The sequence below is a fragment of the Scardinius erythrophthalmus genome, assembly GCF_964197995.2.
Source record: "Scardinius erythrophthalmus genome assembly, chromosome: 16".
Lineage (NCBI taxonomy): Eukaryota > Metazoa > Chordata > Actinopteri > Cypriniformes > Leuciscidae > Scardinius > Scardinius erythrophthalmus.
The window spans coordinates 15170410-15313337 of NC_138236.1; the positions used below are offsets into that span (position 1 = coordinate 15170410).

General features: G+C 38.3%; 12 protein-coding genes across 18 annotated transcripts in view; 7 read left to right on the forward strand and 5 right to left on the reverse strand.

Annotated features, from left to right (window-relative positions):
- Positions 1–16581: 16581 nt before the first annotated feature.
- mcl1b (MCL1 apoptosis regulator, BCL2 family member b) lies at positions 16582–18991 on the reverse strand. The gene is made up of 3 exons (XM_081387839.1): positions 18324–18991; positions 17846–18096; positions 16582–17740 (listed from the first exon to the last, which is right to left on the reverse strand). The coding sequence occupies exons 1-3, from the start codon at positions 18658–18660 to the stop codon at positions 17624–17626; spliced, it is 705 nt and encodes a 234-aa protein (XP_081243965.1). The 5' UTR covers positions 18661–18991; the 3' UTR covers positions 16582–17623.
- Positions 18992–19977: 986 nt separating this feature from the next.
- On the reverse strand, positions 19978–26774 carry ensab (endosulfine alpha b). Its single transcript, XM_081388992.1, has 3 exons — positions 26586–26774; positions 22660–22782; positions 19978–22506 (listed from the first exon to the last, which is right to left on the reverse strand). Exons 1-3 carry the CDS (start codon positions 26640–26642, stop codon positions 22333–22335), a joined length of 354 nt encoding a protein of 117 aa, XP_081245118.1. The 5' UTR covers positions 26643–26774; the 3' UTR covers positions 19978–22332.
- Positions 26335–32183, forward strand: hormad1 (HORMA domain containing 1). Of its 3 annotated transcripts, none has more exons than XM_081388989.1 (15): positions 26335–26394; positions 27887–27968; positions 28116–28260; positions 28346–28406; positions 28562–28598; positions 28719–28739; positions 28876–28902; positions 29038–29105; positions 29287–29438; positions 30599–30756; positions 30863–30955; positions 31061–31112; positions 31224–31288; positions 31379–31459; positions 31746–32178. In XM_081388989.1, the coding sequence occupies exons 2-15, from the start codon at positions 27936–27938 to the stop codon at positions 31824–31826; spliced, it is 1074 nt and encodes a 357-aa protein (XP_081245115.1). In that variant the 5' UTR covers positions 26335–26394; positions 27887–27935; the 3' UTR covers positions 31827–32178. The 3 variants fall into 3 exon arrangements, with proteins under 3 accessions (XP_081245115.1, XP_081245116.1, XP_081245117.1); XM_081388990.1 differs by having other exon boundaries at positions 26368–27768; positions 31746–32183; XM_081388991.1 differs by lacking the exon at positions 26335–26394 and adding an exon at positions 27599–27677 and having other exon boundaries at positions 31746–32183.
- Positions 32184–48487: 16304 nt separating this feature from the next.
- On the forward strand, positions 48488–52962 carry onecutl (one cut domain, family member, like; the record flags this gene model as incomplete). The annotated part of the gene is made up of 2 exons (XM_081388436.1): positions 48488–49535; positions 52652–52962. 2 exons carry the CDS (start codon positions 48488–48490, stop codon positions 52960–52962), a joined length of 1359 nt encoding a protein of 452 aa, XP_081244562.1.
- Positions 52963–55996: 3034 nt separating this feature from the next.
- ctss2.1 (cathepsin S, ortholog2, tandem duplicate 1) lies at positions 55997–68148 on the reverse strand. The gene is made up of 16 exons (XM_081388058.1): positions 68058–68148; positions 67213–67338; positions 66839–66961; positions 66370–66522; positions 62076–62300; positions 61617–61782; positions 61431–61533; positions 61182–61272; positions 59667–59744; positions 58672–58797; positions 57879–58001; positions 57424–57576; positions 56930–57154; positions 56558–56723; positions 56330–56432; positions 55997–56250 (listed from the first exon to the last, which is right to left on the reverse strand). Exons 2-16 carry the CDS (start codon positions 67333–67335, stop codon positions 56151–56153), a joined length of 2058 nt encoding a protein of 685 aa, XP_081244184.1. The 5' UTR covers positions 67336–67338; positions 68058–68148; the 3' UTR covers positions 55997–56150.
- A 3040-nt stretch (positions 68149–71188) lies between these two features.
- On the reverse strand, positions 71189–75581 carry LOC308704270 (cathepsin K-like). Its single transcript, XM_081388437.1, has 8 exons — positions 75269–75581; positions 74744–74881; positions 74056–74178; positions 73392–73544; positions 72901–73119; positions 71979–72144; positions 71783–71891; positions 71189–71680 (listed from the first exon to the last, which is right to left on the reverse strand). The coding sequence occupies exons 2-8, from the start codon at positions 74873–74875 to the stop codon at positions 71581–71583; spliced, it is 1002 nt and encodes a 333-aa protein (XP_081244563.1). The 5' UTR covers positions 74876–74881; positions 75269–75581; the 3' UTR covers positions 71189–71580.
- Positions 75582–80988: 5407 nt separating this feature from the next.
- On the forward strand, positions 80989–93234 carry lingo4b (leucine rich repeat and Ig domain containing 4b). Its single transcript, XM_081387909.1, has 3 exons — positions 80989–81285; positions 90177–90300; positions 91066–93234. The coding sequence occupies exon 3, from the start codon at positions 91078–91080 to the stop codon at positions 92890–92892; it is 1815 nt and encodes a 604-aa protein (XP_081244035.1). The 5' UTR covers positions 80989–81285; positions 90177–90300; positions 91066–91077; the 3' UTR covers positions 92893–93234.
- A 3543-nt stretch (positions 93235–96777) lies between these two features.
- LOC308704233 (semaphorin-7A) lies at positions 96778–112571 on the forward strand. Its single transcript, XM_081388385.1, has 14 exons — positions 96778–96967; positions 99029–99168; positions 99517–99573; positions 100205–100300; positions 102208–102304; positions 102844–102951; positions 103618–103757; positions 103836–104011; positions 104371–104479; positions 104651–104852; positions 107815–107930; positions 108139–108311; positions 108415–108470; positions 109604–112571. The coding sequence occupies exons 1-14, from the start codon at positions 96889–96891 to the stop codon at positions 109948–109950; spliced, it is 1896 nt and encodes a 631-aa protein (XP_081244511.1). The 5' UTR covers positions 96778–96888; the 3' UTR covers positions 109951–112571.
- Positions 112572–124388: 11817 nt separating this feature from the next.
- tlr18 (toll-like receptor 18) lies at positions 124389–132946 on the forward strand. The gene is made up of 4 exons (XM_081388402.1): positions 124389–124580; positions 128175–129158; positions 129748–130924; positions 131695–132946. Exons 2-4 carry the CDS (start codon positions 128203–128205, stop codon positions 132121–132123), a joined length of 2562 nt encoding a protein of 853 aa, XP_081244528.1. The 5' UTR covers positions 124389–124580; positions 128175–128202; the 3' UTR covers positions 132124–132946.
- Positions 132947–134373: 1427 nt separating this feature from the next.
- s100a1 (S100 calcium binding protein A1) lies at positions 134374–136929 on the forward strand. Of its 2 annotated transcripts, none has more exons than XM_081389313.1 (4): positions 134374–134427; positions 135323–135483; positions 135571–135753; positions 136488–136929. In XM_081389313.1, the coding sequence occupies exons 2-3, from the start codon at positions 135343–135345 to the stop codon at positions 135718–135720; spliced, it is 291 nt and encodes a 96-aa protein (XP_081245439.1). In that variant the 5' UTR covers positions 134374–134427; positions 135323–135342; the 3' UTR covers positions 135721–135753; positions 136488–136929. The 2 variants fall into 2 exon arrangements, with proteins under 2 accessions (XP_081245439.1, XP_081245440.1); XM_081389314.1 differs by having other exon boundaries at positions 134422–134551; positions 136488–136664.
- On the reverse strand, positions 136603–140641 carry mettl25b (methyltransferase like 25B). The gene is made up of 8 exons (XM_081389312.1): positions 140381–140641; positions 140054–140172; positions 139107–139323; positions 138907–138969; positions 138674–138808; positions 137611–138431; positions 137216–137400; positions 136603–137031 (listed from the first exon to the last, which is right to left on the reverse strand). The coding sequence occupies exons 1-8, from the start codon at positions 140504–140506 to the stop codon at positions 136943–136945; spliced, it is 1755 nt and encodes a 584-aa protein (XP_081245438.1). The 5' UTR covers positions 140507–140641; the 3' UTR covers positions 136603–136942.
- A 581-nt stretch (positions 140642–141222) lies between these two features.
- The window catches only part of isg20l2 (interferon stimulated exonuclease gene 20-like 2), a 4727-nt gene continuing 3021 nt past the window's right edge, over positions 141223–142928 (forward strand). For 2 of the 4 annotated variants that reach the window (XM_081389402.1, XM_081389399.1), the window contains exons 1-2: positions 141223–141316; positions 141920–142579. In XM_081389402.1, coding sequence (XP_081245528.1) covers positions 141974–142579 — 606 coding nt within the window. In that variant the 5' untranslated portion in view covers positions 141223–141316; positions 141920–141973. Of the gene's footprint in view, positions 141317–141841; positions 142580–142928 lie in introns of those variants that run through there. The other 2 variants (XM_081389401.1, XM_081389400.1) reach the window with 2 other exon arrangements.

Genomic DNA, 142928 nt, shown 5'->3' on the forward strand with positions numbered 1-142928 from the left:
AATTGAAGATGAAAATCCTCAATACAATGTCTGGGGACTTTACCTTTGAGGAGTTGAGGGGAAAATACCAAGGCCGAACCAATTTAATGATTTAAATTTTTTGTAAAAGTCCATGGGGAAAAACAGAGAAAGGAAACCATTTTCCATGCTGGGAAACTCAGTTCAATACAAAACAACAACACTTTGTCAAACTGCCTTCCTTTAAATGAGATAAGAGGTACTCATTACAGGGCTTGAAAGTTAAAATACCTTAATTAATGGTATTTTGGAAATGATTAAAATAAACTTGCAGATTACAGGAAGAATTCCCTAAGAGGTCAAGATCATGTGAATGCCATGGCTCCGTACTTGTTTTCCCTTTCCTGGTGTGGGAAAGGTTAAAGTACACGTCTATGAAAGGCCACCCACGCAGATCTCTCTCTCTTTCATCCACACACACACACACACGAGAATTCCTATGTCCAAATTTCCTTTGATGGCCAACATGCAGGGACTTTAACAGAATAGGCTTATTTAAAGTATGTAATCTACCAAAATGGTACTTGTGGTATTTTTTAATCTCTGAATTTAACATAGACAATACACTTTTGCTAGTCGTGGTACATAATGAATGCAGCACTGACAGAACACAATTGTCCTTGGAACAAAGCTGCAGTGTGTGTTCTGAGCAAACATTCAATGTCATTCCTTCTCAACCCATTTACATTCATTTGAAAACCAAAGGTAAAACACATGCACACCCACAAACCCCATCCTAACAACAAAGTTTACATTCTTTAAACGCTTTAATTTAAACACTTGGTGTGTTAAACCATAAAGCAAGTAGGTTTGTTTTGACGGTGGCATGCATTCAATTCCTCCCACACTGATTATTACAGGTTATTTACATAGAGGTGTGCTAGCATTGTTTCAGCCATAAGGAATAAGGAAGATGATAATTCCGGGACATTCCTCCGAGATATGGAAATGGAATGCAGATGTAAAGCTTCTCTCTGCCAGATTACAACGATTTTTTGACTCAGAACATCAAGTTGTATAAAAAGTCCTAGAATCATAAAACAGCTGATTCTAGAATTTCTGTGTTGAGAAAGAGCAGGTTTCGGTTTTTAAGAAAGAATGCCGATGCCGTCAATGAGAGCTTTGTGCTCAGAATGGTGTTTGGTTTCTTTTTTTCTTTGATGTCTGGCTTTAGTGTTCCCTGTTTCTTTCTCCCTCTCTCCCTCCTGCAGTCTCTGTAGAATACAAAAAACATTTGTGAAACTGAGAAGGGACACGCTCATTCACAGAAGAAATCAAAGCGCCCCCAGACAATATTGCATTGACGTTAGTATAGCGTTTACAGACTGGAGTCTGTTGTTGTTGTTGTTGTTGTTGTTGTTGTTGTTGTGCGGTATAGAGCTCAAAGGCTCTATCGGATTGGTACCATATGAAGGGCGTTGTTGTTAGGGCCACTGAATACAGACATTATACTGAGGGCTTCAGTGGAAAATGATCTCACAGTATCGGAATGTGAAAACACGCCGCTGCTGGGAAGTGAGGTTTGTGGGGGTGTTACATATCCCATACCCCCCCTCCCCCCTCTACAGGCATCTGGAATGTAGACCACACGCCACTAAAATAAGAGACAAGACTTGGTCAGAGGAAATGATGAATCAAATTAACATCAGATAGAAAGATTGGGTAAAAAACTCTTTCCTTGTGTCCAGCGTTAATCAGTGGGTGTAGAGAACATTATGCAATGAGTACAAAAAATAGTCCAGTTAGACTTGTTTGAACCAATTATTATAGGAACAGTACATGTCAATGGGACACGTACATGTATGTTTTGAGGTATTTGGGTTGAGTCTATAAATTAGGTGTAGTCTGCTTTTGTTTGACCTGTCATTCCCTTCTGCATCAGTGTCCATGTCAAAAGCATTACATCGTGACATTACGTAAGGCCAGGGTTCTGTTTGGGCATGTTTTAGAACTGGTGTTTTGACCTCAGAACAGAATGTTCTTGTCTGAATCCATGGTGACGCAACGTCTCAGACGTCCAGCCCACTGCTCACATCATGACCTCTTTTTGCTAGAAACAGAGAGAAGAGTAGGCCTGTTGATAAAGGGGATCAAGAAAAAACAACTGTTTGAATATGTTATATAAGTCCCTGTGGAATGTACTGTTTCTATAGAATATTTAGTGTCTGACAGCAGTCCTCTGGAACATTGTTCACTACTATTCTCATCCAAACGACATAAGCATCATTGTCTTGAAATGACAGAAGTGAATCATTAGCACATGAATGAAATACGTGGAATTTTTCAAATTTCAAAGAGTTTTTCAAAGATAGATTTTCAACAAATGTTGAAAGGAAGTGCATTAAACCTTCAGGAAATGTTGATTGTCAACCTCAGGTGCTTAAACTTACTAAAATATTATGTGAGGTTTGCCATTTTTACCAATTTTGGACATAAATACAGTTTAAAAACCAGTATGTACGTTGTTTTTAAAAGATATTTTCCAGCAATAAAAACACCAAACTAAAATAGACAACAAAAAAACAGGGTGGCAAATTTAGACACTCAGTAAACACACTCTAGCATTCAGGTTTGGGGTCAGTATTTCAAATGTTTTTTGAAAGAACTCTCTTATGCTCACCAAGGTGGCATTTACTTCCTCAAAAATACAGTAAGAACAGTAATAGGTTATTGTGAAATATTATTACACTTTAAAATAACATTTTTTTTTTATTTAAATATTTTAAAATGTATAATGTAATGACTCCAGTCTTCAGTGTCACATAATCTTTCAGAAATCTTTCTAATATGCTGATTTGGTGCTCAAGAAACATTTCTAATTTCTGTCAATGTTGAAAATGTTGTGATGCATTGGGCCCTATATTGCACCCAGCGCAATTGACTTTGTACACCGTCACCGACGCATGTATCATTCCTATTTTGCACCCGACGCACAGCAGACTTTTCCCTCCACAACGCACATACACTCTGCTTCTCTCATCTACACAGATAATTTGGGTGGGTTTATCCCATCCCCATACAGTGTCACTTCTCTGTCTTCTACGGCCCTGACGAGAACGTCGGTCTCCTCGGCTGTGAACCGCTCATGGCGTGCGCCTGGTAAATCCGCCATTATAATAGCAATCCGCCATGGAACAAGCACGTCTGCTTTTAAAGGGAATGTGAGATGACACACTGATTGGTTTAGGCTACTTCACGTTACACCCAAACCACACCTATGACTATGAGTAATGTAGATAATGTCGAGCCATTTTAGATTTCGCCCAGAAACTTACTTGCGTTTTGCATTTGATACGCTTGCGTTTCAGATTGTTAAAATAGGGCCCTTAATATTTTTGTGGAAACTGTAATACATTTTTTCAGGATTATTTGATGAATAGAAAGTTTAAAAGAACATACATTATCTGAAATAAGTCTTTACTCTCACTTTTGATCAATTTAATACATCCAGTGGGACACAGTTAATAAATGGCAGTGACATGCTTACTAATCATTAAAATGGTTATGTGACCAGCTGGAGACTATAGGACAAAAATATTTGCACACTTAATAACATCTCTGTGAAAAAAACACATCACTGCAAACATTCGAACCTGCCAAGCAAACTCATTTACCAACATAGCATCACTTTGCTCTCATAAATCTTGGTTAAATTAAGAGTGAAGCTATGCCATAAATCAGTTTAAAAGTGTCCAGCATAAATAAACACCACCACATGTGACTAAAAGATGAGCAGTTAAAATGACAAGACATACCTCAAACAAACATGCATTGATACACACACACCCCGTACTGAGAATGTACTAAAACACTTTATGTTCTTAAATACACAACCTGCCATATGTTTTGCAGTTGATTGTGTGAACATAAGTTGAACCAACAGTGCAACATTTTAAATGTCTTCACAATGCACCATAGGGATAATCTGACTCGTTTGTATTAAGATATGATTTTAATGTTTACTTCGGTTTAATTAATATGCGCTTGGTCCGTCAAATTTTCCTTCAGGCATGTAACAAATCCACTTTATCGTTAAAAGGGTGCACCGCATGTCAATCATACTAATCATGACTTATGAGAATAATGTTTAGAGGCAGGTACCATAACAAAACTCAACTCCCACGAATCCTTCATCACCTACAGAACGAAACTATGAAAGGCAGTAACAAGATCATCTTTATGCATGTCTCTGCATGCACTTATCAATCAGTATGTGATGTTTATCACATTTTGATATAAACAAATTCTGACAATACTTTTAAACTTTGTGATTGCCATTTCTTCTTTCGACATGAATAGTGTCTAAATGAGTCATTAACTGAATATAATAAATTTGCATTCTATAAAAAGCTTTACACCGAAGAATCTGACCAGCTATTTAGCAAGAATATGCGAGTAATGACAATGATGATGACGAACAACGCAACAAGACAAAAGACCGAATGGTGGAGTCAAACAGGAAGTACATCCTATTTCTTTTGATTAAAAAAATCGATACTATAGCAGACTTAAGCAATGAAACGAAAACAAAAACCAATACCTTAATTAATGGTATTTTTTGTAGTTTTAGCATGTCAGTGCCAAGTTATTGTTTGCCAAAACCCCCAGTTGAAGCAGCTAGCTTTTATTTCCCAGAAAGGTGTGGGAACAAGAGCAATGAATGCCGGAACATGATGACATCAAAACATCAGGCATTGCTGCCAACGGATCGGACCAGGGCCGGCCCGAGGCATAAGCGAACTAAGCGGCTGCTTGGGGCCCCCTCGCCACCAGGGGGCCCCCAAGCGAGTTTTTTTTTTTTTTTTTTTTTTTTTTTTTTTTACATATTAATTAAATTAAACAAGTGACATAAATTAATGAATGGATTAATAATTCAAGACAAGAATATTCTGATTTCATGATCAATATACCTGCCTACAACTGCTGCTGTGTCTGCCAGTGTTTGAGTCATATGCGCATAACCTCGCGTGCATAGAAAATTCGTGCGCAAAGTCACGGTAATGTTAAGCCATTTCACACAAATTTGATTTGATCAATGATTTATCCTTTAAATTTAATGATATTCAGAACAGAACAAGAATAAAAAAATAACTATAAACAAGCCAAAACGAAATAATTTAAAGCGAAAGTGAAAGCGGATCTCTCTCATTAGAATCAAAATGTTTCAACATTCGCGATGGATTTGGATGGTAAACTATGCTCTATTATAGGCTTCTTTGTACTTCACCCACGTTCCAATATCGAGGGAAAAAAATCATCCTAGTCTTCACAAGCGCAAAAATGTGCTTGAAATCCAATATCGAGGGAAAAAATCATTCTCTTCACATGCGCAAAAATGTGCTTGGAAACATCACAGTGGAGCGGTGCTTAGGCTACGCAGCGCTGAATGGTACGAATTGTAGGCTACTACTGACTATTTAAAAAGAGCAGTGTAATTTTTATATGTTAGGTTGACTATTTTATTATTATATTTTATTACGGCTATAACGAACAGGCTGCGATGTCAAGATTGCAGTGCTGGAATATGTTGTGTGTGTGTGTGTGTGTGTGAGTGTGTGTGTGTGTGTGTGTGTGTGTGTGTGAGGCGCAGGCGCGATCGAACAGTGGAAACATAAACACATACTCCGTCATGTTCATATAAGACATCATTCAAACTGCAAAGGGTTGCAAAACGTTGGAGGATATTTTGCAAATAAATTTTTTTTAATATGTTTTTTGACAGTTTGTTTTCAGAAGTTTGAAAGAGTTAGTAAAAGAGTAAAGAAAAAGTTAAAACATTTTTATTTAAGTATCTATTTTTTATTAAGTAGGCTATTTATTTTGTATTAATACATAACCTCATTGTATTAATTTATAATGTAACATTATAGAGTGACATTGTGTCAATAATCATCAAGCACAGGTGACTCCGCGTGGTGGGAGGGGGCCCCCAAATCAAATTCTGCTTAGGGCCCCCAAAAGGCTCGGGCCGGCACTGGATCGGACTATGCCATATGGTATGTTCAAAAACAAACACGACAAGCTGTGTCATGCTGTAGGTCACATAACAACCACTGTATAACTAGCAGTGTGACTGCACTGTGTACATTGCACATTTCTGTGGGGTTAAGAGAGAGGAGCATTTGAAACTTTGAAAGATATTGAGATGTTTAAGGTGAAAATGACAACAAAGCCCTGCCTGCTGGAAATGTGTTTCTAAGTAACTGAGCCCTGCATGGGAAAAAGAGTTCAGAGAGATCAACTGAAATAAGAGTCGGTCGTGGGAACAGAACAGTGACAAGTTCTCACGTGTTTATAGTTACTGTCAAGTTCGCTGTCAAGGTCAAAGTCAATGTCCTATCAGAGTATAAATAACTTGTACTCAATGTTATTTGGCCATTCTTACAAGAAGTATTTAAACCATGACCATTTGAGAATCCATCTTTTTTTTTCTATGCATTTGAGGGCTAGAACGTAAACACATAAATTGTTGTCATTTGGATATACTTTGATACAAATTAATAAATACTAGACATTTACTTAGTGAGCGCACATTACTAGTCTGTGTTCATCCAGAAAAAAAAAATATATTTTTAGTCAAAATCTGAAAATTTGCTCTCTTTCTGAAATGGCATTCCTTGTCTGATGATGTCATTTTGATGGACTGGGTAACATCATATAACCACTCTCCTGGTTGACCCTCAGTGAGCTAGAGATGGAAAGGAGGTGTGCTAAAATCAAGCCCCGCCCTTTATTCAATATTTTGGTTCACTTTGAAATATGTCAGAATTCTGAAGTTGGTTGCAATGTCCAGTTCATGCTAACTAGTTTCTGCTAAGAAAAAAGTCCAGTACGATGCACAAAATATTCAGTTGTGCAAGATATACACTGCAACAATATCACATAATCCCTCTGAGGTATTTTCATTATAGTGTAAAACATTTGTATAGTTATATTTTCCTTTTATATTACTATGTTTGAGCCCTTAAGCCTAAACATATAACCATTCCTCAATTATATAAAACAATGCAAAAGGCAGATAAATGTACAGCAAATGTATATCATTTTAGTTATACTATAGATTTTTTTTTTACCACACCTACATAAAGCATAATGAGATCATATTCCAGCATGAACATTTAACCTCTTTAATCTGATTTGCCAACAGTGCATCTTTAATGTTATCTGACATTCCTCCATTCACGTTGATAAGGGGATCAAGAAAAAACAACTGTTTGAATATGTTATAATGTACTGTTTCTACATGCAGAATATGTAGTGTCTGACAACAGTCCTCCTGAACATTGTTGGAATTTGCGTAGGTATATCCAAACCTGCAATAGCAAGTTTTTGGAATGTACAAAACCCCTATTTGATGGCAGTGTTTTTGCAACAGAAATGTTCAATACAATGTTGTATATTGATATATGGATGAGTAAAAAAATAAAACTAAGACACCTGCAAGTTGCACAGAACCTTTGGCCTATTTGCAACTGCATGCAGCATGCAAAGCAGCTGACAGGTGAAAAATTATCCCTTTATACTGTGTTGTGCATGTGTTTACATTTTATTATCTGCAACATAAAACCTCCATCTTCTGAGGAGTTAGTCAAAGTGAAAAGTTTATTTACATAACTTGATTCATTTACATTTCTTCTCAGGCAAAGTTTTCCACACCCTGGAACAAACATGCTGCAGCAAGACACTTTTCATGACACTTTGCATTTTGGCTGCATTTACAGACATATTTTGACATTCACGATGCAAGAATTTTAGATGTATAGACACACACACACACACACACACACACACACACACACACACACACACACAAATACTAATTATCTCGCCCACCAGAGATGCATCATAATTATAATTGCAAATTATTTTCTAATAACTTCCTGGATGTAAATGGGTGAGGTTTTGGCTGTTTCCTCATTCCTAAAAGCTATATTATGTAATAAGCTGCAAAGAGAATCAACAATCTTTCTATTCTGCATACATTAGACATGATTAATTAATTAATAAAGAAACTTGATTTTCCACTAAAAATGACAACATCCTAATAAAATATGTTCTAAGAACTCTTTGCTAATGTTCCCATTAAGTTATAAAAAATATTATTTCTGAATGTTCCATCTTCCAGGTTTTTATTTTTATTTATTTTTTATGTTTTTCTTGGTTATGCAAATGATAAGGGAACATTCCAAGCTATAATTTGCAAATATTATTGGAATGCTACTTTTTAAGCACATTTAGGCTAAAAAGAAAAACATTAAACGGGCATTCAACTGCAATGTTTCAGAAAAAAAAAAAAAAAAACGCTCCATGAACGATGTTGTCACGCTTTTGATCAGTTAGTTTCAGTTTTCATGGACTTTTAGTTTGTTTTCATTCCTTCCTGTGTTCCTTTGTCTAATTTCCCCGCTTCTCCTTTGTTTATATGGTTACAGATTATTAGTTCGTTGAGTTCAGCTGTGTTTGATCAATTATCTTGTTTGAATCTGCACTTAAAGTCCGCGTGAACCGGAAGTTGCAAACGACTTTTCTCCAGTGTTGTGACGTATTTCCCAGTGAAAAGGAATATTGAACAGAGGGCAGGGTTTTACTCTAGCGCTCCTCCTCTCCATCTCTGCTCATAGCAGACTAACGGTTTGAGGGGAGTGGTTAAGCGTTTCCCAAAACAAGCCGTCAAACCTACGTCATCAGGGAAGGTCCTCCAATGCAGAGGGGAGGGGCATTTTCAGATTTTGATTAAAGATTACGAAGCCAAAAAAAAATTTTGTGTGGATTGACTTGCATGGATGAATTGTTCACCGCAAAACGATCAATTTAGTCAAACAAAGTAAATATGGTCAATTTTGATTTCATGTGGACTTTAAATTTCGTTCTCTCCTCAGTTGGATATTGTTTGTGTGTCTGTGCCTGGATTAAAACTCGATTATATTTTGAATCTGCCTTCGTCTGTCTTCATCTTGTAACAGATGTATTTCTGTGCTAATATTCTGCAAACATTATTAAAGAACATATAACTTTGAATGAACGTTCTTTAAATGTTTCATAACTTTGAGAAAACTTTGAGAACGTTAGCTAAAGTTCTGAGAATGTTACTGTTGGGATCTGTTTTTCTATTTTTATATGAAAGCATGACAAAAACTCCAGAAATGTTCAACTTTTAAAACAGTAGAAAGGAGAACTCCACTGATAGAGAAATTCCAAAGGACTGACTCCATTTCCTCTTAAAACAAACAAAAAAATTCCAGTACTTCATGATTACCAACTGTTTTGATTTGATGACTTGTAATAATTAATTAACCTTTATATAACCAGACAAGTCACTTAAGAACAAGTTCTTATTAACTTGTAAATAAATCATTACACAGTTTGATTCTGATTGGACAGTTTGGGTTGTAAGATTAAAAAGATCAACCTTTCTAGACAGACCAAAGTACAAGACACATTCAGAGTGTCTATGGACTTAAACATCTCTATGATGCCTATTACTGTTTTAGGGCATTCAATCATCTTTTTATCGTTTGGTCGATCGTATAGGAGCAATGTGCTCTAGGCCCATATTAATCTGCAAAAATTATACTCTCACGAACAGAAACCTGTTTTAACAACTTACTATGATATATAATACACTCATGTAACATTTATAGACTGCAAGACTATGTGCTTTCTTTTGCATTTGCAGGTCTGATCAAAGAGTAATGCAGTTTTGTACAGTGGTAAAAGTACCAAGAGGTTAATTATCCCTTATCGGAATCTTATATAGCCTAAAGAAAAGTGAAAGTAACTTGGGTACATTTCTACTTGGGTGAAGGAATTTACCTACTATCATTGGTGTAGGAACTGAAATGTAACGTGAAAGCAACTCAAAAAAGAAAAGAGGACTGGACACTATGCTATTGTTTTAAGAAAAAATCCTGAGATAACAGGAGCTTATAGAATATAAAATATGGATAAAAGCAGACTCATACGAAATATATGGAATAATGAAGTGCCATATTATAAGGACATTGTGGCATCACACAATATGTTATGTTGAATTATTATAGAAAAACTGTTAATTAATACAGACTTCAACAGAAATTACACTTATGGTATAACAACAAAAGTATTTTAACTCCTTTTTTCATAATTGCTATGCTAATATGCTCTATGTATAGAGTGACTTTTTCTCAAACCTGATGGTATAAGAAAAGTCATACAGCTGGAGTTGTTCTAAAAACATATCATACCGATTGCACAACATTTTTGACCGCAACCTTTACACAGCACCAGTCAGTCTCATATGTTAGTTGGAGCCATTAAGTTATTTGACAGTGAATGTGTGGCATATGTCAATAACACTCTGGCCTTGTTCAACTTACATTTTGCAGTCTAAACATAAAAACAGACCACATTGCCACTTAAAACTAGTCAGGACCTGCTGCCTGTTGACCACACGTCATTGAATAAATCCTCATGACTGTAAACATGGTGACTTTAGAGTAAAATCTCTACACAAACATACTGGTGTCTTAATACAAGAAGTGGCTTTCCATGATGGCAATACCTGACACTTACTCAGTATTTCTCAATACTCTTCTATGTAAATAGTTGTTTTAACCACTAGCACTGGAGTTTACAATACTAACACATGACGACAACAGATAGCTTATTTAAAAGTTGCATCTGATATATATTTCAACAGCTATATTGGCATTACCACAAAGTACAAAATGCAACAGTTCCAAATGTTCAAAATCAGTTTCTTCTCAAATATAATCACAATATTGCACCATCGTTGGTGTAGATATAAGCTCTCCCAAACAGAGTAACATCTTTTGGATTATGGATTTACATGTGCTTGGAATTAATGATCCAGGACGGAAGCCTCCATAAGAGGAAAAAACGTGAGAGGGCCGGAAATAAGGGAAATCAGATCAGATAAGGAGATTTTATTTACATAATGAATGCTAGTCGGCAGCCTTCTACATGTGACTTGTGAATGTTTGCTCATTTGTTTGTGTATAAAGCAAGGAACACTAATTGCAAGACGCAATTCAGGCGACTCAAGGCAACAGTGAGTCAGGACAATCTTTTTTCCAGTTATACACTGACTAATATAGACTACACTGGGAATTGTTTAACCATTTAACCAGAAGATTAATTATTTGAAATATTTATTAAATACATAAATTACACATTAAAAATAGTCACCTGAGGGGTCAGAGGTTAGCACACACTTTTTGATTTTAGAGCAGTTATCTTTATGACGGAATGTGGAAGTGACGTGTTTTCCCTCATGGAATCATGCTGTAGGGGAAAGGTCATAGACCTGATGATTCAACAACGACCTGCCATGACTAGTAGAATTTTTCTTTCACCAAGATTACCATACCATGAAAGCTACACTGGGAGATTGATACAAAAAATAAGGAAAACCTTGATAAAGGTAAACAGCAGGGTAAATGATCAAGTAGGGTCACTAGTTCCCGGCAGAACATGTGATGGGATCATTTGGACAACACTTTATGGCCAAAGTTTTGAAGATGCATGATATTTAATGACTGAAATAACTGTTCTTGAGGAAACGCTTCACACAATAAACACAGAAAAAAAATCATATACAGTAATAGATCTCAAACTAGAATACGAATCAAAGATGACAATAAAGATTGCTTAAGATAAAACAGCTTTTATTTATACATCAAATGTTTTCTATTAAGTGCTAGGTATTTCTGCATGCTTAATTTAGACCAGGGTTTTTTGAGTTTTTCAATGCCACGAACCATCAAATATGATCATTCTCATGCGAGGGATCCCATCTTGAAACTTAAAAGGCAATTATATGCCTAGTTAGTTAACTCTAGATGGTGCAAGGTTGATGGGTCCTTAAAGGAGTAGTTTACTTTAAAATGAAAATTTCCCCATGATTTGCTTACCCTCAAACCATAGGTGTATATGACTTTCTTTTTTCAGACGAATACAATCGGAGTTATATTAATAAACACCCTGACGCTTCCGAGCTTATAATGGCAGTAGATTGTAAGCAACCATTGCAACCATCAGATTGAAGCTCAAAAAAGTGCATCCATCCATTATAAAGGAACTCCACCTGGCTCCGGGGGGTTCATAAAGGCCTTCAGGCCTTCTGAAGCAAAGCGTTTAAAAAGTTTGTATAAGAAAAATATTCATATTTAAAACGCAAAGTAAAATTCTAGCTTCCAGCCAAACGCAGTTGCGTATAAAGCATAACTTACGCAACTTATGACATTGGAAGTTGCATAGTGCGTCATGGCGTATAGCGGAAAAATCAGCAGTACTCCACATTTACTTGCATAAGTTGCGCTTTACACTTAAAGGAGAACTCCGGTCAATTTTAACATTGAGCTCATTTTTTTGTAAATTTGGAGTGCTGTCAATACAGAGAACAACGACAAAAATCGGTGTTGCCTACACTGTGTTATCCTCTTTTTAAAATTTGCACCCTGTTGACTTCTGGGGCAAGTTTTAAACCTGCTTTTAGCCTCTTAACATCCTTGATGTGTCATTACAAGTGCACAGGTCATGTGAGTGATTCCTTTAGAGTGATCACGGGTGAATCTGACTGCAGTAGATGTGAAAGATATGAATAAAAATGATGTTATTTCAGCCAGCGCACATGTATTTACATCCTGTTTTCGGTCGAAGTCCACAGTAATCGATTGTCGAGTTCACACGCATAGGTTTAGTTACCTATGATCATGCGCGTGAACTCGACAATCGATTACTATGGACTTCGACCGAAAACAGGAAGAAAATACAGGTATGTGCGCTGGCTGAAATAACATCATTTTTATTCATATCTTCATATCCCCCCCCCCCCCCCCCCCCCCCCCCAGAGCCGTGTGAAGTTTGTTTATTATGGATGGATTAACTTTTTTGAGCTTCATAATACTGATGGTTGCAATTCAATGCCATCATCAAGCTCGGAAGCGTCAAGGTGTTTATTAATATAACTCTGATTGTATTCGTCTGAAATAATAAAGTCATTTACAACTATAGATGGCTTGAGAGTGAGTTAATCATGGGGTGATTTTCATTTTAAAGTGAACTACTCCTTTAACGCAGCTGATGATATTTACCGCATTAACTACTTGGCACAAACTGATTGGTTCATGTCGCATCTGCAAGCCAATGAGCTTGCAGCTCACAACATTAAAATGGCTGGCTGGCATTTCAGAGTTCCTCCAAAACCATCCCCAGCTCCACCTGAATAGATCTGCAATGGGTAATTTATGCTGTGTGTGTGTGTGTATATGTATATATATATATATATATATATATATATATATATATATATATATATATATATATATGCTATTTGTGCAGCAGCAGTATGTCTAACATAATCACACAGCAGCGTATCAGCGTATGTGTTGGCAGTAGCAAGTTCCTGTACTTGCTCTGCAGCAGCAGCAATAATCGACCACCAGGACCAAATACATTAACATTATCATAACCATTACCATGCTAAAATCTTCAGAGAGTTGTCACGAGAGAAATAAGTATAAAGACCCAATTTATACTGTCGAAAAATGTATATTATAAATGTAAATTGTGTTACATTGCGTTTTTCTATTGTAGTGTTATTTGTATTATTCAAATCAATTTTATTGTATATATTTTACAAATGTTATTTAATTTAATCAAATGTTTTTATTTATTCATGTATATATCAATATTAATTTTTTTAATATTTCAATATTTTTCAATATTCTTCAATTTTAATCAATTTATTTGTTTATCTAGTTAAATAGTTTAATATTTTTTAATTATTTATTTAAATATTCTTTTCTCTAAACTTTTCCATGGACCTCCTAGCATTCTCTGGATCCCTGCTTGAAACCCATGCTTTAGACAATAATGCATGCTCCTCCTCCTATTGTTCCACATTCACAGACGTCAATAGACAATAGGCCTACATCAAACAAAGGAGTTTCTAATAATAAATGCAGTCAGGATATCCACATTGTTTGGACACTCAATATTTATTTGTACATTTTTTATTTACATTATTATGCTCCACTGGATTTTTATCCACACCAAGAAGTCTATTATCTAACGCAGCAGTCTAGAATGTTTGATTCTGATTGGCTGATGGGCGTTCTAATGTTTTTCAAATAACATCAAGGCTAGTAGTTTCACTCTTGACCACATTACAGTTCCATATCACGTTGTCAATGTATTTCAGTTATTTTAAAGAACCAACACTGGCCAAGCAAAAATACATCTATCACAAATGAGTGGCTTTTAAGATGTCTGTTTTGTAATACTAAAAAAAAATACAATTCCATGACTACCATAGCACAAGACTGTACAGATTAGTACATGTGTTATCGCATGGCTTTACCTGTATTCCACAGAGTTTAACAGTCATGAGCCTCCTGGCTCAGGTAACCACAGCAGGTGAACTGGAGGATCAGGTGAGGCCCTGTGTGTGTCATTACCATAGTCCTCATTAGACCCCACGGGTGGCCTGTAACCAGACACGAAGCCAATCTGAGCAAATAAGCATACTCACACAAATATTGTTTAGCTTAGCCAGAAAAACCAACTACAGACTTCCTAATGAAGGACTAAAACATTTTAGGACAGGTGTTTTTGTCAGCGGATTCTTTTTTTTACATTAGTTAAAAAAGTTTTAAGTAGACTAAATTGTTTTACATCCTGCAAGCGGATATCATAGATCTTGAAAAAAAGATGTTATATGTTATGTTGATAAGGAAATATATGGTTAAAGGGATAGTCCTAATTATGTTATGTCACACTAAACCGGTTTGACTTTAATTCTTCTATGGAAAAATGTATACGAGTTGTTGTTGTTTTTTCAAAAAAAACAACTCGGGGGGTTCATGAAACTCAATAGGGTCCAAGTTGATTTGGTCCCCATTGACTTTCATATAGACAAAAATTTAAACCGTCTTCATATAATCCTCTTTTGTGTTCCACATTGGAAAGAAAGTCAAACCTGTTTGGAGCAACATGACAGTTAGTAAATTATAGAATTTTCATTTTTGGTTGAATTACCCCTTTAAGGCATTCGTTTATTTCTTCTCTTGCATAAGTTGTCAAATGTGGGAATGCTAATGAAAAAAACTGTTTCCACAGAAAATTATTTCTACCCTTCAACACAGGACTGTCACATAACTGTCTCAAATACATCTCTCCCAGAGCAGGATATATCAGACTTTTTCTGTATCCCTAATTAACCACACCTGAACCAGCTAGGTTTTCAGGATCAATAAAAACTTCCAGGCAGGTGTGTTACAGCTGAACTCTGCAGAACGGTGGCCCTCCAGAAGCAGGATTGGATACCCCTGCTGTAGAAATACAAACCAAGCATGTTCTCTGGCATAGACGTTCATAGACGTCAAAACATCTTCCCTCTCATTGGACCCTCACTGGAGATCCATTGCCTTGCTCGTGTTTCATGACTTTTCCAACTGGCCTTTCCTTATCACGAATTTATGACACACACATGCAAAAATATTAAGATTTCCATTTCGCTATGGAAACATTTCCTGTGCCCTTTTTATAGGCAGTGGAAGTCATTCATTAAGGAAGTGGATATTCCCAAACAAGGCACTAACATCTGATTTCATTTACAGGGATTTGATCCAGAAATATTTTTGAACGATATAAACTGCTGACGTTTTTTGGAACCCCATGTGATTTTAAAACCATGGTCATTCATCATTAAAACATGACTCATGGATACAGAAGTGTAAAGTCAGCAAAGTAAATCACACGGTTCTACTGTGTGTCATATCGTTAACTAAGATTACTTCCACATTAAAAAAGCAAGCCAAACTGGCTACATCCACCGCCTTCAGGCAAAAAGTACAGCAAACGAGATTAAGAAATCAATTGAGAAACTTCTCTGTCTAAGGAAGGATCAGAACATGATGACGAATAAGAGGATCACATGATTTTAACACCTTCTACAGTTAAAAAGCAAACGGAATTTGTGCTAATGTATGTTTCGAAGAATAATCCCAGCCAGACTATAGTATTCTACTTGAGCCAAAACCAGATTAGAGTTAGCCGACGGTCATTCACATTGGCTGAGAGGTTTGGTTACAGTAGTGACTCGTGATGACAGCCAGAAGGATGGCAAGGGGTTTGTATATTTATAATGAAGGATTAATATGCTTGGGTCCACTGAATAGAAAGCGATTCAACAAGGTGACTAAGCAACACAATGAACTCTTTGAAATGAGATACATGTATGGTATTCATCAATGAGTTTCATTGTGCCAATGAGTTTCACTCTGACAAACCTCTAAAATATTTCCGCAGCACAGTGCAACTTCATACCAAAGGCTGAAACGAGAGACTACACAGGAAATTTAAAGTCTTTGGCAATTTACACAACTCTGCTGCAATAAAATGTACAGATGAAAAGATAAAAAACCTTTGAAGTTAATAATAATGGGTCTGATAAAGCACATATACTTCAGACTTAAGTTGTGACCTTGCCATAAGGGTTTAATAGATTCTTTGTGGTTAAGGTTTCAATTCAATCACCTAAGAAGAAAAAAAATCCAGGTATCATCTTTTTGGTTTTAATTTGCAGTTTAGAGAACAGTATATTCACAGAAAAGGTCAATGACCATAACATGTTCTCAAAACATTTCAGTGTAGGTTAACCAGCAGGTGAAGAAAACAATTAGCAGCGTTGTGGGTAAACGGTTAGTTCACCCAAAAAGGAAAACACTGACAGCATTTACACCCCTTCAAATTGTTCCAAACCTATATGAATTTCCACTGCTGAACACACAAAAAAGATATTATGAAGGATGTAGGTAACCATACAGTTGGGCCCCATTGACCTCCACTGTTATTGTTTTCCATACTATGGAAATTAATGGGGCCTATCAACTATTATATTGGTTGCTCGTATTCTTCAAAATATCTTCTTTTGCTTTCAGCAAAAGAAAAAAAAATTCATCCAGGTTTGGAACAACTTGACGGTGAGTAAATGACAGTATTAAACTTTTTGGGTGAACTATCCCTTTAACTGCTGTCATTGCCCTAAATTAGGACTCAAAACAGAACCACGATGAGCTTTTAGATAAAAGCTTTAAAGCTTTAGCTAGCACCTGACGTCATACGTGCGTATTGTATTGCAAAAGAATATTTTTGAAACAGGAAGTGACACCATGAAAATGTGAAGGTGTTGTACTAGAATGGCTTATTACACACAACTATATAGCAATTTCAACAAAAGCTTGTGAGCTTTAATATATGCCAACTTCACAATTCAGCCAAGTTTATAAACATCATGTCTGTACAGAGAACACTGGTTGGAAGTGATCATTTCACAGGTGATATTCACACAGAATATCATCTGTCATTGAAAGTGTTTCCTGCAATTCAGATCTGACAGCAGAAAATTTTAAATTTTTACTTTTAATAAAAAAATAGTTTTGGATTTTTTCAAGAGATTAGTCGGAGCAACTTTTATAAACAGGAAGAGTGAAAACGTGAAAAGAAAAAACATCAATTCAATCTGCTTTCGCTTTCTTTCTCTCTCAAAAAATTGTTTTTAGAGTTCTTGTTTCTCAACATCTGTCATAAAGTCCATGTGGATTCACCGTATAAAATAAGCAAGTGCAGCTCCAAATGTAGCCACACTACCAATGGCCACCAGTGTGTTTCTCATAGCTGCCTCTGTATCCGGGACATGAAAAAAATCCACAAAGCCATCCTAAGGAGAAAAAATAATTCATAAACAAGGTGATTACAGGTTACAAACAAAGAAAAACAAGCACATATGCAGTCCTGTGAAGGGTGGTGGGAAATTAAAACTCACCCATGCTTTGTTTTTGAGCAGCCAGTCCCGCTGTGCAGTGAGAAGATAGGAAGCAATGTCTTCCGCCACCCGACTCACACACTTGCCATGTCCTCTGTCATTCTGATGCTTGCACACAATTGCCCCAAAAGTCAGCAAGCTTGCAATACGGCCCCAGTTTGTGATGCCATCGCTGAAGATTTCCGTTGCCACAGTCGTGATGAAACTCATGTCTTCTCCATTCTGCTCCAGATTCAGACGTGCAATCATACCTGAGAGAGTCAAATGTTAGAGGCCACTGCGGAATCATAAATGTGAAAATACGTGGCATAAAGTGGAGCAACCTGCCAGGCCAGGTGCGTGTGTAGAGGGTGAGGCTCTTTAACAATATTTAACCTGTTCTTATCAACAACTAGACATTTTGAACGAAGCGAAAGGGGAACAGTGGAGCGCTAACGTAGCCTACATGTTCAAATAAAGTGAGAACTTGTTAAATTACCTTTGTAAGCGATTTCGTGCTTTACCACGAGACTTTCCACAACCCGCTTCATCGTTGACAGAACTTGTTTTTTTCCAATTTTAGAATGAGGGAGTCCCGTAAAGTTTTTTAAGAAAATGTCAATAGTTTCTCTTGTTTCCATTTCAAAGGACGTGTAATCTTCCTCGCAATCCGACCCAGGCGAGGATGGCACCGAGCCTTGTAGACAGTTCTCTGTAAACTGGTTCTGAGCTTTCAGCTCTGGCATTACCAGTTGTTTGCTAACCCTACCAGAGCTGTTGACGTTAAGAGCTGTTATTCCAATGCATGGCCAAGAAACTTTACTCCCAGGCAACATGTTTGCAACTTCACATCAATGCCTTTAATCCAGTAAATCGGTGATGCATTTAAGAGGAAACGTCGTCTTTCTAAATTTCTATTTAAACCTAAAGGAAAGCTAACCTACATTGTACTTGTGCAAGGCGGAAGCGTAGAACTAGAAATTTCTGCTTCGTTCTTTATAGGCTTTTAGCTGTAGGGGCGGAGCTTTTGGTTTAGTCTCTCTTGCATCTGGGTCTTGGCCAATCACTGACGACACACGTTTTGAACGCAAACTGCGCTTTCGAAACGTCGAGGACAGCGGGTTCTGCACGTAAAATGCGTCCCACGTTAACCCCCCCCCCCCCCCCAATCTGTGACATTGATAATATTTACATTCTCAGGAACGATATTGAAAATAATTTCATGTCATGTCAAAATTTTTCACCGGTAGGACTGTGGTAGGGTTATTAACGACCATTCTGTTAATAAACGACCAGAGATGTTTATGAAAACAAGATGTGTATGTGTGGGTTTTTTTTTTATGTGTGGGTTTTAAAAATGTCAGCCTGTTGTTCTTTCTTAGATCCGCCCATTTACGCTTTTCAAAGAGCGGCGCTCCCCCTAGTGAAATAGTTGTAGAACAGAATTTGTAGAATTTGCTGGAATTTATAATATGCAGCACACCCAAATAAGTAGCTAAAAAGTTCAGATTTCTCACGGTTCAGGTTGCATTTTTCAAAGAACTCAATTCTGAATTTTAGAAACAAGATTAAAATCGGTACACTGGAAACTAGTAAACACTGAGAATGTTCAGCTCTATACTAAATATTTTTACCAAAAACCGTTTGAATGTATGATTTTATTTTTAGTCCTTGATTAGCCTACATCAGTTTTGCAGTGTCCTTTCTTCACACAGCAAAACAAGAATTGCTGTAAATACTGTAAAAATAGACAATTTGTTCATACCTTCACACGACCTCAGTATGTGATCATTCATTCGATTTTACTTGCACGTAGGCTACTATAATACATTTTTTGTATAGGTCAGATAAAAACAAAGTAAACACGTGGAAGTTTTAAACTTTTCGTTAGGAAAAAAAGTACCAATCATTGTTTTTGCTATTAATGTAAAACTTTATTTTAAGTTCAGACAGCTCCAATATTGATTTTAAACATTTATCTTTGCTTCATTATTAGCCATCATTCCGTGTAAATATAATTATAAGGAACCTGATGACTCTGGATACCTCGGGAAATCCATTATCAAACACAAATTAATTCAAGCAAAACATCTGAAATAATAATAATACATACGGGGATGAAAAATAGAAATAATTAAACACCAAATGCTTCATAGTATGCAAATCATGAATATATTTTGTGTGTATCTATATAGCAAGAGAGCCTTAAATTGTAGGTTTACAATTAATGTTACATGAATGTCACATTGCAGCATAGTGTAAGGTTTTCAGTTCAGACCTGTCTGAATTTAATCCATTCAATTACGAGGATTTCTGTAATTACAATGCAAGAATCCTTAACCCCCATATTTACATTTCTCACACCAGTTTGATGATATTCTTGTCATGTTGCATTAAAAAGCAGAGATTCAGACACATGATATTAACAAATAAAAAGATAAAACAAGCTTTGTGAATATTGGAAAGAACATTTAAAAAAAAATGTAAAGACAACCAAAACAGAATGCAAGACAAATTGCACAAATATGACACCAGATGCACAGTTTGACTATTTACAATTTGGCTGCAGCACAAAATAAGATTATCTCCTAGCATTGTGCAATAATGCATTCCTCAAAGGACACATTGTACATCCACACATACAACTGAGTGACAAATACTAAGTGCAAGACCATCATATTTCCCTGATGTATTGCCAACTGCCACCAGCACCTCAACCATATATGGAAAAAAACACATTCAATCCCTTAAATGTAATTCACCATTTAGTGAAATTTACATAGTGATGGTACAGTATTTATATATTTTTCTAATTACCAAGAATAACATGCATTAATATACATGTTTATTGTTAGCTTCACGTGGCTAAACACATTTTCTTTTAAATCTTCAGGCCACGTGTAGGCAGGTGTGGTTTTAGAAGGGGCAACTTGATTATGCAAATCCTGACTTAAGACACCTGGACTGTAAAACTGTCTAGATTTCCCTGTAAGGGTATCTATAATCATACTAGGAGTCTGTAAAGAGTGCACAAAATCTTATAACCTGGAATAAATGAGCTGTTAAGATCTACTACAAAGTTTCCAATGATTTACAAACTTTGAAGAAACTACAGAGGTTTATCGATTCATGTCCAATGGAGAAGAACACTTCGCTAAATGATGAGAAACGGTATCTCTTTAAAGACCACAGATAATACAAAAAAATGAGTCATAGGATATAATATTTAGTCATTTGTATGTTTGATGTTGGTTTGAAACCCAATAATAAGCTGCATGTCAAAGCAATCTATGGGTAGGCCTAATATTTTCCAATTCTTTTATGCGTTTAAACATGTAACTGTGTCCGAGTTTAAGTAGAGCATTTTACTATTTAAAATTTTTACAAATATTGAACCAAAGGTGCTGCTTCATTCTGCCAATTTCCTTCTACACCTCATTCCGTAAAATATACATAGATATTTAGGACCAAATAGACTCACATTGTTAAGACGGACAAGATGATTGCATCTCAGATGATCAAAAGGGTCATGTGCATCATACTACATACGTGTTGGATATAACAAAATAATCCCATTAATAAACACACTGCTGATAGTGTACATGAAAGCAGAATGACTCCCGATGCCAGTGAGATTATAGCCACTACTTATTATAAACATACCAAAACGTTTGACGCGTAAGGTATGCTATGATAAGATAATTTTCTTAAGCCCCTTTGCTTATCATGCCACATACAAAGACCGTTTCTGCTCTTGGCTATTATCAGTGAATTACAACATTCTCTGTTTACACCAAAAAGCTACGATTACAATAATCTAATCAGCCTGATTGGAACCCGCTTGCTCAGATCCTACCACAGAAGGTGAAGGCTGAGAATAGTAAAACAATCCAGTCGTAAGCAGCTGTTATTTGGTTAAACTGAGCCATACTTAGAGAGCGAGAGGTAGAAGAGGTGATGAAGGCTACACACCCTACCAGCCACTCTTAAACACTATTGCTCTAACCACTTGTTCACTGACTTTTCCAAAGAAATTCTCATAAAACATTCATTCTTTTGTCATTGCGAATGATTAGAGGGCTGCCAATGTACATCTGGGGCCAATGGCTGTCAAGTATTATCTATGTAAAACAATGCCTTTTAAAACAATCTTAAATCATTTTCAAATTATTTGACACTTTTAAAAGCATCAAACAGCATTTTATAAAGTCTTCAGGGTTTTGTTCGTAATATGACTGATGTACAGGGTACACAGGTTAAAGTGCATCATGCTCCACTGGGGTCTGGAATACCGAGGGTTTAGTTTTTCCCTACCATATGTGGGACACTGAAGAGGGTAACAGAGCTGGGTTGGTTAGACCTACTGAAGTTAAATAAAAATGACAGCAAAAGTCAACACCCAAATTAAACAAAATAAACTGATAACCAGTCCTGACGAAGCTGGTCTGGTGGGGCTGGGGAGGTTTTGGAAGTTTGCTTAGAGGGTTTATCAAAACCTCCGGGTGATGTTAGCCAGCCAGTTTACTTGTAACCAATGAGGACTTTCTCTGCGGAAGGTCTTGTGGGGTTGGAATGTGATCCCCGGTAACGATGTTCTTGTCTGGACCGGCTGCAGCAGGCAACTGTTTGTTCTTCATCTTTGCCTTTGCCATGTTGTAATCTCCTGAGTCAAAATACTTTTGCTGGAGACAAAAAATGCACAATTTGGATGACATTTTAGAAGTACATAAAGGTACCAAGGTGTTGCAAGCACCTGGAACTGTATGAATATGCCTTTTAAAATGTGTTTTTATTCAGTTGAAGTAAAAAAAGAATGTTAAAATCTTTAAACATACTCCTTTCTGCAGTCTCTTCATCAGAAAGTCAGATCCACCTGGCTTTTGACCCAAACTGGGATACTTCGCTTTCAATTTGGCCTCCTCTGTCCGCACTGGGTTTGAGTTTGTGTCCTGAGATTCCTGAAAAACATTTATTGCCATCTGTAGTTATTAGACATCAGTTTAGTTTTCATAGTAAAAATTATTATATGTACAGTACACCACCATTCAAAGAGGTCAGTAAGATTTTTGTCATTTTTTTTTAAATAAGTATCTTATGCTCAACGGGGCTGCATTTATTTAATCAAAAATACAGTAGACAGTATTATAGTGAAATATAATTGCAATTTAAAATAAATGTTTTCTATTTTAATACATTTTAAAATGTAGTATATTCCTGTGATGGATGGCAAAGCTGAATTTTCAGCATCATTACTCCAGTCTTCAGTGTCACATGAAATTATTCTAATATGCTGATTTGGTGCTCAATAAACTATTGGTGCTATTTTAAACCTTGAAAACAGTTGTGCTGCTTATTTTTGTGGAAACCGTGATACATTCGTTTTAGGATTCTTTCAAAAAGAAATGCAAAAACAACATTTTTTGTAATAATGTAAAAAGTGTTTACTGTCACTTTTGATCAACTTGATCACATGCATCCTTGTTGAAATGTATTAATTTATGTTTTGAATGAGTTTATGTAAACAATCTTTATTGAAGAGTTAGTTCACCCAAAAATGATGTCAGTAGTTACTCACCCTCATGTTGTTCCAACCCCGTAAGACTTTGGTTCATCTTCGGAACACAAATTAAGATATTTTTTATGAAATCTGAGAGCTGGCTCACTCCTTCATAGGCTTCTATGTAATCGATATCTGCCATCCCAGAAAAGTTAGTAAAGACATTGTTAAATTAGTCCAAGTGACTACAGTGGCTCAAACTTAAGTTTATCAAGCGACGAGAATACTTTTTGTGTGCACAAAAACAACAAAAATAACAACTTTATTCAACTATTCATTTTCTTCTGTGTGGGCCTCTGAGTGAGTTCACGTAGTGTAACAGCGCAGCGCTTCTGGGTTGTACGTCAGAACGTAGGCTTACCATTGGCCAGCATCACACGCATCACACACATGACCAGCGTTAGCCAATGGTGAGCCTACATTCTGATGTACAACCCAGAAGCGCTGCGCTGTTACACTACCTGAACTTACATAGAAGCCTATGAAGGAGTGAGCCAGCTCTCAGATTTCATAAAAAATATCTTAATTTGTGTTCCGAAGATGAACTTAAGGCCCCGTCCACACTACTGCGTTTTCGTTTAAAACGGAGACCTTTTGCTACGTTTGCACTTCCCGTCCACACTAAAACGGCAAAAACGGAGAAGTTTAGAAACGCTGCCGACCCGTTTTTCGTTTTGAATCTCCGGAGGGCGTTTTAGTGTGGACGGGTCAAAACGGAGGACTTTAGAAACGATGACGTAGTAGAGGCTCACGCTCGGCTCTATGATTGGGTGTCATCAGTCATGGCGTATATCTTTTCTAGCAGCTGTTGTCCAAGTAAATTCTGCATTTTACAATGCTATAACTGCCTACATGCGCCGGAGGCAAGCTATTATTTGCGCGATCTGTGACAATTCCCGTGTGCAGCGGCGGTATCGACCGTACATGGAGCGTCGGTTTTGGGTTAACCCGGGAAGAACCAGCGCATGGTGGAATAATTTTATCAATGAAGTTGTGTTTACACCGGCACGCGCATGCCCAGTGTTGGTGAATGGTCACGTGATCCGCGTTTTCAGTCGTTTTAATGTGGACGGAGATCGTATTCGTTTTAATTCTCCGTTTCTAAACGAAAACGCAGTAGTGTGGACGGGGCCTAAGTCTTACGAGGTTGGAACAACATGAAGGTGAGTAGCCTAATTACTGACAGAATTTTCATTTTTGGGTGAACTATCCCTTTAAACACTTGAGGTGGAAGACGGAACAAACTAATAATCAACAGTCAAAACTCAAAGTAATAAATTTAATTCTCAAAATATAATAACAAAACAATAAAAACAAAACCCCTTTCATCATATCATTCTTCCTGTAATTCCCAAAAGGTGTGGTCCTTTTAAACACATTTCAGGGCAAGGTACAACAAGATTTAATGTTTAGTTTGGCATTAAATTATCAGGTGTGTTTATAACAACTCTCTAACTTCACTATTAGATAGGGAAATTACATTTTGGTTTCAATTTGAATGCAAGCTAAAATAAACAAACACTTGGAAATTCTGTCATAACTGAAACTATACAACATCCGAGTCAAGGCGAATTGTAAACATCTTCACGTTTCTGTTTTGTTTTGGTTTAAAAGGGGTTTGTTTTGAACAGTAAAACAGCTAAATCTGTCTTCAGGTCTTGCAATTGTATAGTACAGCAAAACGTACTAAGATATTGTAGGTTACAGAAAGATAAATATTTAAGAAACAACATATTTTTCCCTCTTATTTGTGTGCTTGCATTTTGAATCATCCTCTGCTTCACCCTAAGCTGAGGAATCATGTGGTGGTGTGTTTAGACTGAGGCTTGGATAATTGTAAAGAACAAAACACACAATGATATAAACTGCATGCACATTTTAGTATGCTTCCATTATGAATGCATGACTTGAGATTAAGACAATTTTGCAAATAACTAGACAGTGAGTCAATAGGGGCAATTCTTGCATATAATGCTGGCTAAAAGACACATTTGCATTCAACTGTAGCAAAAGGCAGATTGTAGAAAAACAGGTTTGTAAATCCTCAGGACTAGGCTAATTTTATGTTCTACATGCTACACCCTTTGAGTCTCTGTGAGTCACAAATAATTCATAAAACAGCATTTTAAAACACAAAGGCAGAATCCTGTATATGTTTATTCCACTATACAAGTAATATAAAATAAAACGTTTTTCATCAAAGGGGTTTAAAATTTAGTTTACTATGATATTCTTTTTACCTCCACTGAAAGCGACAAGTCTTACAAGCTACACTTTTTTTCTTTAAGACGGTTCATAACTTTGAGTCAGTTACTTAAAAATATAGATTGGTCTAATCTGATACAGAAAAGTAAGCCCGGTTGCCCCTTGGCTAACTGCTAGTTGGTCATTCTAGGTCTTGAGACATAGCCTTAACATAACTGCTGTTTATGCAACAGGCCCCTGGAGAAGAAACAGACTCTTCTGATTAGGTCCAGTATATGCTGATTCACTAGGATCTATAACAAGTAATTTATGAGCTGCTATATTCAGCACCACCTGGGAAAAGTGCAAACAAGGCTGTTAAGTTCCCACAGTAAAAACTACTCTTAAAATCTGCATGCACTTGGGACTCTTGATCATATCCTGAATCTAATTTTCTTATGGATACATACAGTACATGCCATTTTAGCACAACAACACCATCAATAAACAGCAGCAACATTTTTTTTTTTTTTTTGTAAATTGAACATCAACAAATAAATTAAAATATCAGAATCTGTTTTTTCTACAACTGCTTTCATAGTATGGCTTGACAACTTTGCGGGAAACATATGAAAATGGGCGCCCTAGTTATTTTTGTTCATACAACCCAACTGACACCATCAGGTTAGAGTAGGTGTAACAAAACTGAAAAGCGACAGAATGTACCAATCAAACGCTGTTATTTTCGTGACGTCTGCGCTCACTAACCAATCAAAAGGAGGCTCATGCTTGCGAAATGTTCGACTATCACCTTTTTCAACTCATGCAGGTGACAGCTAAGCAATCAAATAGCAAAGAATCAGAGAAATGTCTGTTGAAGGCGTCGGTGAGCAATAAGCAGTCATTTATATAATACGGAATTAAGGCATAATGACATTAAAGTAGATGAAATTGACAGACACCGTAAGAGACTGCAACGAATGCCTCGTCTAATCTCGTCTGCCCCAATCTAATCCCCACCTGATTCTCGTCCATCTGCTCCGATTGCGTCTCCGTGTCCTGGTTATCTGATGACATGTCTGTTCGGCGTTTGCTGCTTAATCAACGTGTTGAAATGTAAATTTTGCTGTCTATTCGTGCCCGATCCGATCCACCCACGGTGTTCTGTATCAAAATGGCGTTCGCTGCAGCGACGTCACTTTGGGGGACGGTCACGCAGCGATGAAAGCCAATAGGAATCCGGTTTGATGTTTGAGAGACCGGAGAACCAGCCAATAGATTTCCAATAGTCATATCAAAATAAATAAGTGACCAATGGTAAGCTACAATGCCTATGCGAGCTCACGCAATAATAAAGATTATAGTGCTATTGAAACTGGTAATTTATATTAAAATCTACAGGGATTTTAATACAAATTCTCAATAGGTTTTCAATGTGTAAAATGCCTGCGACTATTATCTAGGAGAGACCTTATAATTAACATTCTTGAAATAGTCATTATAAGGCCTATAGGCTTAAGTAGACTTCATACAATTCTTCAAAAATGCATTTTATTAGATTTCCAATGACCAATCAAGCTACAGTGCCTTTGAATCTGCTATCCCTTACACTAAATATATTATAGTCTTTCCCCTGCACAACTGCACTAGGTGAATAACATTTAATACTTTAAAAAATGTACTGATTATCAATATACTCTATTTTTGTTAATGTTTTGTCACCAGTTCAAAATTAGAAAATCAAAAACTTTACACTTTAAATAAAATAAAACTTAAAAAAGGAACGATTTTTTTAAAAAAAAGTTACATAAAGCCATAGTACGCGTTGTTGTTTTTCAAATGAAGAAATAATGCTTTATTGCTATAATTATTTGCGTAATTTAATATTTCTGTATGAATAACTTGGCATTTGATTACTTGTTTATAAGGTACTTAGACATAATTAGACAGGAATTAATAAGAGAGTTCACATTTTGGTGTTATCCTCGATTCCTAGTACTACTAGGTTTCGACAGATTTCTTCTTTTATTTTCATGACATTGGAGTTTATGGCGGGAGATGGCGCGCGTTCGCGCGAGAGTGATCGGCACCGCAGTTAGAACGTCGGTTGAGGTAAAACAGGCCTATTCCGTTTTTAGGATATTTCCTCTTTTTAAAAAAATTAACTGTCCGACAAAGCCATCTTTATTACCAACTTTATTTGGTAAGATAATTATATTCTTTTCACGGTTATGTGTTTTTGAGTAACGTAACAGAAAATTTGCTGCAATGTTCCAAAGTCATCAAGCCAGTAACTGAAGCAATTGCACCTATATTTGCAGATGCTTATTTTTGGCTTTTGACTGGTGATCTGTTACAACCATCACCATCATGGCATGTGAACAGAAACTGCGACCTGTTCAGGTAACGTTAATGTACATATTTGTTTTCTCTAAACCAGCACATACCACCAACTTTTTAAAACGAATTTAACATTAGCTTGTCTAGGCTTTTGCTAGCATGTCCATAAGTTGTAAATATAACAGTATCTTGCTTGCTGAATGTTTCCAGAACGGTCAGATGCTGCCAGATGTGGTTTCCACCGAACAGCAGTCGCTGGTGCTTGTGAAAAAACTTCTAGCCATTGCTGTCTCAAGCATCACTTACCTCAGGGGTCTTTTCCCAGAAAAGGCATATGGACCCAAATATGTTGGAGGTAAAAGTGGAGCAGGTAACAAATCCTTCATGATTTCATTACTATAACATACATTTTGTGTTTTTTTCTCCTTTCTTTTTCACAGAGCTGAAAGTCCTGATACTGCGAGAGCATAGCTGCCCTGGTGCTCAGCAGATTGTTCAGTGGTAAGTGGACAGTTGACACACTCATGTTTTCACATTCCCTTCATGAAAGAAATGTATTAAAACATTAAAAATGAAACTACATATACATATATTTGTAATTGTAAGAGAACATCTGGTCAAAACTACATGACTGCATCTCACCTCCAACTATTCAGGTTGCAGGGGTGCTTTGATGCACTTCAAAGAAGATACGTAAGTCTGTGCTTTTATACACTTCTGCAGTTTTCTTTTACATTTCTAAACCAGTTATATGACTGATCGTCAACACTGTTAGTAACCTTTGACCTTTTTGCATCTGGGTTGCTTTATCAGCTGCGCATGGTTCTTCTATCAGTGAGTATTAACTAATTGATTTGAAAACTAACAGTAATCAATTTAAGACTGTGGCATGCAGAAGTATAATAGTTTATATGATATAGCTTATAATAATATATAATAAAATAAAAATGTGACTATTTTTTACTTGTAGATTTACTGTGATCCAGACAATCCACAGGTGATCAGACGTTCTCTCTTTTTTTAAATGAATGCCATACAATGTTACTTAATTTCTTTTTTAATATAATGCTTATTAAATAATTTCATATTTCAGACTTTGAATGTGCATTTTTACGTCTTGCTTTTTTTGCAGAAAGTGACTGAGTGTTACCAGTTTAAAGTCAAATACACAGAGAAAGGACCTCAGATGGACTTTGAGAGGTGGCATATCTTTTTAAACAGTTAACAAAACTAGATGATGGATTACAACCCCAAAATACTAAATATTACAGCCCAAAATGCATTACTTGCATAGCCTGTCCTAACATAATTTTTCAAGCAGTATTATTTACTAACACATGTTAATGTTTCCTCTTGTGAAAATAAATATCTGTGTTTTCAGCAAAAGCGGGCAGAGCCTGACTAAAATGGCCTGTGACAACACCCAGAAATCCAGTATGCTGCTGGTGCGTAAACTTTACATGCTGATGCAAAATCTCGGCCCACTGCCTGATGACGTCTGCCTCAACATGAAACTCTTCTACTATGATGAGGGTAAGTCTACGCTTGCTATCTGCTTGACTGTACCATGATCATGCATTGTTTGTCTTGTATTTCCCGCCGGCCAATGTTGGCCAGTGATGACCTTCGATTTGGCCATATCATATCCTTGAAGCATTTCTTAATTTCTAATTTATCTTTTTGTTTCATTATTTAACATTTTTGTAGTGATGTAGATGTAGACATAGATCATGATTTTTCATGGCTGATTCCAATTTCTAATTTATTTTTTTTACAAGCAAATTGCCCAATGCCCAAAATATCGCCTTTTTTTCTTTGTTTAAGCAAATTTTTTTGTTGTTTATTTGCTCTATAACAGACACACTGGCCTTAAACAAAAAATATCTGTAGCCATTTGAAATTAAAGTCAACTACTGCATTTTAATCACAATCCAAACAAAGATGCTACACACATGTAGCATGAGTAATAGTTTTTTATTTGAATTAGATTTTTAGATAATTAGATGCTTGAAGTAGATCATTTCAAGATTCAAAGCAAAAATAGAATGGTCTGACTTCAGATTTGTGATATTATGCTACATAAGACACACTTGCACAAAACAAAAACAGCAGGCTGACTGAACGAAAATGCTAATTGTCTCTCTGACAGTTGGAGGCGCTTACAGAACAGCAGCAGTTTCTTTAGGTACCGCTAAACACAAAGCAGCGCTATGCTTATGGACACTTTTTTTTATACGCAGGTAATAGGGAAATAAAATGCCATCCAAACTTTTCTGAAGACAGAGATACATTCATATAATCCCCCACCCCACCCCAATTTAATATTTCTATATATAATTTCTATATTTCGAGCATCACGAACATTTAGCTTGCTGTGTGCGTCTGTGTGCTCTTCTTTGCGTCCGTCCTTGGTGTGTTCCATCTCTGGCCTGTTTACAGACTTATAATATTTCCACACAAATTACATTTTAGGAAATTATTGCAATGCAGTTTTTTGTGTGCAAGTCCAGAATAGAGATCGGCCAATGTAGAGAAAATAAGTTCATTTGTTTGTTTTTTTAAATTTACATTTTAATATAATGCAAAATTTACTTTTAACCCACAGTCGAGTTTGATTTTTGACTTTTCTTAGTAAATGGTTTGGGCACTTCTAGTATTGGTGTTTTATTATTCAACGTGTATTTGGGTTTCAGTGACTCCCCAGGAGTATCAGCCACCTGGCTTTAAGGAGGATGACAACGGGACACTGATATTTGAGAGGGAACCAGTAAATCTGACCATGGGAGAGGTGGTCACACCTTTTCATAGCCTCAGAATGAACGTCACCACTGAGCGGAAGAGACTTGATCCGGTGAGATAAAGAAGCTTGGCGCCTACTGATATGCCTGGCAGAAAATATAATATCAGTCCTGTAAAGATGTGATCAATACTATACATGTATTTATGTGCGTGAACAGCCTGATGAAGATGATATGGAAGTATGCGTGAGTACGAAATGGTCTTTGAAAATGTTTGAGGATGGGACGATGTCTGAAACTTCAGTTCAGCAGGTGAGGTCCTTTCAATAATTATCAGATATTTCCTCAGTTGCTTTTCTGCCTTAACATTACAAAATGTGAGTATTCGTCTCAAATGATGGACTTATTTGCTCACAGGAGTTTATGACAAAGGAGAATGTCATCACTGATGCTGGCATTGAAATCTCAGGTGAATGTTACACTCTGTGTTTGCCAGTTTAAAGACATTGTTATGAACCTAATCAAGGTAATCACCACTAACTCCCAGCAACCATTACTCATGGTCTGTCACCATTTACAGAAACTCAGGAGAACTCACAACAGCCTCACAGAAACAGCAAGGAGGATCTTACAACAAATGCAAAGGTAGCGCTACGCAATTCCCCATCACAGTCTGCTCTAGTGGCTTGTGTGTATGAGAGGAAGTTGTGTTTAATTATGCGATGTTTATTTTAGATGGACAATCTGGCAAAGAAAACTGCTGATCTTAAGGTGGACGGCAGGAAGACCAGAAGTGGACGCATCTTTGAGCCTCAGGTGGGAAATACAATGTCCATGGCCCGTGTTGTCATGTTTGTTGGACTTTTATCACATTTACCAGTAATCACTGGAACTTTGTGTGTATTTTTTATTAGTCGTTGAATTTAAATGCAAAGTTTAGCTTCATGCAACATTTCTCATTCTGACGGCTCTATCATGCAGAGTTAGGAAAAATTGTTAAGTAAACAGATGAGTTTATCACTTTAAAACAGGTTATTCAAGTGTTCATGCTCTGATGAACTGTAGTGTGCCACAGCTAAATGCACTTCCTGTATCTCTGCAGATCTCTCAGTTACAGTTCCCGCTAAGCCAAGATCCCCAGCCATGTGCCCCGAAGAGGCGCAAAGTCAGTGTACCCAAGTAACACTTTCACTAGGACACACAATATTTCCAGTACAATCACACAGCAACAAACTGACCCATGATGTATGCTGTTTAATGTATTTTGGTTTGATTAATTCAGTAGCAAAAATGCTTTGTAAAACAAGTTTTATGGTTCAATTGCATACGATAACATGATGAGTTCTAAATTGTGTATTTTGTTATATATGTTAATATTATTTGAGATACATTTAAGTAGTCATAATTTGCTTTCAAATTTTAGTAGCATTGTTTTATTTTAGTTACTAGATAGCATAGTTAGTCCACTAGATGGCAGCATGCACATTGTATCAAAACAATGACTCCAATAAAAACATATGCCGTTTTTTGTTGTGAAGCCGACAGTTTTACGGATGTTCGAGTGATATAATTTGATAAATAATGCACTTTAGGATATATGTCTAGAGGGGTTCAGACATGTGAGCTAGATTTGGCTTTGTTTCCTGATGCTGATCTGTACAGGCAAGCAACACATTTTCATTTTCAGTCTGTGATATTCACTACAAGGTTATTTTGACTTGAACCAAAGTGACATACTAAAATAATCTATACATGCAGACAATGAAAATTCTTTTTGCGCTGTTGTGACAATTTGCAAATTACATACAAAAAGTATGAACTCAGAAAATTATTAGCAGCATACGTAGGACACTGCTAACAAAAATATGTTTTAAGAATGTTTTGCTAACGTTCACATTAAGTTAGCGTCCAAATGTTCTCTGAACGTTCATAACGTCCAGTTTTTTTAATGTCTTTTCAAAATGTTTTTTCTTGGTTGTGCGAACATTAAGGAAACATTCTAGTTTACAAACGTTGTAGTTATAAGGAATATTACTTTTTAATGTTTTAAGACATTAAAAAACAAACCAAAAAAATTCCATAATTGATAATGGTTTTGTGCTAATGTTTTGAAAACATTATTAAAGGCCAGATCACTTTGAATGAACATTCTGTTAACCTTACTGGAAGAACGTTTATTCATAACTTTGAGAGAACCTTGCCAGAATGTTAGCCAAAGTTCTAAGACTGTTCCCTGTTAAATGAAGATACAAAGTGCAGAATAGTGACTGCTGTATTTTTGTACATGCTAAATTAATCTAAATCAACTATAACATAATAACATATTTTTTATCTTGTATCACACCTACTTAAAAAAACACACGACTGCATCCCAGTTCAGAGGCTGCAACCTCTCAATTTGGACGCAGCTCATATAGCAAAGTTTTTATTTGCAAACATATTCTGGATATCTCCGTGGTAACAATAATGTATAAGCAGTAGTCCCTGTTTACAACAGTGTTCGCTTTATCTAGTTCCAGAATATTTGTTGGCTCATTGCCTGAGTGGACTATGAATTTGGCTAGAGACAAAAGTGTCTCGAACACCAATTCCAGATCCGCAGTTTCAGGCTTGGCTGTGAAACACAGTGTTAGGGACTTGATTTATCACTGAACAGAGACAGCAGAAGCCCCTTCGCCCTTTTGCTTTCACACTAGAGCTTTCGGTTTTTGACATCAGAGTTTGGTCTGTTTAGCATCTCCTCTTCCTGTTTGCTCTAACATTTGTGATGCGAACATAACGCAGTTTGGACCTAAAATGCACAATGTGAAAAGAGACCTGTGGGGGAAGGGGGAGGGTAGGGGAAGTCATTCTGGAGTTTGGACCAAGCAATCGAACCAAGTTAGCTGCTGTCAGGCTGTGTATCTATGTGTGGGGGGTGATATCTCCCCTCAGGGCTTCTGGTAGGGGGGGTCTTTGGACATTTAGCAGGGGACTGTGATCCCCTGACCTTGCCAGAAGGGTAGAATTTTTTTTGCTGCTGATTAGCAATTCTTCAGCTTAGCAGCTTGGCTAAACTTTTAGTGCAATTTCATTTTTTTAAAGGATGCCAACAAAACCGTTTAAACAAGCTCACATTTTAATACAAATACAGAAGATAGTTCAGTATGATTTAAATGAATATATACAGCAAGTAGTCGGACATCTTAATAGTCATAGTTGTGTGTTTGTTTTTGCTTTTCCATTGCTCGTATTTGAAAGAGTATAATTCAAATATCAAGGCAATTTTTGCAGTGCAGTCATGCATATGTATATGATCAGACAGTCTGATATGTTGAGAGAAATCACATATGGATGCAAATTGCAACTTTATCGCTGACCAAACATAGCAATAGTTGAATCTTTCAGAGTGGCTTCCACTTTTACCATATTGATTAGTATCCAAAACATGTGATAAAATGCATCTAGACCAAGCTGAATTCATGCTTGGCATCTCTCAACATGACAGAGTGTTTTACACGCGTGTCCCTTCTGAAATAGCAGTGCCGTACACTTGACCTTGGGCTGGATGTATGTGCCTGTGAGCTGTGGACCATCACTCCTGTCAGTGGAGTGCGTGTCTGACCTTGGGCTGTAGTTACAGACTTGGCACTGACTAATTTCAGCGCTGGACTTCATATCGACACTGCAATCGCTAATATGTTGGATGATAAATAACTATTGACTGAAGTGAATGGAGCTCCTGGACAGGACGGAGTGGCTCGCTAACGTGGATTTCGAATTGAATACAGGAGCTGCCCACCCATAGATCCAGGACCAGTGCTATCTGTCTTACATTAGACTAGAAGCAGTATTTGAAAATACAAAACTGATTTTGGGTCAGTAATAATTCACTTTTCTTTTTGGCAGGTGAAATGTTAAATATCAGAGATTTCATCTAGTGTAGCTGTTCAGGTAATCAGTCAATGATATAGATAATATAATAATAATGATTTGATAATTTATTAAAACTAATAATAATAAATTGTTACAAAGATTAAAATTCTCATGTTGTTCCAAACCTGTATGACTTTTTTTTTTTTAAACACCATTGGACCCCATTGACATTTATTATTCCACAGAAGAAAGAAAGTCATACCGATTTGGAACGACATGAAGGGGAGTAAAAGATAGTTTATTATAGTTTCAATTTTTAAATTGAAAATTCTATTTCTTTCAATTTTAAACATGACTCACTAAGTGTTTATGTAATTTGGCCTGAGGTAAAACTTTGGAACCTAAATTTACATGATAAACATTTTTATGTGATAAACATCAACTATGATTAATTCAGCAATGCATCTTGCGTGCTTTGAGAAAAAAAGCAAACCCAATGAGAAGCCACTCTTTAAACAAAATGTAGGCGAGCAAAATCTCATATCGTGGAGCCAAGAATTCAAGAAAAAAAAAAAAAATTCACGGCACCGCGTCTGACAAATCTCAAGAATCCCGAATCACGCATCAAGACACAGCTCGTATTAGGATGCAGTGTGCACGTCTGCTCCATAAAGTTTTGAAGTCTGCTGCCAAGTTCACTGCAGGCTCTTACTCTCACAACATATGCAGAGCGCCTGGAGGCAGAGAAAACTTTCCCTCCATCACTCCTCTCTCCCACATGCCCGGCCCCACCGCGCCTGACTTCTGCCCCGGTAGCCGCTGTGCCTCTCCGAGTGGATGGGTTTTCATCTCGCAGGGATGCGAGGGCAGCCACTCCGCTCCCCCTCACACTCCTTCCCCGCGGAACACAGATTTACATTTGTACTGCTGCACAGTTCTCAGTACTGCAGGCGAACAGCCAAATCCATGCAGCACTGATAGAAACACAGAAACAGCTCGAGCGACTTCAGTCAGGTCTCTAGAGATCGAGGACTCCTCGGCCTGGGATGACGGAAGTGTATATGTAAAAAAAAAATAAAAAAATCTTTTTGCATTATCAGTAAACAATGTTCTTAGGAAACAATCCACTAAAATGTTTGCTTTAACACACATAGACCTGTACTGATGGTTTGAATGTAGGCTGTATACAAAATTAATAGACGTTTAAATGTTCAGGAATTAGCATTTGCACACTAGTACTATAAAACGAATATATTTTGACTCAAAATGTCATACCGCTAATAATTCTTCTTAAACTCACACTAGGGTGTTACTGGGGAGGACAGATGGAAAAAGAAAGATGTAACCGACATCTCAATCATTTGAGTAATTTTTCTGAGCAGTGGCCATAAGCAAGGAAAGGGCCTTTGTCCTAGACCGCCTTTTATTTCCAGCACTGCAGGAATTGTGATGGCCGTGCCTCGGGGCAACAGAGGCACCTTAAGGAGCCCCACCTTTAAATCCAGTGCCGGTGGCTCCAACCGTGACCTCTAGCTGCAGGGATCCCTCAGGCCAGATTTAAACGAGCTCCCGCAGGTCCTCCTCCGTGCCTCGCTCTCCTTCACAAGCTCTTACTGAACCGGAGCAGTATGGACTTCCAGGCCAGTCTGATTTGTATAACAGTCAAAGCAATGGCTGGACTAAACGGCCTTACATTAGGTAATGACTGTTCGCATATGCAGAGAGAGGGAGATGTGCGGAAAAATCAGATGTGACATTTTCCGTGCTGGGGAAAGCGAATTCTGTGTGGGCCGCGCGCAGCGCAGCTTATGGCAATTCTGGAGTGCCGTGCAATGATTGTGAATAACACAGGCAAAGTGTCATGGTGGCTCTCTGTTGTTTTTTAAAAGCGTGCCTTTCAAACCTTTTTCTTTGCACTTGCTGTCAGCTGTCTTTTTACCATTGTATCTTGCTTCTTCCTTTAATTTTCCTTCCCTCTCACTATCATTACCATTATGGAGGCCATGAGAGACGCAAGGCAAAAGAGGCATACAATATCAGGTATTGATCCACACCCATCACCACACAGAGGGAAAAAACGTGGGTTCAGGGGCTGCACAATTCAGACTGGACAGTGCGATCGATAGGATGCTCTATCAGCCATTGCCATGGCAACTAACCAGAGCAAGGACAGAGCCCCAGCGTTTATTTACACCTGTCTCCTACTCCCTGCCACCTCGTAGTGCCATCTAAAAAGGGTTAACATTTGATGTATTTTACATGTGTTTTTGTCAGTGCAATTTGCATATGCTTCCCCTAAAAAACATATAGGATTTTGAAGTTGTGCTCATTATCTTTGTCTCATTGGCCACTATTTCTCCTTGTTCTTTGCACGGGACTTTACTTTGCGTTGACCCCAATTTGTAGGTCAAGTAAACACGTTCAATGCTGCAGTCGTTGACTTGATGAGGTCATAAAAGAGAGCCAAAGAAGAACAGGCTAAGGCTTTTTTTTTTCAATGGGCGCATGAGTGAGCAAAACGCTGCAACAAAGAGCAGATCAGCAGACAACTTAACACTAGAAGCCTGCCAACTTAACACAAGAATCCTCTTAGACGCAATCTATGTGAATATGGGTCACGTTCAAGGAGTCAAATAGCTTAGCTAGTCATAACATAGAACATCTAGTTTTTATGATGACTTGAAATAACACGCACGGGAAGATAGTATAATCTGCCTGCACTTTTATTCAAAATAAAGATTCCAAAAGGGGGGTTTTCACAGCAAAACCTTAGAAGAACAAACTTGAGTCAACCCATTTTTTCTTAATTTTAATTTTAATAATCCACAGGACCATTTTCCTCTAGAAAGATCTTTTTGTGCATTTGAAAGGTTCCAAGGATATTCAAAGTTCTTCATAGAACCATCAATTCCAATAAAGAAACTTTCTTTTTAAAAGGCATTGGAAGAAATCTACATCTTTAAAAGTAGTTAAAATAGTTATAAATAAGGATGCATCTGTGTTTTTTACCAATTCCAATAAGCTAATAAACATTTTAAACTGATAAAGGGCAGTGTTAAAAATAAACTCTCACAGACTAAAATCGTTTTAAATGCTACAAGTGAATTTAGGCATCTAAACATTATAATGTATATTAAAAAGAAAGAATACATTTTTAAAGACTAACTTTAAGGGAGGGCGCAATTACATATCTAATATCAATGACATAGATAAATAAATGCTAATATTAACCAATAACTGATATATTTTATCCCTAGATAAATATAGTCTGAGATACAGTAGACTCAAAGGGTTCCATTTGCTTGGATTGTGTGATTGAAGGGAACCGGGCCGGCACACCAAGATCTTTCGCCTCTGCTGTGTGTGTATTTAAGTGTGTAAGCATTACTGAGGCCATTTTGAACTCCCTATTGCAGTGCTAGGAATTGAGGTGAGTCCCATAACCTCACACACATGCACAGTTCCGACCGTCAACGCTCTCCCTACCCCCTTCAATCAATGGTAGTTTCATGTGGCCTCTCAGCCCTGCAGTGACGTGTGTGTGTGTGTGTGTGTGTGTGTGCGTGAGTGACCTATTGATTTATTGACTGTCTGGCTCAGCCCGGCCCATGGTACTGGACAGCCTGAAGCTGTGGATCATTGGACCTGAGGTTGCTAGGGTACTTTAGCCAAAGTAGCCGCAATACTAAGTTTGCCGTCAGGTGATAGATCTAGTCACAGCGCTTACAAGAAAATGAAATCTAAGAAGGAAATCTGCTAGCCAACCAAAGTCAGTCATTGCTAACTTGCTAATTGCCTCTCTGTGGGGTCTGTGTGTGTCAGACCCGCTTCTTTTTCTTGTTTCCAATTGCTCTCATCCACACCAGGCTATTAAGCTTTTCTCTCGCTCACATGTACCCACACACACTAGGACACCCCCTGAGGAGGCAAAAGAGTGGCGAGTGTCCAGCTGTCCTCCACCCCACCCCGTTCCCTGCCTTTTCACTGGTCAGTGTAGGCAGATTGAGGGGGCCTAAGGGTGTGTGTGTGTGTGTGTGTGTGTGTGTGTGTGTGTGTGTGTGTGTGTGTGTGTGTGTGTGTGTGTGTGTGTGTGTGTGTGTGTGTGTGTGTGTGTGTTTGGGGAGGTGCCATTAGCACAGAACTAGTAGCAGCTGGCCTGAAAGAAGGGATTGAGTGTCACTGACCTGGCCATAGTGTCCAGCTGAGGGTCACTGCTCTGCCCTCCTTCGGGCACGTGCTGACCAACCATCTGTGTGCGTGTGTGTGTACAGAACGGCCTTTTCTTTTTGAATGGAGTGGCAGTTGCCTAATCTCAGAGCATTTTTGTGAGCAGCTGGCCTGTTTGGTCTTCATAAAATGTCTATAAAGCATTGCTAGTGTCATCATTCAGAGGGTAACATTAAGCTCCGTTTACAGCAAAAACTATATTAGCGTCCACCCCAACAGACCATAATGTTGTGTTTATTATATGCGCACGCTGCTTTGAATGCTCGAGCTCTCAAAGGTTCTGATCGGCTGTCAATATTTTTGCTGTTCAGCTGGAAAAAGTAATTCCGAAAGTGATTCCAACAATATCTTTTTAATTTTCAGTAACATAGGCTCTTTATGGTTATAGTTGGTGTGAATGGGCCTTCTAAGGTGACAGTATTCCTCTTTTTATGCCTGAAGTTACGCATCACCATTTCCATGTCCAAAAGCAAAACAACAATCGGTTTTAATATGCACTTGCTGTAATACTACCGAAACTAACCTGCATCTCCATACCAAATTCAGTGGTTCATCTTTTATGACTCATTAAAACATTGGTGTCTGTGATGCCATGATATGAATATATAGTGCTCATAACCTGCTGTTGAGATAGTGTTCTCAATTTAAATGAGCAGAGGCTTGGACTCAGAAACAGTATTCCTTACGTCACTACTTAACAAGCGGATTAGGTCATCAGGGTCATAAATTCTCATATTGTGATGCCTTCTGTGTAATCGAAAATGATGATTAAACTCCTCTCGAATGATGTCAGGGTGAAAGTGGGGTAAGTGAATTTCGTCACATCACCACCGGATTAAAATACAGCACAGATGTATTCTAGTTGGATCTTTTTTTCATCCTTCTTCATCCCTCCATTCAAGGTGCTGCAGGCCCCGATCAAAGCACAGATTAATGCTGCATCTGCACCCGTCCATTCTTTGGTCGCTTTCTCCACCCCCCTCTTTTCATTACCTCCTTCCACACTGGACGTGCTGCCTCGGACTGTTTAAGGTGATTGGATCGTGCCCATCCTCCCCTCGTGGTCAGCTGGGGTCAGAGGTCAGTGACCTTTTCTTGATTGGATGAAATGGAATGGTCATCGTTGCCCTTTGCTGTCATTCAGTGAAAAACAAAGATTTTGGTGTCAAAAGTGTGCCCCGCACACTAGTTACCCCTAACATTTTTTTTTTTTCATGCTGAGAGGCTCATTATATTTCCTGTGCATGTGCAAGCATGGCAGTCAATTTACAATGCTTAAATGGAGGCTTAATGTATACAGTATAAAATGATGGCATGACATAATTCTTAAAATGGATGACTGTAATTCTGGGGATCTATATTAACGTTTCTTGGAGTGTGTGTAATATCTGCGATAGCCCCTGGTCTTTGACCTCTGACTACTAGGCTTCTGTTGCTAGGTGACTAGAGCATTTCTGATGGAGGTTTGGGTTGTGGGGTGACAGTGTAAAGGGGGGGTCAGGGGGCAGTGGTCACTCTAAACCTCTCTAGGGACGCTCACACACACGCACACACACACACACGCCAAACTAGGAGAGAGCTTTGAGCTGTAACACAAGCTTGCATCAGTGCCAGAAATATGATAGGGCTTCTGTTATATCAGAGATTTCTGGAACATGGCACTTAGGCTTTTTCAATTAGTCATTAATAATTCCAAGCATGTAAAGAAGCCTCATTTGATGGGTAAAGCTTAATGATACTGTATATGTAGAAATAAGAAAACTTGTCTTGTGCCTTTTACTTAAAGGGATAGTTCACCCAAAATTCTGTCATCATTTACATAGCTTTGAAATATATTTTCTCACCTTCATATCTAAATTTGTGTTCCACTGAAGAAAGTCATACAGCGACATGAGGGTGAGTAAATGAAGACAGAATTTTTCAGATATCACATGAAAGGAATATTCTGGGTTCCAGAAAATATATATTTTGACTTGTCCCTCCCTTTCTTTAAAAAAAGAAAGAAGAAAAACACTTGCAATGGAAGTAAATGGGACCAATCTATTAACATTAAAAACAGCTCACTGTATCAAACGTTTAGCCACAATATGTAAATTATATGCGTTACTAAACTTGAGTTTAAAGTTATATTCAATTTTACAACTTTTTTGCCATGACAGAATGCCTAATACCCTAAAATGGCTGTAAAAATAACAAGAACAACTTTACAGCTCAAATAATGCATACATTTTAGCAGAATAATTCATTTAAGTGCTTTTATAAGATTATAAGCTTTACCTTTCTGCTTTTAAATCCTCCAAATTTGCCCTATCCAGTTATATTGTAAGTGTTTGACCATAACCTTGAGTTTAGCTTCTTTTAAATAAATTAATTAATAAAACAAGAGACGAGTTAAATTGTGTGTGTGTGTGTGTGTGTGTGTGTGTGTGTGTGTGTGTGTGTGTGTGTGTGTGTGTGTGTGTGTGTGTGTGTGTGTGTGTGTGAGTGTGAGTGTGAGTGTGTGTGTGTGTGTGTGTGTGTGTGTGTGTGTGTGTGTGTGTGTGTGTGTGTGTGTGTCAAAGTCAACCAAATGCAAACATAAGAGAACTTTGAAGTACTCTGCTGTTGTTATTTTGTGCTTCATTTGGAATGATTGTGCAATGTCAAAGTAGGCAGAATCATGCTAAAGTGAAAGTTCAGTGTTGTGAGGTAGAAGTTTTTAGCATTGCTTTAGATTGTGTGTGCTAAACTTGCATTGAACAGAATATTCATTTTTAAAAAGCGTTGCCTTTTATCCCTTGTTCTAAAAAAAAAATGCATGCTACATATTAGAATGCAAGAAAAACACTTTATCTTTAGAGGAATGCACTATCTAGGTTCTCTGATCTGGCAGCACAACATGCAAACAGTCAAAGTCAACCAAATGCAAACATAAAAGAGAACTTTGCTGTGTACACACTGCAAAGAAACTACCATGAAGGAAAAGCAAGACCGCAGGTCTGCAGAATGTCAGCTTTAAAGGCCATTCAGTGTTTGCATGTGTGTTTAATGTTTTCCCCCCCAAACACGTTCTTCTGTGAGGGAATTCTCTTTATCCTCTGCCATTTTTCTCTTTCCGCCCTGCTGGATTTGGCCATTTGTAGTAGAAGACCTTACCCTGGGGTGAGGAACACACATACTCACTAAGAGATATTTTTACTCTTGGTGTTGATGTTAGGATTCAAGTGTATCACTTTGTGCTTTGATATAAGGGAAAAAAATCATTCCTTTGTGTTTGCGGATCCCTCACATTTAATAAAGCAAATTCTTGAATTCCCCCATTTCAGTTCCCTTTGCTCTTCAGATTCCTTAAAGATACCGAATCACTGGAAGATGACTGAACTAAAACTAAAGAACGTGTTCTCTCATTGTAATTATATTCATTTCTGTTTATTGTAGCCTCTTGTGTAGTGTGTGTATGTGTGTGTGTGTACGTCAAAGAGAGAGGGGAGGGAGGCTGAGATGGTATCAATCGCCAGGCCATTGAACGTATTGATTAGTTACCTTTCTTATTAACATGCTGATTAAAAAGAGCAGGAACAGAAACCGCATCTAGCCACACGCACACCGAGACAGAGAAGACACCACATCGCTGGGCAGGAAAGCAAAATGGATACAGGACAAATTGTGTGGAAATAGATGGACATTGAGTGGGACTTGCAAAATGGGGGATTTCTGGGGTCTGGAGAATGTTGTCTTATGATAAAATTGGAGATGTGATGGAGAAGATGGATGCTAGCATCTGCAGAGAGGAACGGAGAAACAGAAAGAGGGGAAGAGGGAAAAAAATGGAAGACAGAGGGGCAGGGAAAAGGATGCTAACCGATTGCAAGGCAATTTCAGACCCTCCACCCACCCACCGAGCATCTATTATAGACTGGATATACCCTTGTGCAGAGCACATCTTATAAACACACAAACAATGCTGTGACTCACAATCTGAGAATATGTGGCTGTTCTGCATGGACAAAAAGCAGATCATTGTGTTTGCATAGATGTGTATTTATATTGTGCAATGCATGTGGGTGTTTGTTTGAAGGACTCTGCTGTTGCTGTTGTTATTTTGTGCTTCAATTGGAATGAAAGTGCAACGGAAATGTAGCAGAATCATGTTAAAGTGTTTGTATGTTCAGTGTTGTGAGGCAGAGGCAGGGATTTTTTAGGCATTGCTTTAGATTGGAAATGGCTGCTCCTTTAGCCTATTTAATGCTGCTACCTTTGATTTGGAGAAGGCCTTGCATCTTAAATTATTTTTATAACTAAAATGTAACGCTATTTTTATTATTATAATGATATAAAATAAAGCTCAATTTAAATGTTGTTAAATTATTTAAAAATGATTCAAATGTTTTTTATTCCACTCTGATTAATCTGGATTGCATCATCGTGTTGCGTCAAAATCTAAACTAAGGGCTAAAATGCTATGCTACTTTGTTTAACGCGTATAATTTTAATAGGTTCACTTGAATTTAAGCGCTTTGCAGTATGTAAAAAAATATATATTTTAACAATTTATATTAAACGTGCTGTATTATATGCAATGCCAGTTGTTATACTCCGATTGCTAATAATTCACAATGGTAATAATAAATTGCCATCTTGCATGTTGGCAGCACGCCCACGTTTACCAATCGATAAACAGAACCAAATACACGGGCGCGCGCCCATTTGAATGCGGCTGAACACTTGCTCTGGCTCAGAGGTTAAATCGTAAAATCATAGAAAAGATTATCCTTTAACACTGTGGCTGAGTTTGTGAATGTGACTAGTGAAACGTTACTGAAAGCTGAATATGAGCATGACCTTAATAATAATTCAGCAGACTCCCCTAATACAGTCTTGTCATTTGTGAGAATTATAAATCTCTCAGGGTTTGTCTGAAAACGGTTCTCTTTATATTGAACCTTTATAATAAATACTTTTACATGAATAAAATAGACTAACTACATGTATAGGCCTAGGTTGGCCTATAATAGGCTATATTGTATTCTTTATATAGCCTAATTGTGAATTCTAGTGAAGAATTTAATTTCATTATTGACTTGCGGGACAAAAGCATATGTATGGCATATGAACATAATCAGATTTTTTTTATAAACAAAATAATGCATCCAGTGGACATAAACACCGGTATTGTATGAATATGCTCTTAGATGTAAGATCATTTTTTAATGTAAGATGTACTGTACATAGGCCTACATTTTATTATTATTTTACAGTTAAAAATAAAGATTTACACGACAACTTAAGTTTAAACTTTAAAACGCAAATTCAAGCAAAGAAAGTTAAGTGCAGCCTATACGCGAGGGTTCTTGGACACCAAGAATAATTAATAAATTCCTGTACTTTTTTTTCTGATGCAGTTTCCTAATCTTATCTTCCAGAAAATAAAATAAAATACAGAATAAATAAATATATTATTTAGAATATTTATAATTTCACATTTTTTAAATGGTTTTTAAATAATCCCCGCGGTTAGAAGTTTGTAATTGTAAAGTTACAGTGTATCATTACAGTCAGGCGCACAAAGTTTTATTTTTCAAATGATTTTCTTTTTCTGTTTCATAAAGGCCTGCTCTCCGTGAGGTTGAGAATGTTAATTGAGTTATTGACTTTTTTTTATCGATCGAGTTCTTTTTATTATTCACCATGCGTCCTATTATTTTTGGACGAAATTAATTTCTTTACCCCCTTGCATCTGAACGCACGTTTTAAGTTGTATGATCGTTTTATTTCATTTATTCTTGTACTATTGGCCTGTGCTTCCGAAGCCAAAATATTAATATTGATATAAAACATGAACACTAAAACAGGAGATAAAAACATATGATAACAAATATTGCTGAAATGTAAATAATGTTGTTTACAGGTAGTGACCTATAATATAGACTACCTATATAATAAGCGACATAATTGTAGGTTAACAGTTGTAAAATATTGTTTTTATTTTTTTAAGCTTGTTGCACAATTTCATGAATTGTTTTGCACGACGCATTCATCACAGTGCATTAGCAGATTTGTGTTAGTTGTTTTTTATTTGTTAGATTGCTTATGCTTTTTAAAAAGGGCTTTGATTTACTGTAATATTTTTTCAGGCTTTATATTATAGTGCCTTAGCGCTGCAATCCGAGGACAAACAGAAAAACTTGGATGGAGATTAAAAGCTAGATTTAGCCTAGCTAATTATATTATTATTATTATTATTTTATTTAATTTTTACAATAGGCTATATAAAATTTATATAAATATATATTTTTTTTTTCATGATATCTGCAATCAGGCTATAAACACTGATCTCTAATTGTTTTCTCATTCTAAATATTTCTCAACATATATTGTATGTCTTTTCACTAAATAAATGAACAAAAAAATCTAATATTCTGACACAAAGGTTTCAAGAACGACACAAACAAGACAGTTTGCAAATGTGATCAATAGCATTTATCTCCATGAGATTTATCAGGAGGCCGAAAATCCCAAGCATGCAAACGGATCTGCCTAAAGGCAACCTCGTAATGCAGATTACATTTTGTGTGTTGCATTGAATTGTAAAATTATTCCGTAGAAACAATACAAATATAGGCTACGTGTGTGCGTGTTTATTTTTTCTGCAACATTTGTGGTTCTGTCGCATGTTCATTATTTAATCTATTCAGTTTTACGCATTTAGGCCACTACATAAAATAATATAAATATAAATAAAATTTGACTGACGTTATAGGCCTGCTGAGCTAATCAACACCGTCTCTACGGCGTCTGATAGTGGGCCTAACATTATGATGTGATGGGGTTGAACTCTGCAACAACTTTCCAAGAACACACACTGTTAGTATCTGTCTGCTTAGCTCTGTACGTTTAGCCTCATGTACGTGTTAACCTGCAGGCCTCTTGATACACCACTCGGGAGGAGGACGTGGCTCGACCAAAGGCTCAAAGAACTCAATAGACAGGTATAAATAATTTACTAACTCGCTGGCCGCTGTTTTGATTTCCACGGTTTGTTTTGAACAATGTTTGATCATTGATACGCGTCCCAGACAGAGAAAGGGAAAGAATAGGTGAATAATAATCTGCAGTGCCTTACATGTTGCTCTCAGATAGGCTCTTTCTAATTCATGCAAAATCTCAGAGTAGGCTACACGAAATTATATTAAAATAATATTAATAATAAACCTTCTTGATGCCCCGGGGTAAAACATTTTTTATAGAGAAATGTCACTGTAAGACAATGATGAGGATACTGATGGTCATTGACTATTAGCCTATCTATATTATTATTATTAATAATATTATTTATATCGCGAGCGTAGCCTACAGTGACGCAATTGCATTTTCCAATTTAACCCTAACGCTATGCTGCTTTTTCTAGATGCCCTAAAATGCATAAGAACATTATTAAAAGGTTTAAGGGAAATGTGTATGCTACTATTATCAAAATTACAAATTATGAAGGGTGTAAAGGGTTATCAGTGCACTCTGGGTCAGGTTGTTTTCATTCGAGTGTTCTATCTTCAATCAAGCTCTCCAGCCGCAGTGAGTGAACTTTCACCTCGACCCTCAAACAGACCTTTTTTTTGCGGTAAGAGCTGACCATTTTACCTCCAGCCACACACTCTCCGCACGCACGCACACACACACACACACACACACACACACACACACACACACACACCCCTCCCTCCCTCAGCCCTGCTCGGCGCGGATCGATAGTGCAGCATCTGCTGCGGGAAGACAGCGGTCCCAAATCGCACTGGAAATTTTTTCAAGCGCTAGAATTGCTCATCTCTAAAAATTAAACTGACAGACAGATATGATTAATATTCCAAGTTTCAAACACCTACTCGCATCAACTCCCTTCTCTCTCTCTGTCTGATGCACACAAACTCACAGCGTATTAAAGGCCTTTTTTTAATGGAAATATGACAGAAGTGTAATTTTGTTGTGTATTAGGTCGCGTGTTTTAGGAAAGGTCGCGTGTACTCTCAGAAAGAGGGTCAGAGGTGCGCATTGGATCAAGTGCATTGATCTTGTTTAGCACTTCTGTGATTGAGGAGCAAACTATTATTTTAATTGTCCACTACACTGTATAAGCTGACAGCTGATAAGAACCGCTCTCAGGCCATGCGCTTTGTTGCTTCAGTTAATTGCCTTCTGCTTGGGAAAATAAAAACGTAGTTAATAGTACATAAACGTTTTGGCCTTTTAATTGGATTAAACTGTGTTCGATGTATATTTTCCTGTTTATTTAAAATTCTAAATAGGCTACATAAAAAATTCTAAATGTAAAAACCTGATAAATCCTTGGAGGTAAACAGTTAACAGTAGAACGAAATACAAAATATTATAGTAATGTCAAATTTAATATTTGGCTTCAAAATATTGTTGTGCCTATTTTCAAATTCAAAATCGCGTTGATTTTAGGGGTAACCATAGCAACAGTAGAAAATTGACCTAACGCTAGAAAACATAGAAAGCCTATCCATCAGTTTATTAAATACCTTACAAATGACAAAAGACTTTGGGTCTTTTGGGTTACTCGAGAAACACTGCAGATTGCGCCCTAAAATGTTCTTATTCAAATAATTTTTAAGTCAACTAACTCTGAAACTGTATAATTCGTACAATGTCACGAGCTAAGACAATGGCTTCTTGAGGTCCGCAGGAGGGAAGGAGTTAACGAGGGTTGTAAATTCACCCCACATCTGTCAGATTTTAAGAGTGTGACGTACAGAGGAGGGGGGCTGGGGGAAGAGAGAGGAGAGAAAGAGTTGGGGCCGAGATCGATGAGGATACAGAAGGGCAAAACCACAGAGATAATGACAGCGACTGAACGCGATGCTTAGACATAGATCGGCGCTTATTTTTGACACGATTGCAGCATAGCGAAGTCCGGACATAGGACGAAATCACACGGCCTTACGCATGCATCATTTGTGTTGCATCCTCGACAGTTGTGGTCCAGCGAGAATCTAGCGGATAACGGCGGTGACGGACCGGACTGAGCCTTTGCTGCTTCTTCTTCTTCTTCTTTTTTTTTTTTTTTTTTTTTGAACACTGAAATGTGCTGATGACACACAAAAGTCGCTGTTACACAAAACCGATTGTTGTGTGATTGTAAATTCGGAATTTCTGCAGGTGTATAGAATATCCCATCCCATTATCGTCTTGTGGTTGCGTTTTGGAGAGGCTGATTCGCTTCTCTCTATCTAATCGGATAAGCTGCGTTGTGAGGTAAGCAATTGTAACTTAATTCTTTTCCACCTTTTTTTAAACGTCGATATGATTGTTGAAGTTAGTTTGGAACTGAAAGAATTTTATTAAATAGAAAAGCTATAATAAATAAGTATGCTATTACAATACGTTATTACTTAATATCGGAATTAAACATCAAGGTGGTTCAAGTAGCTATTTTAATATTTGTAACGAATCAATACAGCTGAATAAATTATCAATAACAAATCAGTGATCATGGTCCTGTCTCTTTTTCAGCATTGGTCGCCAAGGCAAAAGCAAGACTCACATGGATAAATATAGATGCATTTATGGAACACAGAATTTGCTTGCATGACCCAAGATGGTGCCAATGTGATGAAATGTCTCTGAGAGTACACTGAAATCAGATTTTGAGATATAAACAGCATCAGGAACTGTTTTTATATTATATTACAGTAACCACACATTAGACTGTTAGAAAAACACATCAGCTGGAATTTAAGGAAAAAGTGGAGTGAGGAAGGTAACGACATGGATGGTAATATGGGTGAGATGTCCGTGCACAGCCACGTAGAGCTGGCGCACAGTCAGGACAGCCGAGCCATGCTGCACTCTCGCGATCTCGCGGCTGCTTTCCCTCGTCCCTCTCTGGGAGGCCCCGCCATGGGCCTGGAGTCCGACCACCAGAGCTCAGCGTACGACCACAGCATGGCAACTCTGGGGTATGGTAGGGATGCACCAACCAGCTGTGGTAGCACCTACACCACACTGACACCCCTACAACCCTTTGATGACAAATTCCACCATCATCACCACCACCACCCCTGCCTGCCTGTCAGCAACGTCATCGGCAGCTTCACTCTCATGCGAGAAGATCGAGGTCTAGGAGGAAACTACTACACGTCGTATGGAAAAGACTTTGGTTTGGGACAAGGTCTGTCTCCACCTCTGGGCAGTGCGGGCCTGGAGACCGCCATGCATGGCTATGGTAGCCTGGGAAGTCAGAACGGAAACAGTAGCCAGATGCTTCCAGGTGGCCATGAGGTCCATATGGGCAGCAATGGGGGGAACATCTGTCGAACAGCGGCAGACTTTGTGAGGGAGATGTCACCACCCACTTTGGGGGGCGAGCATGGGGTCAGCCACCAGCTAAACAAAATGGATGCCCATCAGCACACTCCCACCTACCACCCCCATTTATACAACCAGAGTTATCAGCACCACCTCTCCAGCCAACAGGCTTCCAAGCTTGGGGAGCTCCCTTCTTCTTCCCCTTCCTCCTCCGGCTCCAGCCTGGGAAGAGAGGGCATGCTGGCTGGCTCACAGAATGGCGGCGGAGGGGAGGAGATCAACACTAAAGACGTGGCTCAGAGAATCATCACTGAACTGAAGAGGTACAGCATCCCACAGGCCATTTTTGCAGAGCGGGTTCTGTGCAGGTCTCAGGGCACTCTGTCAGACCTGCTCAGGAACCCCAAACCTTGGGGGAAACTCAAGTCTGGCCGCGAAACCTTCAAGAGGATGTCCCGCTGGCTACAGGAGCCAGAGTTTCAGAGGATGGCCTCCTTACGCCTGGAAGGTAAAAGAGCTTGTTCAGTTGAATTGTAGTTTGAATGTATTGTTGCTGTGAAACAGAACAAATGCCCAAAATTAACAAGTATTGTTTAAGACAATTGGTACATATATGATCAACCACAAACAAAGCAAAATTTTCCATTACAGTAATTCAGTCACTATACATGAAAAGTACCACAGGTACAACAGTATTTTTGACCAACATTTGATCAAATTACAGTTAAAATGAGCATATCAATTTGTTGCAATAAGGCTAAATAAACATTTTTGAGAGACATTATTGAGAGATTTCACCTCAAACCCAGTGCATCTTGCCGTGTTACAATGTTTTGACATTGAAGAGGCTGAAACTTTAACTGTTGTCCAAAGCACACAAAGAGATCTAGAGAAAAACAGTAACATGAGAATGGACGATGGTGGGGGGGGGGGGAGGCGGTGCGTTTGGCGATGCAGGGATGGGGCGGTTTTCAAAATGTCGGCTGGCGTGCTGCAGCAGCCACTGAGGATTGTGGGGTGGGAGACAAACACAGACACGCAGATTCTCCCGAAATCTTTCCGAATCCCAAGCGATCAATCACCTAAGCATGAAATACGCTTCAGAATGAATTATTCTGCTTGCATTACCACTACAGATATTGATTGGTGACCACTGTGTCCTCAGTCGTAGGGGTGTTCCATGCAACGAAATACATGGAATCAATCAATGCCCTGTTGGCCTGAGTGGTACCATGTCCTGCTGTTGTTGTTTTTGTGTGGTAGTCGCTAAACATGCAATTTTGGAAATCTTCGTGAAATGTTCATACGGGATGATGAATGTAAACAGTGTTTTGTTGTTTTCTTTTTGAGGTGATTTTTCCTAACTTTGAATTGATATGGACTCTGAATCTTCTGTTGGCCAATTACTATTTTATGGATTTTTTCTTGAGGCTTTTTTCACAGCTTCTGTGCACAAAAGCATAAGTGGACACCTCTGTATTTCCCTATATAACCCACTTTCCATGAGTGTTGACTTTTCTCACCATGCCCTTTGTTTAATTACTAGCTGGTATTGATTTCCTTGGGAAAGCAACGCAGAAGGCTCCTGCACACACCTCCTGTGAATAAGACGGCATGAGCAAACATTAGAATGCATGCGGCTACACGCCTCCTCTCTCAGAGGCAGCAGGAGTTCAACTTACCGACACATTTAATGATGATTCAGCTTAATGCAGTGTTTTTAACCAGTATTTACACAACAAATACCCATCCTTTTAAAATCCATCAGCACTTTTCAGATACTTGTTATTGGGAGGCTAAAATTATGACTCGTTTTTCTTTTCTTTTATACAAGCTTTCATGCATGTTGCAAACAGGGCCTGCGATCACACTGCATTTGTTGTACAATAAATGCATCTTTCAGTATTTCATAAGCAAGATTTATTGACCTAAAATTAATATCCTGGTTTTTCTAGATATCACAAATCTATTTTCTCTTTCTCTCACTCAGTTTTTCCTCAGGTCTTTTGTGTGGATGTGTTCTGTTTGTTGTGCCTGTGTGTTTTCACAAACTGGCTGAGCTTTGATTGGGAGAGAGATGAACGGAGAGAAATTCAGTCGCAGGGCAGGGTAGAGATCATTACTCTAAAGCTCGGTGTTCGGACAGCATTGGGATTTCAAACACAAGCACTGAAGCCTAAAGCTCTTGTCTTAAGGAATCACAGAGATATAATCGGCTTAAATAGCAGAGGCTCTTTCTTTTAAATTCTTAGCATTTTTTACATTTTATTTTTATATAAAATGACTTAGTTATGTTTAGATCTCTGCCGCGCTGCTGAGATTGACAACAAATGTTGTTTGGCACGCAGAAGCTCCCCTTTCATCCAGCACTAAAGGGGTTAAAGCTCCTCTATAGGTCGGGGAGTCTGAGCAGCACAGATTTAATCAATAATTTCTATCAGCCTGTGGCTGAAAAAAAATCAGCAGGGGGTGGAGTAGGCAGGGAGTACGGCTTCGGGGGGAGAGGGGGGTGATAGGCAATTGGGGGGGTGGGGGTGGTTTATGAAAAAGGCTTTCGATCACGTTTCAGCTACATGAGACAAGTGGTATACATCATGATTAGGGCCTGCTCCCACGATCATAAGAACTCTATGGGGGGAGGTTTATGTCTCAGAGTGTGGTGGATTTATAGCATGGTAATTCCTACCTTTTACACATGATTACAACATCAGGAAGCATTTAGTTAATGGTCGCCGTTGTACTGCCGAAAGCAGGTTGGGCCGATCGAGAGGATCGGGAGTTGCTTGAATAGGAGACAGGGGTAACATGCTGAATTGAAACATTCAAATGTGCATTTTGAGGACAACAGACTTTCTTCTGGTTTGTTCGCCATCTATTTGATATAGATGCTTATTGTTCAGCACGTTTACAGTCTTTCTTCATATCGCTTAATCTCCCTTATCCTGAATTTCCACTCAGGAATCAATAAAGTACATTTATCTATCTATCAAGTTGGCAGTTGTCTGATAGAGACTCTCTCTGGTTTTCAGGCAATAGTCTGGTCAACACCCAGTGCGGTATTTAATTAAGCCGTGTATTATATAACAATAATAGCTGTATATGATAATTTAATAACATAAAAATGCAGAGTATTGACAACATTAGCTCTAACTGATCTTTTGCATCTTTTTTTGAGAGTGCAGGACTACTCAGTTTCATTTTACATGCATTTAACGATTTTGAGACCTTTCTAAGCTTTTGACTGTAATTTCCTGATTTCGTTTGCAGATTTTAAAACTCAATTTGGTTGCAATGTTTAACATTTTAAAATGTTGAGATCTTTAACATGTGAGATTTTTTAATTTTTTGACTATATTTTCACTTGCTGAAACTGTCAGCCATTACTTGCTCGTTTTTTTTTTTTCAGTTTGAAATTATTTAAATTATTGTTAAAGACAAACGGCACTTGTTAAAAAATCTACACTGAATGAGGCGCTCTTTATTTTCTCTGCAATTAAGAAAGTGTAGAGATAACAAAATAAATAGCTAATAATGATGAAAAGACCTAGCCTATTTATATTTCCAGGTCTTTTTTTGTAGACTAATGTTTTTCTCTCTCTGTCTATTTTTTTTTTTTTTTTTCAGCTTGTAAGCGTAAGGAGCAGGAGCAGTCCAAGCTAGAGCGCAACCAGGGGCCCAAACGCACCCGGCTAGTCTTCACAGACCTGCAGCGTCGCACTCTCTTGGCCATTTTTAGAGAGAACCACCGACCGACCAAAGACCTGCAGATCACCATCTCTCAGCAGCTGGGCCTTGAGCTTTCCACCGTAAGCAACTTCTTCATGAACGCTCGCCGCCGAAACGTCAACCGCTGGACCGAAGAGGGCCGCCCGTCCTCCACCGGCTCGTCGGGGTCCAGCACTGCATCTCCAGCTGTGACCTGCTCCACGGCATGATGGGAAAACGAGCCGTTTTCCGCTCTGCACAGCACAGGTTTACCTGTAGCTCCTAGAGTTTTTAATCAAGGGTGTTTTTGAATTCAAATCAACAGCATATGAAACCAAAGATGAAGTCTTTAAGAGGGTGATGTCCGCAATGTCTAGATGAGACAGGCATTGATTGTAGTTTTAGCGTTGGTTATTTTAGCTTTAATCGTGAAGGACGAGCCCAACACTTTAGGGCTTATGAAATCATTCACAAATCAACATATTGAGGGTTATGAATAGATATTGAAACGTTTTATTTTGTCATTTGTTACAACGTCTAAAATCAGTGCAAGGTCCAAACGTTTCTGGTTTTTCTTTGTTGATCGTGACAGACGGAAAGTGGCAGAATGATATTTTTAGGGTTCTCGAGAGAGATGATTTTGCAACAGATGGACAATTGATGACCAAAGAAACCAAGAAGGATGCAAGCGAATATTTCAGAGATTCATTTAAAGGGAAAAACTACTGGACAAAGAAGCTGAAACCAAAATATGAACATTTTTCGAGAGCTTGTTTTCTTTTTATACTCCTTCGTTACAAAATGCACAGGATGGTGTCGCATCCAGACGACATTAGGAAGAACTCAAAACAAGGTGGTGGGGAAAGTGCAGCCGTGACACTTTTTGCAACAGACTTTCAACTTGTTGGTGAGTTTCTGCTGACAGAATGGCTGCAAAAAGAATCCAGAACGCTCTCTTCTCTTGCAAAATCTGATTTCAAGAAATGATTTCTTAGATATGGAGATGGAGAAATCTGGTTTTTGTTTGTATTTTGTACAAATTTCAAGCACACAATCTGGCCGATGGCTGTTCGTACCGGAAAAAGCTCAAAATCTCAATGATCCTGATGAAAAATACTTACAAAAAGCTTGAATTGAATATGAAATGAGAACCACTTTGTGTATTTATAATTATTTATGTATTTATTTCTAATCTTCTAGCTATTTATTTTATTTATTTGCTAATTACCGTCAGTATTTATTTGTTGTTTGTACGTGAAAAACGACCCTGTCTCTGATAGGAGTCCCAATACCAAAGATGAATATTTGTCCTCCCTGAATGTCCAACGTTTCTCGTCTCCTGACCGCCGTGTTAGTATCTCGATAGACAGACTAGCGTACCCATCCATGTTCATCATTCACATGCTGCATGTTTAGACCCTTTAGGCCACAGCCTGACTGAACAGATCGAGACTCAGCGTGATCGTACAGCGGCACACAAGTGGCTATGAAGTCGAGATGCTTCTATATTTAGGCTGTGTTGAACTGTGATCTCCTCACTGCAGTCCACATTTACTGTACGACGACCATACATGCTGCGCTGAAGTCTCTCGGGGTGGGCAGTCGAGGGAGAGATCGTCCCCTTTTCAATGCTCTTTCTCGTTCCCCTGTGTTTAACCTTTGCAGGGCATGTAGTGAGGCCCCTTCGCAGCACGCACTTGAAAGAGGGCCCATGAAAGAGGCCATCGACTTTTGCCGACTTCAAAGAGGCCCTTTTTATCTGTGTTCTCTCGGTGGCTGGGGCCGGCGCTCGGCCAGGCCCATGGGCTTAGGGCGTTCACCAGGAGGGCAGATCAGAGGAAGGGGAGGGGTGGTGAATGGGAGTTTGGGGATGGAAATTAAAGTTTAATGAGCGACAATTGTAAGCGTGCTGCGCGCAGGGCAAAGGGTGTCTGCTTGTGCGTCTCAACTCTCCAGGTCACCCTGTTGCAGCGCTAGTAGTTAACTGGGTGGGCCTCTCTTTTCGTAGAGATGTAAGGATTTAGGTTATTATAATTTGCAAAATTACAGCGGTAGATGTTTAGAGATCACTCGATGACCTTTAGTGTCCCGAAGATCACGTTTAGCAGATGGTGGTTGACGTGCGTTAGTGTTTGGCGCCTCCTGGTGGACACATTGTTCACACAGACTTATTGTCAATGAAGAGGGGCACACAAAAATAGCGGCATATTCTCGTAGTTTTTAACCTCTTCAGATATATTTGGAAGAGTTACTACAGCTTGTAAATCTGAAGTGATAGTTCCATTCCGCTATCCCACCGAGGGGAACCCGTTTGGCCCTTTTTGTTCTACCCGACAGCTCTAATTTCATCTACCTCAACTGTGTGTGATGGTGTGTCGTGTAGCTGAGATGTAACTGTACCAAAGATCCCATCCATTCAGGGAGCGTCTACTCTGTGCGTTACTAAGTTTTTATAGCCAAATGTGCTGGAATCAATCCGTGAACACAACTAAATCACAGCCCTACCTGCAGGCAGAGAGAACCTTGTTTGTGTGTTGAGCGTGTGTGTGTGTGTGTGTGTGAGAGAGAGAGAGCGAGAGAGCGATTGAAGAACATTTATCAATTTAAAGACCAAATGGGAATGACAATCGGAGCAAGAAAGGGGATCTTGCTGATCTTATGATTGCTTATCCCTCCAAAAAGAAAAAAATAACCAAAGTGTTACCGTGTAAAAGTGATAGAGACCAAAATAAATGTTAAATATGTTTGTCTCTACAAATATGATGCAATTATGTTCTAGCTGTATCATATGAATCACCCAAAAAATATATAATTTTAGCAAACCTGATTGGATCACAACATAAGCTGACAGAATTCACTCTCAATGCTTTTTTTTTTGTTTGTTTGTTTTTTTGCATCTGGGGATCCACTTATTGACGGTTCAGATAAGCAGACTGAAAAGGTAGCAAGTGTTTTCTTTTTTCATTTACCTATCACTCATCTGAAATCTCTTTCTGCTGGTGTGAACATCTGTGTCATTTTATGTCATTCTCTCCCTTGTGTTACCTTATGAATGTGGCTAATCAACCAAAGGTGTAAAAATCACAGCAATCTAAATGTCAATCATAACTGGACATTGTGTGCTGATCTTGAAAAATCCTTTAATACCTCATGTGAAACTGTTCGTTGTGATGTTGCACTGAATAAAACCAAGTCATTTGTAAACATATTGAATAGAGTGAAAGCATATTTCCTTTAAAGCTTCAGAAATAGTCAAAGAAAACATTTAAAATTCAATATTTATTTAGTAAAATATTCAGAAGATACATTTGAAATTTAGTTTAAAAGAAAATTACACACATATAACACATTCACTGTTAAGAAATTAGATTATAAAATAGTACATTTCTTATTTTCATGCATTTCAACAGCGTTTTAGTTACATGACCGGATAACAAGGATATAAGGCGATGCCACACATATCGTTCTGGTTTCTGGCCATACGGATGTAGCCACCATCTCCAAATGTGGTACCCCAACTGTTAAAGCAAAAGAAAATAATCAATATCTGCATTTATTCATCTCAGTGGTTTATTTAAAACAGATGTTTGATGTAACCTGTTTTTGACCAGCCAATAGTCTTGTCCAGCATCCACACCGTATCCCACAACCAACACTCCATGGTTTACTTTTTGGGTGCAGGATGGATCATTGTAAACTCCTGTGTGAGATAACGTTATACTAGTTGCCAAGAAAAATAACAATTATTTTGACCTTCAGTTTACAACCTGAAAACCTTAATCTGGCAATCGGTCTGATTGAAATGTGTAGAGAAGAAATACTCACCACTGCGGTAGAATGTAAACTTAGGACGGGTGGCATCAATGGCCACTGCAATGGGCCCGATGTTGGCAACAGCCTCCTTCAAGGCTTCTTCATCTCCCTCACTGACAAAATAGTAGTTGGTGCAGTTTGCTGCACGCTGGGATGGATTGTATCTGCACTGCCCTTGCTGTAGGACACATTAATTTATTACATTATACTCATAATGATAATGTATTGCAGCTTCTTAAAAATATGACAAACACTGACAAATCCAGCCATTGAGGCCAAACTTAGTGGTAACAGTTCCTGTCACTTCTGATATGGAAAGATTCTTCCTTGTTTCTGAAATAATCACTTGTTTCTTCTTCACTTGGACCCACACACACAACTTACCACTGCTTCATATGGGTAAGATGATTCTGAGTCTATTCCGCCATTATCAATGACATACTGGAAGGCATGGTCCATAAAACCGCCACCGCAGCCCTTGTTCCCATATTTGGAGGAACAGTCCACCAGGTTCTGAGGACTGAGGTCGACCAGCTTCCCTGTGGTCTTCATCAGCTGACCTTCTAGAGCACCAACAGAGTTGAATGCCCAACAAGCACCACATGCACCCTGACAGCAGAGAGAAAAGCATGATAAAACTATTAAAACAGGAAATACACAAAAGAAGAAATAGTTTGCCTCCATGCTACATATAATCCATTCTGGGTTGGATTTTTAGGAAATACTACAATGTGAAACATGACATTTTTTTAAATAGCTTCAAAAGAGACAAAAAATAGCTGTCCAACCAAATAAAAAGCTATGCAGACACAAATCTAAATGACCAAACATCAGATTGTATTCTCTTAAACGGTATAATACGTAATACGGTATAATACCTGCATTTTCACACTGGTGACATATCCCTTCTCTCTCCAGTCCAGAGAGTCTGGGATAGGAGCCCCAGAAGAGCCCACGAATTCTGCCGTTTGCCTCTTAAAGCCAGGAGGAACACGAGTCGTGGCTAATGTTTGCAGGATTTCCTCCATTGTCTGTGATTCAACATGACAAACAGAGAAGTGTGAGTTTCAGATTATGAAACTGTCACTTGCTTCGCAGGGCATCTAATATAACCTATGCAGCTATCACCCAGGTGGATGCTGCACATTGGTGGTGGTTGAGGAGATTCCCCACTTTGAGTACCCAGAAAAGCGTCATATAAATGTAACACATTATTTTTGTTATAATGCCTAACTTTATGGCTGTATAATCTAGGAGTTTTATTTCTGACAAAAATCATGGACAAAGAAACACAGAGGAAATGCAAAAAGGGACATTGGACTCGTGTTCTCACCATGTCACCCATGTGGTTCATGGCCAGGTCATATGAATGCATGCCCATGGAGGCCTCCAGGTTATGAAGGGTGATAATTTCAAGGTTTTTCTCCCACAACTCCCTCCTGCCCAGTTCCTCGACCTGCCAACATAAACAAAAGGCAATTCAAAAATTTAATACAGCAATATATGAAACATCACTGGTCAAACTATTTAAGTCTCACATGAATACAAATTAATTATTTAGCAAATGCGAGCTTGGACCACAAAACCAGTCACATGGGTAATTTTTTTTTTAAAATTGAGGTTTATACATTGCATAAATAAGCTTTCCATTGATGTATGGTTTGTTAGGTTAGGATAGGAGATACAACTATTTGAAAATCTGGAATCTGAGGGTGCAAAAAAATCAAAACATTGAGAAAATCGCCTTTAAAGTTGTCCATTTATGTTCGTGATTGTGCTGCATTCACTCACAAAAATAAATGTTTTATATATTTATGGTAGGAAATGTACAAAATATCTTCATGGAACATGATCTTTACTTAATATCCTAATAATTTTTGACATAAAAGAAAAATCGATAATTTTGACCCATACAATGTACTGTTGGCTATTGCCACAAATACACCCGTGCGACTTGTGACTGATTTTGTGATTCAGGGTCACAGATAAGCCCATGAAACAAGCTTTACCAGTTTGATGAGTATCAAGGAAGAGTTTGTATTCCTCACTGAACACGTGATAAACAAATTATGATTCTAGCAGTGTGTAAAAGATCAGCTTTGGGATCATCTGACAAATATTGTCACCTCAGTGGAGTAAAACTTGTCATGCGTCTTCTTCCACAACTCCCAGTGCTGGTCGAAATTCGAGTTGAAATGGGCCAGTGCTGCGCTACAACACACGGCAAACAGCAAGCTCCCGAACATCATGCCCTGACAAGAGCAAAACGGTCCATGAAAGTTAATACTGTATATGCTCACACATCAACCATAGTATGAAGAGATTATTTTATGAAGGAGAATTTGTATATATATATATATATATATATATACTGGATGTATATATATACTGGATGTATATATATATATATATATATATATATATATATGTGTGTGTGTGTATATATATATATATATATATATATATATATATATATATATATATATATATATATTCTTTTGATCTTTCTATTCATCAAATAATTCTGAAAACAAACTGTCAACATTGATAATAATAATTTCTTGAGCAGCAAATCAGCATATTAGAATGATCTGTAAAGGATCATGTGACACTGAAGTAATGTGAGTAATGTCTGCTGAAAATTCAGCTTTGCGCCACCGGAATAAATTACATTTTAAAACATAGTACAATAGAAAAAAGTATTTAAAAAAAGAAAGAAAAAAGTCTCATTTTAATAATATTTTACAGTATTACATTTTTTTCAGTATTTTTTTTTTATCACATAAATGCAGTATTGGTGATCATATAAGTTTTCTTTTTAAAACATTAACAAATCTTACTGACCCCAAACTTTTGAACGGTAGTATTTAGTTATAGCCTATAGATATATACACATATCTATGGAGTGAAACACACCGTCATCCTGATTTTTCTAAAGGAATCAAATCCAGACAGCGTCATTTTAACTCTTATTAAACCAGCCAATTCCTTAAAACTGAAAGAGAAACCTTTTAAAGGGGGAAATCATCAAAGAAGATACATGATAAAAAGAAGAAACATACATATTCAAAAAGATACATGAAAGTGAACAAGAAATGAACTCAAATGTGTCTCGTCTCACCTGTGCACTCTCGATAAGCAACACTTCTTCGACGTCTGTAGAGGAAGTGATAATGAATTGGAGTTCCTGGTTACTTTGCTTTTATTTTGTGCCATCACGTGCTAATCTCTGCCTATCGTCATATGGCAGTCTTACTTTTTGCTTAGCTTTCTTACATGAGTAAAAAACGATTTAATTAAAAGGAATGAATTATTTTGTTGTTGCATCACCACATAGGCTACATATATTTTTGGCATCTTGGGATCCACTTATTAATGGTTCAGAAGATAAGCCAAATGAAAAGGTAGTTTGAAAGAGTTTTTTAACTAATCTAAAATCTCATTAACTGATGTCTAGTAAAGCCAAGCTTTTCTTTAAAATTTTTGACTTCGGCCATTTCATTTTTATAAAATGATAGATAAATGGTCTTGCATATTTGTTTCTGAATAACATAGGAAATTACACATCAATTAGTGATGTAAACTAATAACATCGCTAGTAAAACTTAGCAATACATGGACACGACACGACAGTTCCTGAACAGCCACAAGCTAATGTACGTAAAATACCCCCATCTAGTGGTGAACTCAGTATTAGCATCGAGTATATTCCAAATACTTTTACAGTAAAACAATTGTCCATTTTGAATTCATGGTGACTTCAATGAGACATGCTAATGGGTAAGTTGCACACTTTAATCTTATGACTTGGGCGTTTAAAACAATAATTAGCAGTAGATCTCTGGATCAAAGTGTGCAACTTACCCAGGTCTCATTAAAGTCACCACGAAATCAAAATGGACAATTTTAGTTTATGCAACATTTAATTATTTATCAATGATTTATCTGTGTTCATCTGTTTTATTATTCATGTGGACCCTCATAACATTTAATCAAAACAACATCGCCTCCCTCCTGCAGCGACATTTCATGTCTTCACTGATGACACATTTACTGGTGTCACAAAAAAAAAAAAAAAAAAATGTATTTGCAAATATTTCCATTAAGCTTTTTTCCACCCCAAACAGCAACTTTCTAAATGCCACTTTATTTGTGAAGTAAAAATTTTCCAGCAAGTAGTAGATTCATCGTTTTGGACTGCTTTGAATTGGAGCACACGAGTGCAGAATGACACATAACGTGCCTCGTCCTACCCGCATCACGGTGAGGAGCTTCAGAGAAACCCTTTAATACCTCATGTGAAACTGTTGTGATGTTCCACTGACCATTTGTAAACATACTGAATTGAGTGAAAGTATATTTCCTTTTAAAACTTTACAAGCCAGAAAACACATTAAAATTCTATATTTATTTTATAAAAGATAATACATTTGTATCTTAAAAAAAAAAGACAGTGGGAAAAAGTTAAAAAAAAAAACACAACACACATTTACATTCAAGAAATTAGACTATAAAACAGTAAATATCTTATTTTGATACGTTCACACACATTTACATTCAAGAAATTAGACAATAAAACAGTAAATATCTTATTTTGATACATTCACACATTTCAACAAGGTTTCAGTTAGACAACCGGGAAGCAGGCGTATGAGGCGATGCCACACATGTTGTTCTGGTTTCTGGCTATACGGATGTAGCCACCATCTCCAAATGTGGTACCCCAACTGTTAAAGAAAACAATCAATATCTGCATTTAATAATTTCAATGTTTTGACAGAGAATGTCTGCCTTTACAAAAATGTCTTTCTCATGAGTGGGTACATTTCCAGAACCAGACCATGGCATTTATGATCACAAAACTTCACAATGATTCTGATTGTACCTGTTTTTGACCAGCCAATAGTCCTTCCCAGCAGTCGAACCGTATCCCACAGCCAGCACTGCATGGTTTACTTTTTTGGTACAGGTTGGGTCATTGTAAACTCCTGTGGAGAGATGCGAGATAATGTCACAGCCCTAACAACAAGAATTATATCTGTTTTAAAGGTAAAGAGAAAGAAATACTCACCACTGCGGTACAGTATAAACTGAGGACGGGTGGCATCAATGGCCACTGAAATAGGTCCGACACTGGCCAAAGCCTCCTTCAAGGCCTCTTCATCTCCCTGACGGACGAAATAGTACTTGGTGCAGTTTGCTGCATGCTGGGATGGATTGTATCTGCACTGCCTTTGCTGTAGGACACATTTATTTATTACATCACACATTAGACCTATAATGACAATGCATTACAATATTGCAGTTTTTTTTTTTTAAAACACATACTCCATCAAACTCTGACAAATGTAAATCCAGCAATGTAGAGACCGGTCTGTAAATGTATGGATAAAAATCAGAATCCTGTCAATTCAAATATGCAACCAAATATTTGTGTGCTTAAAGTTTCTTTAAGTGTAATTATTAGATGACAATTTAATTATTAGATGTAAATGTTTCTTCTTCACTTGGACCCACACAAACAACTTACCACTGCTTCATATGGGTACGATGAATCTGAGTCTATTCCGCCATTTTCAATGACGTACTGGAAAGCAGCACTCATAAATCCGCCACTGCAGCCCTTGTTGCCATATTTGGAGGAACAGTCCACCAGGTTCTGAGGACTGAGGTCGACCAGCTTCCCTGTGGTCTTCATCAGCTGACCTTCAAGAGCCCCAACAGAGCTGAACGCCCAACAAGAGCCACAAGCACCCTGACAGCAGAGAGAAAAGCATGATAAAACTACTAAAACAGGAAACACAAACTTTTGGATTACAAAGGCTTATGAAGCAGCAGAAACATCGTTCTGACAATGCGGTTGTTGGTTGCTGATTTTTGAATTTCCAACTCACTGTAGGAGGAAGTTACAAAAAAAGGGGAAATAACATTCCCTCAGACACTGGCAGGACAATAAGAAAAACAAAGGAAGTGAAACTTTTTTTTTTTAGAATGTATGTGACAGTCTCTGACAGAGAATGGGGCCAATTCATTTGACATCATGAGAGCAATAACTAAACCACAATCAATGTCTCATGCATTTTCCCAGGGTTGTGTACCGAAACCCGGTGCCAACATGGAACCGGTATGTAAGTAACCCGTATGTAATCGGGCCGAATCAAAAACGAATATTTGGTGCCACTTAAATGCCAGAGCGGTCGATTGAAATATTTGCCCTCTGGTTCTCCAAAACGGACGCAAGAAGCATCATCACCGCATGTGATCGCTAGTTAATCCTTTGAGCGTACGATCCATCACACCGATGTGATTAGAACGTTCAGATCGCGTGATCATCAACTGTTAAATTCAAATGTGCTTTCGTGAGGTGGCGCTCAGCGCTGTCATACATCACAACTATTCAGTGTCTTCAACCACATAAGATTTATTTTAGGTTTCAGACATTTAAATACACACAAGTACTAGCAAAACAACACATTTTATAGTTTGTAAAATACACACTGATGTCTATGGAACAATCCTTTCCATTATAAATTGATTAGATACACATTGTGTAGATAACAAAAAATTACTCTATTCTTCTCACACTTCACTAGCCACTTACTTTCATGCATTTGGGAGAAGTGGATGAAACGACATGTTGTAAATCTGATAGATGCAATTCTCTGAACTTCAACTAACATGGTGCCAATCGTGCGTTATAGATCAACTACCATGAATCATGATCATTATAAAGGTTTCTTAAATGACAAAACACATTCACTTACATGTATTTAAGAATAAAAAAATAGCAGCCAAGGACTGACTGACATGTAACGCAACCAATCACAGTTCGTTTTATTCCGCGTCATGTTTAGTGTGAAAATGTAAAGTCGATGCTCCTAAAATAACAGACCGGCGTACATCTAATAAATTAATCATTCAAGAACATTGTGCAAGTTAACTGCAACAATAGAGCCGCGAACTTCAAATACTTTTGAAAATCCAGCATTCAGTTGATTTGACCTTATCAGTGCTTATTGTCACATTTGTAAACATGACGGGTTGTTCTTCCACAAGGGGTTTCAGGTCACAAAATAATGCTCACCTTGAGCAGGACATGCAAAAACGTTATTTAGTGTTACATTATTGTAGTTGGGTTAGGTGGCTTAGGTTATGTAAATTTGTTGTTTTGTATTTAGGCTACTTATATTTATATATTTAAGTATACTTTAAAATTGTAATATATTGTTCAATTTTAAGAATCTTTTATTCTATTTTTTTTTTCAATAAAAAAGCCGCTTTAATGTCATTTACTATAGTTTTAAGGCTCTTTTATGTTTTTTGAAAATGACCTTTCATGTAGTGTCTAAGATAGCTCTAAGTGAATGAAAACATCCTGCAAAGTTTTAAATCTGAAAGTGAAATTAAATTAAACGATATCATTTTTTCAAACGAGTCATAAGCCGTTGTGACATCAAGACGAAACATTAGCATATTGCCCGCCCAATTTTTGCACGCAGACACCAGGGAAAACTTGAACCTCAAACCAGCAGCTGATTCCTGTGGATACTGGATAGCATCATGTTGAGAATACACTCTGCTCTATAAAGTGAAGGTAAAGCCAGTTTTTTTTTTTTTCACTGCCCAAGGATGAGCATGTGAAGAATCGGTGGTTAAAATTCATCTTTACCACGATTCCACAGCAGTATAATCATACCCGTCAACATTTGGGTACCAAAATACGGGAGGCCTGGGGGGGTTTCAGTTCAACCACATGCGGTTTCATGTCATCTATACATTACACACCCCATCGCCAAATCATAGAAAAATTCAGTTAGGACAGTTGTATTCATCTTAACAATACACAACAAATCAATGTACAGAAAAACAGATTTCTAAAATAAGGTATTGGCCACAAATCTATGAGTAGGCTTTGCAAAACTGAACAGGTGATGTTGTGTATTATTATTCAGTTACTGTAAGAAACTGTTCCAGCGGGTGGAGTTTACTTGTACTGAATATTTCACCTGTGTATACTCCATTAACTGGAACAGATTTTCACTAGAACTGAGTATTACATCTAAATGTTGTTATGTAATCAGTCAGCATATTGTTGTGTAACTTTACCTATTGAAACAGTATTTCACAAATTTTTCACAGGAACTGAATATTACAAACAACTATTGCAAAAGAACGATTTACACAACAACGATTGCGAAAGCGTGCACAGATTATGAATTTGTTCACGGTTACCGCTGTACGTAGTTTTTTTGTTTGTTTTTACTGTATAGTTCTATTTTGTTAATAAATTTTGCATTCTGTTTTGGCTTTCTCGTGTCCCTATTTTTGTTGTGTCCCTTTTGAGCCACGGGGCGAAATGGGTACAGATTGAAAAACCAAAGCAACTGTACGGTTTACAAATCTAAGCACAGCTGAGACTTTTTCTCTGGTACTTTTGGTGTAGGATATTCATTTCCGTCAAGGTCAGACTGTGATGTCAAATGTATTCTCAGGAATGAGTGATGCGCTTTCCGCTTTTAAAGTAAAAAAAAAACAAAAACAAGTAGCCTAAGATATGGCTTGAATGGTTTAAAAGCATTAGCAAGAATAAAAGCGCATCATATAATGTAACGCCATGCAGCCAAAGGATGACAGAGAGGCGGTATTAACATTAAGTGACATGGCATCTGACGCACAGAAGCCAATGGCACTTCACTATGCGCATTGGCACATCCGGTCTTCATTGGCATGTGCCAGTGGATAGTGGCATGTGTCAATAAAAAATTGTGACACGTGCCATTGGATAGTTAGCCTGACTACGTCAGACTTCTTACTTCCGCTCAATTTCATTTCGCTTCTGTACTCAGTCTGATACAGCGTAATAGCTTTCCGTTTGCCTCCGGCCTGAAAACAGCCGGCCAATCAACGAACAGAGGGCGGGCTGAGAGCCGTGACGTAGACACTGATTGTACCGTGGATGCGTAGATTTACTTCACATAATCTGCAAAAGTCGCGCACAGCCATGTTCACTCCGGTATTTCGCTCGATGGTTTTGTTTTCGCATCATACATGCGTTTACAGTGGAAGTTAGATGCGGCTGAGCATGCGCATAACACACGCCATAACCAAACGTTATGTGATTGGCTTACGGGTAACCAATGATTTTAAACTTCAGACAAGCGCCCCCCCCCCCCCATATTTCGTTTTTAAATAAATGCTGTTTTCTTTTGACATTTTTATTCAAAGAATCATGAAAAAAATGTATCACAGTTTCCAAAATATTAAGCAGCAAACCGTTTTCATATTTCTGAAGGATCATGTGACACTGAAGTAATGATTTTGAAAATTCAGCTTTGACATCACAGGAATAAATTACATTTTGAAATGTATTCAAATAAGATTTTAAATTGTAATTCTATTTCACAATATTACAAGTTTTACTGTATTTTTTATTTTAAAAAATTAGGTTTGGTGAGCATGAGCGCTTTATAAAACATTTTTTGTTCCTTTGTGCTTTTTTGTTCTTTTGTGCACTGGCTAAGGAGAATGAGTCAAACTGAAAAAATAAAACCAAAATTTTCTGAGGTAATGTGTTATGTAATCTTGTTAAAATGGATTTCATAAAATTGGTATCAAAAAAAGTATCGTTAGGAACCGGTATCGAAACTGAGGTATCGAAAATGGCACCGGATCGAAAGATTTTGAACAATACCCAGCCCTAAGTCAGTCCAGAAGCTATATAAACTGTCTTCATGCTACATAATAAATTTATATAGATGAATAGCAAAACGAAGCAAAGCAAATTGAGCAGAGATCATACAATCAAATATCTAGTACATTAATACCTGCATTTTCACACTGGAGACATATCCCTTCTCTCTCCAGTCAAGAGAGTCTGGGATAGGAGCCCCAGAAGAGCCCACGAATTCTGCCGTTTGCCTCTTAAAGCCAGGAGGGACACGAGTCGTGGCTAATGTTTGGAGGATCTCCTCTGTTGTCTGTGAATCAATGACACAAAATAGAAATATTTGAACAGGAAGAAGTTACACTATAGCTGTACAATCGAGTAAGGAAAACAGAAGAAATAAAGTTGATCTGTGAACAAATCTTAAATCTCTCATTAGCTTCATGCTAGATAAATAAAGCAGTATCACATGCCAGGAGAGAATTTTTTTTCTCTTGTGAAAACTGTTAGATGTGCGCACGCTTTTTCCTCTCTCTTTCTCTCTCACACACACACACACACACACACACACACACACACACACACACACACACACACACACACACACACACACACACACACACACACACCATGTCACCCATGTGGTTCATGGTCAGGTCATATGAATGCATGCCCATGGAGGCCTCCAGGTTATGAAGGGTGATAATTTCAAGGTTTTTCTCCCACAACTCCCTCCTGCCCAGTTCCTCGACCTGCAACACATATTACAGGGATCACACATACCGTCACTGCATTTATTACAAATATCCTTTGTTAATACATCAATTTCAATATATTTACATAAATGTATGGATACCATCGCCATAATTTTAAGCTGATCGTGAAATTATTAGTCTCACAAGAACACCCCGATAACCATTATGAAAATAAAGCTGCAAGTATTGTAAATGAAAGATCAGCTGTGGGATCATCAGATGGATGCTTCTGAAACTCATGTTCTCACCTCGGTTGAGTAAAACTTGCCATGCGTCTTCTTCCACAACTCCCAGTGCTGGTCTAGATTTGAGTTGAAATGGGCCAGTGCTGCGCTACAACACACGGCAAACAGCAAGCTCCCGAACATCATGGCCTGACAAGAGCAAAACGGTCCATGAAAGTTACTGGCATGCATTAAAACATCAATATCTTTTCTGTTAATATACTCTCATTGAATTATGTTGACACATGACCTAAATGTTCAACCACAGTCAGAAGTGATCAGTTCAGTGAAGCAGACTTCTGAAAGTCTTGTTTATTTGTTTTAAATGTTCATATCCAAGAGAAATGCTGTCATCTTGATTTTAGGACGGAAGGAAACAAATAAAGTAGCAGAGGTGGACCAAAGTTAAAGAAAAATAAATGGAAAATAATACTAAAAAACGTTTTAACCAGTTAGATTAGGGAGGCAAAAAAGGCAATTTTACAAGTTAACCACATAACGGAGAAAGAGAACACAGTACCAGGAAGAATGTATGAGGAAGAAACGGAAATTAAACTAAGATGGGGGTTTGATCGACTTCAGCTGGTCCTTCATTCAACAACATATTTAAATCTAATTTAATCAGGTATTTTTTTTTAGCGTTTTACCTTAAAACGCAGTTACTACAGACGACCAATAAAACACTGACAACATTTCAAATATTTGAGGAAAAGCGCCCATAAAACCACAGTCACCACCTTGATTAAAACCGAAAGAGAAACATTTTGAGAGAAACCCAAAATGCTACAAACACTATAGGGTACGACTTTTATCAAAAAGATACGACGTGAAAGTGAAAAAGAAATTAAATGAGATGTGCCTCGTCTCACCTGTACAATCCCGTTAAGCTACACTTCTTGTCGTTTTGTCGAGGAGTCGATGAGCGTCTGTAATTTCCTGGTTCCTTTGCTTTTATTTTGGTCCATCACGTGCTAATCTATGCTTATTGTCATTTTGGCACAGTTGTCTTTTTTGCTGCCCTGTTACATGTTAGATGTTACATGTAGAGAAAAAAAAAGATAATTTAATGGGTAAAAAAATTATTAGCCTAATAAATAAACATAATCGCGAACGTTGGATTAATACAACGTATGCTTATAGTTAAAACAACTATTCCTTATTTTAAAAAATATATATTTTTTAATTAGGCTATTTATTAATCCTTATTTAAGTTAATTATATAATATATAAAATAAACATACTTTTAATAAATATTAAACTAATTAGATATAGATTAAAGGGATAGTTCACTTTGAAATTAAATTTTGGTATGTTTTAGCTTACCTCAAGTGCATCCAAGATGTAGGTGTCTTTTTTTTCCGCAGTAGTTTCAATTTTGATATTTTTAGGTCAAACCGTTCTTGTCTGTCAGTCGTATAATGCAGGTCTATGGTCACTGTCTCAAAGAGCATAAAAAAATTCCCCATCTTCCAAATTAAACAATTCCCCATCGTAAGTACACATTGATGGCCTAAGACACGAAACGAGCGGTTTGTGTGAGAAAACGAACAGTATTTATATCATTTTTACCTCTTATACACAGCCACGTCCAAGTGATCTGAGGGCGCGCGTGCATCCTGGTGTGTGACGTGTACGCAGACTGGTGCATAGATATATACACTAGATGTCGCCTTGTCTACGGCAGTTCATTGGAAGGAATGTCTTTAAGGCGACATCTAGTGTATATATCTATGCACCAGTCTGCGTACACGTCACACACCAGGATGCACGCGCGCCCTCAGATCACTTGGACGTGGCTGTGTATAAGAGGTAAAAACGATATAAATACTGTTCGTTTTCTCACACAAACCGCTCGTTTCGTGTCTTAGGCCATCAATGTGTACTTACGATGGGGAATTGTTTAATTTGGAAGATGGGGAATTTTTTTATGCTCTTTGAGACAGTGACCATAGACATGCATTATACGACTGACAGACAAGAACGGTTTGACCTAAAAATATCAAAATTGAAACTACTGTGGAAAAAAAGACACCTACATCTTGGATGCCCTTGAGGTAAGCTAAAACATACCAAAATTTAATTTCAAAGTGAACTATCCCTTTAATGGTGTCTTATGCAGTAGGCTAACCTAAAAATGTGTCTGATGTGCTTTATTTGATTATAGTTTGATAGGGGTTTTCCAACAGCAAACACCTTTTACTCTGAAACTGTTAAGGAAATACCAGCAGTTTACAGCTGAGCTGCTTAGATACATGTAATCTACGTTGAGTAGAAGAAATAGCCTACACGTTGCCATCGGTATCAAAATGTTGTCTAGGTAGGCAGCTAGAGACAAGAAGGTTTTTATTCTATTTTCTCATGTCGTGTTTGTGTCGCCATCTAGCGAAATTAGTATTAAACACCGGAAGAAGTAGGTCTACTCGAGTGTCTTCACTTGATGCACAGTAGCTATTTTTGTTTCCGACAAGATATAGAACACTTGATAACAACGTGGTAGTTGAGGCCTAAAGCCATAATTAGCATGTATTACTAATATATGAACGTACACTGGAAACAGGAAGACAGCCAGAGGAAATCATGTGGTTAAAAACACCATCATTTGAGCACACAAGCATGACATAAACACCTGTTTGGCTTGTTTCAGAGAATGCAGACTATTGGGTTCTAGAAGAACATGTTTTCTAACCATTGCCCAAATGCTAAAAATCCACATAACCACTATAGGTACAGGAACAATGAGAACTATTTTTTTTTCCTTTCATGATGCATTTGCTGATCACTTACAAAATGAGTCATCATCATGATTCAACAAATATTTGTGCTGAACTGGTGCTGATTTTGATGGAATGAAAATAATCACATTTAAAATGATTAAATGTGTGTTGCTAAGGGGTGCTTTAACATTAATTGAACTTACAATCCAAGCTGAGAGATAATTAGTATTTGTCTCTCAGAAAAGATAATTTAGTATATTGTTATGGTGTTTTCAGAACATTTATCAGCTCAGGTCACATTTATCTGTGGCCTGTGGTTATATTTGAGAACAAAAGCTTTATGGAACATTGTGAAATTTTCTCTGAACAATCATGACGGAAGATTTCAGTCATCCAGAAAGTAGGCTAGCCTTAGTTTGCAGAATTGTGGTGTGCATTCACCCTTTTCAATTTCATGCCATGCAAAACTTCCTGAAATAAATTATTAAATGAAAATATATCCATTAATGCCTCTGACAGACAGAGCCCTCGAGCTAAGAATCATATAGAGGTCTGGAACTTGAAAATGTGGCACTGCAAATTGTATCTATAGAAACTGAACTTAAATGTGATTGATTCACTTTTAGCAAATGTGAAATAAAATAATTTTTTTAAATATAATTTATCCCTCTTTAGCACTATATAGTGGCATGTATTACTATGTATGTATATTATGTATTACTGAAGTTCTGATGTTGTATTCTTTGTTTTCAGGTTGAGTTTTTAAATAGTCAAAGTTCAAAGATTTTAAGATTACTAAATGTGAACACAAAAGGGGAAAGCTGGGTCATTCATGTGACGAGGAAGTGGTTCAGTTATGGTCATATGATTTCTTACTACAGAACATAACTGTCATCATTTTTGTTTAAACAGCATAGGATAGTTTAGCTCTTGATTCTACTGTCTTTGATTTCTTTTCTTGGCTTCTCTTGGTTTCGACTTCCACAAATAAATTCTCTGATGCTTTCTCTTCCACCTCAGCAAATCTAAAACTAAGTCTTCATAAACACAGGAACGTCTTACGGTTACCATGGTTTATAGAAACGTTCTCAGAATTCAAAATAAAGGGGTTGGCACTGATGTTTTATTCTCTGAATTTTAATTTACATAATGTTTCATGTACAGAGAGAGGTGTGGTATTGACTTGAATTTATTAAAATGTTAGTAGTGTGACCTTTTTTACATTAGAATTTTACATTAGAAAATGATCATTTTGAGGTAAACAGTAAGATACCTTCACCCAAGTATGATGTACTCAAAATTAACAGTTTTATTTAATATGGTAATAAAAAGCCCTTGGTAATTTATATAATCAAAATATAAAACAGAGATCTCAGATCCCACCAGGGGAGTAAGAAAAAAAAAACACATAGGAGACTGAATAACACAATATCAAAACTTCCCTTTTGAATTTCAAATATTGCACAAAACAGTTTCGACTGCATGGGATTAAAAACAAGACATCTAAGACACAAGAGAAAAAATACACAAACTTGTGGTATTAAAATGAATTGCTTCTTTTAGAGAGTGTTTCCCAATCATTATTATATGTTGGAGCACATTGATAGTGATAATGAGTCCCTTTTATTGGTCAGCAGCAGACAAGTTCGGTCCCTTGTGAGCTCCCTGCTTCCAGCTCTCACATGACTGGGTAACTGGCAAGGCTGGCAATACCACATGCATTGTTCCGGTTACGAGCCATCAGGACATACCCCTTCTTTCCCCAGTCTTCACCCCAACTTCAGAAGCAGAAAAAAAAACACAGATGGATTAGGAGAAGACGCTAAAAGCACATTTATTTATTTTTAAACAACAATTTATTTTGAATAGATTTTCCTCACCTGTTCTTCACAATCCAGTACTTTTTGCCTTTCGGTGTGACTCCGTAACCAACAGCTAGCACTGCATGGTTGACATCATCCTTGTTGCAGTTGGGATCATAGTACACACCTAGAAATGGACATAATAAAGGTCAAGCCTTCTTAGTAACCTTTATTTGAACACAAATCAGACAATATAGATGTAGATGTTAATTACCGCTTTTGTAGTAAAGGAAGGTGGACTGCATGGCATCTATACCCACTGCCACAGGTCCCACCTTTGCCACAGCAGCAGTCAGTGCTCTCTCATTACCCTGAGGAATCTCTTTAAACCCTTTACAACTGGCTGCTCTCGCTGAACTGTTGTAGGCACATTGCTGATCCTGCAGGGGGCAGTAGTGAGATAAAAAAAATGAGGACTGTCATCAGGTAAATCATTGGTTGGCTGTGACCTTAATCCAATAATTTAAATAAATCTTTTAAATAAATAAAAATTTGCTTAATTATTTGCCTTCTAAGTCAGTTAGTATAAAGATGTGGTCACATTTACCGTGACTCTGCGAAATTTTGCAGGTGAAATACAGTCATTAAAATAGGAATCAACATGATTGGAAGTTCCACATGAGGGCGAACAAATTCCCAATGCAGATTACGCTCAAGTTGGTTACGTGAATTTGCTGTGCTGACCAACAGAAAGCTGCTTGGTTTAAAAGTGTGTGAACTGTTCACACAGTGCTTTATATGTCGCTACATTCTTAGAACAAAAGGTTCTATACGGAACCTTAAAGGGTTCTTTTAGACACTTCATAGAACTTTTCAGGGTTTCCCATCTTTGGATCATTTTATGGATTTAGCTGTAATTTATTTAATTTTAATTCTTAATTTTAATTGAATTTTATGAATTAAAAATCTCATAAACATAAACTGAAATATCCATTAAATATTCATATCCATATCCATAAAACGTGAAACATAAAGAGGGAAAGTTATTCTGATAAAAAAAAAATTACGAGAGCACATGGATTTAAAAAAAGAACTATGTGCACAGATAAATTATTTATAATAAATACTGCAATATACCATAAAAAAACAAGATTTGTCAATTTTGATTTCATGGTGTCTTTAAGGCTGACTAATACCATTCCAACATAGGGGTAGCCCTCCTCTGAATCAATGCCTTGGTTGTTTGCGACGTATTTGAAAGCATTTGTCATGTATCCTCCACCACAGCCGTCATTTTCAGTCACACAGTCCACCAGGTTCTGAGGACTGAGGTCTACCAGTTGACCTTTGGTCTTCTTCAGCTGACCTTCCAAGGCCCCAACAGAGCTAAAGGCCCAGCATGAGCCGCATGAACCCTGAGGAGAGCAAGAGAAAAACAGCACTTTACTAAGAAGCAGACTAAACTCTACTGATTTAAAACTATAAGCTTAATCGTTTTAACCACTAGATGGCGTCCAAGTACAATGATAACTGTAGTTGGTTTGATATTTAAACAGATGATTATAATGATAACCCTCATTCTGTGGAAAAAAGTTTGAAAGCACATTTCTTACAACCAGGAGTTAATGTGAGGATGATGATTCTCAGAATGAAGAAATATTACTGGAATATTTTGTAATTTCCTCACTTGGTTCTTGACAGAAGTGACATATCCCAGTTTACGGTAGTCAATTGATTTGGGCAACTTCCCCATTGTGTCACCAGGCACGAACGTGTTTGATGAGTCCCGGTCCATGGGCATTTGGAGTCCCATCACATTCTCTGCCACTTCTTCTAATGTCTGCAGAGAGATAAGAATTGGACAAAAAGGATCTCGCTTCTAATTCCTCAAAAACAGTCCTCAAAAACGTTAACAAGTTAGATCTAGTTTCAGTAAACAGGCTTTTAAAATATATATTTTGTTAAAGAAACATTCCTGTTGTCATAATCTTACTTATCTGCAAACAGGTTTAGCAAGTAAGATAACAAAACAGCAAAACAATGTTGAATTTTGACAACTTAATCTTAAACTGGGCAGTTTCACACACATACACATACATACATATATATATAATATACATATACATATACATATATATATATATATATATATATATATATATATATATATATATATATATATATATATATATATGTACTATACGGTTATCCGGACCACACCTGGTTGATGACCTACCCCTAAACCCGCCCCTAAACCTACCCGTCACTGTGTGGTCCGGATAACCGTATAGTTCCTATATATATAGGAAATGTTTCACAGCAGTCAAATATTAGTATACCGATATACTTACCATATCTCCAAAATGGTTCATGCCCAGATCATAGGTATGAATCCCCAGTTCATACTCTTTGTTATGGGCCTCAATAAGCAGCATGTTCTTCTCCCAAATTGTCCGTCGAATAGACTCTTCATCCTGCCCACCATTAATGAAACACACGTGTAAATACTTGACACAAACAATGAGTAATACCGAATAAAATTATTACTGTAAAGCATGTAAAAACAAAGCCCCATCAGAAAGGGACTTAGCCAGTGCATTTCAATCAATGTAGTCATAAAAACAAAAACGATACAAACTAGCTCACCAACCTAATTCAAGTTCCCCTGTGGTGTTTATATGAATATTTGGTGTTTTAAAATACAATAAGAAAAAACACAGTTCGAAATCGCTGGTGTTTCTGTCGTCACAAACAGCTGGTGTGAGTGAGTGGAGGCGGGAGTCGCGGGACAAATTTGCATATTCATACAACCTCATATATTAAATAAGGCAAGGGTGTAGAGTTACATTCAAGCTATTTTAAAGGCATGAAGAATTTTTTTTCCAAGGAAAAAAAATGTAAATATCATTTTGGTGATCAAAGATGAGTTTTAAGGGATAAAATTATTGACTACAGGGGAACTTTAACTCTTTTATCATCCCGAGGAAACAGAATTTGACTTTTTTTTTTTTTTTTTAGTCTTTATAGGATGCTACTCACCAGGCCATTGTACTCCCTCCTATGGGTGATTTTCCAGCTCTCCCATGCTTCATCCAGTGAGAGATTGTCCAGAGTGTGAGCTAGTCCACACCACACCACCAGGAGAATAGGAATTCCACCAAATGTATACATAGTGCCCTGAAAAAACAGACATACAGTAGATGTGTAAACCCACTATATACTATAACATGCTCGTGCAACTTAGTGCGTGTTAACCGTAAACCACATGCAAAAACGAAACCCCCACTGCAACCTATTTAGGTCAGTTTAGAGAAGTAAGGGTTGAGTGGTTATAGGCTATCCGATGAAGAAAATTACTGTCTACATTCACAAATAGCGTTAAAAAGTTTTCATTTTAAAAGTTTCGTGAACAAAAAGAAAGCGAAAGTATAGCAACAAAGCTGCATATACTTCAAATGTTTCGATTTTTTGCCTATTTTACGAATGTTAAATCATATTAACAATGTTAACTCTATTTAAGATTATAGAAAAATAAACTACAGAGTGACGATGAGGAACGGTTACCTGGATGATTTCCAGAAGTTCAGAACAAAAGATAGATGCTGGTTCACAACTGGTTAGTCGACGAGACGACGACCTTTTTATGTGCTGGAGTTTTGAGGAAGTTACTCTTGTTGCGGGAAAGGGGAGAAGTCACGCTGCATCTGGAATCGCTAAAACACCAGCCAAGAGCGATGATGTCAGGTGTCGAGTTACAGTTTTAGGAAAAGTGGGAAGTTGGGAATAGTGTATCCTACCAAGGTCGTGAAAAGGAGATTTAAAATGGAATGAAATTAAAATAAATGTAGGCCTATCTAACACCACCACCACTAACAACAAGATAATATTTTAGAGATCCCTTAATCATTAACTAAACCTTACAGTTGCCAGAAAGATCCATAATTTTACACAAATAAGAAGTTTTACATAGGCCTATTGAATTTTGTGCAGCGTTTCCTAAAGTTTTGGTAATTGGTTATATGTTGACGCAGTTCAACAGTTTTTTTTTCTTTTTGCCATTGATTTTCATTAGCATTTATAGGCTACTTCTGCTGGGCTAGTCATAGGCCTGCCTGCTAACAAAAGAAACAGTCACATCCAGCTTTTCAGGCAATTACATTTCTGTTGGGGATCCTGCAAAAGTATGGATGTGGTGAAGTAATGCACATTTTCTCATCTTAGTTCATAACCTTCTTCAGAAAGTTCATCTTCAGTCATCTCACATTTCCAGTAGGTCAGGATGTTTTTTAGCTGGAAGAAGACATATGACTTCAAACTCAACTGATTTGATGGTATCAATAAATAGCACCTCTTTCTGAGCATCATTCTCATGTGGCCCTGTTAGCTTGTCATGAACACGTCCCCTTGTTAGTCAACAACCTGAGTTCCCTGCACAATGTGTCAGTGTATGAGGTCTACATGAAAACTGACCCATGATGTCCTATAGGCATGCGGTCAGCACTAAGATATAAATGTATGTCGAGGAAAGTCCCATTAGTGTTAGTTGCTCGTGCTATGTGCAGATTACTCACAAACATACAAGCAAATCCATAAATATCACAGGCCAAAAGCATCATAGCCTGCTGACATGGTGACAAGACTAAGCAGACTAAGAACTATTTCAGCTTTTGTATATGGGGAACAAAAAACATGTGCCCGATTTATTCAATCCACTTTAAACACTGACTGGATTAGTTAAGTTTGCACAAATGTTTTGTGTAGTTGCTACTAATTTCAATTCATTGAGCACTACCCAACTACTCAACACTTTTTTTAGTGTAACAAGACTCTCTTCCTGTACCTTTTTCTGCATTTAAGTAGAGTAAGATTAATGTATACTAAAAAGAAACCTTCGGATACTTCTGTGCATCTTGTTAAATGTAATTTCTTTGGTCAAACACTGTTGAATTAATTTGATATTATTACATATTAACAATACCTGGAAGGAAGGATTGACTTTGACCCAGATACATTAAATGATTGAAGCATTTTTCAGTAATACACACCTGCTCATTCATGCATTACAAAAATTTTTACTTTTTTTTTTTTTGTTAATCTGATCCTGATCAGAGCCTGTGATGGTGTGTGCGTGTTTAAGTGTCGTTTTTCTAAAGCATTAAGGATTAAGCCTTATATTTCTAAACGTTTTGTGAGTGCAGATATTGTCGGCGTGAACACAATTAAATTGTTGTGAAATTATTTCATGTACAATACACATTATTTTTATTGTATTAATATTGAATTAAAAAGCTCTAGCATCCCAACTGTTGAGTCATGTTACACGGCAAAGATACCTCCCTCCGGTAGTTGTTGGCAGCAAACTCAACATCTGTTTCCTATAACTTTGCATTCCAGTCTAACCACACAGCTAAAGAAGCCCAGAATGCCTTGCTGCAGTCATATGTCTGTTCCCGTGACTATCACGAGACTTTTGATTCAGTTCAAAAGTTTTTTTTTTTTGCAGATTATTGTTCAGAAAGAGAACAACAGAACCATGCATCAAGCTTCCCTTTTTGTAAACACTATTGTATATAGTTTATACACTACCAGTCAAAAGTTTGCACACAACTAGCTATACCTATTTTTTAACATTTGAGAGAAACAGTAAAGTCCTCAAAATTATGAACAGAAATGCAGGTGACCGAAAAATGTTAAACAAATCAAGTCAACCTTTGTTAAGCTTTACACTCTGGGCTTCTTTCAACCAACGTCATGAGGTGCATTCATTTTTTAATATTAAATATATAAATATAATATTATATATTTCAAATTGTATTTTTTTTTTTTTTTTTTTTTTTTTAGTAAAAAAAAAAGTGCTGCATTCCATTCATTAATCCCATCACTGGAGCTTGCTTTTGTTTTCCAGTGCCGCCACCATTGATGCATAGATGTGCACATGCTGGGGATTAGAGTTGAGACACAGAGGGCCTGGCAAACTATACATTATTGTAGTCTTTGAAGAGCAAGAGCACATTCACAATTTCACAGCTGTACCATCTGCCACGTGCACAGGGATCTGAGAGTTTGTGATGGCAGGATTTGACCAATACAAATCAGTGTGCAGCAACTCTAAGCCAAGGTCAGTACAGCATTTGTGAAGGCAGGTCAGAGAGAGTTGTGTAAATGGATAAATGGATAAACAGAAAAATAGAAAGAGAGAGAGAGAGAGAGAGAGAGAGAGAGAGAGAGAGAGAGAGAGAGAGAGAGAGAGAGAGAGAGAGAGAGAGAGAGAGAGAGAGAGAGAGAGAGAGAGAGAGAGAGAGAGAGAGAGAGAGAGAGAGAGAGAGAGAGAGAGAGAGAGAGAGAGATTCTGCTGGGAATGATGTAGTAGATTTCAGAAGGTTGTGCTGGGATAGGAGATAAACATCCTTTTACAATCCTTTTTAAATGTACAATAAACAACAGCAAATAATCCCAATTCCTGGCTGAATACCAAGGCAGTGCTGCAGAAGACGTGTTAGAAAGGAGAAAACGCCCTGAATGAGAAGTAATTAATTAAAGGGCTCCCATGCATTTTCTGACAAAGCAAATTAAGACAGTGGCAGACAGTAAGACATCTTTGTATATAATTTAATCTATTTCAAATAGATTAATGGATAAGGTTTAATATTTGAAAGCTAAATATCTCCATAAATATCTAAAGATAGCTATCTCTGTTAAAAACTGAAAATACATCTGACTTAAGAACAACATGTTCTTTCTGTTCCATCCTCGACCTAAACACAGGCTCTACTCTTCAGCACAATGATAACCTCACAAAACAAAAGAAACACTTTAAATCTCAAAGACCATTAAGCATATCATCATATTCAATAAGGGAGAGTTGGTATAGAGCTAAATTTAAGTGTATTAATGACAAAACACTTTTTAATTAGTACAAAGACTGTGTGGGATCTGTGAATTAAACCACTTTATGATGATATCACCATAAAAAATAGCCAACATAACCTCCTTCGCAGTAAATAATGTTTTTTTCTTAAACACACTGTTAGAAACAGAGAGAAAAAGCTAACAATAAGACAAGGGTCAAGAGCCCACTGAACACTGATCGCCATAATGATGACTTCAAATGAAACATTTTCAGTAGCACATCTAAACGTTAATTCTCAATAAGAACTTTTGTAGATGTATGGCAGACATAAATTCAATATGTCAATCAATACATATAGCTTTGGAACTGCAAGCTTAAGTCGAACATGCAAACATGCAATTCCAAACTTTCTGAAACAAACGTTCAACACATAACAACACACATAGACATTTTAAACCTTATTCCGCCCCCAGGCTTTTATCTCCGCGCCCGAAATCTAAACCATCTGTCCCAGTGTCTGAGGCATTTAATTCAGACAATTTGATCATATTACAGTATCTCTATAGTTGATAACACTATAGTTAGACAGACAGTAACATGAAAAGACAAAGGGTTTGGTAAAATAGGCCAGTCTTGTTTTGATGGATTACTTTCGTGAAGTTTAAAGAACTTAGAGCTGCTTAATGAGGATAAAGGTGAATGCTTCCTATATTAGAGACTTTTCTGCACTCAGTCCCTTCTTTCATTTGAAATGTTTTCCCTCTAGTGGCCAGATTTAATTAAAATCCTACAGGCAATGTGGAGAGTGTCACTGTTCTCCCAAACCACTATCTGCTATTCCAGTGCAGATATCTCTGTTTCTATTTTACTTGCACTATCCATGGATTGTAATATAAGCAAATAACCATGTGAAAACCTGTTGCCATTGGCAATAGCATGACCTGCATGATTCATTGTTTTTTTTAGACTAAATATCACACCCCTGTTATTCATTTCATTTGTACACTGGTGCCAAAATTAGCATTTATGGTTCATTGGCTGTATAATTCTTGTCATCCTCACTAAAAAAAATAGAATAGAATAAAGGATAACATATCCTTTTTACATTAATGGTGCTGGTTAATGTTGTGTGATGTCCATTAAAAAGGCACTGAAGTTAGTTAAGAATAAATGCATTCTGAATGTTAGCGATTATGTGGCTACTCGTGGTTTTTTCATCATGAAGGGTAAAATCTAGCACAGACTGATTAACCACAGAGATGTTTTAAGGCAAGTTATATAACATTGTTGTCTCTCCACAGATGGTGAACTCCAAACTTTGTGTATTATAAAATGAAGGTGATTGGCTGTTCTTAAAAATCATTTATTAAAAGCTATTTTAGTTCCTGGGGGATCTGACCCTGGTTAGAGGATCTTGTTTGCAGGCCTGCACACATCTGACTTAAAGCCTCATGAATACAAATAGTTTGATTTATCATTATCTTATCTGCACTGTACTTAGCAAACACCATAAAAAAATATAGTTATTTTAACCAAAAAGTATTAAAAAAATAAAAAACCTTATACAGTTATTTTAAAAGACAATGAAAATGATTTTTTTTAACCAAAAATATTGTTAAATGTATTAAAAGTAAAAATTATGAATGATCTAATATACGGGAATGTACAAAATACAGTAGGCTATTTAACAAAGCAATAGGCCTACATACTTTTACAGTGCAACATTTTAATATATAAGAGTAATAATTAATACATTTTTAAATCAGTAGGCTATATGCTACAAGTAGCCAAGTGATTGCATAATCATGTGGAAATGGGAATTCCCAGAATTCCCTGTGGAACCACTGCAAAGCAAACATAATTTATTTAAAATGTTGGTCGGCCATTTTTAGACAATTTATGTTGCCTTTTAGTTGATGTTTATTGCATGTTAATGTTGCCTTTTAGTTGATGTTTATTGCATGTTATGGCTAAATCTGAGTCATAACTCTTGTAATATTGTCACATTTTTACAGTAGCCTAAAAGTCTGTCAAGGACGCCAGCTTTTTACCTTTTTTATTTATTTATTTATTTAAAGTAGACTAATTTCAGTTTTGGATTTTGTTCTCTTTTCTACAAAATACCAAGCAATTAAAACCAGTTTACCACAAAAAGTCACACTGTGAGCATTTGTATCGAATAAATCGACTAAAGTAAACATGTGTCCCATGAGATGTTTTCAACCATCCACAAGCCACGAGTCTCACTCAGGCAACCATCTGCTGCTTTACCTAAATCCGGAGATTTGGCCAAGCCTCACAAATATCTGTCATTCTCTCAGAGTGCCCTCACGAGTGTTATCCTTCATCAGCTCTGCTGAATAGACCAGTAAACACCGATCTGCTCTCTAAACCGCTGGGGTTTGGATGTTCACTCGTATTGAAACGGGCAGGTGGGAGTTGGAAGTTAGAGGAGCGAGTGCAGAGAGGAGCGTCAGTACGGAGAACAGCCAACCTAAATTAAGGTTACAATTATCCTACTAGACCCCGGAGGGATGTGTCGTAGACAGGAGGAATTAATGAAGAAACAAAGCGATTAAAAACATTCGGGTCTTGTCTCAAGACAGGCTCGTCGTCTTTCTGAGCACGATGTTAGAGGACATTGTGCAGAAGTGAGGAACTGCGAACCGAGATGGACAAAGACTTGGAGAGCTATGAAATCCATGCCATGCAGATAATGTGAGGGGAGCGGGTGAGTTCCTTCGTGTTTTGTTCTGATAGTTTACTTATAGTCAAAGTAATGTTTGTTTGGTGTTCTTCAAGGTTATGACTAATTTTGAAGTTACTCATTTCGTCACATTCAGACTTCTTACTCATGGATGTCAAAACATAGCCCATTGTCTGTTACATTATTTTAAGCTGAACAACAGACATTAAAGTTAAACGACTCTTGCTGTAGACTCTTGTTGTAACCACAATATGTGAGGAATTTCATTCTAACACTATGGTTTCCAATGTATAGATGATATTGTGGATGCACATGGTCAATTTGATGTATTCTTACATAGGCTGTTTACGTTTCTTTAAAAAACTAAAAAATATGATTCAAATAAATTTTTGTTAAAATATCAGGTAGTGTGTAAAGCTGGTAAATTGAGTAGAGATGGATTGATGAATTAGACTCAATGACTCTAGATAGATAGACTGACGATAGATAGATAGATAGATAGATAGATAGATAGATAGATAGATAGATAGATAGATAGATAGATAGATAGATAGATAGATGATTGATTGATTGACCAATTAGATTCAATGACAGATAGATAGATAGATAGATAGATAGATAGATAGATAGATAGATAGATAGATAGAAGATTGATTGATTGATTGATTGACTCTCTCTATATATAGATAGATAGATAGATAGATAGATAGATAGATAGATAGATAGATAGATAGATAGATAGATAGATAGATAGTTAGATAGATGATTTATTGACTGACCAATTAGATTCAATGGCTCTAGATAGATAGATAGATGATTGATTGATTGATTGATTGATTGACCAATTAGATTAAATGACTCTAGATAGATAGATACATACATAGATATAGATAGATAGATGATTGACTGACCAATTAGATTCATTGACTGTAGATAGATAGATAGATAGATAGATAGATAGATAGATAGATAGATAGATAGATAGATAGATAGATAGATAGATAGATAGATAGATAGATAGATAGATAGAGTTGTTTCTTAGTTTGTTTAAGCCCAATTGACAGGGCCAGATTTGGTTTTGGAGGCAAACAACTAAAAATAGCAGTCAGGGGCACCAGTGGTCAGCTGGCATTGTGTGCAGCATTCGCATTCCCGCATGGTCACTGAGGTTTCAGAGGCCCCTGGCAGTCATGGCTGTCTTAATTAGAACTAATCAATCTGAGCAAGTTCTGTCTAATGAGATTTCAAACAGGATCCCACATCCCGCATGATGTGCAGCACTGTAAATTCCTGTCGCGCACTCGTGAACCAGCGCTGAAGGAGCGCAAGTTTTGGGGCCGGTCCAGACGAGCACTTTAATCAGAAGCATTGTAATGCACAGCAGGGCCTGATTTATCACCAGTTGATGGGGCGGAGCGGTAAAAGCACTTACTTGATCACTGGTTTGTTTTGCTTGGTCACTTGACATTCTCATCATGCCCTCATATATCGGCATGTGATTTATGAGGTCTGCCGCTATGAAGTCATTTTGGAGTGGGGTTTAATATCACTGAACAGGTGCAGATGCCCTGTTTTGACCAGTTTTGTCTTTTTAATAATGCACAGCAGTTACCTTTGAACTAAATTTGAGATTTGTGGCCCTGATAAGTCCGCCTCACATTGTGAGCATCATCCTGGTTCTTTGTGTAATCCTGCTGCCCTAAAACGGACCTATTTAGGACCGCTTAGACAGTGAACTATCCAGGCCACCATATGACCCTGCTAATGGGTGTCCTGTATTACAGCACACAGCCAGATGAAGAGAACTTTCCCTACAGACCAGACCCATCTTTTAACTAAGCAATAGCCGTGCTGTTTAATTTTTTTTTTTTTTTTTTTTGTAAAGAATGTTTCATTTAAGAGCTGGATCTGTGACCCTGGATGGTAGGCAATCTGTCAGCACTAGAGTTTCAATGCCAATTGATGGATTAAAATCTATGGACGTCTAATACATGGGCGAAGCAGATTCTGTGCTTTTCACAGATGACATATGAGCTTAAACCACATCCATATGTGTGAACTCTCACAATCACACAAAAAATCAATGGACTCGTACTTGATTTATACTCTCTGCTTCAAGACACGTTGCATCAATGGAATGAAATCTGAATCCGGGCCCTTTTGTCTTTTAAAAACTTGATTCAAATTAACAATTAACTTGTGCAATGCACATATGCAGTGACCTTGTTACATTAATGCATTCAGTTTAGCCTGAGGTGACCTCGTTTTTGTGTCCTTGAAAAGTTACTGTTAAAGTCATTTTAAAACACTCATGCACATACAGTATGTGTGTTGCCTTCTGGCAGGCAGTAACATGCGAGATGATGATCTTGTGTTCAGTTTTCCATAGATACATTTATTTTGCATTACATTTTAATGTCTTTGGGTTACACAATGTACACGCACTGAATGAAGTGACCAGCACAAAGCTGAATTATCATAATCTGTCCTTCAGACATGTTGTTATCCCAGCGTGACCTCTCTCAGCTGCTCCACATAATCATGAAAAACAGTGAAAGCATGTACATTCATATTTGTTTGACCAAGTAAAAAATATAAACAACATATTAGATATTGTTTTCTGTGCTAAATACCTATAGCAATTATTTGTCTATAACTGAGTGTTTTTTTAATAGTTTTATTTCTGATTTCTGGCGCAAATTTAAATAATTATTATATTACAATAACAAGACTTAATGCATAAAAATACACAATAACAATGCAAATGTTTAAATTCAAAAATAATAATTTCAAGGGATGCACTGAGATAATCATGTTCATGTTATGGCTGATAAAAGATAAATGTTACAGTATCAAAACACAATTTAATATTTAATACTTTTTTGTCAAATTAAATAAACCTAAAAACTAAACCTAAACATTTTAAATGCTACAAGTGGATTTAGGCATTAGAAAATTATAATGTACAGTATATGAAAATCTGATATTTTTTTAATTAAACAGTGTTTTTAAAGTTGAACTTAAAGTGAGCATTAGATGACGGCAAAGGCAATCTAGATGTAAAAATAGGGGAAACCATAAGTCGTTAACCATAATTCAATAAATAGTTTAATAATTAAACTAGTAGTGTGCATGGTGGTTTGCTGTTCCCAGGGAAACTATAATCTGATAAGGTGTTAATGGCGTTGTACACAAAAACAAGACATTGGCAAACAACCACCACTAAGGCAGCAAAATCAGTCACACTTTAACAGAGGCTGAGACTATAAATGCTTGTTTTATATGCTACACATGCAAACACACAATGGATATGTTTTTTAAACTTTCAGCAAAGGTGGATTACAGAAGGATGAGCAGAAGCGTCTTGTAAATTCACTGTGGGCTTGAAATGCAAACACTTCGAGGAAGCATCTGTGTTTTGTGCATCCAAGTGTGAACCTCACCTTCTCTGTAATATTTATTTTTCCATTCCCCGGGCAAGCTCGAAAGGGAACAAATACTCCATGTCCTGAAGATCTGTCATCATATCCCATAGCTAAACAACACCTGTTTCTGAAAGCTTTGAATACTTGCGTTCATTCCCATGGCTTTATTCTGTGGCGGGGTTGGTAGGCCAGGGGCCATAAACAGCCTCTTTCTCACTTTGATGCAATTGTTTCTGTGAAGAACTGATGTGAGGAATTCTAATTGGAGATTGGAGAGTGGCTCAGGGTAGTTTCCCCCCGGCTGGGACGAGAATAGCACGGGCATCAAGAGGCAGGTGAACCACATTCCCTGGCTGCACTCTGAGGTTAGAGGTCATGCTAAACATGCAGGTTGGAGACCTCTGATATTGTCACTGAAATTTTAGACACTGTTGTAAGGTAAAATAAAGGGTAAAAATAAAATATCTTGTGGTTTTGGGTGACATTTTGTGAATATCCTATAATGTTGAAAGGTAATTTTCATTTCAAAATGGCTGGATTCCCTCATCATTTTGCTCTGCGCATCCCTCCCCTGACCTTTCACAGTAAAATACACAGCTAAAACTCAATAATTAGGGGTGTAACGATACGCGTATTTTTCGCGACCAAAATTTCGTTATTTCAAATGTAGGCGCGTCGCGCGTGGCAAGCGCGCTCATAATGTAAGAGACGCCGGCGCGACCACAACATTGCCCAACATCAAATGGCAAACGTAATGCAAGCGGAACGAAACTGCTCGTTATTGTGTGGTTGAAGGACCGTTTATCTGTTTGGACCAGTGCAGCGCGAGCCGATCGTGATCATGGGACACCGTCACTACACAGCGCTAATAAGAGATCCAGTAAAGAAAGCATTTGAATTCGCCACAGAAGTAATAACATCACTGCGAGATCTAGAGAAAAACATTCACATTTCTCCGTTATTAACGGATCAAACAGCGCTGACGACGTGGAAACCTGGAAGAAACATTGTGCCATGAATGAACTATCCAGTGTCCACAGATCAGCAACATTCACCATGGATTTACTGTAGTAACACTACACTGTAACCATGGAAGTTTGGCAGGAATAGTAGGCTATAATGCCTTCAAGTAACATTAGGCTACGGCGGTTTTATTTTGACATTATGAATACAATTGCTGCCCTCAAATGTTAATCTGAGCTAAAATAAACCTTTGTTTATAACTACTACATTATTACATTTCATTTTTTCCAAGGAGCTGTTTTGTTTTATATGCTCCTAAGAAGAGTCAATTATAGCTCTAGAATTGCTCAAAGTAAAAAAAAAGATCATACTTTATGATGTTAGTTTTAATAAAAAAAAATTAAAAAAAATTAAATCAAGGAAATTTCTCTGTCATTTCTTTCTTTTTGCTTTATCAAAAACATACCGAACCGTGCCGAACCGAACCGTGACACAAGTGTATCGTATCGAAACCGAACCGTGAATTTTGTGAACCGTTACACCCCTATCAATAATACTTCTTTTCTTACTGTTATAAGCCCTTCTGCATGCCTGGAGCCAGTGAAGTGCAAATTGGAGTCTATCTGCAGAGGCTTTAAGTGTTGTGTTTACTAATGGAGTCAGGGGAACAGCTACAGCAGCAGTGGAAAGCTTTTGCCCCCCTTTTATAGTATCTGGCAGACGTCCATGTCAGTTATTGTAACCTAATGAAGCCTGTCTGACCCTGATGAGTTTTGACTGTTGATGTGAAAGTTTGAAAATCAGGCCTGAAATGAGAAAAACAACACATTATTCGGGTGTGTTCAGCTTAGTGAGGGCTGGCTAACTGTGATGACATTGCATCAGATCGACAAGGGCACACTCGATGTTTGGCAGAGTGTTGATTGTTAGATAAGAGCATTGCCAAAGCTGGAATGTAGGACGGTCCTGTATGTGATTATGCAAAAGTTTTACTATGAGGCATCTTATTGGGTTTGGGCCACAAATTTAAATTTTAACAATGTTATTGAAAAAAATATAAACATGTTTTGTGTGCATGGTTTAAAGGGGTGATATAATGACCTTTTCACAAGATGTAAAATAAGTCTTTGATGTCCCCTGAGTGTGTATGCAAAGTTTTAGCTCAAAATACCCCACAGATATTTTTATACAGCATGTTAAAAGTTGTCACTTTTTGAGGGTGAGCAAAAACGCACCGTTTTTTGTGTGTGTCCCTTTAAATGCAAATGAGCTGCTGCTCCCAGCACAGAGGGCGGAGCTTCAACAGCTTGAGTCCTTTTGCCTCACACAAACATGCACTGGAAATTTCAAAAACTTTTAGCCTTTTATGTTCAAACCGGAGTCAGAAAGATGAAGTCAGACTCAAGATGAAGTGACAACATGTAGACAACATTTCTGAATGGTTAGTGGGTGAATTTATGTAGCTTATGTTTAGTTATCCTCTAGTCATTAATTAGCATATTCTGTCTTGATAATCTATAAATCGCGTTCCCGGGGGCGGGGTTTATTTAAATTTTAGGGTTAGTGATGTCACTAACCTGGGAGGAATGTTGTGTAGTCCCTACCAGCCTTTGTTGTAGTCCTTAAAAAGTAATTTCTTTAAAAGCAAATATCTCCCTTTGCTTTGAACTTTGAGCGTTGTAACTTTGCAGATGTTGTTTATGCTTAAACAGCAACATTACACACTAACTAAAGTTAGAAAAGTGAAATCATTCAACCACCCCTTTAAAATAAATAAGAATATAAAATATATTTTATATAAATGTATATTAATGTATTTTATAAATTAATATACAGTAAGAATAAAGCAAAATATAAACACACACACACACACACACACACACATATATATATATAAATTAAAATATGGATATTTTACATTTTTATTTATTTTAAACCACAAATACAAATAAAGGCATAGGAAAACGGTTTTACTATGAGGCATCTTGGGTTTGGGCCATCAAAAAGTAATATATATATATATATATATATATATATATATATATATATATATATATATATATATATATATATATATATATATAATAAATATGAATAACATATAGCCTAAACAATTTATTTTAACCATAAATGCTATATATAGAGATTTTGTACAGAACAAGAAAAATATTTTTAATTGAAAGCAATCTCAAAGCCAGCTGTCGAGATGTTTTAGCATTAAAATCATGAGATCAAAATCACTTATGCTAAGTTTTCTTGCTCTTATTAATAGCAATCAAGATGAGCTTAGTTGTCTGACAGTGTGAAAATGCCATTTAGGCAAGCAGCAAGACACAGAGCAAGAGTTTTGTCACCTCCATGTTCAGATCTCCTACACCTGCTGCACTGTGTCTTTCACAAGACGACAGAGAGGGATTCACACCCTTAATTTGTGTAAGCCAGGCTCTCTGCTGTGTGGAAAACCAATATGGTGTCAAAACAGCCAAGCCAATAGTGATTCTCTCTCCCTCCTTTGGCTAGATACGGCATTATGAGCTTAGTTGGCCAGTATAAGGCCTTTGTGTGGAGACTGGGGACGACACTGAACTGGAGAGCTCAGAGAAACAAGTCAACCTCATTTTAAGTGTTTTTTAGCAGGAACAGGTTCAAAATAGATGCTTTGTGTGTAAACAGGAGAACAAGAGAATCCCAGACCCATGTGAATAGGCTATATTAAGCAAGCAAGCAGTGGGAGAGGTGCAATGCAAGGCTGGTAGGACTTTGTCACGACAAGGTAGGAGTTTGTACCCATTTCATTCAGTTCATTTGTACGCAAAGTACTACTGTACCAGAAATTTGTACAAATACTATGTATAACTATGATATATTAAGCATTTAAATTCCAATTTAGTTTATTTTTATAGACTTTTTATGTATTTAAAAACAGGTCTGCTAATGTGATATTTTAGAGATGCAGTTTCTGATATCTACTGACCTTCAAGTAATTCTAAACCTGTTTTTTCTAAAAGATTCTAAAAGAGTTTTTCTTCTGTTAAACACAAAAGAAGATATTTTGAAGAACCAAGCAGTTTCTGGTCCCCATTGACTTCCATAGTATATATTTTTTTTCATACTATGGAAGTCAATGGGGACCAGCAGCTGTTTGGTTACCCACATTCTTCTTTTGTGTTCAACAGAAGAAAGAAACTCATAGAGGTTTAGAACAACTTGAGGGAGAGTAAATGATGACGACATTTTCATTTTTGGGTGAACTATCCCTTTAAGTATTTTGTTAAATGTCACCTTTACTGAGGTGTACATGTGAGGTATTGAGGTTAATAAATTGAAGCATCTTTATGATGCAAAATGTTTTCTGAGGCAAAGACTCGCAAGCTGTCTTTCCCTTTAGAGGTGATGATTCATGAATAAAAACTGTGCATGATAAAGATAAATAAAAGATTCTTGTGCTGCTTATTGACATTTAACGTTCAGTGAACAAACAAATCCAAATAGGCTAAATTACTGAGGATAATTGCACTTATTGAAAGAACAAATCTCATTCTCATCTCAATCCATCACGTTGCCTTGATTTCCTTTCTCAGTACAAAGCTAAACATCCCAGGTGTGTAAAGTTCTCTCAAAACCCACATTGCTATAATATTTTGTTTCCTTTTTATTTTTTACAGTGCAGTTTTACCTTAATTCAGTGCATGTATGTTCAGATAATGAATTACTCTTGATTTAGACTGCATGTTAAATTCATATATTATTGTGCAGTCCAGTGTTTTTCTCTGGGCTCTGATGGGTCGTTTGGCTCAGCTCAGTCCATTAAACTGAAGCAGTCAACGTCTGTCCATGCTGAGTGGGTAATTCCTAATTTGTGTCTAGGTCTCTGCACCTGCACCCTGTGACATGAGGTTAAGATGGACTGTAGTGAAAGTGCCCTGCACACACCTGTCCTCTCACATCAGACCCACTAGAGATGTAAATGCAGAGGGCTGGACTGAAATAAGCATGTTACCGTGCAGCTGTCACCTGTCTAATCATTTTTATTTACTGTCAGGGTTATGTTTAGGTCTGTTTAGTTTTGTATTCAGTTATTTGTTCCCGTTTTGCCAGTGTTCTGTGTTCCCTAGTTAGTTTCCTTATTAGTTTCTACGTACAGTTCTTTCAGTGTTCGGTCTCGTTTACGTTTATGTTTAAGTGTGGTTAGACTTGTTATGTCTCCTGTGGGTTTCCTGAAGTGATTGTTGAGTGTATTAAATACTATTTCCTTGAATCTCATGGTGCCGTGCCGAATCGTTACATTTCCCAAATGAGTGTGCATTTAAATCACACACATACATTTTGCTGTCTCGTACAAAAACATGTCTAGAATGTTCCACTGCTGTCCTTCATCAGGAATGGATGAAAAGCTGTTCTACAACTTCAGTTGTGTCTGGATCAGTCGGTCTGTCTAAAAGCAGAGGATTAAAGAGATTGTTAGCACAAATCATCATAAATCAGTCTCAATATTTTTTGCTGTTTTTTCTCTTCTCTCTGCTTTAGGCTTTTGGAAGTGTGACGTAACGTCTAAATGTGACTAAATGCATCTCCATCGAACACTGAGCCCGACATAGATACCATCCTGAAAATATCTGGTTATGAGAACTGGCACTACAAAAGTCCCTTGGTAAGTATAACTAGACAAATAAAAAATATGAGTTATGGGTAAAGCAGCAACGTTTGTCTTCTAATTCAATAATTTTACATCTATAGCTCTTGAAAATGCTTATTTTAGATGCAGAATAATACTTCCGTTGTGATTGATCAAGATGCATTTGGGTCAATAACAAAACACTCATTTTCATTTATTTAATTTTTTTGTTTATATCTATTGATTTATTCAAAAAACATTAAAAAAATTAAAAATAAACATATTATGCAAATGCATCTCATACATACAATTACTTCTCTTCTATGATGAGCATATTTTTAATTTCTGAATTGAAATGAACACTGATATTTTGGGGAGAGATAAAGTCACATATGTCAGGGTAATAAAACGTGATGAAAATAATGTCATAATGAAAAAAAGCCAAATTAAAATAATGAAATTCTTGAAAAGAAAACCTTATATAATCTATTGCTATTCATTCTTAGAAAGAATATTTTAACAAGACTGATTCAATACTTATTAACTGTTAAGAAGATAGTTTTTTACTTTGATTAATATATTTAAAAACATTTTTGAAAATAGCTAATTAAATCAATGATTACATTTTTTTTTTTCCAATTTAATGACTTGTGTGACCATCAAGTATTCTTTTCCTAAACTTCTTCAGTGATTCAAAAGGTTTTTCAAAACCCCATGAAATCAACAAGAATACACAGATTACAACTTGATATTATGTTCCTTATTGTGGACACACTTATATGTCATTTTCCTTTTTTGCAGGAAGGAGGTAAGATGTTCATGGATCTGTGTGGCCAGCGAGGCGCATGGACAGTCCTGCTGCTGTGGTGCCTAAACCTATCAGCTGCTGACCTCACCTGCCCGCAGAAATGCACTTGTTACCGTGACACGTTGGAGGCCAACTGCTCCTCAAGACACCTGACGGGTGTGCCTGAGGGGTTACCCAACAATGCCAAACGCGTAGACCTTTCAAGAAACCAACTGAAAACGCTGGCTAGGCGTCAGTTCTCCGGCCTGTCAAAGCTTGAGGACCTGGACCTGAGTGAGAACATCATCTCCATGATTGAGGTGGAAACATTTCAGGGGCTGAAGAACCTGCGATACTTGAGGATAAAGAACAACCGCCTGAAGATCCTCCCGGTCGGGGTCTTCTCCGGCCTCTCCAACCTTCAACGTCTGGACATCAGTGAGAATGAGATCCTGGTTTTCCTGGATTACACATTCCGGGACATGACTAACTTACAGCAGCTCGATGCAGGAGAAAACGACCTGGTGTTTATCTCGCAGCGGGCTTTTGTTGGGCTGCAGGCGCTGAAGGAGCTGAACGTGGACCGCAGCAATCTGACCTCCATCCCCACTGAGGCTCTGTCGCAACTTCAGAGCTTGACCAAGCTGCGCCTGCGCAGGCTGACCATAAGCGTGTTGCCCAACAATGCCTTTCGCCGACTGCACCAGCTGCGCACGTTGCAGATCCTCCACTGGCCTTCTCTCGAGACGTTACATAGCAACAGCCTGGTTGGTCTCAACCTTACCACTTTAGTTTTAAGCAACTGTAACCTTAGCTCTGTACCTTACGCTCCACTGCGCCATCTCACTTACCTGCGGTACCTCGACCTGTCCTACAACCCCATCACCTCCATAGAAGGCAACTTGCTGGGGGAGCTTCTGCGGCTGCAAGAGTTGCACCTGGTAGGTGGGAGCCTGCTACGTATTGAGCCAGCTGCCTTCAGGGGTCTGGTCCACTTTCGTCTGCTCAACGTGTCCTCGAATCGTCTGACGACATTGGAAGAAAGCGTCTTCCACTCGGTAGGGAACTTGCAGACACTGCGGCTGGACAGAAACCCGTTGGCTTGCGACTGCAGGCTACTCTGGGTTGTGCGGCGACGTCGGAGACTGGATTTCGACGGCCGCCAACCCACCTGTTCGGCTCAGAATCAGCACAAGAAGGCATTTCGTGACTTTTCCGAGGCTGATCTTCCGGTTATATTTACGTGCAGACGAGCGCAGATTCTGGACCGCCAGCTGCAGGACGCGAGTGTGTTGGAGGGCGCGAGCATACGGTTTGACTGCAGAGCCGAGGGCTATCCGTCGCCTTCTATTACCTGGCTGTCAGCCCAGCAGACTGCACTTAGCTCTGTCGGGAGAGTACGAGTGCTTGCTAATGGAAGTTTAGAAGTGCGTTATGCCCAAGTACAAGACAGTGGAACGTATCTGTGCACTGCAGCTAATGCGGCGGGGAACGACAGCATCTCCGTGAGTCTGCAAGTGGAGGGGCTCCCACAAAACCGCACCGCATCGTATTTCTCAGACGAGGGATGGATGGAAACTTCACTGCCTCCTTCCACTAACTCCTCCACACGAGTGTCAAGTCCTTACCCGTTTGATGCTAAAACTCTCATCATTGCTACCACCATGGGATTCCTCTCTTTCCTCAGCTCTGTGGCGATCTGTTTCGTGTTTATGTTCTTCTGGAGTCAGAGCAAAGGACAGATAAAACACACCGCCACTATAGACTTTGTGCCACGATCATCCATGGGTGGAGGTGGAGATGGTGGGGACACTGGGAGATTCACAATGAAGCTTATTTGAGCTGGATAATAAGAATAACAATTAGTTGAGCCTTTAAAACTGCAGTAACTCTTAAAGTTGCAGCTTGCCATCACAGCAAGGTACAAAGCCTTATGATAACATATTTTGCAAGCCTGATTGACTTTCATGTAAATAGGTACAGTATAGTAACTTATCTTTATAATAATCTCATTCATATGTAAGTAGGTTTAACTTCTCTTTTTTAATAATATTTTAGCTGAAAAGTTAGATTATTATCAAATTTAAGATAAGTAAGGTAGTATCGTTGCTTGAGCAATTCCAAAGTCTGAAGATAAACAACAAACAAATTTTCTTACTGTCCGATAGTAATAATTCATTTTGATAAAATATTAATAATAATAATTAATAAAATACTTAATAAATAAAAATTAGATTTTTTTTACTATTATTAATAGTAAATTGTATTTGAAATAGTTTTAAAAATGTAACTACATTTATTTACTACTAAATTATATATATATATATATATATATATATATATATATATATATATATATATATATATATATATATATATATATATATATATATATATATATATATATATATACACACACACACACACACACACACACACACACACAATCACACATAGTATAGTGACTAATAAATAATTAAGCAACTGTTGGATATTATTTTGGTGTGCCCTCGATTTGGTTTGTCATTTTTTTAGGCTCACAGCTCTTAGTATAATGAATAAAATCTCTTCCTTTGTAAGGCCTCAGGCACAGTTAGCCTTTAGAGATATTCATTTCACTGCCAAATTAAACCAGAACACGCCATGCGATGATGCATTTCACAGCAGTTACAATGCAGTTTTAGAAATTGTAATATTGTTGCACAAATGTATATGCAAAAGACCGAAAAAAACCCCATAGATCTATATATGTCTTAACAGCCTATTATCATCTATTGTAGTTTGTAGAAATTAAAACATTGCAACAGGAAATAAATGAATTTAACTAATAATAATTTTTTTAAAGTTAAGGATTTTAAATGGATGATAAGTTATTGAAATGGACTGCTGTATTATATATTGTGTGTGATATTGTATATTACAGATGTTATATTTATAGGTTGCAGTAAGATTACAAAAACTTTGCAAGGTCGTTCAGAAATGTCTTTTTTTTTTTTTTTTTTTTTTTTTTTAATAAACATCATCAAGTGATGTTATGCCATGCTAGTGGCTCTTATGGCTATGCACACATGGCTATGTCATGATTGCACACGCACATGGTTATTTACCTAAGATGCTTTGCGATTTATGTAATGTATATAAGTTATATTTCCACATTTTGATGTTTTTGCTAATGCATTTGTAAGTTATAATATTTTGCATTGGATCATTAAAGACTATGCAAGTCTGCCTGTTCAGAAAACCATCTTGTCTCACTATTTTTACTCCACAGGGTTCCATTTTAAACCTCCTCATTAAAAATGCAAGCACATTTCTAGGTAAATTTCTGAGTCCTGAAAGTCTGAACAATTTAGATACTGTGATCATATCTCTTTGTTACTCTGGTGCATGCAGTGTAAAATTGTCCAGATGTAAGCTCCATCTGTTTCATCAGTGCAGCACCTATAACCTTGAGTGGCTGCAGTTTTTCTTTAGCTCATCTGATTGTGGAGGATAAATGACATGAGGTGTAAGAGAGAAGAATCTGCATAATTATCTGCATCAGTCACTGTCTTGTTTGTTAAACTGAGAAATAATTGTCTCCTGCTGCCTCTCATCTGATTACCTACGATTAATGTTTTGATTTTACAGAATTTATGCCATTCATTCAGTCAAATTGATACGTGATAGATGATGGATTATTGTCTAACAGTACAGGAAGAGACGGGGAACTTGCAGTGGTTTTAGTCAGGCTGTCGTTTTTTTGGACAGACAGTTCTCAAGCTTTAACTGGATTCTGCTGAGAGAGAGAGAAAGAGAGCGAGAGAGTGAGAGTAAATAATTTCTGCTGTTGCCCAGAATAACCCAGAAAAAAAGATGATAATCACGTGTATGACCAGTGGTTTAAACCCTTTAGGATTACCTCTAGATGTCTCAATCTGTTATATAGGTCTGTCTGGCTACAGGCGTACTATGATCAAATAAAAATGCGTTGCAATTAAACTACAACTAAACAAAATAATAACAAAATTAAATAATCATTTTATTAAGATGAGAATGTTGTCACGTTTTTGTGATATATATACACACAATAAAAAATAATAAACATACTGCACAGATATAAAAGTGTGTGTGTGTGTGTGTGTGTGTGTGTGCACTCATAAATGTATTGTACAGTATGTTCCGATCTTCCTGTTCTGTACTCACTGATGTGAGGACTTATTTGTGCCACCACTTTGACCAAAATATGGCGCTTTTGCCTTTTGGCCACTAGCTGGAGCCAAAGAAAGACATATAAAAGAGACGATAGCCTGTACTATACAAAACTGCACCAGAAGCTTTAAAATTGATGTCAGTTTACACAGACATAATTTGAGAGATTTTGTGGTGCCAAATAATCTACAATGAATGGAAGAATGTAAATATGTTTCCTGGCCCACTCTGCTACTGATGCAGTGAGCTTTGGCTTGTCTGAGCTCCAAAAGTATTGATGAACCTGATGAATAGGACAATAACATGGGCAAGATGCAGAGTGAGCAGATTCTTATAGCTGATTCTGTCAAGAACTGACAAAGCAAATTTAACAGTTCACTTGAAAAAAAACAGATAATAGATTACTCGGACAGTGTGTCACATGCATCTTAAAAGCATCTGTAACAACAGTTCCCACAGTCAGGAATATGCCATGGTATTGCTAATGGCCTACTTTGTTACAAATTTCATTATATATATATAACTCTCAGAAAAAAAGGTACAAAAGCTGTCACTGGGACAGTACCCTTCAAAAGGGTTCTAATATGTACCATTTAGGTACTAATATGTACACGTTTGGTACCAATATGTACCTTTGAGGAACTTAAATCCACACTTTAGGTACAAAGGTGTCTTTTGAAAAGGTACCGCCACAGTGATAGCTTTTGTACCTTTTTTTCTGAGAGTATACAGTATATAGGATTCTGAGATTCTTACAAATATATCTTTACTTAATGGCAATTAATAATGATTATTATTACACATTATATAATATGTATACACACCATTGTCTGTCAGAATACTCGATTGTGATTGGCTGGGAGGTGTGCGTTCAAATAGTGTAATGCACAGGTAGTTCCAGTCAGTTAAACCACCATATTAATGCGCTGCTTTCATTGAAGCACACACACACACACACACACACACACACTACTGCACAGACAGACGCAGCACGCACATCTCTCTCTCTCTCTCTCTCTCTCTCTCTCTCTCTCTCTCTCTCTCTCTCTCTCTCTCTCTCTCTCTCTCTCTCTCTCTCTCTCAGATATTTACATTTACATTTTAGCAGACGCTTTTGTCCAAAACTATATATCTATATATATCTTTATATTCTTTAAACTGCCATTAACTTATATGCAGGGTATTTTTTTGTGAAGGTTAAAATACTGGGTATTTAACATCTCCCCAGAAATGGGGGGGGGGGGGGACATTGGCCCTATAAACATTTCTAAATGTTTAAATGTTATAATGTTAGCAACACCCCTGTCTAAATGTAAATTATAATATGTATACATCTATGAGATCTACAAACTGAAGTGTATTTAAGTGGAATGTCAATGCATGAATTAAAATGCATTAAACTAATAAATAAAGTGTTTAGCTCACTGTATGGTTGTCAATCCGCGTGAGCGCATGTCCGTTCGCCCTTTTCTCTCTCTTTCAGAAGTGTGACGTGAAGGCAATTACCGCTCAGATTCTCACAGAGGACTGAGGGACACGGCAGCACCCGCTTATCACACACACTTCAGGCAAAACAACACCATCCTTATCTGAGACAAGGCTTATTTTAACGTGTCGTCACTCTAATTAAAGCATCACTCAGCAACATGAATCTACTCATACTGGCGACTCTGTTCTCTGTGGTTTTGGCCGAAAAATCACCCCGGCTAAAATTTACCGTGATGGGTAAGGCTTTATTTTCTTCAATGATATAGTTTAATTCTGTGGAGAGGTCTGGAATTTTCTCGTTCTCAGGTTCTGATGTCATGTTTATCTTTACTGAAGCAGAAATTACGAATCTTATTTTCCCCTCAAGAAAAAAATGCTGCGTATTAAGTCGGGAAGTAGAAGGAAAAAAAAAAAAAAAAGATAGAAAAAAAAAGTCAAATAACAATGTTAGTAAATTGAGGCAAGCTAAGATGAGGCACTGACTGCTTTACATTGCTGTTTTGAAAACAAAAAAAAACAATTGAGGCTCACATGCACGTCATGACTTCACATCATGACGTATGTGTGATATTAATCATGGTTAAGAGTACACAAGCCTAGACTACAATGAAAAATAAATACAGTAAATGCATCGCTTTAATTACTGACGTTGTATAAAAATGAAGTATATAGTGCCGATGCCAACATATAGCCTATGCAGCCTGTTAAGTATAACTGATGGTTCATACAATGATGCTGGAAAGATTTTTGCCTGTGTAGTCATAGTAACATCTCCTGAAGATATGTTAATGGTGTATGGGTTGGTCAAGAGCGAGTGGTCTGTAGTAAACAAGCGCCTGAATCTTCCTGGAGGCTACTGAATAAGTCATTTTCTGAAACGACCTTTCTAAACTTGTAAATGCATTGAATGTCATTGCTGTTTTGAAGCAATTTTCCTGTAGAATACGCAGCAAGTGGGTTAGTTTTAAGGACGCAATCTACAGAGCTGCAATGCAGGTGTGTGAGCTAACGGGAATGATGGCACTGCAGCAACTGATGCATTTCCAAAACACAGGCTACAACATGCGATCCAGGGAAAAACACACTCGCATTTGCAGGATAGCCATGGAAAATTCCACGAAACCCACCTTTATAATTTATTCCAAGCACGTTCACAGACTTCTATGTCGATACAAACGGTATGGGTCATGTATTTGTTTAAAAACACCAACATGTCTCACGGCCATCCCCTCAGTGTTACGGGAAACTAAAACCTCTCACAAATACACATAATATGAGAAACCGTGAGAGCCCAATATAAGACTCCATTGAGCTTGTTGGTCTTGACCGCCCACTTCAGCACCGCGGACAGCGACCTCTTCAATTCAGCGCACGTCTTCACCAAGGATGCGATCGGGAGACAAATTCTCTGATGAACTAAAGTGTTATGGCAAACGAGAGCTGTATATGCAAATAGAAACCGGCTCAGACTGGTCTGCAGGCTTTTTCGACCTCTTCAGCCCCTCCTTCGAATAGCCAGTTATTGATTGTGCTGAAATACCAGCGCAGACCGAGACAAACACCTGTTGCAACGTGTTAGTTTTATGAAATAGTCGCGAAGCTCCGCTTTATATAATGAAACAATTCTTTCAAATTACAAAACAGTTTTAATTTTACGGTTACCCCTGACAACCACATTTGACAGTATTCTCCATTTGGGTATAATGAAAAACGCCCACATTAGCGGCTAAGGCATTTAAGCTAATCATTTAAGATCTGTAGTTCTCAACTGGTTTTGCTCTAAACCCCAGATTTTACTGTCAAAATCAAGTGATAGCATTTAAATAATATGATATAACATTTAACAAAAGCACAGGTCCAACAATATGCAAAATGATTTATATAGAACAGTCTAAAAGGAAAATTGACACACACAACAGCAAAAATGTGATGACCAACACCGGACTATGTTATACTGAACTATAAAACCAAGTGATGATTTGGACCAAAACACTAAGAGTCTGGATGCACAGCCTTTCATCTCAACAACAAAAGATAGAGGAAGCATTTATTGCATTTACAGTGGCTCATATAAGAAGAAGCCTTTATTTTTTATTATATACACATTTTTCATGGCTAATTTTGTTATTTGTATTGTTTTTTCCGTGTGGCCAATTTTTTAATTGCAACCCACCCGCTGAGAACCACTGATTTAGTAGATGTACATTATTCATTTGTGCAATATGTGAACATATACAACATGCAAATTTCCAAATTCCCTTTTTGTACACTGCCTTTCTGCATTTCATTTGTCTTTAGAATCCCCTCGGTTTCGCTTCATGAAACCGGAGAACTACACGACGGTTTACCACCAACAGGAAACTGATGTCCTGTATGTGGGGGGCCAAGGAGTCATCTATAAGCTCAGCTTCAGTGATAAAGGAGTGCATGACAAGCAGGTAGGGATGATGACACCATAACCTGGAGCTAAAGTAGATCTATCACTGCTCTAAATCCTGACCTAGATAGCTGGTACTCGGCAAGTAGCAAAACTGTGGTATTTATGGAGCAGAACAATGTCTTATAATGGAGGTAATACTTGTGGTTGCATAAAAGCAAGCTTTTCTTTGCAGTGGGGGATAGTTATAGCTTCTTATCATTTTACTACAGCCATAACATTTTATGTTCTGTTTTCTCATTGCAATTCTAGAATATACAGTAGCTATAAAATAAATGAGAACAATTCATTCCTACATTATTATGTATGCAAGGCTGCATGATTAGTAATGGTGTTGATGTGTTCACAGATCCCTGTGGTAATGGATGAGAATGCAAAAGCGAAGTGTCTCTCATCAGTGTGGAAGGTAAGAGAGACAAACCCACAATATTCAGTCAGTTCAGACCTCAAGCTGGTTGGCATTTCAAGCAAAGAAAAGGATTATCTCAACTCATTTAAACCGTGCGATTCAATTCACTCACATATCTTACAGTGCACGAGAAATGACTAGCATAATGTGTCCAGTTATCCATTTCTCATAAATCCACTGTGTGAATTACACACATCAGGTTAAGCTGGATTATAATAAATAGTGAATTCTGAAAATGACTTTAATCAGAACATTTATGAAGGGATTTCCCAGACGCTCCTCAGCCTGGCTGGATTCACTGCCCTGGTTCAACATCTACAGAAATAGTCACCCATGCTGAGCAGGTCATCACTCAGAGTTGACTGAATGAGGCTATTTTTTAAGGGTAATGGCACAGACAGAAGGCCAACACATGAGTGATGGGCTTCTTTAAAATCGAAATAACGATAGTCGTAACTGCTGAAGTTACAAATGCACTTAGTATAGAAAAAGGAAAAGGAAAGAGCCTCTCCAAGCCCACAATTAGATGGCATGCTGTATTTCGCAACTATATTCTTTCTATAATTTATAATATATGATGTCTGTATGTTTTGCATTGACACATATCGTGTTTTTCATCTTTCTATAGCAAGAGTGTGATAATTTCATCTCAGTAATTGAGAAAGTCGGCGATTCATTCGTGGTGTGTGGGACAACAGCGGGTTCTCCTAAATGTTATCTCCTGGTAAGATGCCTTACCTGCCATTGTATATGCAACTCTCACAATCCAGAAGCAGTTTAAACTCCATCTGTAAGCAAACCACAAAAGTGTTTAAGATTAGGACATGTTCCTCTATTATAATGTTTAAGATACAGTCTAAGGCCCTGTTCCAAATGGTACCCTAAACACTCGCTCGCTTCAGTGTGGGCTCGGCATCGAGGGCGCATATTGACTGCAAAGGGGGCGCTCGTGAGCACCATACTAAAACCTAAAATAACAAATGGGACACGTGCGGTCTAATGAACTTAAAGGGGTCATATAATGGTACATGCACTTTTACAAGTTGATTGTACTGAAATGTGTGTTGGCAGTGCCTGTACACAACCATCATAAAATGATAAAAATCCATCCAGTGTTTTTTTTTTTTTTAATCTCCTTATATGTTTTCCAATCTCTAAAATCAAGCTGTTCGACCTAGTGACGTCACACGGTCAGACGCCCCTCCCACGATTTGTGATTGACAGCAGCGTTTCAACACAGTCCCACCCTCGCTCGTGAGCGAGCTGTCAATCATCATAGTCCGCGCGTCATTGTTGATACTCACTGAAGCACTGTCTATGAGTAGAATGGCGTCCTGTTCTTGGGTGTAATAAGGAACACAGCAGTCATTTTGATGTTCCTAAATCCGAACCGCTGAAGACGCAGTGGCTGAGTTTTGTTTTCGAAGGGAATATTCCCCACGATCAACGTCATTGCTTTCATGTTTGCGCGAATCATTTCACACACCAGACTGCTTTACAAACGAGGGTCAGTATAAAGCTGGTTTTGCTAAGAAGCTGCTCCTGAAAAAAGGATCGGTACCAACTATTCGTGTTCCTGCTGCACCTCCAGAAGAACTGAAGTGAGTGTAATGTTTTATTAACCTTTATATTAATATTTATATTAATCTTTGCAAATCGCTTGCTGCACGCTTCACGATGAATGCGGCTATTTTTACACTCAGGGTACATTACGGCATGTTTTCTATGTACGACGTTCTCAATATAATTCATAATCTCATGTTTATAATGAACAACGCGTTATGGTTATTGTGTTTTATTACAAACGGTGTGCACACAGAACAGAGGGGCGGGGTGAGCAAAGCTCATTATCATTTAAAGACACATGCACTCAAACGGCGTGCTGAAAACAGAGCTGTTTTTGACCAGGTAAAATGAGTGTTTTCTTACAATACTAATGAGAATTTTTAATTAAAGTATATTACAAACTTTTAATTTAGACCCTAAAGAATCATATTAGCTTGTACAAAAATGGCATTATATGACCCCTTTAATGGATATGTGCACGTGGCAGCCATTGCAGGTCAACAAGACTGAAAGTGCAAATGAAGTATGCCATTTGGAAAAAAAGGGCCTAAAATTGCAGAAACAAACAAAAAAATAGATGTGCCTGCTAAATGCAGACATTTCGGGTTTATTTAAAATAATAAATTATGTTGCGAAGACACTTATTACATAATCTATTTCATTCGCTTTAGCATTTTCTGTGGTTACATGAGAAAACAAAGGAAATAAGACCAGTTTTCCTTCTGAGCTCAGCTGCTTTGACAAAATCCAGGCTGTTTATTTAACCACTTCTGTATTATTGTGAACATTTTTATAACCTTTGTGTGTCTCTGCCGTGGGTGTGATTTATAACCGAATCAACATGAGAGACGACGCTTAGATCAAAATGACAGAACTGAAAGTAGTACAATAAAATGTGCGTTTGACATCCTGAAATGTGGGACACACATTTAGTGGATGAATAATATTATGTTAAAAAAAAAGTGTTCTGCTAAAAAGTGGTATGATTTGTGCTACAGTGTCACTGCTGTTTCCTTAACAAAAGCCTGAAAATTACTTAATAATCACATCATCTCTCTCATCCAGGTAAATGACAGTGTACTGACAGAAATGCCGGCGGAAACAGTAGCGTCTAACATCTTGGCACCTTTCCCTTCTCAGCGCTCCATCAGTCTGTCAGCAGGTAAATAGAGAGAGGAGAGGAATGGAGGAAGGAGATAATGCGGGAGAGAATGTTTTGTTCATATTCTTTCATTTGAATAGGTATTTGTTTCTGAAGTAGAGCAGACCGTAATGTGACATGCTCAAAGCTTCAAATCTTGTCAGATCTCTGTGAAAATACAGTGTGTATCAGAGGAAATGTAAAAGAACAAATTTCAAAAAGATCAACACTCCCTGTAGTATATGACAAAAATATATCTTGCCCTTTTCTTTAGTGTTTTAAATGTCAGATACAAAGTTGAGTATTTCATATGCCATGTAAGTTAGCAGAGCTGAAAGGTCAACACTGATTCTGAAAGAAAATGCATGTCTCAACAATGTTTCCATCTGTCAGTCAGAAGGAAGTAGTTCGCAGTGAGTTGCAGCACTCTTTTTTACTTTGAGTATCAAAGTATTGCAAACATTGCTAAATTTAAATCAAAGTTTCAGAATCTTTGATTTGACAGGACTGTAGTCACCGAGGTTTGACTGATGGATATACTTATCTCTCTCCTTATTTAGATGGGAATCTGTACTCTGCTCTGTCAGCGGTTGCAGGACAGACCGGCTCTATCCGTCGCACATATGGCTCCAAAAAACAGCTGAAGTCAGAGAATAAATGGCTACAGAGTGAGTTGACTGTTGTTATCTATACTGCATTAGCATTTTTGAGATTGTCTTGATGGACTGAGCTAATTGGATGCTACAGTGTGTCAGCTTAAAACAGAGTTTGTTTAAAAACCTGACCAAAAGTTAAAAAAAGAGAGATTTTTTAAGTCCCTTATGTTCCCTTATGTAAACACAGTAATATTGTGGAATATCATTACAATGTAAAATAAAAAAATTCTGTTTTAACATATAATTTATTCCTGACTGTGATGGTAAAGCTGAATTTTCATCAGCCATTACTTCAGTGTCACATGATCCCTCAGAAATCAGTCTAATATGTTGATTTATCCTGAAAATATGCTGAAATCAGCTGCTGATTTCTTATTATTATCAATGTTGAAAATGGTTCTAATGCTTCATATTTTTGTGGAAACCATGAATTTTTTTTATAAAAAAAGAACATCATTTGTTTGAAATATATATACTTTTTGTGATAATGTAGAAATCTTAACCGTCATTAATTATTTATAAACACTATATATATATAATCTCACGAATGGCTTACTTAAATCTATTTTAAACATCAAAAAAATTATTTCAACTAAGATAAAGGTTCAAAAACTAATTCTTTATATGCAACACAAAGAATCTATGAAAATAATAAATCTGCTCTCACCTCTCTCCCAGATCCCCAGTTTGCAGGAGCCGCTGTGATACCACACGAAGAGAAACTCAAAGATGAGATCTATTTCTTCTTCAGTGAGGTCAACAGTACAGCCAGTCTAGATGAAGAGCCTTACAGGGCTCGGATAGGACGAGTCTGCATGGTAACACGCTCTTAATCCATTCCTGCTTTAGATACACTGCTGTAAGGACTTCTGATAACCTTTGCATGTGTGGCTCAGGTTGATGAGGGAGGGCTTCAGAATGTGCTGCCAAACTCCTGGACCACATTCCTGAAGGCACGTGTGATGTGTGGGAAAGCTGGAACTCCTGTGCAGTACAACAACTTCAAACAGGCCTTCGTTCTGGCCTCTCATCTCCGCACTGGGTTGATATATGGCCTCTTCTCCAATGCCTGGTAGGAAGACATTTGACATCATGCAGTTGGATAATGCCTTTGGCAAGACTTCATTATTCACCACAAAATACATCTCTATAGATTTTTTACTCAAAACACTGATAAAAACATTGTCAGTTGTGCTTACTTCAAGCTTTCTTTTATATAAACTATATTGATCAATATTACATTTCTTTTTTCTGTTTTTCAATTTATCAGTTGGATATTTAATTGTGCATGCTCATTTCCCCTATTTTTTTAACATTAACATTTACTGAAAGCTAATCTTTTAAAACATTAATTATTTCTTTACACTGATAAATGTAATGAATATCCATACTTGATTAAAATCTGTTTTTCATGTTTATGTCTTTCTACAGGAACACCACTGTAGTGTGTGCGTACTCCATTGAAGAAATTGACAGAGCCTTTTCTACATCCAAACTGAAGGGCTACAACTCGCCTTTAGCGGCCCCTCGTCCTGGAACGGTACAGCACACCGAAACATCAAAGGCATAATTATGTGCCAACAGATTCATTTTGTTATACATATTACATTCTAAACATTAACTTTGAATGTATCGATAAAATACTATCCTACAATTTCATAACACGAAGGCACAACCTGATTTTTCATTTGTGTGGTTCGCCTTTATCCAGTGTGCTTTCAGGAACAACACTCAGGCTCATAACCAGAAGATCCTGACTGTGATCAAGGATCACCCTGAGATTGAGGATATGATCTACCCGGTTGACGAAACTCCTCTGGAACTGCCAGTTCATGACCACTTCACACATCTTGTGGCAGACACAGTCTTGGCTGTCAATGATGAACACTACAGTGTCATTTATCTGGGCACAGGTATTCTGGATTATGGGGGGGGGGGGGGGGGGCACTGATATTGTAATATCGGCTGACACTTTTAAATAGCCAAAATGGTACAAGTGAAATTAGGCATCACAACATTATAATACAGTATGAAAATGAAAATTGCTAAAGATAATATTTAACAGTGATATTCATTTATTAGTGTTTTTGAAGATTAAAGGGATAGTTCACTTTGAAATAAAATTTTGGTATGTTTTAGCTTACCTCAAGGGCATCCAAGATGTAGGTGTCTTTTTTTCTGCAGTAGTTTCAATTTTTATATTTTTAGGTCAAACTGTTCTTGTCTGTCAGTCGTATAATGCAGGTCTATGGTCACTGTCTCAAAGAGCATGCACAGAGTCCAAATTAAAACAATTCCCCATCGTCCAAATTAAACAATTCCCCATCGTAAGTACACATTGATGGCCTAAGACATGAAACGAGCGGTTTGTGTGGGAAAACGAACAGTATTTATACCGTTTATACCTCTTGTAACACAGCCACGTCCAAGTGATCTGAGGGCGCGCGCTTCCTGCTGTGTGACGTGTGCGCAGACTGGTGCATAGATATATATAAAATAGATGTCGCCTTGGCTACGGCAGTTCATTGGAACGAATGTCTTTAAAGGAACACTCCGACTTTTTGGGACTTTAGCTTATTCACAGTATCCCCCAGAGTTAGATAAGTCCATACATACCTTTTTCATTTCTGTGCGTTCTGTAAGTGTTATTTGACGCACACACTGCTAGCCTAGCTTAGCACAAAGACTGGATGTAAATGGATAAGGTAGCATACTAATCCCAATAAGTGACAAAATAATGCAAACATTTTCCTATTTACATGTTGTGATCTGTATAGTCACAGCGTGTACAAATAACAAGGCTATATGAGACAGAGACCATTTTTAATCGTATAAATACTGGGAACTATATTCTCACTAGGCGTAGGAGCACAGCTACCTGGGGCGGAGTGGCTACTTGGGCGGAGTGATTAGCGCAGCACACGAGACGCCCTGTTGATGGTTCCGTAAACAAAACAAACGTGACTAACTAGCTAGTAGCAGAGACAATTTATATGAGACATGCCACTTCCTCAATTCTCAATACAACTATATAAGGAAAACCCGTAACGGCAAAGATGGCGGTTGTATGCACATGTCCCGCCCCTCCCGCTGGAAAGCCAATCATCTGCTTTTAACAGTCAGCAGCTGACCACTAAGGAGCGAATGTACAGTGACGTGACATAACTGCCATATTCAACCTGTGCTTTCGCGCTGTGACTGGCGCTGAGCCAAAGACGGACGCGCTCAGCGCTTGTCATAGGCATATATCACAACTGTTCAGTGTTTTTAACCACATAATGTTTATTTTAGGTTTCAGACATTTAAATACATATAATTGTTAAAGTGCTTGGCACAACACCGGCATTCTGGATAGAGACGTGAATGAAGTTGGTGTCGTGAACGTGAATCCTTGCGCATGCGTAGTAAAAGTATAACCTGTGGGGAAAAAGGCGTTTTAAACCTTATTTTGGGGCAAAGTCATCAAACTTTTTCAGCGATTTTTATCATATTTTACTGCTGTTTCTATACATGCAGTTGTTATGTCCCGGTGACCAGTGAAAGTGCAGTTCTGACTCTCTGCCCATTCATTTAGATAGGAGCCTGGTCTTGTTAGTCCGAAATAGCTGCCCGGAGGCGTTGCCAAGATGGCGGCCGAGTGGCACGACTTGCCTAAAAGGACTTTGCTAGTAGCGAACGTGACTCGTGATCATGGCTGACTTTGAGGAATTGTCAGAGGAATTTTACTGGGTATCAAACCAAGATCCAGAACCATATAGTTTTGAGCCAGAATACACAGACGAGGAGTTACAAACTTTGGAAGCTGTAAGACAAGATGCAGCGAACACCCATGATTGTAAACTATAAATTTACTATCTAGTAATTGCTGACTCTATTACTCCAACTCTGAGCGAACTCTCTGCTCCTCACCACAGGGCGTCTCGTGTGCTGCGCCCAAGTAGCTGTGCTCCTACGCCTAGTGAGAATATAGTTCCCAGTATTTATACGATTAAAAGTGGTCTCTGTCTCATATAGCCTTGTTATTTTTACACCCTGTGACTATACAGATCACAACATGTAAATAGGAAAATGTTTGCATTATTTTGTCACTTATTGGGATTAGTATGCTACCTTATCCATTTACATCCAGTCTTTGTGCTAAGCAAGGCTAGCGGTGGGTGCGTCAAATAACACTTACAGAACGCACAGAAATGAAAAAGGTATGTATGGACTTATCTAACTCTGGGGGATACTGTGAATAAGCTAAAGTCCCAAAAAGTCGGGGTGTTCCTTTAAGGCGACATCTAGTGTATATATCTATGCACCAGTCTGCGCACACGTCACACAGCAGGAAGCGCGCGCCCTCAGATCACTTGGACGTGGCTGTGTTACAAGAGGTATAAACAATATAAATACTGTACGTTTTCTCACACAAACCGCTCGTTTCGTGTCTTAGGCCATCAATGTGTACTTACGATGGGGAATTGTTTAATTTGGACGATGGGGAATTGTTTTAATTTGGACTCTGTGCATGCTCTTTGAGACAGTGACCATAGACCTGCATTATATGACTGAAAATATCAAAATTGAAACTACTGCGGAAAAAAAGACACCTACATCTTGGATGCCCTTGAGGTAAGCTAAAACATACCAAAATTTTATTTCAAAGTGAACTATCCCTTTAAGTGTTAGATGGCTGCAAATGTACAAGTAGCAGAAATCAGCAGCACAATTAAATATCCAATATTGAGTGATACCGGTAAACTAACACAAATCTCTGATATTGACAAATATTCAATTTTACACCAACATCTTGCACCCCATATAATTTATTCTCATTCTGTTATTGTTTTTCTATCTTTTTTTAATGCTATTTTTCCTGTGTCTCCTGTACAGAAAAGGGTAAAGTCCTTAAGGTGCTCCATGCCATAGAAGGAGCCTTTATCATAGCACAGTATTCTTTATTCCACGATGACAGTCCCATCATTAACATGGCAATTGACTCTAAAAAGGTACTGAACTCACACTAAAACAGGCCAATTTTAGCCTGCAGTGGTAGGACATATTATTCCACTGAAATATAATTATATATAGCTTTGAATAACTATTTGCACAATACAGTGAGAGAGTAATTCAAAGGCTGTTCACATAGATATTTAAAATAGAGTTTGATAGGATCCAGATGGCACCTTTCACCTCTGAATTCCGTTTTTTTCCCAGGGTCATCTCTATATTGGCACAGAGCTTGAAGTGCAGCGCATCCCCCTGGCTGACTGTGGTCGATACGGAGTAGGCTGCCGGGAATGCATCCTTTCACGTGATCCATATTGTGCGTGGGACAAGTCCAAGAGGAAGTGTACTGCAATCCCAGCAAACTACAACATTAGCACTGGGTACATATGCACTCACAAATATCACACTATGATGCATTACTGTTTTTCCTGACGAAGTAATCTAAGTTTCAATTATTTTTTGTTGTCACTATTTTGAAATCAGGGCCCTTATTCAGACCCTTGACCACTCCAGTGCCTCGGTCTGCGGCGATGCTCCAGGTAAATTGTCTTTGAGACTTTTAAAGGTGCCATTTTTCTTGTTGTATCTCTGAACCCTTTATGGCACTTAAGAATTTGAAAGTTTTCAAAACAGTTTCAGCTTCTTCTTCCCAATGAAACCCATTTTTGCATTGTTTTCTAAATATAGTTTTTTTTATTCATATCACTTGCCATATAATATTTTTTTTCTGGAATTCACTGACTTAACAGTATTTAATGCCACTGAATTTTTCTTTTTACAAGATACTGTATAGACAAACAATTAAAACCCTATTTAGTAGTAGCCTATCTGTAACCCTGTAATAATAGTTAAGAAGTGTTCTGTGTTCAGAAGAGACAAACATTAATAGTAGTATCATGTCTGCAATATATGCTATATATATATAAAATGCTATTTATAATATAAGATAAATGAATATTTTTACATTGTTACAAAAAAATTTTTTTCAAATAAATGCTGAACTTTCTACTCATTAATGAATCCTGAAACAAAACAATATTTATTTCCGTTTCCACATAAATATTTATCAGCATAACATCCATCAGGATGTTTTCGACATTGATAATAATAAGAAATGCTTCTTGAGCATCAAATCAGCATATTAGAAGGATCATGTGACACTGAAGACTGGAGTAAGGACTGATGAAAATTCAGCTTTGCAAGCGCAGGAATAAATTACATTTTAAAATCTATCAAAATAGAACAGTTACTTGGAATTGTTCAAAAATTTCACAATATTACTGTTTTCTGTATCTTTGATCAAATAAATGCAGCCTTGGCAAGCATAAGAGACATAAAAACATTACAAATCGTACTGACCCCAAACTTTTAAACAGTAGTGTATATATAAAATAAACGTATTTGGTTACACTTTATTTTAAGGTGTCATTGTTACAGTGTAATTATATATTTAAGTACTCTGTAATATTAAGTAACTACATGCACTTACTATAGGGTTAGGGTAGGATTAGGATTTGGTTGAGGGTTAGTTGCGTGTAATTATGCATAATTTACTGTTATTACTATGGTAAGTACACGTAACATATGTAACAAGGACACTGTGTTACCAAGTATTTTTTATTAAAAATGGTTTCAAATATACTAAAATGTTTCCTATAATTGTGGGATACAGCTCATAAGGCACCTAGCACCATCCCCAAACCAGTTTTAGTGGATAAAGATGGACCGGTCCTGCTACCGTGCCCAGTGCGATCCTACCATGCCACTTACCGCTGGGAGAAAGACAAATGCATCAAGGAATATCCTTGCACCATCTCTGGCTCCTCCTGTGTGCTGGCACCCACCCCTGACCTGCCTCTGAAGGAGGGTGTGTTCCGCTGTCTGGCGGAGGAGAACGGTCTGCAACAGGAGGTGGTGTCCTACAAGCTAGTGTTCAACGGTGGACTCCTCTCCACCTCGCTAGCCTCCACCCTGGGGTCGGCTCTGCTGCTGGCTGCCGCGGCACACTGGCTCCTGTAGATCCAGTGAATCCTGAGGGGTCGGAAGGAAAACGAGATTTATGCTAAGGTCAGCAGAGCATGAGTACCTAGACCGGTCCAACTAAACTGCAGGGGAGCAGCTGGTCTCTATATAAACTGTGTTTCTTGTTTCTTATTCGGAGCAATTCTTTTCTTTGAAGGGCCGAGAAAATGCCTGAAATTGTCTCATTTTGCTAAATGCTTTATCATACCAAACACCAGTGTTATGTATTACATGAACTTATGTAAGTGTACTGTTTCATGCCCATCAGCCTAAACGCAAACATTTAGACTTATATACTGTATATTCAAATATCTAATACATGAGATGTGTACATTGCTTGCAAAATGTTAGTGCCATCTTTCAGATGTTTCAGAAGACTGCTTTGCTAACTACACTTAGACATGGAATCCAGATCAGTTCTTTAGTTTTCTCGTTAACACTTTATAGAAAGGTTCAATTACTTTAGTTGATGCATTGGGTATCATGAACTAACAATTAATTTTTTATTTTTTTTTCTCAGTATTTTTTTAACTAGGCTAATGTTAATTTACAGCTGTTTAATATTTAACACACGTGTTCATTGTAAATTCATGTTTGTTCATAATAATAAATGCTAAAAATATATTAGTGTAAGAAATTAACATTCATTTAATGTGTACTGATCATTGTTAATTCACGTTACCTAATGATTTAACCAAATTGAACCTTATTTTAAAGTGTTACTTTTTCGTTGGTATGTAGAATTACTGAAAAGCGAGATACATGCTGAAACATGAATATGCTGTTATAGATTCTTTTATTTTTTTCTATTGTGTGCCATTAGAACAGTTCTGAAGCCTTAAAACAAGGATGAGTCCCTTTAAGCTGTAAGGGTCACATCCTAAGCACAACCTGCAAACTGAGCAGAACCTGCAGAATCTGCTGGCTTTGTCTTTCCACCTGACGCAGAATGTTATTTCAGCATGATTTCAAGAGCACATGCAGCTGATTTGTTTGTGCCTGTTTGAGAAGTTTGAAATCACGTATCAGTCACTACTAGAAATGTGAACTGCAAAAAACGATACCGATACAAAACCAATACAGATTCAACTGCTTTTGCTCAGTGTGAACAGGAAGAATAACCAGAATCCATAAAACCAGATAGCTTATCTCGGTATGTCACTGTGTTTAACAGACATAAACTCTCTTGCATCCTTGATGCCTGTAATTTTCATGCTCATGACATTTTTACATTTTGCGTTCAAATAAGCTTCTGTACATGTGATATGGAGTTGCATTTTGCAGTTGCAGTGTAAAGAGGCTTAATTATAATGTTGTTTTAATTGTAATGCTCTGCATATGCTGTTTTTCACCATTGCTGCCTATGGGAATAGAAAGCATTCCTGATGGATCTAAACAGTCATTCTGCACTAAGGTGTTCTGAGTGTAAATCTGTCACCATTTTACGTCATATCATTTTATTTGATCATCACTTCAGCGATAAAACTTTATCTTATACACATTACAGAAAGGGAAAAATAAGATGCTCATACAAGAACTTTCTAACTAGCGCATAATCGTCTCTAATTGTCATCTGCACCTCTAACACACACACATCACCACTATTTTTGTTTCTTTCTCTCTCTCTCTCAGAGCAACTGACCCCAAATGCCAAATTTGTCTTTAACCTTGTTCTTTCCACACTGTATTTTGGGAGCAGGACTGAAACAATGGTGTTATGAATGAATTGATTACTAATTAACCAGAAGTGCATTGTGTTTTCAGAAGATGGACTATTTTTTTTTATTTGTAGTTACGTCTTGTGCCATTCCGTTTCTTGCTCTACTGGTGACATAATCTGCCAATCTAATCAAAAGTTTGTTTTGTACTTCCATATGGATCTCTGGGTTGATGTTTGGGCATCACGAGATATTTAAAAAGTTTCATACAAGCCATGTAAATAGTCCAGGGACTGACTGCAGTGTTGCTTTACACATTACTTATGCTAGCGTGTGCTAACTTTCTGTTTGCATGCTGAATGCCACAGCACTGTTGCCCTCTCTGTGTACTTGTACCTCTGTCTCTTGGCCTAATGTGCTATACTGCACTAAATGCAGGAACGTTCTAGTGCCAAACCAATGTTGTGTCATTTTCATCAGAGAGCTTTTCTAACTTTTCCACTGCGCTTCAAAGCCAAACGTTTACCTTTCTGAGACACGTATAGCAGAATCTAGACACACACACACACACTCTAAATTACTTTCGGCAGTGTAAATGACACAGGGTCTTTCAATGTAGATCACACAAAATCAATACTGTAAACAACTGTTACATGTTTATTTTTTTTTATTCGTTTTTTACTCTGTAACTGGTGTTGCTAGGCCACGTGTTTTTATTGTCTGTCATTTGCTATGCATTGTGTTTTTTGCCCGAGACTTGTGGCAGGGAGTGTTTTCTCACGTAGGGACGCTCAGCACGGGCTACTGCTCAAAGCATCTTGCAGTTGTGTTAGCTTGCACTTAATAATTCATATTTATAACTGGTTACCAAAAGTCAGCAATTTTTTTTTTCTAAAGGGGTTGAAGACATTGTAAAATACAGAAACGTATAATTATACATTAAATGTTTCCCTGAATATGTGCATTAAAATAAATAACAAAAATATCTACTGTATTTATGTTTTTGATTGTTCATCAATGTTTTTTTTTTTGTATTGAACAAACTTGCTATTGTGCAGTTTGCGCTATTGTGGTTGTAAATGTTGCTTTTCACCAAACCATTCCTTCAAAATTATGAAATGTAGTCTAATGTAAATATTGGTTTAATCACCAAAACACAACAGAATGATCTTTTTTTTTTAAATGGTAAACATGGCAAGATGGTTTTGATTGTGAAAAGCAAATTTATATAAGGTTTAGTATTTCTTTATTAAACACACATTTAAGTTTGCGTGAACCGGAAGTTGCAAACGACTTTTCTCCAGTGTTGTGACGCATTTCCCAGTGAAAAGGAATATTGAACAGAGGGCAGGGTTTTACTCTAGCGCTCCTCCTCTCCATCTCTGCTCATAGCAGACTAACGGTTTGAGGGGAGTGGTTAAGTGTTTCCCAACCCAAGCCGTCAAACCTACATCATCAGAGAAGGAACGCCATTCCAGACCGGAAGTAACTTTTCAGACTTTGATTAAAGATTACGACGGCAAACAATTTTTTTCTGTGTATTAACTTGCACGGATTAATTTTTCACCACAAGACTAGTAATATGTGCTAACATAGCTAACTATGCGTACATAGAGTCTATTATAAAAAAATAAAAAAAAAGGTTTTGAGAACCATACTAAGTCAGTAGAAAATTTTCAAACAGGATTTTTTTTTTGCATTAATTAAAAAAGATTTTTATTATTTTGAAATTATTACTAAAGCAGTTCGACTAAAGACTAAAAATACACCACTGATTTGTGAAACAGTATATTAAAACTATTAAAAACGCTGTTAACTTTGCAACTGCATAATGTATAAGGCATATCAATTTGGGAGTAACCTTGGCAAGAAGCACACATCATGTGTCAACATGTTAATTTAGCAGAAGTCTTTGGCAAAGGCAGACAGTGCACTAATTGCAGTGACATCTTCTGAAGGCCCCTGAGGCTGTGTAGGGCTTAGGAATTGAAACCAAGTACGCCTGGCTGCAGCCTATAGATCAGGGTGGGGCTGAACCTCCTGCTGTGGATAAACCAATTCATTTTTTTAAATGTTGTGGGGTCATTGTACGTTAGCCTAAAGACCAACTTAATTTACCAAAACAATAATTTCAGGGATATTGTGAGTTACAGGGGGAAAAACAGAAACAGACTGACAAATGAGATCAGAGGTGCTAAAAGAAGCTTCTCTGAAAAGCTGAAAAACCAGTTTTCAGCAAACGACCCGGCATCAGTCTGGACAGGCCTGAGGAACTACAAGTCACCAACCATCCCCCCGATCTGTGGAGAATCAACACCTTGCTGATGATTTAAATTCATTCTACTGCAGGTTTGAAAAGCCCAGTCTCACACCACACACCCGCTCTGATCTGCACTTCACACATTCACCATCACCTCCTGCACCCCCTCTCCTACCATCCAACCTGAGCTTAAGGTCTGTGTGGAGGACGTGAGCCAAATCTTCAAAAAATTGAAGACTAGGAAAGCTTCAGGCCCAGACGGCATCTCATCTGCTTGTTTAAAAGCCTGCGCTGGAGACGCGACCGGGTCATGCACCAATGATCTGGCCAATGTGTTTTGATGAGCCCTTCCAAGACATCTTTTAAAACGGTTATGTCCAAGCACAGGTAGAGACGCGACCGGGTCATGCGCCAATGATCCGGAAGGTCCGGCCAATGTGTCTTGGTGAACCCATGCAAGATGCAGGATAGAGTGGAAGGTGCATGTTGTGATGGAAAAATTAGATTTTCATTGATTTTCAGTAAACATTGCAAAGGAATGCCATATGTTTTTATCATAGTCTGTGTGGGAACAGGGAACTTTCTGTGATTAATGTATGTTTACACACCTGGAGTGTGTGAGCGAGACACTCGAGGAGTGACTGGGCAGGGACCTCAGACCCCTGAGGTGAGAGGTCATTTAGTATGGAGGGGTCTTAGGGGTCTACTAGCGACAGATCAAGGCTAGTAGCCAGGGACCCTTTTGTCTGTGGAATGTGGAACGAAGCTATAAAACAGTATAAAAGCTGCCCAGCTCCTTATGTCCGAGTCTCACCCACTCCACAGAGGTAACGTCCGTGTGGTAGACTGAACCTTCTTGCAAGAATAAATACTTTTATAAGACCATTTGATTTAGAGTGTCTCTTACGCAGTGGTGATTGTTTAATGAGAATTTTTGCCACAACAATTTGGTGTCAGAAGAGTGGGATTCCTTGGATGTGCCCTTCGGACCCGAGAGCGGACGGTGAATTGGCCTCCTGGACTCAGAGTCACAGCCCTGCCCGAACCGTTTTGAGGGACGAGGGGCCGTTCCGCTGGGGTCCGGAGGAAGCAACCACTGGAATTAAGTGAAAACGAACCCGGGTGGCAACAGAAGTATCTCTGGTAAGAGACAGCTAAAATTTCTTTTCTTTTTGGTATAAAAGTGAGTGAACCATAGCGGCATTGCTATATCTGTGGTGCGGGTGCAAAAGCTCTCAGGGGGGAAATTGACACCTCAGGGCAGGTCAGGAAATTTCCAGTCTGAGACTAAGTGCTCGGAAACTGGTTTCAAAATAACCGCACAAAATTAATTAGGTGAACTAAAAAATCAATTGACCGCTGGAACGTACTCCAAAGAAAGATTTTGAGTAAACCATAATTAATTTTCTCTTTTCTCTTACTTTTCTCTTCTATCTGTCCCCCTTCTTCTCTGCATATGCCCCTTTTTCCCTTTTTTTAATTTTTTTATTTGGTTGACACACACATTCTGGAAGGAGAGACGTGCAAGGTGTCTATGTATATATATGTGTGTAGATGTGTAAGTGTGTATGTATGCATGTAAGTATGTATGTGTCTATGTATATGTGTGTGTATGTGGAGATATGTATGTTCATCCATATTGCTTTATGTATTAGGTTGTTTTTGTAGTTTTGTAACTTAGGGAAGTTCGCAAGTGCGTGTCTAAAAGTGGACTGGAACGCAGCACTTGTTGAGAAGAGGAAGAGTTGTTAGTAGTCTACAGCACATTTGCGAGTCTGCTTAAGCTGTCGCACATGCAATAAAGTACGCAAAATAAACAGAATTCCCACACGAGGGATTTTATAGATTATCATGACATAATATGCTAATCAAAGACTTGAAGTTACTCCACATCAGCAACATAAATTCTCATCAACTAACCATTCAGAAACGTCCTGTTGCAATTCTATATGTTGTCACTTCTTCTTGAGTCTCGTCTCGCCATCCCCGGTTTGCCTGTGTGAGGTTATCAGAGCTGCTAACGCACACGAGCTGTTGAAGCTTCGCTCTCTGTGCCGGGAGCAGCAGCCAATTTGCATTTAAAGGGACAATTTTAACATGCTGTAAAAAAAATTCTGTGGGGTATTTATTTTGAGCTAAAACTTAACATACACACTCTGGGAACAACAGAGAGTTATTTTTCATATTGCAAAAAGGCAGGGGCGTGTCTAGAGCATTTTCAGTGGGGGGGCCATGCTGGGGCACTGCCTCCAAACGGGGTGGCCGCCAGTGACCAAAAAAAAAGCTAAATTCTACAGTATATTACGTAAATCCTATTGATTTTATTATTTTTTTTAACTTGATTACTTACTTGTAAACTTGTAACTTACTTGTAAGTTACTTGTAAACAAATGTAGTAATAAAGCACATTTTTGATTAATTTAGTTTTTTGTCATCCCTGTATATATCCATTAAGTTAAATTTGAGAGCCAGTGTTTATTATTTTTAGTGTTTTCATAAAACTAACAAGTTTATAAAATAAAAGCAGTTTTAATAATGAGCAATTTTAAAAACCCAGAAGCAGAAACCATGTCAACTATTTTCTTTTAATTATTTGGCCATTACAATACAGTAGTTTTATTCACAATCTCTTTCAAATAATAATAAATAAATAAATAAATCCCCCACTGTAATAATTCAAATGGTTTGGCCAAAACATCATAGTGTTTCATTCAACATTTCTTTCAGGTTAATTTACAAAAAAGCTGAGTAACACAGAGTTAAAGTTTTAGCACTGTAACAGTTCAAATGAAAACACCACAGTTTAAAAATAAAATATGGAACCATTACATTGTGCTCTGCTAATATATAAAGAACAGTCTTTAGTTTAGAAACAATAAAAACAGTTAGCAGAAAGAAAGGAAAACAGTCGAAAAAGAAAGAAGGCAGACCTCAGCTAAAACAGCTGGATTTTTCTGTTTCGGTGGTGACTGGCAAACCGTCTAACAAAATTACGTTGCTTACGGTGCGTGTCCACTGGCACGGTGCGAGTGGAGCGGAGCGAACGTTCTCTTACGAGAGGTTCTCTCGTATTGCGTAGTTTCTTACGCTACGGGAAAGCCTTTCTTTCTCGAGATACTGAAGCCAAAAATTATCCTTAATTTTTATAATCTTGTCAACGCAGTGCGGCAGCCTGCAGACCTAGGGCAAGCTAACTAGCGTGCCCATTGGCTGCCCTGCGGCAACTGCAGCAGCCTACCGCTGAGCCCTTGGCGTGACGTCACGACCAATGAGCGCGCTTGGCGCGCTTAATGCGTCACAGCCCGCGAAAAAGGGGTGTGGCTTAGCGTATATAAACAGGGCTCGGAGGCTGCTTCTCTGATTTCTGTCTTTTCAGCGAAGCTCTTCGCATCGCTGCTCTCTGAGGAAGCCGCCGTCGAAACAAGCGACCAGCACGCCGAGGATCTCAGCCTGAGGATGCCGGCCGCCTTCGCCGCCTTCAGCTTTCCCTGCCTGCTTCGCTATCCGGCGATCATATCCTTTACTGCTCTGTGTTGTATGTGTTTGTGTGTTCGCCCCGCGACACACTTTTGCATCTAAAAGAGCGCGAGGCGTTGTTGCAAATGCCTCGCTCATCCTGTGGCTCGTGCAGAGCCCCGCTCAGCGATGGAGACCGCCACGTGGTTTGCGCTCTCTGCCTGGGCTTCGACCACGCAGCCCGCGCCCTCTCCTCGGGCGGCTGCGAACAGTGTGAGGACTTGCCGATGTCGACCCTGCGGGCTCGACTCGCCATGTTTGACGATCCTCCACCTTCCCCGGCTGCCTCTTCAGGGCCGCGTAAGAAGAAACGCCGCTCTCAAAGGCCTCCCGAGCCGGTGGTTATAGCTGAGCGCTCGCCGGAGCCCCTCCCGCGAGCCTCGCTTTCTCCTTCTCCCCCGCCCTTCACCGACGCGCAGCGGCCGGCTACTGCCCGCACTGCCGTCGCCTCAGGGGGTGAAGCAGATGACGCCGCTGACAGCTGCTCTCTGCTTGCTTCGGACAGCGAGGAGTGGTCGGGCTCTCACCGCTCCGCCTCCTCGACTCCTGAGTCTGGCAGGTCCCGCTCCAGTGTCGACGCGGAGCTTTTCCGCCTCCTCACCAAAGCGGTCGACCGACTGGGATTGGACTGGTCCCCACCCAAGGAGCCCGCGCCTAACCGACTCGACGGGTGTTTTCTGCCTAGCCGCCGCCAAGCGCCAGCCTCTAGGTCAGCACCCTTCCTGCCTGAGCTCCACCAGGAGCTATCGAAGTCGTGGAACGCGCCCTTCTCCGCTAGACTCCGCTCGTCTGTCTCCTCGGCTCTCTCCCAGGTGGACGGGGCCGCCGAGAAAGGCTATACCGGCATCCCTTCCGTTGAGGAAGCGGTGGCAACGCACCTTTGCCCGCCGTCTGCTAGATGGCGCTCAAAGTCTGCCCTGCCGTCTAAAGCCTGCAGGACCACATCAGCTCTCGCCGGCCGCGCATTCGCCGCCTCCGGCCAAGCTGCTTCTGCCCTGCACTCGATGGCTGTTCTTCAGATCCTGCAAGCCGACCTCCTCCGCGAATTGGACGAGAAGGGCTCGGATCATACAGCCTTAACAGATCTGCGCAGCGCGACGGACCTTTCGCTCCGTGCTACCAAGACCGCTGCACAAGCCATCGGCAGATCTATGGCCGCGCTCACCGTCATCGACAGACACTTATGGTTGACGCTGGCGGATATGAGTGAGTCAGAACGCGCTGTTTTCCTCAACGCCCCGCTCTCGCCCACCGGCCTCTTCGGCCCTGCGGTCAGCGGGATTGTGGACCGCTTCTCTGAAGTACAGAAGGCGTCGCAGGCTATGAATCTCTTCCTGCCCCGCCGCTCGAGCCCAGCCGCAGGCCGCTCTCAAGCTCAGCCTCCTGCGCGCAGCTCCACACAGCGCTCGTCTCGGCCACCAACCACTTCGCAGCGACGCCAGGGCGGCCGCCCTAGGTCGCGCTCGACCAGCCGTCACAGACCGCCGCCCCCCCCGGGGTCCGCGTCCCAAGATAACGCTGAAGTCTGAGCCCGCGAAGTCCTCCTAGCACCCGCAGGGAGGAAGAGATGGCTGAGTCCCGCTGCGGCCGGACCGCCATCAAAACGCCCAGCTCTGTCAGTCCCCTCAGTGCAGGCTACTGCAGCAGCTTACACCGCAGCCAACGAGCCAGTAATACCACTCGCTCGCCTGCACACAAACGCCGTTTTTACGCGACCCAAATAAATCTCAGAAAGAGTGTAAATTCGGGCTTTCCGGCTCCGGCCGAAGGTGTTGTAAGTGTAGAAAATGTGCCCACTCCCACGTGCTCACTGCTTCACACAAACACGGTCCCCATGGTAACGCGTTCAGAGCGCTCTCTCATAAAGCGGTCACACGCCGCTCGAGTAATAAGTGTAGTAAATGTGCCCACAACTCTGTGCTCACATCTACCTGTAACTCGCTCTGCCACTCGGTTACCCCGGGCAACAGCGGCTCAAGCCGAGGGTGTTATAAGTGTAGAAAATGTGCCCACTCCCATGTGCTCACTGCTTCACACAAACAGGGTCCCCATGGTAACGCGTACAGAGCGCTCTCTCATGAAGCGGTCGCAAGCCGCTCGAGTATTAAATGTAGGAAATGTGCCCACAACCTTGTGCTCACACCTACCCGCTGCTCGCTCTGCCAGCCAGTTACCTTGGGTCACGGACCCTCTAAAGCTCCCAAACACTGGCCGTGTCATAAGTGTAAACCCTGCGCCCGCTCACGAGCACGCGCACACACTTGTAGACATTATAATCCCCACGCCTCTCTCGCGCCTGGGATGTTTGACAGCAAATCACGCTCCATCTGATGGGACCGAGCTACTGAACGCTGTACAGTCGGCCAATACTGTTTACCAGCCCCCGTGTTCGAGCACCAGCGGCGCGCGCGCCGCGCCTTTCTCTCTGATACAGGCTCCCCATCCCGCGCAGCGCGGCGATCTGAGCCCAGAGACCATTCGACCCCTAGCTATGCATGCGGAAGCATGGGAAGCGATTCAGGGCGCGTCAGAATGGGTGCTGAAAACTATAAAACACGGCTATTCGCTTCAATTCGCTCGTCGCCCTCCGCGCTATACAGCACAGACGGAGACGAGAGTGAGTTCAGAAGCTGCGCACTTGCTTCAAGCAGAAATAGCGAAGCTGCTGCGCAAAGGGGCTATAGAACAGGTTCATCCTTCTTTGAGCGAGTCGGGCTTTTACAGCCGCTACTTCCTCGTGCTCAAGAAGGACGGAGCGTTCAGACCTATTTTAGATCTGAGACATCTGAACAAAGCCCTCATGAGACGGCCGTTCAAAATGATCACAACCAGAAAAATCCTCGCGCAGATTCGCCCAGGAGACTGGTTTATCTCTCTCGATCTAAAAGACGCATACTTTCAGATCCAGATAACTCCCCGTCACAGGCCATTCTTGAGATTCGCCTTCGAGGGTCGAGTATATCAGTACACAGTCCTGCCGTTCGGCCTGTCTTTGGCACCCCGTACATTTACGAAATGCATGGACACGGCCCTCGCTCCCCTGAGGAAACAGGGAATGCGAATACTGAATTATCTGGACGATTGGCTTATTCTAGCGCAGTCAGAGACGGAACTTGTGTCTCACAGAACAGCGCTTCTCAGCCATCTGGAGGAGCTGGGTCTCTCGGTCAACTGGACCAAGAGCTCGCTATCACCCCGTCAGTCAATTTCCTTTCTTGGAATAGAACTGGACTCGGTGGCTATGACGGCCAGACTGTCGGAGCAGCGCGCGCGCCGCATCCGCCTCCTCGCCGCATCCCTCCAAATAGGCAGCCGGGTTCCGCTGAGGACATTCCAGCATATCCTGGGGCATATGGCCTCAGCTGCAGCAGTGCTCCAGCTGGGTTTACTGCGCATGCGCCCGCTCCAACGCTGGCTGAAAATGCGCGTGCCCCACCGAGCCTGGGCGGCCGGCGGCTTGCGAGTCAGAGTGAATCAGGGATGCATTTCAGCCCTGCAGCCCTGGCTGGCAGCCGAATGGTATCACACAGGAGTGACTATGGGAGTGATTTCACACCGGAAAGTTGTCTCGACAGACGCTTCCAACCTAGGTTGGGGAGCGCTCTTCGAAGGCAGACCGGTCTATGGCCGCTGGTCAGACCAGGAGAATCTCCTACACATAAACTGTCTAGAGATGCTCGCGGTCGAGAAAGCGCTCAAACACTTCCTCCCATTCCTCCACGGTCACCATGTTCTAGTCCGCACGGACAATACATCGGTAGTGGCCTACGTGAATCACCAGGGCGGTGTCAGATCAAAGATGCTCTGCACCCTGGCGGAACGCCTCCTCGTGTGGGCTCAACACTCTCTGCGCTCGCTGAGAGCCGCGCATGTGCCTGGCCACCTGAACGAGGGCCCCGACAGACTGTCCAGGGACAACGTTCCCCCTGGGGAGTGGTCTCTACACCCCCAAACAGTCCAGTCACTGTGGCGACGGTTCGGCAAAGCGAAAGTCGACCTTTTTGCGTCAAAAGACAACGCTCACTGCCCAGAGTTCTTCTCGAAGAACGAGGACGCGCTGGCCCAGATCTGGCCCAGCGGCCCGTTGTACGCTTTTCCCCCGGTCTCTCTGCTGCCTCAGGTCATCGAGAGAATCAGGGAAGCGCGCCACTCAGTGCTCCTCATAGCCCCATGCTGGGAGAACCAAGCTTGGTTCCCGGATCTAATACAGCTGGCAGGCTCAGCCCCCTGGCCGATACCGATGAGGAGAGACCTTCTCTCCCAAGCACGCGGATCGATATGGCATCCCCATCCAGAGCGCTGGTCTCTGCATGCGTGGAGCCTCAACGATTACACGCTAATCTGCCAGACGGGGTCATGAACACGATCATACAATCTAGAGCCCCCTCTACGAGGCGGCTCTACATGTCGAAATGGTCAGTGTTTAACACATGGTGCACTGCTAAGGGGCTCGATCCACAGACATGTGGGGTATCGCGAGTACTGTGTTTCCTTCAAGAGCTACTGGACGCGGGCAGGTCCCCCTCCACGCTCAAAGTCTATGTTGCGGCCATTTCAGCGCTCTCGGTTTCTGAGCAGGGCCGCGCATTAGGAAGGAACGAGCTCGTCATCCGCTTCCTTAGGGGAGCCAGGAGGATGAACCCCCCGCGACCCCCCTCGGTTCCTATGTGGGATCTCTCTCTGGTCTTGGAGGCCCTGAGAGCGCATCCCTTCGAACCCTTGGAAACTGTGGATATGAAATACCTCACGCTCAAAACCGTTTTTCTGATAGCTCTGTCGTCAGTCAAACGAGTGGGAGACCTTCACGCGTTATCTGTTAACGCCGCGTGCCTCGAGTTCGGACCTAATGACTCCAAAGTCATTCTCAGACCGAGGCATGGGTACGTTCCAAAAATTTTGGGCACTCCCTTCAGAGCACAGGTCATTTCCCTCTCAGCCCTGCCGACGCACGGCAGCGAGGCCGATAGTAATCTCCTCTGCCCGGTCAGGGCGTTGAGAAACTACATTTCACGGTCCGCCGCTTTCAGGCGCTCGGATCAGCTCTTTGTTTCGTTTGGTGGGCGCACCAAGGGTCTCGCCGCCTCGAAACACAGCCTGTCCAGATGGATAGTGGACGCTATTGCTGCTGCTTGTGCGTCTAAAGACCTGCAGTGCCCATTGGGCGTTCGAGCTCATTCCACTAGAGGCATGGCCTCGTTGTGGGCATGGTCCAGCGGGATTCCCATTCATGACATTTGTGCAGCGGCAGGCTGGGCCTCCCCCTCCACGTTTGTTAGGTTTTACAACCTGGATGTTCCCGCCTTGCAGGCGAAAGTCTTAGCAGTCTAAGTCTCGCGTATGCCAGCCCACTATCTGTGCGCGGGCTACGTTGTGTGATTTAGCTCTACTGGTTGAGCTGCACTATGCAGGGAATTGTCAGTTAGGACCGGCCGTGCCGCTCCCAACCCCCTAGTGTGTGCCTATGTACGGCGCTAGCCCTCTTCGGGCTGCCCGGCTCTCCGCTATCACGTTCCCCGGGCTCTCCCTGGGACTCATTCAGTGGATGCTGGGCGCGCACGGCGTTGACAAGGGCATTCCCGTAGCGTAAGCAACTACGCAATACGAGAGAACCTCTCGTAAGAGAACGTTTCGGTTACTCACGTAACCTCTGTTCTCTCTAGAAGAGGGAACGAGTATTGCGTAGCCCGCCGTGCTCGCGCCACGAGCTCATTTCGCTTCATGCGACAGAAACCAGAGAAGCAGCCTCCGAGCCCTGTTTATATACGCTAAGCCACACCCCTTTTTCGCGGGCTGTGACGCATTAAGCGCGCCAAGCGCGCTCATTGGTCGTGACGTCACGCCAAGGGCTCAGCGGTAGGCTGCTGCAGTTGCCGCAGGGCAGCCAATGGGCACGCTAGTTAGCTTGCCCTAGGTCTGCAGGCTGCCGCACTGCGTTGACAAGATTATAAAAATTAAGGATAATTTTTGGCTTCAGTATCTCGAGAAAGAAAGGCTTTCCCGTAGCGTAAGCAACTACGCAATACTCGTTCCCTCTTCTAGAGAGAACAGAGGTTACGTGAGTAACCGAAACGTTTTCAATTCATTCCTATGGAAGTCGAGCTTCAAGCTCGCGCAGTTGCATTTTGGGATTGACAGCGAGCGGACCGGAGAAAGCGCTGAGAGCGACCGAGAGCGTCAAAAGGTTGGGCAGTTCGCGACAAAGCTTGTCTATTTCTAAATGTAATCGCGTGCATCGCTGATGATTATACTGTCCGTGTGTTGAAAAATACTTCGATTAAACCAACACACTCGCAACAGACACACCCCAAAGCGGAGACGTTACAGCGGCACTGAGCGGACTTTTGCCGCTGTAGTGGACACGCACCGTGACTCCAAGATTACTGAGTCTGTCATGAGTCATGGTAGTGCGTAAATGTGTTTTAATGAGCTTAAGTGAAGAGAATCTGCGCTCATAACTTGCAACCGTTGTTTCCATAGACAGTTGTTTCTCTCTTCTACTTCTTTGAATCTCGAACTTCAGTAGTCTATAACTGATTGGCCGTAAAATGAACCAATCACAAGACATCTTATAGGGGGGGCACCTGGGGTGGCCAATCAAATTTCATGCCCCCCCTGGCCACCACGTAGACCCATAGACATAATATACATATAAATATGTCTATGCGTAGACCCGCCCCTGCAAAAAGGGGCATTATACCACCCATTTAAAGATTACAAGGGCTCATAAATAAAAACAATCAATGATGAGCACGGATCATTTATAATAAATACAGCAATTTTGATTTCATGACTTTAAGGCTTAAATAGTTCAACCCCCCCCCCCCCCCCCAAAATATGTTTTTATGTTTTTTTTTTTTTAAGATATTCTGAGAAATGTATTGGTGTGTTTTTGTGTAATGGAAGTCATGGTATCCAAAACATTCTTCAAAATATCTTGTAAATACCTTCCGCCAAACACAATGACTTGAGGGTGAAATATGGCTCGGTTTGTGTTTAATATCGCACAGCTGAATAACTGAACCATTAACTGGGCGGTTCATCGCTGCAGTACAACTTGTCCTGTCTGGTACAACCACCAGTCACAGAGCCACAGACTGAAGCGTGGAGCTCAGAGACAGTTGATAGGAAGATGTGCTTGAATTTCCTCTTTAGACACTGATATATCTTTCGTGTCCACTGCGGAAACTTCTGAGGTAAGCCGCTATTTTTCTTTAATTTGATAAGAGCTATGATGTACATGTGAGGATTATTCATAAAGCATGAAATCAGAACGATGACAATCTCTGCCTATTGCAAATTAGCTACCATCCCTAGGCTACACACCACCTGTTTGTTCGTAGTAGGTGTGAGTATGTTTGTCTTCAAACGTTTATCAAATTAATCAAATCTAACGACTCGTGTAGGCTACTAACATCGTTTTCTCCCTCCTCGTCACTCCTGCTCATTTTTATTGCCACAATATTTAGTGTCAGTGAGATATATGACCTACCGCTGTGAATAGCGATTTTTTTTTTTTAACGTTTGGTGTCAAATATCTCCAAAATACTTGTTGACTGCTTAAGGATAAAGTCCAGGGTGTACTTTTTCCCAAACTTTATTTGTGTTTGCTTGAGTAGCCTACCTACAATGTAGCCAGAGCCGGTTCTAGACATTAGGAGGCCCTAGGCAAAATTCATGTTGGAGGCCCCCCACCCCCAATAAAAAAAAACACTTGAAACAAATATGATTCCTAACCTTTTTATTTATACAACATTTAATTTTAAAAGCAGTATATTTTTACTTACACAGTACATAAGTTTGGACACATTACTATTTTTAATGTTTTTGAAAGAAGTCTCTTATGCTCATCAAGCCTGGATTTATTTGATCAAAAATACAGAAAAATAATATAGTGAAATATTATTAAAATTTAAAATAATGGTTTTCTATTTTACTATACTTTATATTTCTGTGATGCAAAGCTGAATTTAGTGCCACGTGATCATTCTGATTTATTATCAAATGTTAGAAATGGTGCTTAATATTTATTTTATAACCTGTGATACTTTTTTTCAGGATTTTTGATTATTAAAGAGTTGTTTTAAAAAAGTCTTCACTATCACTTTTTATATATTTAACACATCCTTGCTGAATATTCCTGTTTTTTTTTTCTGTATTTTTGATCAAATAAATGCAGGCTTGTAGAGCATAATAATAAACTTCTTTCAAAAACATTAAAAATAGTAATGGGTCCAGACTTTTACCGGTACTGTACATATTAATCAAACTTTATCTACGGTAATCTCTTTTTTGTTTAATGAAGATGTTATTGTTGTTGTTGTTATTTTGCTGTTTTATTCAATTTATTCACAGTTCCAGAATCCCACTTCAGTAGATGAGCATAAGAGCTTTTATATTGCATTGCTACCTTATGCTATACACAAATCAAGTGGAAGAGAAAGACACGATCGCTACTGAGCAGAAAAAAATATATAAAGTGCAATTATTGGCGTAATGTCAGGAATCTAATCATCAGCAGAATTTAGAAGATAGACCCATAGATATGAGATCCTTTAGACTATTTGAAACATTTAAAAATGTTGTAGTGTGTTGGCTTTTTAACTTAGAATACAGACGTCTTGTCTTTTAATTTTGTAGCTTTTTTACTAGTCAGCTCCCGACGCGATGTTATTCATTGTACGCGCAAATTCAAAGCGTCGCGTCTGGGCACGTTAATGACGCTCGCGCTCTTTTAAACTCGTAGTAAAGCGGTGAATGTTTTTCCAGAAATGACGCTGATCTACAGTACAAGTTTATATTTAGAATACATTGCAATCACTCCAAAATAGATGACGACAACTCACACACCTGCATTATGAGCTGTGCTTCTTTGTGTGCTTATTAGGCTTTAGCCTCGCAGCATCTGATGGATGCGTTCGTTACTTTCAGAAGCTGGCACACATTAATTGGTTTAACTGCAGTAATGTAACAGTCTATGGTTAAGATAAACATCGTCACTATTTTTAGTGAATTAATAAATATTGAAATAAATTGTAGATAGGACATTTGTACTTTTTTTTTTTTTTTGTCCCTCTGTCTGGGCCCCATCCCGCCAATCGGGCCCTAGGCACGTGCCTAGTTTGCCTTTGCGTTAATCCGGCTCTGAATGTAGCCGAGTAGTAGCCTAGGCTAAAAGGAATTTCAAGAATTTCAACATGTTTTAAAGCTTTAGATGTTTTATAGGTCGTATTATTGTTAGCGATATTGCTTTACTAAATTTGTAATGACATGTATTCACAAATCTAAATTTAGACCTGTTTAAATTGAGACATGCCTGAAATTCTTGAAGTATTTAGTTTGGTTTGCCATTCTGAGACTATTGAACCTGGGATTAAGATCAAGTAAACCCACGTCAAGTGAAAACCTATAACTCAAACTTTCAGTTATTTTGCACAGTGAGTTTCTCTGTTTCACAAATAAAAAAAAAAAGTGAAAAAAATGCTTGACCTTGTAGAGTTTAGATTCTCCAAATACATGGGAGCAAGAAAATGCATTTATGTAGTCCTATTGATAAAATGTATTTATGTGAAAGTGTATGTTAATTCTTAAAGGTAATTTCTATTACACCTTTCTGTTACTCTTTTTGGTCTTTATTCAAAATATAGCCTTACTTTGAGGAACATGTTTTAGGAATATATGATTTCATAAATATGTGTCAAGTGTTTAATCAATTTACATTATTTCAGAACAGAACGCTGTTTAGAAAATGCCATAAAATATATTTTTTTAATCATTTAGAATATCTATTTATTCAATACTCAAAACATTATGTTGAACCTAGTGTTTATGGACAGGAAGACTCTCCAATGGTAAACTTGTGAAAGGAATAAAAAGGAAAATCCTGTTATGCCGCTGAATCATTTAATGGAACTCACAAGGAACTTAAGACAATAATGAAGGGTCTGTTCTACTACAGGGAAGTATGGGATTAGGTTAATCATTTCCTCTTTCTGACCTTGGCAGAAATATTCACTTGAGCATTAAATCACATGGCAAAAAGATGTATATTTATTGCTTGAGCATTGCACTCATTGGAGGGTTCATTGTGGATTCCTGCTTCTGCCACAAACACAGATTTTGAAAAACTGCTCTAAGTTCTGAAGTAAAACGTAAGATGTGCTTTTTAATTTAGTCGTTTTTTAATTTGTGGTACGCAATATGATTTCTATAGCAAAAATAAATAATGAAAATAAAGCAAAAGTACATAATTTTGTATTATGGATACAGGATATTTGACATTTTCATATTGTTTACATAGCAATTGATTTTTGAAGATCACATTTAGAAGTTGTGCTAAAAAAAAATATATATATGTCGAAATACACTGAAATAAGATAATTTCATTTTTCCAGGAACTGAAAACTGACACTATGATATAGAATTTGTAATGTTCTGCCAACAACTCTTTTCCCATTTCCTCTTTGTCAACCATACTTACATATTACATATGATTATAGTTATAAAAAATTCTCCTTTTCAAGTAAAATTTATTTATTATTACAAACATATTTTCTTCTTTTTTTAAAACTATAAAAATAAAAAAAATAGAGCAAACCAAAAACAACAATGAACCCCAAAAAAACCAAGTAATACTTTTTTTCTTTTTATTATATAATGATCATATTATTATTATTATTTTATGTGAAGGCAGCATTTAAATAAATAAATTCTGATCTTGATTTGCTTGCTGAACCTTGTCCATGTCATTAAGCCAAAGCATCCCAATAACTAATTTTTTTTTGTCTCAGTCCTCTGTTGCAGATCTAAGAAAAGCCTATGAGAATGCTTTTTTCGCTGGCTCTACTTCTCATCTTCCAGGCATTTCTGCAAATTAAGCCAACTAAAGCCAAGGATTCCTGTACAATAGCATCTGAAGACCGTGTAGCTGACTGTAAAGGTTTACGACTAGATAATGTGCCTGTAACACTGCCTGACTCACTGGAAGAGCTTGACTTGTCTTTCAATACCATACAGGTCATCCGCAAAGAAGATTTTTTCAAACTTAGTCATCTGCGAGTCCTCAAGATTAATTTCAACAACATCTCTCTGATTATGGATGATGCCTTTCAGGGAAACCCTCTGCTGGAGGAGCTGAGCTTATTTAATAACTCTATGAGAGAAATTCCCTTTAAAGCTCTTGACTTGCTCACAAATTTGAAGATTTTAGAAATGTCCAATAATTTGTACACACAAGCATCTCTGGGTGTTGTTTTTTTGAATTTCACCCAGTTAAAAGTGCTGTCCATTGGTGGACCTCTGGTCAGTAAATTAGGAAGCCGAGACATTTTTGTGCTGGAATATATCTCATTGGACAAATTTGCTATTAAAACTGGTTCTGGTTTTAAAAGTTATGAACCTGGGTATTTCAGCAACCTTAACACAAAAAACTTGTGGCTCGATATAGCTATCGACAAAAACCCAGATGTGCTTCCAAAGATATTGAAAGACATAGCAAACAAGACTTTTGATGTGCTACGTTTTCGAAACCTTTTTGAATTTCAGTATTATACTGGTAAACAGGATATTTTTTATGGCCTTCAGTATGTACAGACTCAACGCCTATCATTCTATCGAGGTAAATTCAATGAGGAAGTTATGAGAATGGCTCTGGTAAATATGCAAATCAGTCCAATCAAAGCCCTGGAACTGCTGTTCATCGATTTTGCTCGTTCACTGAATAAAACGCAGGGATCCAGTGTGACAAACTTGACATTGGATCAGCTGGTTCTCTCGTAAGTTATATTAACTCCTATTGATTTTTTTTTTAAATACTCAAGTAATTATTCTAATGTTAAATTCTTATCTTTTGGCAATGGTTTTGCATTACTTTGTTCCAAATATTTATACCTTAAAAAGTACAGTGAAAATTGTTAATGGACCTTTTAGGGATGCACGATATATCGACCACCATATCGGTATCGGCCAATACATGTTCATTTTTAATGTTGTCATTATCGGCCCAATAAGAAAATCTGGCCGATATATTAAAGCCGATAAATAATGTTTTTTATATAATCAAGTTTGTCATATAAGCTACATAAAATTATAATGAGAGCATTATCGTTGTGTGCTTGGGACATGGTTTTTAATGGTGAGACTTTTGTTTTTGTAATCAGGCTCTCAAAAATTCTATAAAAATGTAGATTTATCGGACAATATATCGGTTATCGGCTTTCAAAAATAAAGAATTATCGGTTATCTGTAACAGCTAAAATGGAGTCACTAAATTGTTTACGATTCTCATTCCTACTTATAAATCTGTATGTGTAAAAAAAATCTTCTCATCTATAATTGTTATGCTCTTGCTGTTTTGTTCTATAGGGACATCAGTAATCCAGATATAATGCGCTTCGACTGGAGCTTTACCTGGCTTAATAATGTACGCCAATTCATTGTATGGAATGTAAACTTCAACAGTGTGCCGTGCGATTCGTGGCCGGAGATGAAAAATATTGAGCTTCTGGACATCTCTAGCAACCAGCTGAGAGACAATTATCTTTATAACCCACTATGCGAAACTAAAAACAATTTGCAGAAGCTCGAAACCTTTAACGTCAGCCGCAATCGACTTACCAGCCTAAGTGACTTGGCTTCTCTGACAGAGGACTTTGTTAAGCTGACAACAATTGACATGAGCCACAACCAGCTGCAATACATGGGGAACCGTATCTGTAATTGGAGACAGACCGTTATTAAAGTAATCGCTCATCATAATAGTCTGACAAGCGACTGTTTTAAATGCCTCCCCACTTCTGCAGTCTTCCTCGATCTTTCATACAGCAGCCTAGACCAGCTGGACATGGACTATTTCAATAAGGCATCCAACCTTACAGAGCTTCTCCTCAGCGGCAACAAGATCAAGTTCATCCCATCCGGCTGGAGGAATCCATATTTGAGGACACTCGCTTTAGATGGAAACTCATTTGGACTTGTTAGCATGACGTCTTTTAAGGACATGCCCAGTCTACGTGTCCTGGCCGCAGGCAACAACCCATACCACTGTATCTGTGATCTCTACACCTTCATACAGGAAACCACAAGCAAGGGGAAGGTGACCATCACAGACTGGCCGGACAACTACAAGTGTTACCACCCTGAGCTTCTTCTCAACACAAGGGTATCCCAATACTTCCCTGGTCATTTAACCTGTAATATTACACTCGTTATTATCATCTCCGTGTCAACAACGGCAGTTGTTGTCCTAGCTATCATGCTTCTGTGCTACATTTCCAATGGTCCATGGTACATTAAAGCCACATACCAGATCATCAGAGCAAAGTACAGGGCTCATAAAGAAGGTTCAGGTCAGACTGTGGACTACACCTTTCATGCTTTTATTTCTTACAGCCACTCGGATGCAGAGTGGGTCCGAGACCAGCTGCTCCCTTGTCTAGAGAATGCTAAGCCTCCTTACCGCCTCTGCATCCATGAAAGAGACTTCATTCCAGGGAAGTGGATCATTGACAACATCATTGAGAACATTGAAAGTAGTCGCAAGGTACGTCCACACACACGCACACATTTATGTTCTTCGAAGATGCCTTTTTACAAAAGATACAATGTGTCAACAATTCTGAAATAATTGTAATACAAGTCCAATTGGATAACAAGGATTAGCCAGAATTTCTTATTGAAGAGGCTGCACCATAAGGCTGCATTTGTTTGTTTAAAAATACAGTAAATATTGTGAAATATAATCATTTAAAAGAACTTTTCTACTTTAACATATTTTAAAATATTTTTCAGCAGCCATTACTCCAGTCTTCAGTGTCACATGATCCTTCAGAAATAAGTTAATGAGTTAAAAAGAACATTTATTTGAAATCTTTTGTAAAGAAATGTAAAGTATTTATACTGTGACATTTTATCAATTTAATAATGAATTCTTACTGAATAAAAGAAATGCATTTCTTTAAAAAAACTTTTGAACTGTTGTTTTTCACACTATATTTGAATATATTTTATATTTCGCAATATTACTTTGCAATGTAACTTTATCTTGCAATTGCAGCTTTGTTTATATTCTTGGCTTTATATTCTACAATGTGATTTTATTTCTTATTGTAATTTTCTAACAAATTACCTTATTGATTTTTTTTATTTTTTATTCTGACATGGAAATGGGCTTCCATATACAATAAACAATTTTATTTATTTTTAAATCAAAAAGACAAATCTGAAGTGCTGAAGCATTTTATAAGTTCCCAAAACTGTCAAATATGTTAGTCCAACACAGACAGCATCCTAACTTGTTTTCTCATTATCAAGGTAATCTTCGTGTTATCGCGGAGCTTTGTGAACAGCGTGTGGTGCAACTACGAGCTGTACTTTGCCCAACAACGGGCCATTGGAAAGACGTTCAGTGATGTGATTCTGATCGTGAAGGAGCCCATTGATCCCACTTCTCTTCCCAGTAAATTCTGCAAGCTCAAAAAGATGCTCAGTACCAAAACTTACCTGGAGTGGCCCCAGCAACCCACAGAACAGAGCTTTTTCTGGGTCCAACTGAGGAGTGTTTTGGGGAAACCAAACGTAGTAAGACAGCGCACAACCAGCCAGCATAGCCGTCTGTCTTCAGTGAGATCGATTTCTCTGATAGAACTGCCGCAGAACCAGAATTCTACAGATGAAGATGGCCAACAGGCCAGCGATCAGCTCTTTAATAGATGTCAACAAACTTTGAGAGAACTTGTTTGAAAGATATAAATAATGTTATCTGTGGCCTAAGATGACCAGATTTTTTTTTTGTTTTTTCCCTATATATTCAGAATATGACATGCAGTATAGTAACACTGACTGTTCTGCAATGATGTTCAGCTAAGGTTTGTCTAAACCGGTTTGTCTGACTCATTGGTGGCAGAAGGACTGGAAAAAGGTTCATTCTGACTCATAGATTCAGTCAGTGAGCAAAACAAACAACCAGGTAGATCTAGACAGTGATTTACTGGCCTAGTTGACCGTGGCATACACAACACACAAGCTCACTCTGATAATCAATACAGTTCTATTTACTTTAGTATGCAAGTATACTTATCTTAAGGTAGTGAACTGCAATACTGTTCAATCACCTATGTCTACTTAAACAAGTCATTTATTTCAATAAAATTGTGTTACTATTGGCTCAGAAAGTATACAATTGTATCAGTATAGAATTATTTCATTAAATCATGTTTTAAGATTTAAAATATTTAAATTAATTTGTAAATATAGACTATATTCAGTTTTAATTCCTCTATTTTCATCCCTTTTTTGCCAGACACTTAAATGTATTTATTTTCTTACACCCATGTCACACTACATAATGATTTTATGTCTGTTCTATCTAGCTGTAAAGCATTAGTCATACAATTTATAATACTGAACAGATGGATGCTTGCAAATAAACAAGAAGCTATGACACAACCACGTTATCCTCTTTGCAGCCTCGCACGCCATTTCTAGCTTCTCAAGTGTTTTTTTTTTTTTTTGAGTGGAAACATTCAGAGCAATAAAAAAGTGTGCTGGACATTTAGTCATAACTACTTTGTGTGTGTTGTGGTTGTTACTGCATTTATCATCCTTTTTCCTCTTTCTCTAGTTACTGATTTTAATTATTATTATTTTTTTTTATTGGAACTGAATACAATTTAAGATAGCATTAATAGATTAATTCTAGTCACATTTATTTGATAATGAAATACCAACTTGTGCTGTCACAATACTGTACTTCACTCCATCTCATAACATACAACATCAGATTCCTTTAGCCTGACAGAGATATCCAGGGTTCCCACGGGTCATGGAATTTCTGGAATGTCATGGAATTTGAAAAGGTCTATTCCAGACATTGAAAGTCAGGGAGTTTTATATATTTTTTGTCCAAGTCATGGAATATCAGGGAATTTAGTTTGTTGCTTTAAATTTTAGTTTCCATTTATCAAAATGTAATTTTTCTATAACGATTTTTTTATCGCGCTGTTTCACACATCTTTCTACGGAGCCCCTGAGGGGACCTTTGCAAAAATAATAATACGGACTTTGATTTGATTGTCTGCTATATATTTGCTTCTCATTTATTAAATACAGGCAATTGGTTGATGAAAAATATATTAAAATTAAGATTCAATTTATAGAAAATGAAATTCACTTTAAAGAAAGGCTTTCTACAAAACAGAACAGCTCGGTGCTCCGCAAAACAGCAGCCTGTTTTGCCGTTCATTATAGGTCATGGAAATTCATCTTTTTAGTCAGTGAAAGTCAGGGAAAAGTCAGGGAATTTGACATTTGGTTTAGAGTGGGAACCCTGGATATCATTTCACATGGATTAAACCTAGACTGTAGTGAACGTAAGTTATTTTTACACTAGTGAGATCTGAGATAGAATGATGCCAGGAATTCACCTAGTTGGCCTCAAGAGAGCCAGGTTTCAAGTTTCAGCACATACCTTCCTTGACAAGTCAGGAATCATCCAAATCAATGTGAATTAATTTGATATTTTTCTTGATTAGTGATACCAGTCAAAAGCATTTTGTCAAACAATACAAACAGAAGAAACCCCTAGACATGGTTTGCAATATATATATATATATATATATATATATATATATATATATATATATATATATGTGTGTGTGTGTGTGTTTATATATATATGTGTTTTTTTTTTTTGTTTTTTTTCAGGTTGATTGGGACACTTTTTGCCATTGAGATGACTGGTGAAAAATGTCCCAATCAACCTGAAATATATAAAATCTACAAAAAAGATCAAATTTTTGCATAGTTACAGCTTTATTTAATTAAATAAACGTGAGATATTACATGATTTATTTGAGCAGTTCCTCTTGAGTTGATGATTCCTCATGAATTCGATTGCATGAGCTTGCGTGGTGACATCATCAGACGTGCGGGCTGCGGTTGGAAGAGGCTCCGCCTCCGCCTTTACTAATTGCCCCGCACAGGTGAATGGACGCTATTTAATGAGCACGTCTTTTCAAGCGCTAGGTACCACTTCTTCTTGTTTAGGTAAGTTAATAACGTTCACTGAAGTCTGTTATAGACTTCAAATGTTATACTGATTACAATATCTTTCTGAAAATATTGTTTGTATAGGATAGCCTATGGCATTGTTGAAATTGAGACGTTTAAGGTTAAAATCCTTAAGATTATTATTTAATGATGTCAAATGTTAATGTATGTGATGAGAGCATTTTTATTTAAGAATTATTACTTAAAACATAAATAACTCTCAATGTTTCACGGATAAGGCAGTTTTTGTCTTTTTAGGCACGACATTTACTGTGACCAATAAAGGTGAAAGTGGTTCTTGTACCAACTGTAGACTAATGGGATGGAAAGTTATAGTTCATTTTAAAGTTGCATTTAAAATTACAGTTGCATTGTTTTAGACAGTGATCTGATCAACTTATCATGTTAGTTAGTGTTAATGTCTGCAATATTGACCGATTGTATGCTAGACCTAATACCTGTCTAATATAAAAAAAAGATTGGACCTACGTGGATTAATAGTCTCAGAGCCTTTAGTTCATACAAAAAGCTAATTGAATAATTGATGCATACCTGTCTTCCCTCTCTCTAATGATACTCATCAGCCTGCCAGTGCCAAAAGGTTTGTTTGTGCAGATATTAGATCCCTCAGTGCTGTGTAACTCCAGTCTTTGGGGTCCCGTAGGGGGGGTGAAGGGGCCCCTGCGGTCAGCGGTTGTCTGTGCAAATGCATTAAAGAATCAAAAGGGCTATGCATTCTCACAAAACTGTAATTGTGTGTATTGGCATATTTGTTGGACGAATGGAGACAATGCACTTAAATTAACATAGTCCACTAACACACCTGCGTAGATCTTCAGGTGTTGACTTGGATTTTGCATAATTGTTTTTTTTTTATTGTGTATTTTTGCAGAGTATACTTTGTGAAACATCATGTCTTCGAAACTGGAAAATGCAATGGAAGGCCTAATTAAAGTCTTCCACACGTACTCTTCCAAAGAAGGAGACAAGTACAAGCTAAGCAAAGCCGAGCTCAAGAGCTTGCTTCATGGAGAACTCGGTGACTTTTTAGCAGTAAGTTCTAGCCACATTAAGTAGCATTAACATTTATGGCTGACGTGCATAATTGAAATAATTGTGTCTGTCTCTGTCCTGTTGTAGGCGAGTAAAGACCCCTTGGTTGTGGAGAAGATCATGTCTGATTTGGATGAGAACCGAGATGGAGAGGTGGACTTTCAGGAGTTTGTTGTGCTGGTGGCTGCTCTCACAGTGGCATGTAACGAATTCTTTGTAGAGAGCATGAAGAATTAAATGTTCTTCTATGTCTCCCTTCAGCTGCATTTTGTAAGTGTCATTTATCAAAAAAATAAATAGTGACATGCAGACATGTGTATGGAAGCAAACTATCAAGAGTGTACAAGATGCAATGATATGTTCAGAGCAATGTTTCTCAACCAGGGGGGCATAAGATGACTTAATCATTTACAATAATACGAAATGACCATTAAAATAAGCTAAAAAGCATAAATATCAAAATATAAACTGACATTGACCTTTTATGAATGCCATTATCAGCAGGATTCCCAGGAAAACCTAGATGAGGGAATTTTGAAAGGGATTTCTAGACCTGGACCTGAGAAATGGAAATAAAATTCTAAAAGGTCAAGCAAATTTAATACACGCTATATTTATTACATTTTTTGGTAGAAATTGATATTTGAGAGGGAATCATTTTAAACCTGTTATCACAAATTGCTAGGAAGATCGATAAACCCAGAAGAACATACTTGTTGAAACTTTTGGAATTATGGGATTAAATTATATAATTATTATTTGCAATTATAACTTATACATTGCCACTCCTACTTTCTATAAAAAAAGTTTGAAAATGAGCCTCTTGTTACAGCAGGAGTACCAGAAATATTGTGGGGGCCTACAAATATTGTCCTGAATTGTCTTATGAGTGCCATCTATAGGCTATAAAAAGCAATATCAGCCTTTTCATTGAAAAGTGTTTTATATACAAATATAATATTCATACTCTTGTCTGAATAATTCTTAAATGTCTTTTGTAATAGAGGTGAAGACACCAGATGATGGCAGCTCTTCCCAGTGTGAAATAATCCTGTGCCTTCTAAATGGAGAAACAACCTTGTACAGCACATCTATTTGATAACTAAGAAAAAGAGCAAATCAGTTTGAGTGTCATGTCTTTATTTTTAATAACAAAATCACATTAAAAGATTAAAATTCGTAAGAATTCCAGTCTGTAATTCAGACAAAAATTAATTTCAAATGTGACAACTTTTGCTTATGAGTCAAAAGTATGGGAGGGGAAAAAATGACTGAACAATGGCCCATTAATGGGTCACTCTGGAAAATGGAAAATCAGACCTATAATTTCAGTTCCCAAATGTCTGATGGTTTGTGTGGCAGTTCATTTATAGCCATTTCATTCATGTTACTGTAAACCTAATTATGTGGTGATACAGAACGTGGGTTCCAATATCTTGGTGTGTTATTTCACTCAGCTTCATGCTTCTTTGGGCTTGACGGCCACCAGTACCAGGTTTCGTGGGGAAAAAGCAGCATCAAAGAGTGGGATGAGTTCACTCTTAAAACCTAAAAGTGAAAATGCAAAGGTTTTACCCGCTCTTTAAAAACTATAAATAATATAATCCAATATTACATTTTTAATTATGTAACCAAAAATGTAATAAAAAAAATACAATGGTGTCAACATAAAATAAAGCTAGTTTGGTCATTAGACCATTTTCTCATGAGTGACTGGTTCTGCAACACATACCTCTCTCCTGCAGGAAAATCATTCTGTCCAGTAACACTAGAGTCTCCACCACAGGTGCCAGGAGAAGAACCAGGCTGAAATACACCACCACTTTACCCTGGTGCGCTAGCATTGTTTCCACACAGACAGAGTCATACGGGAGATCAGCGGGTAGGCCCACCCGTGGCAATGCCAAACGAGCATACCTGTGATAAAACAAAACAATAGTATAATGCGACTCAGTATCTCAGATGTATTTTCAAATAAGACAGTTTAAAGTATGATTGAGATTTTGACTTTAATTTAACTCTTTATTTCTTCCTGTTCCAGGAACTGAAGTGCAGGAGCGAGTCACAGATTTGCCAGTTCTGTAAAGATATTAATATTATCAAATGTCATGATAAAGAAAAACTAACTCAGAAAATGACAGTGCGTGGGCTTTCTTAACGGTCTGAACTCCCGGTCTGCGCATATCGGGCCTCTCCGCTCTGATGATGCTTTCTAAGATGGCTCTGTAGCAGTGTGTCTGCAGTAACCCGCTCTCCTCTCTCAACCGCTGGAGATAGTCCTCTATTGCATGACACGCTCCCTCTCGTGCCTTGTAGGACAACTGGTGCCCTGGTAATCCACGTACCCAGGCACTCATTGGATAACTGTATTCTGAACAGGAATCCGCCACTGTGATTTCTGAAGAAAACGGGGGCTGGAATACCCCTGGAGGGTTTGGGTTCTCCAGGGTTGAGATTTTCATGTAGCAGCAAGCCACAGACGTGATGACCTGAACCTGAGGGCAGTTGGCGAAATGGCGCAGAAGTGTGGAGCTGAGGTCTCCACAGGCGTGAAGACCTGTAAGGACAAAACTACCCAGTTCTTTGGCACCACAATCAGTAACTGGTATGCTTTTACAGGTAAGAATTTCGGTTGCCATTCCTGATGGAAAAGCCCCAGTGTTTACTTGGGCTACAGAGTCTGAAATATTTTTTTGAGCCTGAAGAGTATTTTGTAACTCTGCTTTGTCCTCTGCTTTGGTTTGGCATGAATGAGGCTTCAGATGCAGATCTTCCACCTTCTGTTTCTTTTCATATGGCCCAGTGGTTGGTCCAATACTACTGTCACTTTCACATGCTGTCACAAGTTGCTGAACGAAGACATCCCATGAAGCATGTGGGTTGACCCAGCCCACCACATGACGAGGAGAAGGACCAGGTTCAGAATGCAGACCTTGAGCTTTTCCTGACTACAACAGAAATGCAGATTAGAAATATCACAGCACATCCAAAAAACAAACAAACTGTGGGTCACAGTAAGACAAAAAATAAAATAAAACATGGTCTGAGTGAGAATACAAGCAGAAAAGTAATATCAATATATACTGTAAGTAATATCAATATCTAAAGAGGTTAAAGGAACATAATGTATATCATTTTAAGGATATTTTTTAAAATATAATGTAAAATATAATATTTATGAGGGTCCTACCCTTTGGTTCTCTTTCGTAAGTGCCAATAGGAGCTGTCTATCAAATTTGTTAGCCATAGAAACAAGGTTGGGATCAGCCTCAATTCCAGTAACATCTAGGCCGAGTCCAAAAGACAGAAACCGTGTCAAATGGCCCTGGAGGGATGGATCTAATTAAAGTAGGTCATTTGCATATTCAAAATATAAAGATGGGCATATTTAAAATAACAAAATGAAGCAAGACGTTACAGTACCTGTCCAGACCCAACATCAACCACACAGTTACAGTTAGCCTGATCACACAACTTCTTAACCAGCTAGGAGAGAGTTCAACAGAAGAAACATTTTTAAATAATCTTTAGTGTATCAAATGATCTTATTGGAGGGTTGTTTCTTTCATAATGACATTTGGAATCTTTCCACATTGACATCACATGCATTATATTGTACCCACCGTGCCTAGGCGGCGGATTTCGTGCTGCTTCTTGGGCTTGACGTGTTTACGGAAAATGTGTCCTAACAAAGAGCTCTGACTCTGGTTGGACTGAAACTCTGGCACTGCTGCTGCACCTGCGTCCTGACTGTGCCCACCTGGTGCTTTACGTGGAAACGACAGCACATGTGCTGCTGTCCGCAGTGCCAGTAAAGACAGAGGCCACACAGACGGGTACCTAAAAGACAAAATACCCTTTTGAAATTACTTAAAATAATATAATTGTATTAAAAATATTTATAAAAGCTAATATGTTGAGCTTTTCAAAAGAAGTAACTTATTCATTTTACTCATGCAGTTCACTGTAATATTAATTATTTTTACTGTTTGATTTGAAGGAATTTACATTTGTTTTTAAGGAGTTTACATTTGTACAATACAGGGTTATCATAGTTATCTAAAAAATACTTATAACTAAAACTGAAATTAAAGTTAATAAAAACTATACAGACATGTTAAAAACTAAACTTTAAAACTTTCATTATGAGTAGGCTATATAATAGTACATCAATGATACTAAATAACACAAAAATTATGTTCAGCACACAATGTAAAATATGGGGGAAAAAAAATTTGGCAGATGCTTTCATCCAGAGTGACTTTTAATTGCATTCAAGATACATTTTATCAATACATGCATTCCATGATAATCAAAACCATGACCTTGGTGTTGCTAGAGGCATTTTCTACTGTTTGAGAACACTAAAATATGACTTTCCATTTCAACTTAGTCACTATATTTATTACATTAACTACATTTATAACTATTACTTTGATGACTTACTGTTTTAAGATGTGTAAATCTTGATATATTGCAAAGCAATGTTCTGACTTTGTACGGTTATCTTATTTTTAGGCAATGTGTTGTTAACAACTACAGACAGATACACAGAATAAACTCATTTTACCGCCTGTCCTTAATCTCTTTATCCAGCAGCAGATCAGCGATCTGTGGGGGTGTAAGATCACCAAGGGCTTCCTGCCAGCTCACAGGCAGAGTATCCCACAAACTCTCACTGAAGAACTCCTGTGTGGACAGAGAGATACACTTTCACATGTATATTTCAGTATACTCGCGCATGCTCAGCTGACAAGAAACCTACGGCTTAAATGTGCGGGATTATTCGTTTACTGTTACACTTAGTCACTCACACTTAGAATCTGGACAAACGTTAAACACAGAAGGTCATAAAGCACAAACACTAAAAAAGTACAATAAGTTGTTGATTCATTACTATTATGTAGGAGTCTGATATGTGTCTGTAGGTTGACAGGAGCGATGTCAGCTTCTCGGCTAGTTCTCTCTGCTCCTGCTCTGAAAAAGTCGCCACAAACATTTTTATAACATTAAAAAATACCATGCAGATCAAACTGGGTGCCCTTCAATACTACGAGTAGTCGGTGAATTGAGAAACTTAATTGGAACGTAATATGAGTTTTCTGTTTACATGTACTAATCCGACCACACATGTTCACGAAGAGCACCGCCTACCAGTGATGTCCGATTCGTGAACAAATCAGTGAATCGGTTGAACTGATTCAAAACACAGGCCTGAACAATTCGTTCGCGAATCAGAGTTGAATCGTACTTGATTGCGAAAACTTTCGTTCTTTTATAATTTTTTAAAAAAAAATACATAATGTATATACTTTATGTTTTTTTTAAAGTTTAAGCTACTTTAGTAAATTAAGTTAAATTAATTAAAATGAATAAATGTTTCCTTGGCAGCTAGATGAAATTAAATGTTATTTTTAAATTTATCTGATTTCATTTAACGTTTATTTTATTTCAAGTAACGAACATGTTTTTTTATGGATTTAGCAAAAACCATCAAATGTAAATGGGAGGTATGTTTAGGCTTACTGTTAAATCCAGCAACAAACTGAACTGGGTCATATCCAAAAACGTAATAAACAGACCAATATGTGCTTACCATGACACATGACACATTTTTTTCTTCTTTTTTCGGAGCTTTCTCTAATAGTACTTCATCACTTACATTGAATCGCAGAATCAGGTTTGATCCGGTTCTTTAAAGTGAGTTGTTCGTAAGATTCGAACTTCCCATAACCCTCCGACCCGGAAGTGCACATGTATTCATGTGGTGTGCTTGACTTGAACACGGAAAGAGGAAAAAATATCAAAGATCGCCTTTTTGGGGCAAATAATGGTATGTGTCCGGCAATTCTATCCGTAATAGAGTCGCACAATTTATTTCGGTGTACACAGTGTGATACTTAACTTAAACTCGATCATGGAAATGTGTTTAAGATTTTACGAACCTGTTTTCCCCCCCTCAATTTAACGTTAGAAGACTCGTGAATCGTGATTGTACAGTTGAGTTAATCTATTGATTATTACACGGACTAAAATTAGTCAAAAGTGAAAATGTCACGTCTATTTACCTGGTTATTAAAATATCACATCTCCCCGTTTAATGTATGTTTATCCCATATTGTAAAGAGATGCTAGTTACTTAAAAAACATTGTTTATAACAGGGGTTATTATTAATGTATTATAATATTTTATATTTAGTTAGTTATATCTTATGTTTATTATTTATTTATGCTAAATGTTTTTTTTAATACTGTTTTTCCTCTGAACTGTTCTACAGACCCCCGTTGGGAGTCCCCAGACCCTAGTTTGAAAACCCCTTGTTTAAGATCTTAATTAGACAAATTATGTTATCAAAATCATTTTGTGTGATCCCATTACAACATTGTTAGTTCTTGTCTTAACAGTCATTCATTGTTCTTTTTTTCTCTATTTGAGAGTGACAACTTCAAGAAGACACCTGTTATAATCAACCTTTGAGAGTGAATAAGAATGTCAGGAATTATGTTGAACCTGGTTTGTGAGTCTGGTCCTGGAGGCAAATCAGGTAAATACAGAGGAAATGCCAAACATGATCGTTTCCTTGGAAGGAGACATTACCTGGAGCACAAGGGTTTGTTAAAACAGAAACAAAATAAAAATCGAAACAAAAAGCAGCAAAAGAAAAACAAGTCAAAAAATCCACAGCTCAGTGGAGGAAATAGATCAACCCCAGATGCTATTTTTCCTAAATTTACCTCTTGTCTGCCTAATAAGACCAATGAGCTGCCTAGTTCTGCAAATACATTTTCCCAGCAGTCCACACTTTCATTTCCATCCACTGCCAGCACATCTCAGAGGGACCCGACACACCAAGCGGCACCCCGCACTCTCGGACCATTAAAATACGTGGCATTGGACTGTGAGATGGTGGGAACAGGACCGAAGGGGTGTAACAGTGAACTTGCACGCTGCAGTATTGTTTCCTACGACGGTGATGTTATTTTTGATAAATTTATCAAACCCGTCAATCCTGTGACAGATTTCCGCACTCGCTATAGTGGGGTCAGGAGGCAGGATTTATCCAATGCCACACCCTTCCATCTGGCACAAAAAGAGGTATGAAATAACATCTGTACTCAAATGATCATGTGAATGTGTATTTATTTACATACTGTAGTAGACAGACACTTTTAATCAAGCAAATCAACTTTTTTTAGCCATTCTTAAGCTACATGAACATTGCAGCCCACCAAATATATGTTATGAAAGCTTTTATATAAAGTCATGCTTTCTTTTATTTTTTTTAAATTGCAGAATGTTATTTGTTTGTGGACATATTATATTCCTAGTGGATCTTCATAAAAACGTATCGAAAGGTTAAAATTGTTTTCTGATTTAAAATTATGCATGCGCAATATATCTAGTAATAGTACCATATCAGTTATCAGCCAATATCAGAATTTTT

What these genes read in the sequence shown, in the direction of transcription:
- s100a1 (XM_081389313.1), top strand. Translation starts at nt 135,343, where the DNA reads ATGTCTTCGAAACTGGAAAATGCAATGGAAGGCCTAATTAAAGTCTTC. An exon ending in AACTCGGTGACTTTTTAGCA is followed by an intron (nt 135,484 to 135,570) that starts GTAAGTTCTAGC and finishes GTCCTGTTGTAG; the next exon opens with GCGAGTAAAGACCCCTTGGT.
- tlr18 (XM_081388402.1), top strand. Translation starts at nt 128,203, where the DNA reads ATGAGAATGCTTTTTTCGCTGGCTCTACTTCTCATCTTCCAGGCATTT. An exon ending in TTGGATCAGCTGGTTCTCTC is followed by an intron (nt 129,159 to 129,747) that starts GTAAGTTATATT and finishes TTTGTTCTATAG; the next exon opens with GGACATCAGTAATCCAGATA. An exon ending in ACATTGAAAGTAGTCGCAAG is followed by an intron (nt 130,925 to 131,694) that starts GTACGTCCACAC and finishes CTCATTATCAAG; the next exon opens with GTAATCTTCGTGTTATCGCG.
- mcl1b (XM_081387839.1), bottom strand. Translation starts at nt 18,660, where the DNA reads ATGTTGCCTGGGAGTAAAGTTTCTTGGCCATGCATTGGAATAACAGCT. An exon ending in GCACGAAATCGCTTACAAAG is followed by an intron (nt 18,097 to 18,323) that starts GTAATTTAACAA and finishes TGACTCTCTCAG; the next exon opens with GTATGATTGCACGTCTGAAT. An exon ending in TGCTCAAAAACAAAGCATGG is followed by an intron (nt 17,741 to 17,845) that starts GTGAGTTTTAAT and finishes TTTTCTCCTTAG; the next exon opens with GATGGCTTTGTGGATTTTTT.
- mettl25b (XM_081389312.1), bottom strand. Translation starts at nt 140,506, where the DNA reads ATGGTATTTTTTAATGTTATAAAAATGTTTGTGGCGACTTTTTCAGAG. An exon ending in AAAGAGATTAAGGACAGGCG is followed by an intron (nt 139,324 to 140,053) that starts GTAAAATGAGTT and finishes TTTGTCTTTTAG; the next exon opens with GTACCCGTCTGTGTGGCCTC. An exon ending in AAATCCGCCGCCTAGGCACG is followed by an intron (nt 138,970 to 139,106) that starts GTGGGTACAATA and finishes ACTCTCTCCTAG; the next exon opens with CTGGTTAAGAAGTTGTGTGA.
- LOC308704233 (XM_081388385.1), top strand. Translation starts at nt 96,889, where the DNA reads ATGAATCTACTCATACTGGCGACTCTGTTCTCTGTGGTTTTGGCCGAA. An exon ending in GCTAAAATTTACCGTGATGG is followed by an intron (nt 96,968 to 99,028) that starts GTAAGGCTTTAT and finishes ATTTGTCTTTAG; the next exon opens with AATCCCCTCGGTTTCGCTTC. An exon ending in GGCCTCTTCTCCAATGCCTG is followed by an intron (nt 104,012 to 104,370) that starts GTAGGAAGACAT and finishes GTCTTTCTACAG; the next exon opens with GAACACCACTGTAGTGTGTG.
- ensab (XM_081388992.1), bottom strand. Translation starts at nt 26,642, where the DNA reads ATGTCATCAGATAACCAGGACACGGAGACGCAATCGGAGCAGATGGAC. An exon ending in AGCAGATGGACGAGAATCAG is followed by an intron (nt 22,783 to 26,585) that starts GTGGGGATTAGA and finishes AATGTTTTTCAG; the next exon opens with GAATCTCAGGACACAAACTC. An exon ending in TGAAGAGACTGCAGAAAGGA is followed by an intron (nt 22,507 to 22,659) that starts GTATGTTTAAAG and finishes TTTTGTCTCCAG; the next exon opens with CAAAAGTATTTTGACTCAGG.
- ctss2.1 (XM_081388058.1), bottom strand. Translation starts at nt 67,335, where the DNA reads ATGATGTTCGGGAGCTTGCTGTTTGCCGTGTGTTGTAGCGCAGCACTG. An exon ending in ACAAGTTTTACTCCACTGAG is followed by an intron (nt 58,002 to 58,671) that starts GTGACAATATTT and finishes TTATGTTGGCAG; the next exon opens with GTCGAGGAACTGGGCAGGAG. An exon ending in TCACCAGTGTGAAAATGCAG is followed by an intron (nt 57,155 to 57,423) that starts GTATTATACCGT and finishes CTCTGCTGTCAG; the next exon opens with GGTGCATGTGGTGCTTGTTG.
- lingo4b (XM_081387909.1), top strand. Translation starts at nt 91,078, where the DNA reads ATGTTCATGGATCTGTGTGGCCAGCGAGGCGCATGGACAGTCCTGCTG.
- hormad1 (XM_081388989.1), top strand. Translation starts at nt 27,936, where the DNA reads ATGGCATGTGAACAGAAACTGCGACCTGTTCAG. An exon ending in TGGACCCAAATATGTTGGAG is followed by an intron (nt 28,261 to 28,345) that starts GTAAAAGTGGAG and finishes TCTTTTTCACAG; the next exon opens with AGCTGAAAGTCCTGATACTG. An exon ending in GTGATCCAGACAATCCACAG is followed by an intron (nt 28,903 to 29,037) that starts GTGATCAGACGT and finishes CTTTTTTTGCAG; the next exon opens with AAAGTGACTGAGTGTTACCA.
- LOC308704270 (XM_081388437.1), bottom strand. Translation starts at nt 74,875, where the DNA reads ATGTATACATTTGGTGGAATTCCTATTCTCCTGGTGGTGTGGTGTGGA. An exon ending in GGAGGGAGTACAATGGCCTG is followed by an intron (nt 74,179 to 74,743) that starts GTGAGTAGCATC and finishes AATGGTGGGCAG; the next exon opens with GATGAAGAGTCTATTCGACG. An exon ending in CTTCCTTTACTACAAAAGCG is followed by an intron (nt 71,892 to 71,978) that starts GTAATTAACATC and finishes GTCCATTTCTAG; the next exon opens with GTGTGTACTATGATCCCAAC.